This window comes from Anopheles bellator, chromosome 2 (genome assembly GCF_943735745.2).
Source record: "Anopheles bellator chromosome 2, idAnoBellAS_SP24_06.2, whole genome shotgun sequence".
NCBI lineage: Eukaryota > Metazoa > Arthropoda > Insecta > Diptera > Culicidae > Anopheles > Anopheles bellator.
The window spans coordinates 71,746,102-71,867,997 of record NC_071286.1 but is presented as its reverse complement, the minus strand read 5'-3'; the positions used below and the strand labels follow the sequence as shown (position 1 = coordinate 71,867,997).

Below are 121,896 nucleotides of genomic sequence, written 5' to 3'. Positions count from 1 at the left end.
TATTGTTGCACAAAAGGATTAAGGTCCCGTTTGGTCCCGCGGACGAAGCTCGCAGAACAACAGGCGAGTAGTGAACGAAACGTGTCCGGCAGCGAATCAAACTGAAATTAAACGCTTAGGTCCTCGCTTTGTTTCATTGCAACCCATTATCCGCCTCATTTAAAGAAAGCACAGCACGCAAGTGAAACTAATGGCGGACTCTCTAGAATAACACAAGACAGTGCGGTAGTCGTCGTTCCGAAGTCGTAACAGCAACAGCATCGCGGGTGACCGAAATTCGAAAATCATTCATCGAACACCTTGGCCTAGCAGCGAGAGAGGGTGTTTAAGCACGTCACAAAGCAATCGCGAGCGAACAACAAAACACACGGAAAAAGGGGGAAAAGATCAAGTGTACTCGACAGCGAGAGAGAGAGCACAAATTCATTGAACGTGCGAGCAGCGCCCGGAAGGAGGGAGCGAGAAAGAGCGTGGCTTAAGTAAGCAAATACGCGTGGGTTTTCCTTGCAACCCACTCCCAGCGGGCGAGTGTATGAGTGTCGTGTACGTACGCTGGTGTGCCAGTGTGTGAGTGGTACATATCGCGCGGCGCCGTGGTAGTGGTGCGAAAATTCGTTCAACGTCATCGTCGCTGTTGGTGTTTTCATCGTTCGTCGGTTCTTTTCGTTCGCTACGCCTTGCTACGTCATTACTTTCGCCTACTGAGACCGAACGCCAGTAAACGAAGGCACAGCCCAACGCCTCGCTCGCTGAGTCCTTCCTCGCCACCGGAAACAGTATCCGCGCGCACACACCCCGTCGACTACCGAGACTCGGTCACGGGCGTCCTTTTCGCAGCAGGAGGGTCCATCTGCCACCCACTCACCCCTACCTCGGAGGAAATGATGCCAAGGTAAAAATTGAAACCATTGAAGCATCCAACAGCATCCAGAAATTCAATTTGACGCCCATGGACCCCCATTTAACGTTTAGCACATTTTCATATCTCAACGAAAGGGCGAGAGGAGACTGTTCCTTCAACGCCCGCAAAAAACACACCCCAGTCCGTATCATTATCGGTGGCCATTATCTCTTTCCTCAAACCATTGCTTCGCCACTTCCGGACGTTGCAAAAATGGGAAAATTGTCTCGGCGTTCCTCACGCGCGCACCACGTCCGCTTTTCCGGCCGCCGTTACCTGTCACCCGGGGGCGGTGCGGTGTCCCCTAATCTTGATGCGCGCATACGCAAGGTACACGAATTTGCATTTTAACCGGCACCACTTCTGCAAAACAAGCTGTTGCTGCGCCCGTAATGGGCGTGTGGCACGACTTCCGCGAGTGCCGCCACGTTAATCATGTGCAAATAGCCAGCTGACGGTCCGAGGGCAAACCGCAATGACACTTTTAATATATAGGAAACGGAACCCAACCCGCCAACCGGACGGCCAACGGAAATTGCCGCTGGAAAAAGCTTATTGCGTCAAGTGGCACTTTTCAGACGATACAAGCATAATTACATGGTGTGGGCAACAATTTCAAAGCCAAGCCCGGACCAGAGTTGACGATGCTTCTTGTCAGCTCCGTTGCTCTGGTTACATCACGAAGCCAGAGCATCTTGGATGGGTTCCGCGCTGACGAGCGAGTGTTGGCGGTACATTAAATCTTTGTGCTTGGAGGAAAACTTATTTTAGTCCATGCATTTCCACACCATTTGGCCGGGATGGCGCTCAAAGCGTAGCTCTCTTTCGGAGAGAGAGAGAGAGAGAGAGAGAGAGAGAGAGAGAGAGAAGGCGCCAACCGAACGGCGTTTGGCACCGAGCCGTATTGAATTAGAAATTAAATGTCACTTGCGTTTTCAGCCTCGCCATCACGGGCCGCCCGCAACTCCATGATTGTCTCCTCGACCGGTCTCGTCACGTCCGCTTGACACAAATCAAATGCCAGGACGCTCCGAGAAGGCCACGGAACTGTGTTCAATGAAATGGACGATCCACGAAAGGCGAGCTAGCGCGAAGGGAGAAACTAAGGAATCCGTGTACCGAGCGGTGAGGCGGCGAGCCAAAAAACAATCGACACCAGAGTGAGGCTGGTACTTTCGATGTACGAACAAGGACAACATCAATACCAGCCCGGGCAGCAACAACGGCGGCGAATGCAAATGGGGCGCGTCGCTGGGTTGCATTGATTTTTAATTTGCATCTCATTCCGCAAAAGACAAGCACAGCAGAAGCACATGATTTCCGTGTTTGTTGCCGGTGATAGTTTTCGTCCAGTTTGCTTCTCGTCTCCGGGATTGGAACTGTTCGATTGTGCTTTTAGCACTTTTGAAACGGACCGCGTGTTGTTGACATAATTGTTTCATTATTTCGGTCGCCAAACAGTGCCGAAGAACTAATCTAATGATGATTGCCAATGAAGACCATTTTTTTTCAACGTTGGATCTCAAAAAACATCATCGAATGTTGTTTATTATTTTATGCACTCGTGCCACAGACTGTACAGCATTGTAATTCCACCTAAAGGGTACATAAAATCGCACCGGAAACCGAGTGAACGGAAGTCAGAAGCCGACATTATCGAATCAAGATGCGCATGCATTATTAACTGGCTCGATTCGTGGTGGCGATGATTGATTGAGAGCCGGCGCCCGGGCAGACCGGCACACCAGGAACGGCTATGCATTTTGAATGATATGGGTCTACTGCCACGCAACGGCTCACTGAGCGATTGTCCTGCGCCCGTCGTCCGTCTAGAGCGATAGACGTTCAGCCCGGAGAAGCCCGGTTTCCTTTTTTATCAATAATTTATGCGCCCTTATTGATTTGACCGTACAAAACTGTGGCCACACGATGGAAGGGATGTTATTAAAGGCTAACGAAGAGGTGAGTTTAATGCGAATATCGCCGGAAGGCCAGCCGGAGGATAAAAATAACACGCGTTTATTCGATGTTCGATAAGCATTCGTTGGGCCGCACAAACGACCAAGAGACGGTCATCGACCACGGTCCTGGCTACTAGCGGACCAGGAAAAGGTCTGCTGCTAAGAAGCAGAAACACGGTAACGACGCCATCGGGAGCATAAAAAGGGACCTTTATTGTAGTGGACATATTAATTCAATAGCTCCGTTACCGAACACCGAGCCGCGGACGAATATGCCGAATAGCCAGAATATGCCTCGGCGTGGATTGACGACTTCGGATAAATATAGGCTGAGCCAAGCGACGGACCCAACGACCCCCACACGCCTTATGTACGGCTTCCTGTGGCCCGTGTGCCACAATGAGCTGTGGCCAGCTCCTTCCAGGAGTCGGGCCAAAATTTGTACCGACGCGGCTCCGTCATCGTGACGCCTTCTCGGCGATCGCCTCCGTATGTTTATTGACTCTGTTTTGCCACTTTTGTTTGCTCGCGTTCCTGGGCAGACATGTGAGCATGAGTGTGGTGTGCCCTGTGTATGAACTCCATATACCCCCAGAATGGTCCACCGGAATACAGGATTCTATGAAAGCTGTCAGAGCGAAAGCCACACACTGGTGACTGAAATATGGCACGGCTTTGTTATTTTTCATTGCCGTTGTTTGCAGCCGTGTTTCCTTCGCATGTTCGGAAGAGGATGTTTATTTGTTTCCCATTCTTTGGCCACTCGTTGTTTTGTTAGTGCAGCGCCCCGAAGCAATATGTGGACCGTATATGAATGGAAAGTGTGTTGACCCAATTTATGTTCGCATTCGATCAGCCACGCCAGGCCACCTTCAGCCCCCGACGGTCCGGGTTATAAATCGACTTTCGTTCGCCCAGCGCTTGTCCGGTGTGCGGAATAAACCCCCATTTCCGGTGACGGGTGAAGCATAGTTCACTGACACGGATTCAACGGGCGTCCATACTACGGGGCCAGCCTACCAGCTCGCCAGCCGGCCCCGGCCAGCCAGCTATAAATCTTTTAAATTGCCAACGGCCACACTAGTTGAGGATGAACCTTGCCGGGCCGCGCTCGGCTGGCGTTCGCCGTTCGATCGATTTCGATTCCGTATCAATTGGTTGCAGCAAACAACGTCCGGATCGAATGCGTGGCACCATTCGGTTTAATGAAAGCAATTTAGCAATCCAAATGAAATGTGGGAAACGTTTCACTGGGAAATGGACGTCCCGCGTCGTCCCGTTACGCAACGCTCCGGGCTCCGGATTGTGGTTGCTTCTCTCGCGAAAACAAGCCATGGACAGATTTTGTCCGTTTGGCAATCAAGAGCATAACTATGGTTTCAATAAACTTCTAATGCGCCCTTGAAAACGGTGCCCAGTTCACCGACCGAATTTTGAACCTCAATTTACTCTACCAGGACCTGCCCGTTAGTTTTTCAATGACAAAGTCGAGCGATTTTCACACTCGGCCGGAGCTTAGCCGGTCACGGCAACCAATCCCATTATGAGAGAAGCGCTGCAGCGCTCTAGCAACACCGATTTTAAGTCGCATAAATCCGTTAATGCTTGACATCGTAATACCCAGAGCGCAGTGGTCCCCATGGACCGGTTGGTTAGCTCGGCACGGCACGGCCATCGATCGTTACATCGCGAGTGCGAAAAGCACCGCTCTCGGACCGGCGCCATTAGGCGAAAAGTAATCTCTTACGTAAATAGCAGCGAAAACCATGTGCAGCAAGCGTGAAGAAATCTCTATCCTCCCTGGATGGACACTCGAGCGTCCAGTTAGACTTTCGGACCGGTTCTGCCGTTTCTACTCCGCAATTCAGAAGCGGAACGATGGCGAAGAATGTCAGCGATCGCAGTGATTTCACGCGATTTTCAACCATCGGATGCCGCGATGGGTGTCGGAAAATGGAAGAAAATCGTCCGACCCACTTGACGGTGGCCAACCGCGAACTGTGTCACGGAACGCGTGTGCGTCTGACATCGGTAATCGTGTAAGGGTCGCCCTTTATTGGGCTTAACTCGGGCGCAGCATCCTTCCGTTAGACGACCGTTTTCGGTCCGATGTGGAACCCTTTTCGCAACGAGACACGCGCCCCCGTGTTGTTGTCCGTGTTGTGGTGAGGTCCCTCCGTACGGACCGTTGTCAGAGGGAGGATCATTAAATTAAGCAACCTAATTCCGGCACCGCACTGTGTCGGATCCCGGCGCGTATGATTGAATTATTTAAACGAATTTTAATCATTTTTCTTTTTCAATACTATGTGGAATTTCACGAACTTTAGTTCAGTTCAGTTAGAAGTTAGCGAATGTCCATGAACCGCCATGACGATTAAGTTTTTTCATCCATCACACGCATCACTTTGGCTCTACTTTTCGCTTCCCCTCTATCGTTCACAGGTCAACGTGACTTTGCGCTTGAAGGGAAATGAAAGTTGATTTACACCACAACAATAGCTACAGCTCATCGTCGCATTTCTGGATTGTAAGTATGCTCCGTTTTCGTCCCACTTTTTGCTTTGAAATCCACGTCCGCTCCGAAACGTTGCCAGCTGGCCGAGCTTTTCCGTTTGCTGGCGAGCCGTGGCGAATTGAAACCCTTTTCTGTCACTTCCTGGGGCCTTTTTCCACCGGAGTGCGCCGCTTACACTGTGTTCGCGGTCGGCCCGGCGAGCGTTGCGTCACAATGTGGACGTAATTTATGACCGTCGTCCGTTCCTCTAATGCCGCCGCATGACTCCAAGGATCAAAGCCTACGGCTGCCAGCCCACCATTCGGGTGGGACCTTTGAACCTTTATCATGCCCAGCCGTCCACAGAGCTCAGGGTTCGCGCGTACAACCTTTCGTCGTAGTTTCGCTGGCAAATTAAGTGCAAACTAAATTAGTTCAAGTTGGTGAATAGTTTGTAGGGAATCTGTGGAACCCTGTGGCGCTGCTGACCACGGGGGACCAGCCACCCTTGGGCCACCTTTTGTGTGTGCCAGGACGAAGCGGTATTTAGACATAAATTTATTTCACTCTCCGGGAGCGGACAGGACGTGAAAGATCTTTGGAGGCGTGCGTGTGTTCCTATTTCCTTTACTTCAACCAAAAAGTCACAGGTTTTGGGGGATTCCTCTGAAGTAAAATTTATGAACTAGAGAAAACCCCAACCAACCCTAAGAGCGATGATGGAATGCCACGCAAGCGTTTTTCTCCCTTTCGGCCCTCATTAATTCCCGTTCCTTGGTTTCCGTTTTACAGGGTGCACTCTGGTGTACAGTCGGTATCATCATATTCGGCGCTGTGGCTGTGATTTCATGCTGGATAAAACGATGCAGGTAAATATGGTAACACCCCAGCAGCACCCATATACGCCCGGGACGCCCAGGACGCCCGAAAAGTCCTGTGTGGCCAATCAAAAGCACTCGGCTGCAGAGGAAAGCGGTCCAGTCGTAAGCAACTCCGACGAGTGCAATGTAATGAAATGCAGTGAAAATGGTGAATCGTGCAAAACTACGCCCTGTAAACAGTGTGTCAACAGCGGCTTTGGCGAGCGCGCACGTGCACGGGTTTCCCGATGTTTGTTGATTTTTCTTCGTCGTCCTCTTTCTATGCTGCACGGCGGCGGCGGTGGCATCAATGTACTTTACAGCGCGCGGCCCGCTGCGAGGAGCTGGTTTATGCATCGGCAGCAAGTTTACATTGCTTGAAGCCGAGTTGCCAGTGAGCCAAGAGCTGTGGCACAGAAAATGGTACCAATCGATTTCCAGACTCGGCGCAAAAACAAAAATCACGCTTCTTCGGGGTGGGCAAACGGAGGGGGAACACTGTTTTCAGTCCACCCGGCGGTCGGTGAATGACTGCTGTTGTTGGGTAACGGCAGCCTTTCGTTGCACAATCGAATCAAAGCGAGGTAATCCAATTCAAATCACATTTCAGGGACTCTACTGCCCGGTGGAAAGAGAACGGATATTTACATCTAACAGCAACAATGAGACAGTTTGCGACACACTTCTCGTTTCGCTTCTATTTCACTGTACCAAAGTACAGTAAAGTAAAGAGAACGTAAGCGGATCCAGGCCACGCAACTAATAGCCGGAAATGAAAAAGGCCAAATGAGCATTGGTGTGGCCATTGTGAATATAAAACGTTGGGCAAGCATAGGTAACGTACGCCGCCTCCGAAGCAACATGATGAGAAGTGAAATTGAGAAACCGGAAAAGAACCGAAACCGAACCTTCCGGCCAGTCCGGCGTGCTGGGTGTGACCAGAATGCAAACACACCGGTCACACTGACCATATCACAATGGCCCCATTTAGCCATTTGCGTGCGAATGTTTATTTTTAATCCTATCCCGCTAGCCAGGGAAGACGGAGGACCGAAACCAACCGCCTATCGAACGAACAGGATAACTTTGAGGCAAACTTTAGTTCATCCGCAGCTCTGGCATTCGGGCAGAGGCAGAGCGAGCGGAACTGGAAACGGGCCCGAGTGAAGCCTTTGTGGGAACCAAAAGGATGATTGATTATTTTGTAACCCATGGAAATTGATTTTAGATTATCTCTCCCTCACCTCATGGCTTTGGCTTTCTGGTGGCTCTCCCTGTGCCCCCTAAAGTCGGTCAACCTTCGTGGGGCGTTTTCGGTGGCTGTAACACAAAGACAAACTATTGAAAGTTCAACCTTCGAGCATCGAGGGTGGGTTTCTCGCCTGGACGCCACAAAGTCAAGCAACAACCACCTACAACCCTTGTTTACGTCATTTAGTGAATCGAATTGGCTATTTATATGTGCCCGGTCCACTCTGCTGACAGCGCGGGCCCGGATGATTGGTTTATTTGCCTGACGTTCCCTTTTTCCTGCCCCGGGTTTTTGGTGTTATTGTGTTGTTGTGCTGGCTTCCTGTTGCCCCGGTAGGCTGACTGCCAGTAACGAGTTTTTAACGATGGACACACGTTAGAGCCTTCTTTTGAAAATTCCATAACCAAGCATTCGGCGATGTAGGGGAATTTGCATGCCAGTAGTGTAATTGATGGATCGATATCACGGCCATTTCTGACGGCCTCTAGCACTGCTCCAGGGCAGCTACTGTGTAGTACACGACCCGTTATTGCAGCACACAGTTAATTGACAGATGGAGCTCCGATGCTAGGAGCTAAAAAAAACGACCTAACAAGTACGTCAGAACAGTGCTCATGTACTTTAGCTATATTTGAATAATTTAGAAACCTGTTCACTTGTTTCCATCGGTGCCCGGGATTCGAATAGCCGGATCCGGGCGTCAGGTGCATCGTAATTTTCCAACCAAAAATGTGCATTCTGATTCTGGGAATGCTACTCCATTCGTTCCAACCAAACGAGGTCCGGTTTCAAATCCAGCCCCAGGCTCTAGATGCGTGATTCATTATTCATGCCCACAGCCACTTCTCCTGGCAGCATTATTTGTGGCACTAACCTTTGAGAATAATGTGTTGAATTGTGCCAAAAAGTTTGAGTTCGCAATCGGTTCTCTGGTGGACTCTGTGTCAAACTTTGAAAGGTTTTTTGGTACAAACTTTACTCGAGCCACCCCACACACATTACTCCAAATCTAGATTGTTTGGTTGCAAGTCTTCACCTGGAGCATAGATTGGTTCCATGCATCGCTCACCATAACGGATAAGTTCGGAAACCCGGCCATAACACGTGCCCGACATTTCCAGCCCCCGGCCCGAAGATTCGTTTCATCTGGCCGACCTTAGCTAACGCCCACACATCCTACACCTACACAGTGGAACTCACAGAGCCCGGCGAAAGGTTAAAGGGTAAAACGGAGAGCGCTCGATCGGTGGTGGCAGCCATGTGCCCAGCCCAACCATGCTAACAAATTTTCCACTCAACAAATTTTCCACATCCTGGCCGCCCAGGGGAAAACAGGTATCACCCGCAGCGGAAAAAAAACACAGAAAACGATCCCTCCACATCACTGCATATCTGCACCAACGCACTTTCAATGGGGCAGCCTCCGAAAAGTAAATATATTGCGTTTATTGTGGCTACACTTATTTTTGCGTAGCATTGCCCGGGATGCTGAACTTTGACATTTCGCACCGCGCACTAGCTGCTGATCTTACCCTTACGGTCCGAACGGTGCCACGTGTCCCTGCGATATTTGACGCCCAAGACCCCAATGCCCAATCTAGCGAAGGATGCGCGAATTGGCACCGAAAGTGAAATGTCACGCTTCGCTCAGGCCGAACGGAGGCTTCGGTGACAAGTTCCATTAGTTCCGTGAGCGGGCCTCACGGATGCGTGTGTGGGATGCTCGAATCTCAACGGGCGTTGGGGAAATGAAATTTTAAAAATTCATAACCCCGGACCACGGTCGAGCCTAGCGAGCCTGACCGGGCCACCTTGCTCTCTGTGTTTCTCTCCATCTCGATCAAAAAGTCCCATCATTACGGCAGCGACACTAATCTATCCCATTTCGGTCAGCCAACGGGCGTCGTCCGTCTTACCGGAGCCGGTGTGTGAGCCGAGAGAGCGTTGGACACGATTTCCGGTGGCACAAAACGTCAACGGTTACAGCTACAGAAAGGTGAAATGAGTGAGTGCCAAAATCGGACCATCGGGGATTGCTTGGCACAGGCCATGGTCTGGTCCCGTTATAATGAAACCGGCTGTTGCGAGTGACAGCTTCCAAGCGTGTCCAGCTCAGCACGTAGCGCTTTCTTATGATGTCCACGTCTTGCCACTTTGTTTACAAAAAACCTGCATTGCACCGTGGCCAGGCTTTCAAAGGATTCCCTGCCCCATACAGGCCTAGCGCGAGTGGCCAGAAAAAGCTGTCTGTGGGTTATGGTGTTTCTTTTGCAAACCGTAAAAAATTCCTTATGAAATATTCCTACCAAAGCGGGGGGACTTGGAAAGTTGAGTTCAGGCGCCCGTCCTTCATATTGGCTTCAAACGGTTTACTTTGTGGCTTAACTTGCCTTCTACCGACCGTGAGTTGTTGCAGCTGTTGGAATGATGGTGCGAAACGATAAAAGATCTTCCAGAAGCTGGTAAATAAGGTGTACGACTTTTGTGTGTGCAAGGCCACGCTTAAGGACAAGCCGCCTCAGAGGCCGTTAACCATGGTTTAGTGTATTTTAAAACTTCACAATATCTGCAATCTCGGACCGGTCGAGCTCGTTTACGGATCGTATTGGAATTTCTTAACAGTTTAATAAAATTAAGTTGATTCAATTGACCAGTATTTTTGTTTAAAATTTATACTTAAGTTACTCGAGCCATCATTATGTTGAATGTTACTCAACCTACTTGTAGTAGTGTTAGCCAAAAATGCCACATTTTACTTCTTGCATCGCAATCAAAGCAGTTAGATGCGCAATGTTTTGCGTTAAGTAATTGAGATCGTCCCACACGTACAAACGACACGCTTGGTGTGCAATTTGTTAGGACACAAACCCGCACACACATACCCACAAACACAGTCGCCCGGCAAGGTGCTCCCTCCGGCACTAAATGAGTTCATTTTTCCACCAACGCACAAAATAAAGTCCTCATTACTCCAGGTCCGGGCCAGCCAGCTAGCCCCGCACAGCCAACCAGAGGGCCACAGGTAATAGGGATGTGTTTGTGTGTGTTGTTGCGCTATACAGACACCACTACGGCGATATCGGCCTAGCGAAGTTCGACGAAATTGTGGCACGATGGACAGGCTTTTCGCTCATATCCGTTCCGTCCGTCGGCGTTACCAGGCGGGCCAGCCGGGCAGCTTTTCCGCGTCGAAAGTGCCAAAGTATTCTCACTCGGTTTGAAACTACCAACCGACCAACCGACAGCGATTCATCATCAGCAGCTTGTTCCGCGGCCAGAATGGCCAACCCCGGTCGTGGCAATGATGGAGCATTTTTCTCGAACAATGAATGCAAAGTGTGGAAAAATGTGGAAAGTTCCCTCGGGCACACGCTGAAGAACGAAAGCCGCGAGTCCCGTGCGTGAAAACGTCCATCCATCGTACGTCGAACTTGGATCCTGCGGGTTTCCGGCATCGATCCTGGTGCATGGTAAATGCAGTTGCAACTGGGCGTTCCGCAGACGGTTGAGAAGTTTTGTTGGCAGCATAATTTGTGTTAAGTGTTACAGTTTCGCTACGTTCGTTGAGTGAGGCAACGGAAACAATCAAGGCTGTGTTACAGAAGTTATTGACAGTGATTACATGTTCCGATAGGAGACCCACATTTAGCAAGCCCCTTAAGGGCGTGACTCTTATAACATCGCCCGAGTGAGAGCTTTTCGCTTCGCGAAGAATGTATGAAACACAGTAAACAAATTTAGTTTTTTTTCGGCTCATTATAATGTCAGATTTATGTAAAGTTTCCACTAAACTCTAGCGGCCTGTCGGGTGTCTAAGCACGAATTCCAGCACACTGCCTATAGCCGGGGGCGAATCTTTTAATTTGATTTAAGATCCCCTTAATTGCCACCCAGAGCAGGAAGCCTCGCACGTGACATCGTATGAAGCGTAGGCCAACGTTCTGACCAACAATGGTCGGGACGGTTTAATGCGCTTATTGGCACGCCTTCATGTGGCGATGATGGAGGCGCATGGTGCTCGACAGTTCGTCTTCCCAGTTTTCCGCTTGCTACGCGAACACGTGCATTGTGAAAAGAAGGTTTAGACATTGTTAACGTTTTCTTACCAACGGTGGGTGCTTGGTGGCAGTTCTCGCGATGCAAAAGCCAACTCGCCAGCTAGCCAGCCCACCGTAATGTCGTAATGCGTCGAACCTACGGTCGATAAAATGACACGTTGCAGTGCATCGGACAACTTTTCAAATATTTTCGACCATTCCAATCCCAAGCCATGAAGAAGGCGCCGAAGACTCGCATCGTTTGTGTACCGATCACTACAGCCCGAATCTTCGCTCTCTTCGTTCGTTCTGCCTAAATCGCAGGATACAACGAATAAGCAGCAACAACCATCATCTAGATCAGATCATCAGAAAACTCATCCCGACCAGCAGCACCTTCGAACGACGCCGCTGGAGCCATTACAACAACCATTGCAGCAACCAGTACAGGACCAAAGGGAACAACAGCCGGTGCCGCAACAGCAACCGAGGCAACCGCTCCAACTGCCTTTGCAGGAGCAGCCAGAATTACAGGAAAAACCGCCAGAAAACGTCCAAACACAACACCACCACAGTTGCCAACCGGCGGCACCACCACCCGGCAGCAAGCCGCCCAAAGACGGTCCCCCGGTGTCCTTCTCGTTCTACAAGACAATCAATACGGTGATTAAGAGCAGCCGCAAGATTATAGTGCGCGTTTGCGAGGTGACCAATGTGAAGACCAAGCTCAAGATGTTCAACCTATACTCGACCATGAACAAGCGCAATGGCGCAGACGATAAGGAGGCGAAAGAGGTGGAAACCACCGGTCACGATCGCTTCTGTCAGGAGCGCCCTTCGAGGTAAGTGCCACCGACAGCATCGTGCCATTCACACGAGGGCCGGTGCCGATCAGTTTCGTGTGCAGCAGACCGGCCGTGAGTTGTCCAGTCCGGCTGAACAGTGAACCCTGACGTGAATGGTGCCAACCGCGAGAAACGTAGTGATGTTTAGGATTATTAGCACAAAAATCGGTCGATTTTGAAAAATGGTAAAAAAGGCAAAAAAAAGCAGGACAGGTAAGAACCGACTCGAATTGGAATTTACAAATGTTAGGAATCAGTTACATTTTCCCTTCCCTAACGCATCAGTCTCATAATTTTTTAAAATGCTTGTGAACGAGTATGAGCGTGAACAATTTACTGTGTTACTGTTTTCTCTCTGCGCTCTGTACTAACACTTGCATCCTGAGCTGGCTTGGCTTTGGCTTATTTCGTATTGCGCAACAATAAATCCACACACTGTAATCCCTACAACGATCGACAGCAAAACAATTGGATGAGAGGGACGAATAATGAGCGCCACATTCGGACTTCACCCAACTGCCGTGTTTCTGCTGCACACGAGGCCCATTAGCTCGACCGGCACCTTCAACCAGCTTAATCAATACAAAGTACTGACATTTGCACAAAGCTTATCGAAACTAAATCAGCAACTTTCCTCTTTCTTTTACTGCCTTGCATCCTTCTTTCTATTTTGCATCCTTGATCCCGGCTCTTTCTACTTTTGAACCGCTGGAATTGCCTCCCGCATTTGTCTACAATAATGACCACTACGGTTTGTGGGTTGCCTTTGGCTTCTTATTTTCGCTCGGCTCGTCCGGATCCCAACTGTCCGTAGGTCAAGCTACCGACGGAAGAAAAGAAAAATGCGCCGTGCTCAGTCGGCCGCCGAGTTCCAGGAACCGCACCCTGAACCGACACTAACTGCGGCCAATAAACGCATGCTGTTCAGGTAACTACACTTCCGCCTCCTATCTACTCATCCCATACATCGCATGTTGGTGGCGCTCACACTAATGAGTATTCAGCATTGTAAATCATCATCTTCAACCCCAACAAAGCACCACCCGCCCCATTGTCACAGTCTGAGCCAACGGAATTCTTTTCTCACGTTCTTTCAGAGGGCGCTCCATTAGCTCGGAGCACGACAACAATTCCGAAACTGAACATTCCGAGCGGTCGCCACTGGTCAGTGCCAAGCTCGACTCGCTCGCCAAGTTCCTCTTCAGTCGAAGCCTGCTGCAGGAGAGTACGGGCGCGACCAAAGATAGCGAGTCACCGACAAGGTTTCTATGCCCTTCATACTACTTCATTCCACTACTACTACTACTACTACTTCTACTACTGCTACAAACCAACTGTAACCCTCTGCCATCCGTTGTCACTTTTTCAATTTACTTTACTGTTGATTAATGTTACGCATTTCAATGTACACGTGCACAATCTCAACACTTAAACCCACATCAAACTCTTCCTGATAACACCTTCCAATGGGTTAGCCATAGATAGAGGATAATTAACGGAAAAACATGAATGTACTCGACCAAAAGAATCCTTTCAAACATGTTCGCGTTCTTTTGTGTTCAATTGGAAGTTCTCAAATGGGATGTTAAGCCTGCCTCCCAATTTGTTACTATTCGTAATTTTTTCCTTAAAGTCATCCTGTCGAACTGCATCAGAATACACATTATCACCAGTACCCCACCATACACACAGACACCAGTTCTACTTTTTGCCATCTAGATTTGTCTTGCTCAACGAAATAGATAGATTTCTAGCTTAATGTTTGCCATACCTAGCAGAAAATGCTCGCTGAGTTAGGTGGTTTGGCAAATGGAAATGTTTGTTCATTTTTTATCTTTCACTATCTCTCTCTCAATATCTCTTTCTATTTATCTGTCTCGTTCCTCTTTGTTTGGCAATTTTCAATCAGCCCTGCTCTTCATTATTCTCAAACCCGACATAGTGTTAGTTCTATCGTTTCCTCATGCCTTTATTCCGTTTTGCCAGTTTTAGAGCCAACGCAACACCCATTTGTCAGTCGTTTATAGATCATGCAACAGATAGCAGCCATCGCTGATGATTAAGCTAGATTTAGGTCACAAATTATGAAACTTTTTAATTCCGGGTCGAAAAGAAATATAGCCCAATAAATTGCTGCCTAGCAAACACAGCATCACCATCAAATGTCAGATAAAACCAGTTTAAAACATTTTCAATTTACTCAGGAAAACTTTTAATTAACGAACCTTCTTACTCCTGGTAAATTCGCGTTACCAGCACGCGGAATTGATAAAAGCGGTTCCGTCTTATCTGGATGGAAGGACCCCGGATACTAAGACCAGATCTTGATTAGCTACTGTTTTGTACTCTCTTTTAACGTGCAACAGAAACCATTTGGTCCCTGGGCGGGCCGGGAAGAAAGCAATCCGAGCCACCAGCATTCCGTTAAATCACTCTCAGCGCCAATGGGGCAAGCAAGCATAATTCCCCTTTCGATTACGATTCAACGAGTGAATTTCCTCTGCGATTGCAATGGTAGCCCATTGGCCGCTACACACTCGCTCGGTGCGTCCGGTGGGAAAAGTTGAAATTTCCATTATCGAGAAAATCTTTATCTTGGTTGAATCTGGGCCCTTTACCGGGATCACGGCAAGATCTACGAAAACTTTTGTTTGCCATTCGGCGAATTCAGTGGCCATTGCGAAGCTGCTGAATGTTGAACGTTGTTGCTGCTTCCTTCCTCTAGCAGTGCCGCAAAGACACACTTGAACGGGGGTCAACAACTGGCACTTCCTACTAATTGGGATTCGCATCGCATTTACCAGCGGCCAGCGAATGGTCCCTCTCTGTAGGGCATCCTTGTCGTACTGTGCAGCCATCCCATTTACCATTTCGATCTTCCTTGGCAAATAGCAACTGAAGTCTGTGCACCGCAAAGCAGAATGAACCGGCATAAACAGGTTACAGTACCAGCAATTAGTGAACCACAGACCCTGAGAAACTTGAACATAACTCAACCACCTCTTCAAACGCGACTCTACGTGATAAACACGTACTGTACATTACGCTAACTTTATTGTTTCGACGCAAAAGCTTGCTTTACTCATACAACATTCGTCTATTTATGATTTCTACTTATTGAATTAAATGGCCTATAATTTGGACCAAGTAGTTTGGTGCTTATCCAACCACGATCTATGCAACTTTTCCTTTCAACTGAATGCATTTAAACGCAACTGCTAATAAAGAACTAACTGAGTAATAAAAATTTTAATAAACAATTGGTCAAAGTAAGGCAAATAAAATAAAACAAAATAAGGCAAATAAATTAAATACAAAACAGTAAACCAATTCACGCATACAAGATGCAACTCAAAGCAACTGTACCAACAATAAGCAATAGTACAGTAAGTGAGTAAGGTTAGAATCATTTGTAAATCTAAGAGGTAACAATGTGCGAAATAAAACCAGCCAACTGTGGTTCAAAAACGAATCGATTCAAAATTTATCGCGTCTACACTGCGTCACACGCCAAATTGTCAATCAAATTGTCAAAAACTACTTAATCACCAAAGCAAAGTGGAGAAAAGTTAATCACTGTCAAACTAATGGGGGAGAGGTCAAACACGTTCAAGAACTCGTTCCAGGAGTACTCAGTTACGTGTTGCAAGTTTTCCAACACAGAAAAAATTATCAAGCAAAATGCGAGTCACATCAGTGAAGTACTATAAGTTGTAGCTCTTTCAGCGTTCATCTGTGTCTGTTTGCCTCTAGCGGGTCTCTTGGTCTATAGTATTTTTTCTCTTCACCTTTCGCTCTCTCCTTTCTGTCTGTCTGTTTCTCGTTTTAGCTCCGATTTCGTGCATTTTTCGAATAGATCTTACAAGTTATCATCCACTCATTTTCTTAGCGACTAGCGACCTTTGTACAATACCTTATCTGTTTCAAAAGTATTCGGAACATCTTTCTCCTCTTGAGTTACTATTTTTGCTCAACTTATTAGGAATAGTAATTTAGTGGCAAGAACTACTTAAATCTGCTTGTTTAAATTTCGCCATTTGTGGCACTTTTTCCTAATGTCAGCCAACACCGTGCGTTATGGCGCCATCCAATTTACTTTACTATCTTCATACTCTACTCAATTCGTTCGAAATGGTCGTTCGACTGGTTCTTCTAGACGTTTGTTTCTACATGTCCCTGCTCACTTTCTACACTGCCTGAACGTTGTTACTGTTTACGATGTTGGTTTGTTGTTTTGTGCCCTTCTGTCCCAACTATCCGAGTTAATTGTGCAACAAAGCAACCTCTATCGATCGTCACCCAAACCCGCAAATTTGTATTGCATGGTGGTAGTGTTGAACCAATGGACACCACTTTCTTTCTTGCAGACAAAAGCAACCATGTCCATGTCTCCCTAATGCAGCGTGCGAGTGAATCGTCCCGCTTCCATTCGTTCTTCGTGAGTCATGAGCACATTGTCCGAAACCACAACTGACCCAGCAAAATGCTCATCAGTGCTCTGTTTCTGTCTGGTATGACACATTACGAACACTTCATCCAACAATAAACCTCGGACGCCCTGAAACCGATTAATGGTGGCAACATTGTGCTGGAGAATGTGCCTGACCATAGTCCCGGGGTATCGGTTGGTGTCGGTTGGCGACACAGAGTCTTGCTAATGGGATTAGAAACACGTGCACATCGTGCGGCGCATAGCCATTACTTCTGACCATCGATTATCGACAGGCTTCCGTGAGGATACGCGTGTTTTGTACGGTTGTTTCCACTGTCCTTGCTGCCGTCGTCGTACTCGGGCCGGGCCATTGTTGTTGGGTTGGCCATGATTACTAAACAGAAAGTGACCTTTTTTGTTGGGACGAAAATCAAACGTCAGCCACAAACTGTACAAAATTAAAGCGACATTATACCGTCACGAATGTGTCGACATGTTTGGACAAAGTTTCGTTCGACATTCGCTAGTCCATGGCCTGGAACTATCTGCCACGTCAGTGTTGTCCTGGTTTTCTGTTGCGTGATTCATGTTTCTCTCTCTCCATTCATTTGTTGCGTAGTTTTGCTCGAATCTGTATATACTGTTCCGTTAGCTGCCGTCGCTACACTACACAGCCCTGCGCTCGGCCCGGGCAGCCGAAGGTTTGTACGTACGAGTTCCGGTGTTGTTGCATTCGATATTTCGGTATTAGTCTAGAGTTTCCAATTTCTTTGTCCTTCGGGAGATAGCTTCTTCTAGTGTGTCGCGAAGGCTAGAGCATAGCATCTCAGAAATAGTGTATCACCGATCACCAAGGACCGTACCGCAAGGTGTTTGACCACAGGATTTTTTCTCTCTTCCTCTTTCGTTTCCCCTTTTCAGACACAGTGTGCGCTATCAGTATACGGCCCTGGACAGTGGCATCGGCGCCCCGGACCGGAGCCCGCGGGAGCGAGCGGCCAGGGAACGGGCCTATGCTGCTTGCACCGAGTGGCTGCAGCACTCGGGCGGTCGCTACGAGTCCATCGCACACCTAGATGACATCGGGTCGCGGACAAATAAGCACTGGTTCCTACTCAACGACTGCACGGTAACGAGCCCGAGCTCGAGGAAGCGACTCTCCCCGATGCTGATTGTTTACGCCGCTGGCGTCTTTATTGTTGTCCACAGATACGTACCGATCGGCTCATGACTTTACTACCATTACCTCCTGATTGCATTGCCTTAGAAGAATTGCCGCCGTCTGAATGTCCCCAGGGGGTGCTGATGGAGCTGCTTGGCTCGCTGCAGCATCCCTACATCTACCCGGTGCTAGATCTCGGCTTTTTCCCTTCCGATTCCCACCAGTACACCAGTCTCGTGATGCCCTTCAATCCCCGTGGCAGTCTCAAGGATCTCATCTATAAGGTACGCGCTTGTTGCCGGGTAACAAACCGATAACGATAAGCCCACTAACCAGTATCAATCTTCAGTCCCAATGGAACGAACCGTGGGGTCGTAAGTACACGCGCAAGTCCACCTGCCTGCCGATCTCGCAGGTGCAACGTCTCGGCCGCCAAATCCTGGAAGCGCTGCTGTTTCTTCGTGAGCGCGGCATACCCTCCCACGGACACCTGCACAGTGGCAACGTTATTCTGCAGAATGGGGTCGCCCGGTAAGCGTCTTACGTTTAAATAAGCACCCATTCGACAGGATTCTGAAAAGTCCTGTTTCGTTGCCAAAACACCAAAAACTTCGAACGTCAGTAGAATGTCTTTCAAACGTTTCTCGAACCAAAGAGTCGAACCGACTCGCAACGTGTCACACCGTGTCACATTGCTCCCGAAAACGGAAAATCATTCATTCCATTGATTTTCCAATGTTTGGGCCTGTGACCAGAACTCAATTCGGGACTGCACGAACCCCAAAAGTGTCCTTTCACTCCGATTGCTTCCGGCTTCGGAACGGATTTCCATCCGAAATGACATATTTCCGGTTTGTCGCGGCATCAGTCACCGGGCCGGTCGCCGAGTACATACATTACGGTGACACTAATGTGACACTGAATGCATTGGCGGCACTTACCCCGTCTACAGGCGCACTGACAATGTGTATGACAAATGAATTCCACCGTTTCCCTGGAGAACGAAACAACTGCGGCTAGGTTAGGGGCACCAACTAGAGGAAATGGAGACCAACGCACCCATTGTGGCACCGACCTGGGCCTTCAACGTATCCCTATTGACGCCCTTTTTCCTCAACTTTGTAGACTTTCCGGCCTGGAGAACGGTTTGCTTGGGTTGAACTCACGTGTCAACGCCGTTATTTGGGCACGGTCAGCGCCGGACATCGACAACATCGACGTCATCTGCTTCGGGCACCTACTGTTCGAGATGTGTGCCGGGTACGAGCTGACGTCACCCCAGCCAACTCCCGGCCACTACCAGCTCGATCTCGAGCGGTACCCACAAGTACGCACTGCGCCGATACGCCAACGAAGGCACTGATGTTCGGTACTTAAAATCGGATCGAATCTACTTCCATTCCAGGTCGTTGACGTGCTGCAGATGATATTCGAATCGCCGGATGGTCGCTACCCGACGGTGGAGGAGCTCGTGCTCTGTGATATTTTCCGCAATATCGATTTAAGAGAAATGCGAGGAACATGTGTGCCTGTACGTAGTGTCTGCTGTGGCAGCTAATGCTTTGCTAATTGCACTAAACGGTTTTCACCCTTTTGATTCGCTTTCGCTTTCCATTCCCCGCCCACAGTCCTTCAAACACGGGTTGAGCAGCTCCACCCTGAGCTTACTGAATGCTGTCCGGCGGCGCCAGGGTGCCATCATGAGCGGTTCGTACAGCGAGGGCAGCTCGCCCTGCACACCGCCATCGACGCCACGGGATCGGAAAACCGGGTGTGTAGTCTATGTCTAGAGTCCTGTGCTGCCGCTGCCGATCGTCTCACAATCGTACATTTTTCGTACCGTTCCGTTCTTAACTTTTTGGTTACGTGTTTTTGTTTGTGTTTTGTGTTTTGGTTTTCACTTCATGCGACATCCGACACGAAATCGACGATTTTCAAGCAATTCCTTTTTTTGCATTTTCCAAAGTCTAAGGTTTCGGTTTGTGAGTTATGTGTCAAACGGACTTTTCTGTTATCATCCGATTTAGCAGCTTCCGTTGCTGATATTTGTCTAATTGTCTAACAACCGCTTGGAGTTCTCACAGATACTGTTTGGTTTTTACAAGCACAGTTTTACCCGGACAATTCGTAGCACAAGCAAACGAAATAAGATAGTGTTCCATTTCATCAAGTACGGATCGGAAACGTTTTCGGTGTCCTAGTTTTTTTTTTCTGCCTCTCTGTGTTAAAATGCGAGAGCAATGCTTTGCCAATTCTAGACATCATCACTAGCTACCTAGTGGTTGCGCGAAAGATCAGTTTGTCTCATTTATTCATGTAGATCTTATCCATTTTGAAACTAAAAACGTACTTCACTCAGCTCTAATTCTAATAACCTGTGTGTACTCTTATCATCCGATGTTATGCCAACAAACCACCAAACAAACACACACAAACACTCTTTCCATCACTCTCTCACATACCCATCCCGTACCGGTACTCCTTTCCGGTTCCTCCAAAAGCAAGCAGAAAACGATGTAAGGTTGTACAAAACCGTCGCGCGAAGAAAGGCAAAACACAGGCACCACTCACAGATAGTTAACCAATGCGAACCAATGGCTCCCGAAGCGCACAGCTTTGCACTGATGCATTTGCAAGTCGGCAAATCAAGGCTGTCGGAAGGATGCACTCGTGGCAACTGTTTTGCAAGTTACACCTTTAATCGAACGCTCACAATGGGGCGATGCACAGTTTCAGTGTCTTTCCTAAAACGTATCAAGCTCGAAGATTTTATATGAACAAAGTACCGATTACCCGCAAACAACCGTGGCCAAAGAGACCGTGTTGCTTGTTCGCCTCGATCTTTGGATCGCTCGGTTTCTATTGTTTTATTTTTTGTTTTGCCTTACCTTGCTCCTTGCTCCCGTATCCACCGCCGATTTTACCCACACGTCTGGGTTCATCAGTGAGCACTGATCTGATCTGACCGAGTAACGATCGTCCTCATCCGGCGCACTGGTGGTGGTGGGCACACCGATCGAAGAAGTCGACGGACCGAAAAGAAGATAAATACAGTAAGTAAAACGAAAACTCAGCAACGCAAAATACATGCCATCTACCATTGCCACAGCAACCGCTGACCACTGGACGCTTCGTTTTGTTCCGTTCAGTTGCTCGTGCTTTGTTCGATTATTGGCCATCTTTGGTTTTAGTTTTCTGATGATCATTTGGTACCATTGGAGCAGGTTCGGAATGCATCTGTATAATATTTGCGGAATGATAAAGTAGCTAAATATCTTATCGTTTGATTGCACACACCCTCACATACATATCAGTAAACACATTCACACACGCGGCCACCACAAGCCCCAAGAACAAACCCCCCTATCGGTAATCCACCTTTTGGCTGAGTAAATCCCTCTCCTCCGTTCCTTCATCATCTTACAAGCAGTTTTTAAAGGCATAACATCGGTATGAACGGCGCATAATCGGAAAATGGCTACACTTTGATGTTGCACTCTGTGACTGTTTTTCTCTATGTTTTTGTCATTGATTCGTTCTTCGTAGAAATTGAAGACAAGAATGAAAAAAAAACCCTCCATACTAGGAACAATTAGGAACGGTTCACATAGGGGTCAATACAGTAGTTTGAAAACGGAAACATGCTAATAAAAACCGACATCGTCGAGGCCAGTTGATGATCAATCCATTTACCCCGCACAAGCGAGTGGAAAATCTACGTTTTCACGACTTCATCCATCATTCATTAATATCACCGAACCAGACCGAGAACCCCGTGTTCGCACTGGCCACCATCAGCATCGGCATCTCGACATCTCATTACTTTTCGGTTGTACTTTCGGGTTTATTGTTATGTTGTTTCTCTATTTCTATGCGCACGAAAACGGTAATCAAAATCTCGATGGCTGCCCTGTCCGTGGCTACTATCTGATGACGATGGTGTCTATCTTCGATTAATACATTTGTTGACAAAAAAACCACGCATACACCATGTCCCCATGATTTTGGGATTCTCACACCCGCACACCCGTACACAGTTCCAACTATCAGGGCCATTACGATGACTTTGTGTTTCGTTTGGCCTAACGGTGGTTGCGTTCGATGGTTTCTGGCCATCCGGCCCACGAGCCCCACCAGGCGGCTCCATCAGGCGGTGAACACGCCACAAGGCGGCCAGAACCACCGGAAGAGTGGCCATATGATTGTGTGCATTCCGTACTGACGACTCAGCACCCGTTTCTGGCCAGCTGTTGCGTAGTGACCCCCCTTTTCATGATTCCATTTGTATTAAATGACGTTACGAGCCCAACCGACTGTCGGTGACCAAGAACCGTTCAACGCCATACAGTTCCAATCGCAAATTTCTTTCTCTCTCTCTGTCTCTGCGTGTGTGAGCGTTTTTCTGTGTGTTCTTACAATAGTTAAAAAAATTGAGAGAGTGTTTGCTTCATTGTAAGATAGAAATAATTTCTATAACCATCGTCACATCCTGAGGCCTGAGGCCTTCTAACAACGTCACAGTTTAGGTAAGCATCGGACAAACGTAATCACTTCATAATATGATACAACTACCCTGGATGACCGGTTTGTGCTAAACCGTATGAGAATTTTATGTTGCCAGCGTGTGACCTTCGTTTATGCAATATTCATAAGCCAGTGCTAGTGATGTTTGTTACTGCCCCAATGCTAGGCCTCCCCTAACTAAACTGGTAAGGTTAAGCAAATTAATTTACTTCTGCTTCACCCCTTTCGGGACCACAAAAAATGTCAACGTAACATGAAACTCGTCCCATGATGGAGCCATCTTTCCAGCATCATTGCGTTATCAGTGTTTTCTATCCACAAATACGGTACCGTTACTATCATAGTTCATTATCTTGCTGGCCCCATTTGCACGCAGTCAGTGGGTTTAGCAAGCCATAGCATAAGAACCATTCATCATCTTGTTCTTAACAAGTAATGCAGTAAGGACAGCATCGAGTAAGGCAGAGCATTGCTTTACCAAGAGCGCTTAGCTGTCGTAAATCTATTGACCGTAAAATGATTCAATCACAGTAAATGAACATTTTCTCTCGTTTCGTCGTAATTTCTGTTTTCATTAACAATGCCGGAAAACATTCCATCGCCTTTTGCCTTAGACGTACGTTTTATGTTGTTTACCCCTTTGTGGCTCGTGCTTAGCTTATCATAACGCTCTACGCTAAACAGCAGCAATTTGTCGTGCAAAAAGAGACACGTGCTTCGCTAGCGATTAGCCATTGATGGGCGGCCGCCAACAGTAAACCATTAGCATTGTGGCATCGATTGGTTTGTTGCGTTGTGTTGCGTTATATGTTGCTGTGTGCGTTAACATGTGTTTGTTTTTGGTTTAGTTCCACACTGTCGCGCCATAACATGCACTCATACTACATCCCACACACAGACACACACGCATCAACACACAGATAAGAGCAAACTTATGTTTTGCTGTGTTTTACTGTGCGGTGTGTCGCTCGCAGTCTGTAAGTGTGTTCTGTCTGATTTTATCTATATCGTTGCCGTACGGCCGCCCACCATCCATCCGTCCATCCGTCCATCCGTCCGAATCCGAATCCGGCTCCGAATCATCCACCTTCCATCCACCCGACCTCCCGGACCTCCTCGACCTCTCGAGTCCGACTTCTTTCTTTATAGTGATGTAGAATCCTCCGATCTGTCTAGTAGTGATTCCGAGGGTCTGTTAGATGAAATAGTTATAGCGTCGGCCCGCATCGACGATCCATGCCATTACGATCCACTGAGCTCGCCGATACATTACTGTGACAATAACGTCCACTCGGACGATAACAGCAATAGTAACAACAACACAATCATTCGTATAGATTCGATCGAAGAATCGCAAGGCTCCAGCAGCTCGGGCACGGCGGTGGTGGCGGGCGGTTCCGGCTCATCGGCAGGGCCAGCGTCGGCTGCGGCGGCGGTGGCAACGGCGGCGGCGGCGGCGGCGGCGGCGGCGGCAGCGATGGGTCTAAACCCGTCGTCCGCCTACAAAAACTCCAAGTCGCGCCGCATGGAGTACAGCCGGCGCGGCATGATACTCGGGCTCAGCAACCCCTCGCAAGACTCCGCGTTCGGTTCCATGACGGACGGCGAGTCGTCCAGGGCGTCCAGCTTTAAGCTGAGCAGCTTCGCCTCGATGAACTCGCCGATCGACGAGGGTGTCGAGGATCTGCTGGCGGAGCAGAGCGCTGCCGACAATCTCGCCACGACGATCGCCAACATGAAGTACATCGATTCGACCGGATCGTCACCGTGCCACGATTACCACTGCGCCGTGAGCAGTTCGCGTACCGAGCCCTCGATCGCATCCCGGGACATCTCGCCCAGCCGGTCACGGTTCCTCGAGCCGCCGAAGCTAATGATCAACAATCACTCGGCCTCCACCACGAACTCGTCGCTCTGCTACACACTGTCACCGCTGCGAAAGTGCGCAACCACGGAGGTGTTCTCGCAGAAGTACCGCGTCTCTTCGTTCGAGGACATGTCCTGTTCGTCCTCTCACAAATCGATCAAGAACACGGCCCGCAAAATCTTCCGCTCGTTCGAGGAGGAGCGCCGGATCGACTCGGCCTTCATGCCTATCGACACCGGAGCCACCACGTCGCGAACCACGGTGCGGCAGCAGCACCAACAACCGGGGCTGCTCCAACCGCAGCTCTCCCTGCCACCGATGTCGATCGCGGGACCATCGTCCTCTTCGCCCTCCCCAAAACACCACCATCCGTCGGGCTTCTCGCCATCGCACCACTTTGGCCACCTGCAGCCTGCAGCCTCTCCGCAGCACCAGCTGTCGAAGAAGAACCACGCGTCCTACCAGAACCTGCACACGATCGTGCCGACGGCTCGCGAACGGGGTCTCCAGTGGCGCAGCAATCTGATAAAATCGAACGAATGTCTGTTCGAGACGTCGTTCAACTGTGTACCAACCCACCATCCGCACTACCAGCCACCGCCGCAGCTGCAGCAGCACCCGTCACATTCCTTCTCCTCGTTCCATGGCCACGGATCACAGGATCTGCCCACCGGATCGGACTGTGGCAGTTCGAGCGAAATGAGTGGCGATCGCTTCACACTTACACCGGAACCGGCGCTCGGGACTGACTCTCCCGCCTGCCCAGTGGCGGCCAGTTCCTCGACGAGTCGTCTGCGACCCAACCGCACCGATCGGGCTCAGCTGTTTTCGTTGGCCCGCTTCAAACACAACGCCATCCTGGACAGTGTGTCCATCGAGGATATCTCATCGGACGCATCGCTACGGGCGACCAGCCCCGGGGCCAGCCCGTGCCGCAGTGCCGCCAGTGTATCCTCCTCGTCGGCCGGTGAACCACCGCCAGAGTTTGAAGCGAAGCGCCTCTCGTCGGACGTAACTTGCACTTCGGACGCATCTGACACGACCAGCGAAGATACGGCCAGCATCAGTACGACCGACACGTCCCTGCTCAAGTCTCCGTTACCGACGCACCGTGACACGGTGACACCGCAGGACCTACGCCACAAGCATGCACCCCGTGACGTGCGCCAGTATCTGGACGACGCAACGGCCGCCAGCGGCGGTGACGGTGGCTTCGGCAGTGGTAACGAGGAGAAAACACCGCTCCTCGAGGGCATGGAACTGTCGCCCATCATCTCGCCGACCGAGTCGGAGCAAATGTTGTGATAATACCGTGACACGCTCAACCGAACATTCCCCTTTTCCGGCGACTTGCACCGTTGCCCATGCCGCGTAGGCAGTGAACTGCAAGCCGAGGTTCTACTCTGACTGGAAACAGGAACATCACACGAAACAGGGCCATTTTTACGCGAGAGCTTTTTAGAGCCGCGGGCGGACGTGACACTGTGTCACGTGGCTGAATTTTCGACGCGATCTGCAAAATGGTAGCGCACACGCGGACTCACGTTAACCTTGTTCGTTCGTTCCCCTTCACGGTCTCGTTAGATGGCAGCGTGGATAGCCCACTGCGCCGTACATAGTCAGTTTGTCTCTCGAGTTTTAACAACAGTCCAGCGTCGTAGCAAACACTGACAAGTCCCTTGGCCCGTGCCGCTAATCGGCTTGCGCGCCACGCATATACGATAATCAATACGTAGCCGAAATACACATCAAGATAACACAACTTTGCTGTAGACCGCCATAGTGGGTAGACTTTTCGTCCCGGTAGACACTAGAGCGTCGATGACCATTTGTTTCCAACCAGAACTCTCCGCGACCCGAGTGGTCAAATTTCTTCCGTAGCTTCCACAATGATCCTTAGTAGTGTATCAGGCTGCGTCTTGGCAGTTAGTTGTTCACCATAAGAACACACCCGACCGGATTAAACAGGGATTCGCTTTCGATTGCAGCAGTGTACCTGCGCGAGTGTGAGTTGTTAGAAAAAGGGAATGGCGGTTGAAGGTACGGGAAACAACGCGTTCGACGCGAGAGTCAAAGTGTCAATCAAGAAGTAATCAGTATTTAAACAATAACTTAAAATGATAAAGGGTACACTATCCGACCGAGATTTTGACCCCAGCCACGGCAACCCCCCTCGTTTCCTGCGCTCGATATACTCATCCCCGGTTCTACACTGTAAGTAGTGAAATTTAAAGTACATTAGAGAGCGGTCGGGAAGGTAGACCGGCAATCACGACGTTGTCCCCGATGTGTGACCATATGAACGAAATGCGAAAACGCAGAAGTAGAATTTTTCTAGAGAAAACCAAAACCAGTATATTTGAAATGTTCGTAGGCAATCCCGAAAGGCGTTGACCGCTTAGCTGGAGGGCTCGAGCAAACGATGACGATCAAGCTGAAATGTATATGAATGAATGATAGCTTCCCACGAATCATCATCAACTGACGGATTACATGTACCGAATGAAGATCGAACCTTACTTTCATGTTTCTACAGGACAGTACACCTGGAAATGACCATTGTGTCACCCGAATCCCATTTGCGATACACCCTTGAAAAAGAGAGAGCGGAGCCTAGTACCATAATTACCCATTTTAAAATAAATGAAACGGCCAAAGTTGAAAACAATTGAATGAATAACTTATTTCAAACACCACTAACAACCACTACTGCGTGTATGAAACAAACGTACACTTTCATTCACTGTCCACTTGAACAATAGGCAACCAGGGTGCACTGTTACTGCGTCATGAATCGTTTCTCTTCTATCCAATACGCGCTACCAAATGGTGAATTTTCCGTTTGTACATTTTCGTTGGCTGATAAAAAAAGATACACAGCAGAAGCAAGACAGCCTGCCGGACCGTACGGCAGGAAAGCGCGCCTCGAGGGCACATCAGAAGATCAAACGAAAACGAAGTCGTTTGAACGACAGAGACGGAAAGATTGATGAAACCTTTGATAGAACAATTTCTAAACCGTCCCTGAATATCAAAATCTTTAGATGTACAAATATCATCGATTGGGTTGCGCGTTTCCGTGGTGCCACTTATTTATCGCTGCGCCGAGAAGAGAAATACAGCTTAAGGAGGCGTTTGTTATCATTTTATCAAAGCTCAAGCATTCGAGAACATAACGCAGTCAAACTTTCTTTGCTTACAACAACGGCACCAAACCCATAGGTAAGAACCAATATAGAATGTAGACCTCTGTTTGAACCCCGTTAAGCTGTAGTTTAAGGTTTTGTTCGGAGATAAACCACTAAGAAACCACGCATAAAGTGCGCATGCAACCTATTGCCGCCATCATTGCAGACACAATTCCGAATACACACGCGTTCCTCTCGCTTAGGTCGGCCAACTTTTTTGTCGCGGAAAGAACAACCCAATACAATAAATTGAATATGAGGTACAATTAAGAAGAAACAATCACTGCTAACAACCACTATCCGGAGAGCAGCAGAGACAGAAATATTACAACAAAAAAACACAGTATAGTTCATCAAAACTTCCGAGCTTGATCGTTATAGGAAAAACAAAATAAACAGAAGAAAGTCTATCAACATCTTTTTTGCAATCCAATTACTTACGAAATATGAACCATATAATGAAAAAGAACAAAACGAACCTATAAAAATTAGATTGTAAAGGTTGCCAACAACGTCTGAAATATACGGTGCATAATAAAGTGAGCCCAAATGATGCAACTCAGTACATAATGGCCCCTCATAGAAGGAGCGAACGCCTTGGTTTGTTACCTGATTGAAAGAATTGAAACTAGGAACCTCCAAAGGTTCGGCGGATAGTTTGGCTAGCTTACTTTCGTTGTCCACTTCATGGCCGCGCAACACTGTGCCTAAACACTACACATTCCAACTGCTTTCGTTTAAACCATTCACTCAACAAATCACTCGTTCACTAATCTCTGAAGCTCTATGTGTACTATGATCACTTCTTTGAAGCACCGCAAACTTGTCATATTAATGGCATTTGCTATCCTGCCAAACACAAACCAAACACCGGGTGAGTAGATTTTTGAATAACTTTATTCATATGTATACGGTTTTCATGTTCATGAAAAAAGCGTTTAAAAAAAACAGAATAACATTATAATTCTCATAACTTTCTCCCTTCGTAATTCCATCAAATCAATTCAACCCCTGTTTTCACGTTTCATTTCTTGGTTTTGTTTCAAACTTGTCTTACTGCTCTAGTGTTTTGTAAATGTTATGTTGCGCATAACATTGCGCATTCAGGGTGTATAGTGTAGATATATATGTATATTGTAGTAAATTTAACCGATACCCGATCGAAGGCTAGCTTTTGTAAAGCAACTATTTCATCATACCATGGGGTAGAGTACCACCTAATCTGCAGCGCTTGGCTATTTGGTTTGTGCCACATGACTCGACCTTCGAAGCACCTACCACAAGAAGCAATCTGTGCGTATCGCAATGACGACATAGCGATCATATTTCGTTGTTTCGTTGATTTGTAGGTAACTTCTACCTCGGTTTATACTGACTGTGAGGCTACGAATTATCCTTAAAAACAGGTTAACTTTGAACATACCAAACATCAGAGCCAATTGTAACATACTCTAATGTTGCGCTACACTTTGTGGACTATTTACTGCTTCCCCCGGTTCTCTGAAGAACAGCAGATAAGATTAAGCAGAGCTACTCCATAGGGTCCTATGGTGGCGACTATTTTACTGTTAAGCACTACCGTGAGCGCCATTGCAATTCATAGTTTCTACACAATGGTGCAAAAATGTGTATGGCTCGTCAATCTTGTACTTTCAAGTGTTCTTCCCATCTCACTCACATGTGCCTGATGCAGCGTGTCCCAAATGTCACGACCACCATTCACAATGTTACATCATCGGCCGTGGCGATATGCCAACGACTAATTAGTGGCAATGCACCCAACTCGTCCGTTCGTGGTAAATTGTGAAAATATGGTCGCTGCACATCAACATATTACTCTTGGGGTAGGTCAAATTGCCCTTCAGCAACAACTATCACGCCCTGATCGACACGCTGTTTTGGCACAACATTTTCTTATTTTTGGATATTATTCATGTTTACTAACGGTACGTTTTCTTGTAAACAGTGTCGGAAGAATGGTCAGCAGAGCCCAGAGGCGTCATAAATAGTGTGCGATCGATCATCACGCGCATTGCCACCGAAGAACAATTTCAAAACGATGCCATTATGGCGCTGTTTCGATCCGTGTTGCTGGGCGGATGGTATTTTTAAAAGCCAATTAGGCCTCTCTTTTTTCACAATTCAAAGGTCAGCCAGGACACAACAAGTGCGCATACGACTGGTTGCTTGCTGGCCGCCACTGCTGCGTGTTGTTTGTGTTTTGTGATGTGCCGATTGATATAAGGACTGCACTTGTGGGATGTTTGGATGAAGCATCATCTCGACCAGTGCTGTGATTCACTAGGTATTTTTGCAACTCGTTGCTTGGCCGACTTTTATGGCCTCTTCTGCGAAGGACCACTCATTCCGTTCGCCTAAAGCAATCAATTGCTGGGCAATTCAAAAAGGGATAGGCAATCAATCAACATAGGGTGAGATTGGTTAATTTCTACTTAAGATCTGTTGTCTGCATCTATCTTGCTAGAGGAGATATATGTATTGCATTCATTGGTCTATTTTTTCTGCGACCACCATAATTTGGAACTAAGCATTATCGTAACGAATTAAAAATAGCAACACTTCCGAGTAGCAGTATATCCTTTTTTCTCCAATTATTGTAATTGGCATTAGACGTAAGTGTGCTTCCTTGACGTAACTTTCGCTTCTTCAAACTCTATGCTTGCGCGTTCGGTTTCCGAACATACTATTGACTTCCGCGGTTGTCGTCGATGGAATCAGCTCAAACCAAGCGAACCGTCGCCGCTTCGGCTGGGCCCGACCTTCACTCGCAAACAGCAGGTTAGGAGCTAACCAGTCTAAAAGGAATAAGCTCTTCTGCTTGCTCGACACCTAGGCTACGCTATGTTACACTGCTCTGCGGGAGCGTTGGCCCTTCGACTTGCACTTCGACTCTCGCCTGAGAAGCGCTTCTGAGTTTCTAACAAAAATTAATATAATTTTCTAAGAACTCTCGCCACTCGAACCAATAAATCAAATTTTCCATTATTTCTACACCATTTCGCAGGCGCGTTCGCTTGTGAAAAGTGTGCAGAAATAATGGAAAAAGCTGTCCTTGATCAGGCCACGACAAAATGATAATAACTACTACTAACCCTTAACATGTCCGACTACTAACCGAAATTTAGATGAAGGAATCGAAAACATAAATCGTTATCCACTCTCTGCAGCCACCGGACCACACTCTTACAAGCTAACGAACGAAAGACACAGAAATAACAACAATAAGTATAAAACCAATCCATTTCGATTCCGTGTGTCATCAAAATAAAGCGTTTCTGTGCGCTTGTGTGTATATGAACAATCAGTCTCTCTATTGAAACGAGCGTGTGCGGAAGAGGACCATAATCGCACCGCCAACACTCCGCTCTGTTTCTCTCTCTCTCTCTTTCTCTTTCTTTTTGTCCCGTTTTTCTTTTGCTTTTCTGTTAATTTTGGTTTCGTTCGCCGTAATGCTGTCCTTCCCGCTCGTAAAACTTATCTTCGCCGCTAGCTAATTGCATAAATACTCGTCGTTGTCCTAACATATGTACGTTAGCTTCCGTTGCTCCTGCGCCCCTTAAACCTATCGAAAAACCACAGTAATATCATCCCTTCCCTAGACCTTACAGATCTACGAAGAAATCACAAATACAATGTACAATCCATGCAGAGTCCGCAGCCTCCAGCAGCTCGACGACGGTTTGGCCGGATTCGCCAGCACCGTTGGCCATCGCCGACGACGAAGACGACTCAACTGCAATCGCGGTCTCGGAGGAACCACCGGTGAGACCGAGTGCAGTAAGCGCCGTTGAAAGCATGACCAGCGATGGCGGCGGCAGTCCGTCTTCCTCCATCGTTAGGAAGTCCTGCTCCACCTGCGGAAGCAACCCCGCCGCCAGAGGCTGTCCGTCGGCCGGATCTCAGTTGGCCGCACCGGCCGGCAGCAGAGTGGCGCTGGCCGGGTTCGTTAGGACGTACACGACGGCCTCGTACGTTGCCATCATGATGGCCGTGTTGGGAATCTGTCGTACCAGCTGCGTTCCAAGTCCGCTGCAGGAAGGAAGCGAGAGGACAAGGAAGCGGATAAGCACGATCGATCGATTTGTTGCCGGCGCCACCACTTACCGGTAAAGGCCGGCTTTGCCTTCCTCATTCCACACGGTCAGAAGCGTCTGCCAGAAGTTGCGGTACTTATTGCCCTCTTCGCGCAGTCGCGTTCTGGCCACTTCGTGCGGATATGCCACGATCGACGCGATCGTCTTGGACGTTGCGCCGGCCAGCATAAACTCGAGGAAATCACGCGACGTTTTGCCACCTGCGGGACCATCCCCGTATCGAGCGGGGGACGATTCTCGTAGCTCGAGCTAAATGGTTGGATCGAAAGTAAAGTGCACGAGAGGCGTTAGTCCCGATCGGTGTCCTTTAAAAGCGCAACCAACGCTTTTCTGCGCAACAGTGCACGTTGCTACTTCGTCCTGGGGACGGCTGTGTTTGCGGTTGTTCAAAACTCTTGCCCGAACGAATGAAGCTGCATAGGAAGCAACGTTCGTTCCACGACCACGACAACAGCTTCGAACAAGACCCACAGGTCCTCAGTCTCAGAATGGATGGTAACGTTAGATGGGGAGCGGTTGGTAAAATAGGTAGCATAGAGAGGGTATTAGCAAAGTAAATGTTAAGATGTAACTTGTTTCGCTTTTTCTCGCTGCCCTTTCAGGCTCACACTGATAGAGACAGACACAGGCGCAGCTCGTGTGTATATGAGCGTGTGATGATGAAAGGCGGTTCTGAAATGGTACGACTGAAACGATTACGTGCGCCCTTGCGGCATAGGGTGGAGACTTGGATTTTTGTTTTTGAGTTTGCCAATTGGGTGTAGCGTCTACCAGTGCGCGTCCGGGCTCTGTTGGTCACACACGAGCGACTTTGATCGAACGATCGAATCGAACCAATTGTCTCCCAATGGAGGATCGAAAACGGATTACGGATTACGAATTTATCGTTGCCTACGCTGGACCAACAGCGCTCACGGACAACGACGAGAGCTACACCCAAAAGCAACGATACCTTGGCCCTTGGTTCGGACTCAAGTGCTGGCTGCGCGCGCGTGGCGGGCGATGTTCTCCGGAGGCGCCATTTTCCCGCCTCTCATATCCTGCCATTCATTCTGTTCTCTCTCTCTTTCTTTTCGGCGCCCCTTATCTGCCCGCCGTGTGTCGGGGGGGCGCAGGTGCGTTCGTCGATCTCCTCAGGCGAAAAGCATTCGACCTACAAAACTATGACTGTGTAAGGTGGAAATTTTTCGCTGAAACAATTTACCGGGTGCCTCGCCTCTTATCTGAATCGAAGATTCTTCGTCCACACCAGGCGTCGTCGGTGTTTGGGTGGCTCATTTGGAGGTTCGCTCTGGCAGACCGTTCGGACCTTTCTTTCAGTATCATCTTATCGTTTTTTTGCAATCAATAGCAACGCTACTATACTCTGCCGTAGTGTACTAGGGCTCTCTCTATCTTTCCCCCTATATTTTAGGACGAGGAATCAGCGCGCTCTTTTTCTTTTCTTTTTTACTCTTAGTCGCATAAATGTATTCAACCCATATGCAAACAATGGACATGAACATAAACACAGGCGATGGACGACGACGATGCCGGCGGGATGTGCGCGACGTTTTATGAACACAGAACACAGAACAGATGAAGGAACACATCGGCGGAACACAATGCGAACGGAAAGCACCGCGGACTGAAGTGGAAACAGAGAATGGCATATGGTTGTGGTTAGGGCTGCAGCGCTGCCGCATCCGATACGTACCAGTTTCTTTTTCAGAGCCTCGTAGATGACAAAGTGGATCACCGTCTCCGAGATGCCGACATAGCTGGCCGTGATGCCCTTGTAAAACCCGCGGACACCCTGCGACTCGTAAATTTGCTTCACGCACTGTCCCACCGACGAACGCAGCCCGTTCGAGGCGTTGCTGCTGTCGAGCTGCATGCGCGTCTTGATGAACCATATCGGATTGGTGGCGGTCGACGAAGCGAACCCGGCGCACGTTGCGCTCAGGATGTGCACCAATGGCGAGTTGGCCGGAATAATGCTATTGTGTGGAGGGGGCATAAAACACATTTCAATAAGCTTCATCTCATTTTCAAGAAGCTCAACCAAAACACGTACCCAACGGTGTTCAGTGCATTCTTTGTCTTAGAGTACGCGCAGAAGTAGATGGCACGGGACGGTGCCACACCGACAATATTCGGGCCAAGACCCTTGAACAGTGCGCGTGAGCCCTCAGTTTGCACGATGTGCTTCAGGCATTGCCAGATGCTGATGGACTGCACTGAGGTGGACAAACCGCACTGCGGGATGGCGAGGATCTGTAAGCGGGAGGATCAAAATGTGCAATTAAAAAGCTAGCCCGTAGCGCAAGTGAAAGCACCAGTTCAGATCTTTCCCAAGTCAAAGTGATATAAAGGATTTTCGAGGGAAGTTTGGATTGAGTGGCTCGCAGAGGCAATAAAAATCTCGTTCTAGTAAAGAAATCCGGTATTTTTCCATCGCTCGAATTATCTAGAACGGCGCCGCCCAGGTTCTCTATGGCAGTGCGCACAACAAGCCAGTAATATAGCTGGCGATAAGAAACGGCCTCATCATTATTACATGACCCGATGATGAGCTGAAGAACCTTTGCCAACTAGAACGATCGCTAACCGGATCGAACTGGACTGGAGCGGAATTCCTTCCGTTCCGATCGTGCTGAGCGCCGCCACTGCCAATCATATATTGATGCGCGTACAAACATCTCGCGGCTTTGATAACCGTTAACATTTCCTCTGTGGGCCGGTTAAGAGGTTACGTTACGTTCCACGCTCCGACCGATTGTTGCACACGAAAGTCCACAGTAAACAAGTTGTCACTGGTTTTCAATTGCACTCCCCGTGCATGCGAAGCCCATCGCTGGCCACGCCTTGTCCGAGAGCCAGAAGTAGTTTCTATTGCCTGCCCATGTGATAATGATGATGAAAACGGCTCCATTTTCAAAAGCACATTGGCCTCCTCCACATCATCTAGCGCGGGTCTGTAGGTTGGTCATTACGCAATAGCCAATCTACGTCAAAGCCGGGATCGGCGGTTGAATCTGGATTCTCTCAATCGCAATCGGCGGTTAGAAGCGGTTTTCTATTGCCCCTTCATCAAATCCCTCGCCTCGACCGATCACCACCCTGAGATCCTAGTGTCCTCTGAGGGTTGCAACCTGGATTACTTACCGAAGGACGCCGACGGGTCAAAATGGAACTGGCGCATACTCGCTGATGGCGCGCCGCGTTGTGGTGCCGCTCGGATGCGTTGTTCGAAGCGGTCAAGTGGCGCAAATGATGATCGGTCACTTTTCCTCCATCGGCAACGAGCGCATGTCTAGCGGCGCTCGATGCATTGATGATGAACGATGACGATGAGCTTTGCAGACGGGTTTTGACCACCTCCAACGGACATGTCACTACGGCGCCAGCAGTACCAGCGATACTGCAACGGAAGAGAAAGAATCGAAATTAATACGCAAATTGGTGGTGACTAACTTAAAAAAACCAAGACCCGTGTGGTCCGTTATCAAAAGCAATCGATTAAGTCTCGGGCAACAATGACGTTGCTTTTTCACCACGAAATCCGGATTATTCATTCAAAACTACGCCATAGAAGAGTGGTACATCGCGTGTTCGCATCACATTTCGTTTCATCTCAGCCCTAATCAGCCCATAGCAATAGAACAAACTTTGAATGTTTCAACACCATTTCGCGCTCCGGCATACGATCAATCAATTCGACGCAAAGAACGCGTACACGCTGTGCTCTTCCCGTGAGCGAGATAATATTGATTTACGCCAATAATGTACGTCGTTTGCATCGCAAATAGAATCAAGGCACGGGGACGTGCTCCTGCACACCAATAGACGCGATCATGCACCGAACGGCTTTTCGCCCATCATCATCATAGAACGGAGCAAACAGCATCCACTTTCGATTGCTGGGGCTGCAGCGGAATACGATTCGAATAACCGGATCGAATAACCGACCGATCGACCAACCGACCATCAGTGTAATCTAAACTGCTTCCATCGTCGTCTTATCAACCGGATGATGGAGGATTGTTGGAAAAACAACCATTCTAATTCCGGACCCCTCCATGGACAGAACACAAAAGTGTGCTAATAATAGAAAAATGTTTTGATTTAACATAACTTTTGGTTATCGACGACGGGTGGCTACGGTGGGCTCCATCATTTCAACAATGATGCCCTTTGCCTCCCCAGGCCGCGATTATAACTAGATCGCACAAATGTCAGCCACAACGGTCATCAAAACGGTTACGAAAGCGACCAACAAACATCGGGCGTTCGTCCATGTATTCGCACAATCTTATCTGGCGTATTTCACTTGAGCGACTCTGGATGTTTTTTGCCATAAAATTATCATTACCCAGGGGCGCCGCTTTACTGCAAGCAATGGGTCGGCTTACGTGACTTGCGGGCGACTTATCTCGCAAGGTTGTTGCTGCTGCAAACACGGAATCATCGCACCGCAAAATGAGAAGATGCATGTGGACATTGGTTGGTGTGCACTAAATATGTGCACTAGAAAGATGGCCATAAATCAAATTATAAACGCCGCCGCCACGACGGGCACGGCGGAAGTGACCGCGATATGGTAGGACATTATCTGTCCCTCGGCACTTTTGCTAACGACCTCTCTCCTCTATGCCTCTCGTTTGCTTACTACAAATTCCTTACGCGCCACAAAAAATGGCCAGGAGGTGTGGCATCGTCTACTGTATTGCAACAGAAAAACAGAAGGTTGTGAAATTAATCGCGGTTATTTTCGATCACAACATACGCCTCCGCCACCACCGCCATCGCCATCGTGGGGGGTGTTGGTGGTTTGTGAGCAAAAATATAAACATTGCCCCATTCCGTATGCAGAAAGTGTACAATTTTGCCGAAGAGTAGCGTGGCGTCGAAACGAAAACGAAATAAAAGTGTGGCATAGTCGAGTAAAAAGATGTCCACAACGGCCACCAAAACACCGGCCTAGCACAGTATGGTTGGTTGTTGTGATAAAATTTGTTCGAACATGTGAAGAAAGCGTGATCGCATCACACGATGAGTGGCAGGATAGGATCAATAAAATATAGTCTAGTGCGCCACCTTGGCTCGCTGCCATCGCTCCGTTTAAATAGACCCTAGCTCGAAAGTAAAACGCAGCCGATCCTCGGTTTGTTATTTTTAATCCACCCGAAGGGTGCACATCGCACTAGCACACTAGGTTCGGATTGGTCACAATCGAAAGTGTCGGATTGTGCAGGGCGTGCATGGCGTCCTTGTGCGTACCAAGAACGACAACCACAACGTCATGTCTAGTCAACGACCTTTACACAACCAGCACAACAACGCACCCGGAACGGGACACAAAAGATAGAAAATATCTTTCTTTCGACTCACACAGTCAACTTACGATGGCGAGATATTTAATTTTACATGATTCACCATCGCGCCGGCCAAAGCCAGACCGGTAAATCCGTTTCCTTCGTACCTAACGCTTAATGCCAAGAGAGAAAAAACACACATAAACCTTTCGCTCGCAAGTCCAAAGGTCGAAAATGCATGCCTCGTCTGCCACGCCACCGCTGACGTTTAATAATACTTTCTGATGCTTTGGTAAAAAAAGGAACCAAAGACCCCCTGGTGCCTCCCTCCCACATTGTAACAGAAGGTGGTTGGTGAACAAAATTATCTGCCCTTGTGTGTTTATTGGCGTATCTTATCGCGGGAACTTTGGAGTAAGAAAAGAACAAAATGGACAATCGACAAACAAATCATCGCTCACAATGAGGTTGCTGATGTTTCAACAAACAAGCAAGGCGTGAGCGCGCGCCTAAAGATATCGCCGGTTGATGGCGGATAGAAATTTCCAGTCAGATAACAAAATGTGGCAAATGTATTGAGAAACTTCTCGCAAACTGCAAAACATGGCCAAAGTATTGTGCAAATTGTTATTGATCAAGCAAGACCTCCCGAGCTGCCACCTTCGCCTGGTGGTCTTTTGCGAAGGTCACAGAGGTTTGTTTTCCCAAACAAGGTCCAATAAAGTTGGCACCGTCACGGCATGTATTGACCAAACGGTGTTCCTACCCAAGGGATAACATATAACTGTGTTACTCTGGGTGAAACGCGAAGCAAAGCTGCTCTATTGCAGCTTGATTCCACCTTGCATAACGAACATCGCGAACCGGCGGGAACCCATTTGGGGACAGTGACAAATGGACATCCATATCTTCGCCGTTTGCGCACTTCACCTTCTTGAAATGTCTATTTTAGCATTTTCGGACGTAGGTGCAGATTGTGACCCCCCAATGATTGTCACACCTTCCAAAAATAGTACGTGTCCCATTCAATTTGGCCAACGATTAGCAAATCAATTAGTGGCGCGATATGTCCTCAATTTCTCATGGACCTGGAAGCTGAGGAACCGAAATTCCGGATTCAATCAATTCGAGCAGCACGACGTTGGCAGCTTCCCTATTGTTGGCCGCCCTGTTGACGGGTGCGTTCGAATAAATACAAATTAGCAACTTCATTACTTTCTTGCTCATCGGCACAAAACCGTGACCCTAAATAAAGGGTGGATTTTTTGCCCGGCACACCATGTTAATACTGGAATGGCGCAGTTAGGAACGCGGAAGCCCCCTATATAGAAACCATCTCTGATTGAGTGCAAAGTGAAAAGGAGAACAGAATCGTCTTTGGTAACAAATTAGCATACGATCGCTAATGAATGTAGTCAATATGCCGAGACCAAGCAAAGCCCATATGGCGCCGCGTGCAGTGTCCAGTGGAAAATTTTTAAGAAGCAGTGCCACGCAATAGACTAACATGATTTGCACCATGGCAGGTTTGAATAGGTAACAAAGATGACAAAACTCGTACGTACACCGATGATTCGTGCTAGACAAGGCCTTCACTCAAAGTGTGATCACCCCGTGTCTCAAACAAACTGCACACTTGAGGCTCGGCGAGCCACTAATCTGTAAAATCCATATCGGCCACATCGAAGTTCCAGCTCAAACCGGAATCTTGTGGCGCGCGAGTGCTAGTCATAGTCTCGGATCGCTGCCGCCGGTTTTTTCCCTATGGACGTTATCTGCCGACCCGCGAACAGTGCTTGGCTTGAAAGTACACCGCGCCCGTACGCCGGATTCCTATCGCGAGAACCGCGGATGTGATCCACCAAAAAAAGTCCTCGTACATAATAACGCCTCTTGCTAATGGCAACATTTAAAGTGAACGTCGTGAAAGAAAAACCTTTTCCTTCATCATCGAAAATAAATATGACGCGATGAGGACTAGTGATTACAATGGCGGAGAACTCTGGCCACGGTCCTGCCCGCAGGAGCAACGCGCAGCCCCCACCGGTGGACGAATCGGGAGCACGCACGTAATCGCGGCCTTTCTTGTGATTGACCCACCGAGAACCAATCGCTCGTGGCGCACTAATCACAGAGCCCGAAATGAAGATGTTTACAGAAACCGCGTACCGTTTCCAGCAATCTCTGGACACGTTTTATGTCCGCGATCAGGCGATGGGGATATTTTTGGAACCGTGTGCTCGCCTCTGCCGACGTCAATCGAGAGACCAACGATCGAACGATCGGTGGATTTCATCGGCGACCCCAGCCGCTTTTGGTGATCTCTTTGTACTGTCACTTATTTTGTTTGTTCGGTTCGGTACCAGAACGGCACCAGTTTGGAAAGCACTATCAAAAGCTGGGTCGTGACTCGCGGTGCCCTTATCAGCGCTTTTCTTCCGATGACGGTCCAGAACCGCTTCCAGAGTGCGTTATCGCAAGCGCTGAGGAAAAAAGGTGCGCAAAAACCATGTTTCTTGAGCGAGCAACTTTTATGTGCAGCACTCGACGACACACGCGGAAACGTGATTGTTTTGGAACCGGTTTCGGTTGGTTTCGGAGAGGTGCGGGGCCGCTCAGCTTGTGACATTAAAATGGAGGATCGACTTTGAAGCTGTGCTGGGGCTCGATTCCTTTGCAGCAACTTTGCCACCGCTAAGCGAGAATGCATTTTCAGGGTGACATGATGGCCGATACTGCTCACCAGAAGACAACGAAGGTGAACAACAAGTTCCAGGAAGTTTGCTTGAGGATCGAGGAGGATTCCTTCGAGGATTGTCGAATGAAAGTGAATCTGTAAACATCCAAATGAATGCCCAAATTGAAACGATCATCATTGAAACGATCTTAATTGGCCAATTCACCACCGTGTACGCATATCTCGCTGCAGGAACCTTCATTGTGCGAGGGCATTGGAGTGAAAGAGAAAATGTGTGTGCAGGGCTATTTTTAGACTCGTATCCAAACGACTATCGCTTGGCGCAGTATGCGTAAGGGAACCGCGCTTTCAAGTGGTCACGGCGCACGGCGCCGCCATGCACCACGCACACGATAGCAAGCGGATTCAAACATGGCGCCCATACGGCGGGGGATCAGGGGGTCCCTTCCATCCTCTCTGTCCCTTCCACGTCTACATCGTCGATAATGGAGTGATCAAGTTTAGTAAGCAATTTCATAACGCAATGCAAGTAATAGACCAAAGATGGAGGACGGGCAACCCGTCGACCGGAATCAATCACACGCGAGTCGTTGCACTTGCACTTGCACGAGACTAGTGTGTGACTGTGATAACGTGCGTGGACCGCACAACTGGCCGTTGTGCTAATTTACAAACGAAGACAAAGGTAAACGGTGGGCAATGTTGTGGAACAAAAATGTTATTCTAAGATAAGTTTCGAGTACAGGCCACTACAATGACCTAGCATCACCAACTCTATCGCAAAATGTCCGTCTGCGTCTGGAAAGGAATAATTCTTTGGACGCTGATACGCTCCTTCGTAGAGACGATACGCCATATCTGCATTGACCGCAATTAATCAAACACACGAGATAAGATATCAACAAAACCGTACCACGATTCGAACACAAAAACCACACTGGTTTTGTGAAACCGAGTACGCCAGGTGAAGGTGTTTTGAACAGAAAACTCTTATGTCCCAACCAATAGGACCAATAGTTAGATAAGAGTTCTCCAGACATGGTATCCATGCCAATTCATAGGTGCAGATTTGAACAGTTTGCCGGTTTTCATTCGTAGCAAGTTCAAGGTCATCAAAGTAGTTGCGTCGCAAAATATTGCCACACAACCCCCGAAACATAGCTCTGTCTGTCCGTCCTTTTTGCTCTTACGAGTCCGAGCAGGCATCAACAAAGTACGCTATCCTACTCACACCAGTGCGAGCTGGAGATTCCAGAGAAACGCTTCGGCACCGGATTTTCTGAGCGAACGAATCTATTGTAGCGCAAAGTATAATTATCTTGCTGGAATATCGTATTGTTGTTTGCGGTATGCTAAATTTAGCAGCACTATGATTATTCGTGGTTCCATCCGCTCGCAATGCACCGCACAGGTAGTGGTGTTCTCCGGTTGGCAGAACCGGTGTGTGCCTTGTGCTAGCCGGGTACGAGCCTTATTGCGCATCAAAATAAACCCTTCTCTGTAACCGCGTCCTTAATGGCGAGCGAGCCCTACTTTGGCACCGGGCCCCTCCTTTGGACGAGTTTCTATCGCATCAAGGTGCGTACGTGTCCACCGTCTCGTAGGCCCTTTTTTACCCACCGTACGCACACCAGCTTCGTCCAACATGCGTACGAATATCGCACGCATACAGTGTCGCCGTTTCTGGTGATAAATAGGAAACCATCGAACGGAAAAAGGATGCATTGGCCACCTGCAGCAGTTTTACCTTTTCTGGAACCTCTTCAAAAAATAGTGCAGAAACAAATGACAAATTTCAAAATAACCGTAGGTACTTACCCTCCAGCGAATAGGTGAATGAAAGATTCGCGATCACGCTGTGACATAATTTATCAGCGGCTTGATGTTGGGCAAAAATTATTTTCCTCTTATCTTCTGCAAAAGTTCCTTTGAACGATGGGTTCCCTATTTTCGCGTATGTACGATTGAACTTTAAACTTTGCGGTTTCCGTGCGGCCACTCTGTTCGGCAGTTTTTGCTCACTCGTTCTCACTTGCTGTGCTCTCGTGACGAAATTCGTGCAACCATTTGTGCGATCCTAGCAACTTCCAATTATGTCTGGTTTTGTAGTCAGCAACTTTCCAAAACCGCCGCCTTCCGGCGGAGGATACTGCGATCGCTTTCGTACGCCAGCCGTGAGGCCTCGCCGTGTGATGTAATCGCCAGAACGCGTGCTCGGGGCAGATTTTCGTACGAAACTCCGCTGCCGAGGAGTGCGAAAAGGATAAACAAGGATGCGGCCTCGGTGAAAGGACGAAAACAAAAATAAAGCACTTAGCTCGTATCTGCCGTTTTTCGATAATTTCCCACACGCACACTCTAACACGCGATAGTTTCCAGTTTTCGCTCACGCACACACCGCGCACAGGAGAAGTTATTGAAAAAATCGAATTGAATTGTACCTCACAAAAGAGCTGAAACTTCCGCACTAGATGCACGAAATCAATGTTCCACGTAACTGTTTCAGGTCCGATCTTGAGTTTATAATGTTTATTAGTAGTAACGATGTTTGTTTATTGTAGATACGAGATACTTCTTGCTCGAATTTTAATTTACGGTGTTAGCGCAGCAGAGGTTGGGTTGGAAGTTAAGAAAAAAATGGCTGCTGTTTCTCTGAGAATCGTGTTGAACGTCACTTTGAACCTTCAAACCTGACGACAAACCTGAACCTGGCCTGGTTTGCACCAACCCCATGCTAACGACACGTCCGCACGCGTCGGTGCGTTCGCGTGTGTGCGTGCGATGGTGTTTAAATTGGATTGTTCCAAAAGTTCTGCGGTTCGATAAAAGAAGGAACATTTTGAAAATGGCCTACATAATTCATAAATTGGAGTCTCGTTGAAACCAGTGTGTTGATGTCCAGGGAGACCATACTGAATGGAAAAGTGTTTTTCAAACCATGAAATTGTGTTTCTCTTATCGAGGCGAAGAACTCATTGAACAGCCTAGTGTTGCGGTGGAGTTAGCCGGCAACTTTTGCAGGTTAAGCGTCGTCCAGACGCTCCAATTCGATAACGATGGCTGCGTAACTGACGTTTCTCGGAGACGTCATTAATGTCACTGACGCAGATCTACAAATCTGAACAAACGAGCATCAATTTGTGAACAAATTTCAAACAAGTGCCAGTTTATTTGGATTAGTAGAAACTAGCACACGCATGAAACCATCGCCGAATGAAAAATGCAACACTAGGAATTGGTCTGGGAACACTTTACTCGTGTCGAAATGGATCAGCAACCCTAAAATAGAACAAGGGATCAATCACTGCACAAAAGTATAATTCCTTGGACAACTTTGGCGATAAACACTTGTTTAAATTGTTTACTTAATAACACTTAATAAAACAAACAATAAATAAAACATCGAAAAACAATAATAGCAATAAACAATAAAAGTTTTTCACAATACGTGACAAAATGAGAGCGTCCGAAAATACCAATTAATTTTTTTGGTTTTGTTCCGTTAGAAGTGTCGCTTTCGACATTTATCTTTAGGTTTTATTGTATCGCTCTGTTTTGGAAAATTTGCAGATAATTCGTTAGCGTTTTGCGCATCCACTAAACATCCAGAGTCATTGGTTCACGGATATTTATTACTTTGCGTTCGTTACAATTCATGTTCTACCGAGTGCATAATTAGGCTAAGGATGAATCATGTTTTCGGCATACCATTTATACACACTGATCTTCTGCAATCGCAGCGGAACAACGGTTCCAGGAGCCATGGAGGGTAATGCAGAAAGTTAAAAGAAAAAACAAACGATAACCTACTGGCGACATTTATCAATGTACAGAGGTGAAGTACTACGTGAAGGACTGAACAACGAGCTCCCCGCCGTCGCTCCACTTTGCTTCCTAAACTCGGAACATCGATCGATCTGGCGCGTCTTCCGGATGTCGGTACTTGTACGCTGGAATGGCCTGGAACAGTTCTGCGGAACCTCTTGGGTGACGGGAGAGGTTCAGCTGTAAACTAGCAAATTAAATAACAATAACTTTACACAAATATCCACTTTGGGGGACCGACTATGTACGGGTTTTATGCTAGCCGGAATTGATTGGCGCAGCAGTACAATACTTTTGGAATTCTGAAATAGCAGGAATGGGTTAGTTGATTTTCTCACGATCGTGACAAAGCACCGTACCATTGCGGGTGGATTGGTTGGCCAAAAACTCGCTCTCTTCGGGGTGGTCGGGTGCGATTGGCGTACGGTGTTCCGGCTTACTCCTTGTCACCCATCTTCACCTTGGAGGTCATGTAAATACCGACGATCAATCCGAACAAACCGATGGCGGAGCCGAAAATTTCGACGATTAGAATCTTGACGAACAGCGCAGAGTTGGCCGCATCAGCAAGGGCAGCGCCTGAGCCCACGATTCCGACAGCGATTCCGCAGAACAGGTTGACCAATCCGACGGCCAGACCGGCCCCAAACATTACATAACCGGACATCCAGTTGTTGTTGCGAATGTTATCATTGCTCGTCACCACGGACCACTTGAAGCTGTCCAGCATACCCGAGAGGACGATGGCCGTGATGAGCCCGTAGATGGCGACCGCTTCGCAGAAGATGACGGAGATAAGATTCTTGGTCTTGATGCGCGGAGCCTTGACACCGCCGCCAACGATGCTCACTCCGGTCGTGTGGATGCCCATGGCTGCGCCGACCACCGACAGGGCGACGGCCAACCCGATGCCGAGGGTGGCCCACATGTACGGGGAAGTTTCTTCCAGGAACCATCCCACGCTGACTCGCTCTCCCTTGCCCGTGAGGACATGATACAGAATCAATACGGTGGCCACCGACACGAAGGACGTGGAGAAAATGTAACCGAGTGTGTATCTCATCCTTGCGGCTGCTGCGAAACGGAAACGTCGTTGATCAGCACGCCACCAGCAATTTTGCAGCTTGTACTCACTTCTGGGCAGTCCAAATAGCTCCTTTTTTACTCAGTCACAAGATCTTCCCAATGTGTCATATGACCCAGAAGTTGTCGATGTCAAATTTTCACTCGATTGCTCGATGTTTTGCATCTTTATCGCAACGTTCGTCGAATGTTAGTTTTATAGCACCATCGGATCATCGTGCACCCATGAGCTAGCACGCGTCGCAAATCGCTAATAATCGCTAAAATATTCTTCGTAGTGGACTGTTCAAAATCAGGAATTCCGTTCCAGGACAATGGAACATCGGTTCGAGAGCAGCATAATCGCCCTAAATGAACGAATAATCTTTAAGTTGTTACTGCGCATTATTTTAACGTTCTCTTCGTCGATTTGCTATAAAGTTTGTTTTGACGTGCGCGAAAGAAAATTTCACTGACAACTTTTTGATCACGGGAAAATATCAATTGCAGAATGTTTGTTTTTACCTCTTTCTCGATACGTGCAGAAAAATAACCTTCGTTCTCTCTCGATCACCCGCTTTATCCGTAGCCCAAAATGGCAGAGGACGAAGAAAACGATTCCATGAGCCTTTTCGACATCGCGTGGGAAGACGTGCTGTACGTTAAATTGTTTCCCCTGTTGTCGCTGAAAGACAAGTTCAACCTGCGATGCTGCTCGAAGCTGGCCAAAACGTTCGTCGACCACGGTTTCCGGCGTATGCGGGAGGTTAATCTGTCTGGTAATAACTCCGCCACCGTTGCCCTGGCGTTCGAAGTGCTAGCACGGAATTGTCGTAACGTAAGGGTGCTCAATCTGGCACGATGCCGCTGGGTCGAGGACAGCAACCTTTTCCCGTTTCTACAGGACAACCACCGTTTGACGAAAATTAATCTCACCGACTGCTCCAATGTTACGACCCGATCGATGCAGCCCATAATCATAGCCTGTAAGCAGGTGACCACGCTCCAGCTGGCCCATTGCCACTGGCTTACGATCGGAGCGATCGAAGCTCTCACGCTGCATCACACCAAAATACAGGAGCTGGACGTGTCGTATTGCGCTACATTGAATGAGCGGTGTATTTCGGTGTTTCTGTTGAACTGTCGTGCCTTGAGGACACTCTCCTTGGCAAACGTACCGGCCGTAACGGATAACTTGCTGTTTGCGATCGCGAAACACTCGAAGCTAATCAAACACCTGAACCTGATCGGTTGCTACATGATCACGGATCGTGGCATTGGGTAAATAGGGGTGGGTGGGCATGATGAATAAGCAATACCAACTAACAATCCTTCTTGCAGAGCTCTTGCACTGTGCTGCAAAGAACTGGAGTCGCTGATGGTCCGTGAGTGTCCTAATGTAACGGAGCGAAGCCTAGCGCTGATTCGTGGCCGGGTGTTCATCGATCGACCACGGTTGTACCAGCCCGATATGAACATGGTTCCGAACATGGGCATTCCCCGGCTTTATCTGCAGGTTTAGAGCATGCTCAGTACCGATGATAAGAGCAGCTTCAAGCGTGATAATTACTGTAGCTAACTGTTTCTCGCCTCCGGCACACGCGTTTCGTTGTAAATAGATCGTAGGATGTTTCGTTTGATATTGGAATAAATGTAATTTATTGATACATCGTCTTTTGTGAACATAGTTTGAACACGCTTTGTGTTTCGCTTCACTTTGTGTTTCGTTGTTTCTCTCCCTTCTTACCATCCGGTGATTTATTGTTCTTCGCAGCCAATGTTGCCTTTGGCTGCCCCTTCGTACCCTGAGCAGCATTTCCTTTCTTGACCAGCTTGGTTTCCTTCATTAAAGGGGTTTTAACGGTTGGCGCACCTTGCTGCTTTACGGATCCCACTTTCTTTTCCTGTTGCCCCTTCGTACCCTGAGCCTGTCTTGACCCTGAGCCTTTCTTGGCCAGCTTGGTTTCTTTCTTTAAAGGGGTTTTAACGGTTGGCGCACCTTGCTGCTTTACGGAGCCCACTTTCTTATTCCGCTGCCCCTTCGGTTGCTGTTTGCCTCCAGAATTCGGCTTCGTTTTTCCAGGCCCTCCCTGCTTCGTTTTCTGGGTCGACGGACTGGGTGTTTTCTGGGACGTCTTTTCTTTGTTCTTTTGTCTCATCTTTTGCTTTCGATTCTTAAGCTTTAGCTTATCCATGGTGGGCAGGCACCGTTCGATTACAACATCATTCCCGTTCAAACTTTCAACTGCCGACCCGTTGAGGGTTAGCGCCTTTTCAACTGCTTCCGGGCTATCGAACAATACAATCGCAAAACTTTTGCATCGCACAATGCGGGTTTTGATAACCTTGCCGGCACTTTCGAAGAACGCAGCAATCTGGGCCTCGGTCGTCTGATGCCTGAGACGCTTGACGAACACGGAGCGCTTGTCGCGTTCCCCTAGAGCAACAAACTTGGCTGGTGTTTTCGGCGTTTCTGCTTTCCCCGGGGCTTTTTTTCCCACACTGGCCGGCGCCTCGCCGGGTGTTGGTTTGCTTGCAGCCAGGGCCTTATTAGCTGGTGACTTTTTGGCCGGCTCGTCGGACATTACTTCTTCCTCCTCGGAGAAGTCCTCATCATCGTCAGTATCCACTGAACCATCGTCCAACTCCACCATTCCCATCCGTTCATCTTCCGATTCAATCTCCTCACTGTCCATATCCTCGTCGATGTGGTCGTCATCGGAGCTCAGCTCTTCTTTAGTTGGGACTGCCTTTGTGATCGCGTGCTGGCCAGGTTTCGCGACCGGGACCTTTCCTTTCACCGCCATCGTTTGTAATTTAATATTTATTTTCTGCAACACCAAGCGCAAACCAGGAACGGGTACACAGAAAATATGCCGCCGCACGTGTTGAAGAACTGGATACCGAGATCAATACATGCGCATCGGTTGAACTGTCAAAAAACGGTTCAAGATCACTAGAAATTGGCTTGGTGTTTTGGTATTTTCGTTCCTTTTTATTTACCTGTTTGTAATAAGTCTGCAGTGAAATTTCACTAATTGTTGCGATGGCCTCAAGACAGTCTTCGGGCGTAGTGTGTAGGATTTGCTCGGCCAACACGTCCCTCACCAGAGCAATCTACATTTTCTCCATTTCGGGTGAACAGTTGGAAGATGGAAGCAAAACGATTGCGGACAACATTGCCGAGTTTGCGGATGTTACGGTAACGTACTATTGTTGTAGTACTGTGGCGATATTAAACGAATGTTCCCTTCCCAGATTAACAATGATGATGAACACTCGCCGTATCTGTGTCCGGTTTGCTTCAAAGCATTCAACAATGCCGCTCAATTGCGGCAGCAAATTCGCGACGCCGAGAGCGCTGTACTGAGTGTCCTGCAGTAAGTGAACGGCCCGCCGTCGGGAGTAAGGATTGCGCTAAAAACAGGGTAACATCCGGTTTCCATTCTTGCAGATCCATTGAAATGCAGGGCTCCGTGGTAGAGTACGAATTGGAGTATTTGGATGAATTCAGAGACCAGATTTCGGGTACCGTAGTGCCGAAAGAGTCGATACCCCCGGTGCTTACAGATGTCCGGTCGGACGTCGAAGCGCTTTCGGAAGGTGAGGATGATCTCCTGGCAAAGCAGATGACGTTGCAGCTCTCGGAGGAAGAGATGGACACGCTGGAAGGTGACCCGCTCGAGCAGGGAAGGTTTGTCTTCGAAATGCCACGCGATGAGCTGATTGCCCGGCGCATCGTGTTTCCCGAGTTCGAGTATCTCGAAATCCACGGGGAACGTTGTTGCGGTTGCCCTCACATTGCCGCTACGCACGATGAACTGGTCGAGCATGCCGGTGAGAAACACTCACATAACTACTACGCGGACAGTAGCTACACGTGTCCCACGTGCTACACCAAGTTCCCGACGGAAGAAGCGCTCTCGAAGCACATCCACTACTACTCGTACAACGACGTGTTCTTATGTATCGTTTGCCAGAAAGCGTTCAACTTCCACAGCCACCTCATGCTGCACCGTGCAAAGCACCACGAAGAAGCCGAAATGGTAATGGAGCACGATCAGGAAGGTGCAGATAAGAACTCGGCCGCGAAGCGATGTCGGAAAACTGAGAGGGCAGAGCTAACTGTCCTTCCGGATGCACGATTCATTAAGGAGATTCACGAACGTCCGGGTTACAAAGAGTACCAGCTCAACGGCGAACGTTGCTGCTCGTGTGGCGTGCTTCAGGATTCGATGGAAGCACACGTGACCGAGATGCATTTGCAGCCGGGGAATACACGCGCACTGAAGGGGGCCTTGCCGTATTGCGCCATTTGTCGGCGGAGGTTCTCTTCCGAGCGAGAAAAGCTGCTACACGAAGAGCAACGGCGTACGGTGAACCAAATCTACGAGTGCCGTACCTGTGGCAAGATCTTTCGCAGGCGGCTTATGCTTATGAGGCACCTGGTGAAGCACGCGAAAGAAGTAAAGGTGGAGGTGACATCCGCTGCCGAAAATGCAACGGTTTCGGAAGCGGCTCCAAGTGAAGCCTCCACCAAAGCGGTCACGTTGGCAACGGCAACAAAGCAGCTGGCTTGTTACTGCTGCTGCTTTACACGCTGTCAGCAGGAATACAACACGGAGAATGAACTGTTGAGCCATGCACTCGAAGCGCACAGCGGTCGGCGGAACGAAAACGAAATAATGTCGAAAAAGCAGCATCCGGACCTTTATTCGGGTTCCCTGTACTGCCCCATCTGCCTGCGGGTGTTTGAGTCTGCGCGAAAACTAGCGCAACATCGGTTGTACAAAGCGCGAGCTGAAAAGAATCGTTGTCACCATTGTGGCCGTTGCTTCATAAAGCCGCACGCGCTGCGAGAGCACCAGGAACGGGAGCATCTTGATCTGCCGCCCCAGCATGAGTGCGAAATTTGTGGCAAACACTTCCAAAACCGAACCACGCTGCTTCACCACCAGTCGGTTCATGGTCCGTTCAAGAAAATCCCTTGTGCGGCCGAAAACTGCGATATCGTGTTCCGTGACGAGCGGCTTATGCGCCGCCACTTTCGTAACGTGCACGCCGAGCACACACCGTACGAATGCCCACATTGCCAGAAAAAGTATCGCGCGAAGGAAGCGCTCGACATTCACGTGCGTTGCCACACCGGTGACCGGCCGTTTCCGTGTCGGTACGACGGGTGCCAACGGCGGTTTAGTCACGGCACCGACCGGTTGCGGCACGAGCGGGCCGCACATACTGGCGAGCGCCCCCACAAGTGTCCCTCGTGCGGCGCCACCTTTATCCGTCGACGCGAGTTGCGGATTCACTTCAATCGACAGCACAAGGAGGCCTGAGCGGCCCGTCCTAGTCCATTTGGACTTACGGTACACACTTTGGAGGTACCAAAAACTGATGGTAATGTCATACTTCTTCACGGACACGGGTCCAGTGTTTCATATCGACAATGTGGAGCCGAAGTAACTACCAAAACCGAACGCAGCGTTAGTTTTATCCATGTTTATTTTATTTGTCAATAAAGAGATGAGTACAGTAGATACGAACATTATAAAAACATAGTAAAATGGAGCTAAAAACTTGTACACATTATGCTACGCGTCTAAAATCCACAGATATCAGTCCATGTGTGTGTGGAAATACTAAAACAAAAACATGGCAATGAGAAAACAGTTCCCCGAGAGTCGCGGTGGTCAGTTCTTCGTCAATGCGGATCTACCGTATGCTCTGCTTCAGCAAGCTCGGTTTTTCCCGGGCGCCCTGTTTCTCTTTCTTCGCCAGCAGCGGATCGGGTATGAAACAGCTCCACAGGCGTAGGGTTTCGTCGGCTCCGGCGCTCATCACCTTGCTACCGTCGGGTGACATCGCGAGCTGCAGGACACGTCCCGTGTGGCCCAGAAGGTCCAGCTGCTTCGTCATTGAGGGATACTTCCAGATGGTCAGCTGGTTATTCACGTAGCCATGGGCGGAGATGATTTCCTTGTACGTTTTCGAAAACATAAGCCCACAAACTTGCGACTTTGTGTCGACCGAATTTAGCAACTGGCCGCTGGCCACATTCCAAAACTTTATGCACCGATCGGCTGTTCCGCCTCCACTGGCGAGCACGTTTGGTTGCCATGGACACCAGGCCAGCGCACGGATGGCTGCTTGGTGTTGATTGAAAACTTGCACGGGCTCACTGAGCGCGTTTGGCGCTCCATTGGCGGTGCCCCAAACGTGCACCAAATTGTCATTGCCCCCACTGGCCAGATACTTGCCATCCGGCGACCACTTGAGACCGCAAACTTCCTGCGTGTGTCCCTGCAGCACGCCGATGTTGTGTTGGCGCGTGCGCACGTCATGATTGACGATCGTCCCATCGCGACTGCCCGAACAGAGGACGTACGAGTTCCAGGCCAACACGCCGACCCGAGCGGAATGTCCGTTCATCACACGCAAGCGCTTGGCGTTCTCGCAATCCCACAGCTCCACCGTGCCGCAATTCGTCCCGACCGCCAAAATGTGTCCCTCGTGTATCCAGCCCAGTGAACACGTGTGATCGTTTCCCTCGTTCTCCAACAGCATCTCGATCGTTCCGGTGGCCGCATTCCACAGGTAGACTGATGCTCCCAGCGCTATTGCCACCACATTGTCGTTGCTCCAGTCCATCAGGTTCAGGTAGTAGTCGTTCAGAATCTCCGGTGCGTCCAGAATGCGCTCCGGCGCATTGGGAATGTAGCGGCTACCGCTTTTCGTGGACATGGGCGTCTTAATCGAGTACACCACCTTCAGCTGGTTCTCGTACCCTTCCGGCGGAGCGGGCGCCTTCGTTTGGTAGGACAATAGCCTGTGTTTGGTGATATCACAGCCCTTCAGTGCCTCGGAGAGATGCTTCATGCGTTCCTCGTGCTTTGGACTGTTTGGCTTTCCGCCCGTGGACCCGGAGGATGGGCCAGCCTCGCCAAATTCATCCACATTTTCTGCATCCTCTTTACCGCTCCCTGCCGCTGCCGACTGTGTCACCATGTAGTGGCCAAGATCGAAGTCGGTCGTGGCACGGTTCGGTATGAAGCGATCGCCACCCGGTTGCGGCACGCTCTTACCACTGCCACCGCCGGGAGTTTTGTCCGATTTCTTCACCGACGACGCACTGCTGATCGGCTGCTTGCGGGGAGTTTTCAGTGACAGGCCGGAACTCGACGGCTGTGTGGTGTTTGGGTTGTTTCCATTGCCGCTGAACGATATCGTCAGCTTTTGTCGGGTGGAGGTGTTTGCCAGAGCACTACTGTTGAAGCTGGTCGAGGCCGACGAGAGATCCAACTTTTTCTGCCACCGCGGGGCAGGTCCCCTAGTGATTTCTCCGTCCAGTGTAACGAAGTTGTTCAGATCTTTCATATAATTGAATTGTGCCATCGGTTAGCTGCGGATGCGTCCGATTGAAAACAGCCGACGAGAAACGGGAAGCCAATAAGTGTTTTGCAACAAGAAAATGCCCAACCCAAGCCCAATTTGTCCTACCTGTCGTCCTTTTGGTAGGCAGTTACTCGTTCAAATCTCGCGCAAAGCCTCTTCGACTTCGACGCGTACGCGTCCTGCAAAATGTCGCCACTTTTTGGCAGCTTGGCTGTCATACAATGGCCGGCCTGCGTGCAACGTAGCGTGGATGACAAAATAATCAATCGAATCATTTGCACATTTAGTTCATCAAGGTAAGCTCACTACACAACCATTCTTGCGTTTTTTTAAAAATAATCCTTTGCTTTGATATTGCGGTTCATCGCAAATTGCACTTACTGAGCACCCGATTCGTTTGCGCTAAGGATCGCATTTTCACTGGGTCATCATTGCTGTTCAAACTGTCACTATCTGGTTGTTTACTTCCATTTGTACCTTCTCGCATTAGCTGCAAATTATTCGTTTTGTCCAGTTTTGTGGTCTGTTTTAACCATGCGAAGAACTTCGAAACGGAGGAAGATCGTATCGAAGCGAGAAGAACCTGCAGCATCCGCACGAATATGCAGCATCTGCACGAAGGAGGCGTCCGAAGAAACGACGCTTGCACTATCCGCGGTTGTTGACGACGGAAATCGTAACACTGTGGGGAGCATTATCGAAGAAATAGCGTCGGTCAAGGTAAAAGGTCAATCTTTGAACCACGGAAGGCAACGCAATTGACAATCTATTGGTGTTTTAGATCAAGCACACCGAACAGTGCATCTGCGCGTCATGTTGGAAGCGGGTGCTGGAAGCGCACGAATTGCGGAGCGCAATACGCAGCTCGAAAATTTTCGGTGAAGCCAGTGAGGAACCCCCCGCCGAGTGCCCGGTGATGATCCAGCCATGCCCGGAGGAGGACGGCAAAGTGTACGAGGAATACGAGTATTTAATGGAATACCTCGAAAACTGCGGATCGAACGATCACACCTACAACGATCGAGATGCAGAGGACGATGTCTCCACAGTGGGCGAATACTATGTTAAAGATGAAGACCAAGCTGAAGAACGGTCGTCGTTCCTTTTGGAAACAGCCATTATGGCCGATACCAAACCTAACGACGATGAAAATCGATCCGCGAATATTACACGACAGTTCGAAATGCCGGACCCGGCGCTTATCGTGCACGACGAGCTGCATGAGCGGCACCGACGAGTGGAGGTGGCCGGGGTGCGATGCTGTGGCTGCAGTTTCGTAGCGCCCAACCGCAAAAGTCTGATGCAGCACTCGGAAACGGTGCACGCGATCAACATTGTCGACATTGGCGATTACTGTCCGATCTGTTTCTTCAAGTTCGCCACTGACAAGCAGCTGGAGCGGCACATACAAGAGTTCAAGTCGAACAACATGTACGTTTGTTTGCGGTGCAATCGATTCTACAACATGCGCCGGCGTCTGTACAATCACCTGCTAAGGTGCTGTGACGAAGAGCTCGGTGGTGCCGCGGACGGTGAGGACTCGCCAGATGAGAACGAGGACGACGAGGAGCAGGAAAATGACGAACTCGACGATGAGGCTGAGGTGTATGGCGAAGAAGTCCCAGGCGAGTACGACACAATCGAGTACCTTCTGCAGCAGGACGACGCACCGCTTCGTGGAATCGATCGCCGACGGATGCACCGTTACCGGGCTCAATTTGCCAAAGTTCTCGCTAACGTCAAGCTGTCGTACGGGCTCGGTGAGGACCAGCTGAACGTGCATCCGAATCAAATCATCTTACAGGGTGTGTTCGAGACGTTCAAATATGTGCGGCTGCGCGGGGAACGGTGTTGCGGCTGCCCCTACACCTGTTCCACGCGAGAGAAGCTGATGGAACACGCCAACCGTGACCATCCGGAAGGGTCGTCGACGGATGCGTTTGACGATCGGATCATGTGTGGACTGTGCCGTGTACAGTTCGGGGACGAAATCGAACTCGTGAAACATTTAAGCTTCTTTGTGAGCAGACAGCTCTTCTTCTGCACCATCTGCTACGAGTCGTTCCTGACACGCGAAAGTCTGCGGTACCATCAGGGGCATAGTAAGACCCATCAGCACGAGGTGCTAGAGCGTCACCAGGAGGGCGGTCTCAATGCGGAGGACTTTGTTGAACTCGATAAGCCGGATGTGGTGGAGCGGCTTGAGAAGCTCCTGGCGCTCAGGATGGTCAATCGCATGAAGGGGTCCCGCCACATGCGCATGCCGGACGCTCGGTTCATCAAGGAGGTGGTAGAGTACAACAACTATCGCAAGCTGGCCGTAATCGGTGAGCGGTGCTGCGGGTGCGGAATGTTTTTCGACACCACGGCCAACCTGAAGGAGCACTCCAGGGAGGTACACTTTACTCCGATGGCGCACGCGGACAGCCCGTGGAAACCGAACCACGAGTGCGAGATTTGTCACACGCAGTTCGAGGGCGAGCGTGGCCTCGCGCTGCACATGGCTGCGTCCCGGTTCAACCGAGGCAAAAGCACGACCAACCTGTACGTCTGCAAGCTGTGCGGGCTGCTTTTTACGAAAAAGTTCTGCCTCGGAAGACACATGCAGTTTGCACCCAATCACCTGTCGCGGCTGATCGAGGATGCGACGCGGAGAAAAGCGGACGATGCTCCGGGGGACGATGATAAGATCAGCCAGGATCCGCGGATTGCCGAAGCACTGCAGTTGCATAAGACGGTGCGCACGGACAAGGCCGGGGTCCAGATTGGGCATCACTGTTGCTTCCCCAAGTGTCGCGTACGCTTCACCGACGAGTCGGAGCTGTTGGAGCACGTGCACGATGAGCACGGCGGAAAGCGGCGGGAGTTTGAGTGCGAACGGAAGTCGGAACAAAACGTGTGCCCGGCTTGCTGCAAATCATTCGACACTCTGGCCAAACTTTACTGGCACCGCGTGCAGCGCTTCGTGCCGCGCCGATTCAACTGCAAACGGTGCGATAAAACGTTTGACAAGTGGCCAATGCTGAAAATACACGTTGCCACCGATCACGAAAACGCGCCGCCGAGCTTCCCGTGCACGCAGTGCAACAAAACGTTCATCAACGTGTCGCGGCTGCGGGTTCACGAGAAAATTCACGAAACGCACCTTCAGTTCGCGTGCGACGTGTGCGGGGACCGGTTCCGGTACAACGGCTTGCTTTCGCGCCATAAGCGTGCTCTGCACTCGAGCGAGCTGCGCTTCGAGTGTAAGCTGTGCCCGAAAAAGTTTGCCGTCGCGGAAAAGCTGAAGATCCATCAGAGAGTGCACACTGGGGACCGGCCGTACGGCTGCACGTTCTGCAATCGCTCCTTTAGCCACTTTACCGACCGGAAGCGCCACGAAATGTCGGCCCACACGGGCGAACGGCCGCACCGGTGTCCGTTCTGTTCAGCGGCGTACATCCGCAACCGTGAGCTGGCCATGCACATGCGGAAGCACAAGGAACACGAAGAACCAACGGACGGCAAGATCGTCGAGCAATGATCAAGACAAAACGCACCTTTTATTTGAATAAAATAAGTTACTCCACATCAGCTGTAGCACTTTAAACCGGTTTCAATGGTGGCACCAAGAATTTGCACCGGGCGGTACGCTATCGGCAGAAAGAGACAAAGAGCGAAACAGCGAGCAGCGGCCTGCTGTCATTTGGGGAGTGTTTTTCTTTTCTTGATTGTTCCCCTCGGCCACTGGACACGGAACGGAACTGCAACTTTAACCTGCTACTTCTTTTTGTATCACGAGCCCAACCACTAACTGGACCGAGCCTTTGCCGTTTTGTTTTGAGCGACACTGTCCCCCGGTTTCAAAGAGGATCGGTTCGATCGGAACGAGGTCTGATGACGAAGGGTACCCGATGGCAGCTTCGCGAAAGCCGTAACAATCATTTGGATTCCAGCCTTGTTTCCTCGTCCCCTTTGAGTGCGCGGTTCCAAGTCCAGGTCGGTGCGTTGCAACACAACCGTACGTGAAGTGGCGAAGAAGCGATCGTTTATTGCGCCTGGAAGTGTCGGTGCCAGACCCGGAAAAGCAAAGGGCACTTGATTCGTTCGAAGAAGATAAACCAGCCCGTGGCCCCGTTACACCCTGTGGCCGTCGTGTCGCGTTTGTGTGTGCGAAGCGCTCTGTGTACGTGTACGGCGTGTGCGTGTGCCTTTTCCGCTCCCGGGCCGCGGTTGCCAATGTATTGACGGACCGTGATCGATTGCCGTGCCCTCTTCGAAGTACGTGAAGCCGTTCGTGACTCCTCTCTTCTGTGCCTAGCTTCTTGTTATTATTTCGTGTGTGAAGTGCGATCCAATCCGGCTCAAGCGGCGGCAAAACGGGAAGCCTTTGCCCCAAATCCACCCGGACGTGCAATAGTGAATGCCGAATGCTACTCGTGTAGCTCCACTCCCATATCGGCCATCGTTACACAGTTACACAGTGAACACCGCTGGCTGCTCTAGTGTGCACAGTGTGAACATCGAAATCAGAGCAACCGTCGTCGCGCGGTAGCTACCGCTAAGCAACGAAACCCGCAGCAAAAGATGACACTGAACGATGAGAATGAGGCCAGCAATAATGTGGTCGCCGCGAATGGAACGGGAACCGGCTCAGACCGTACCGCTGTGGGAGAGGCCGGGAGCGCCGGTGGACCACAGGGAGCCGGCGGAGCAGCGACTTCTAATGGTAAGGGTACGCGGGCTAAACACAGCCACTAACAGCAGCAACAGTGGCAACAGGAACAACAATAACAGAAGAAGCGGCACTAACACTAATAATATTAACTACTACTCCATTTTTGATATCACCGCAGCGGCGAACACCATCACCTTAAGCACGAACAGCAATAACAGCGTTAGTAACAACATCAATAACAACAACACTATAAGCAACGGGCCTAATAAGCAAGGGCCACAGGCTGCCGTGGTAGGGCCGCTGGGCGGACAGCTACAGCAACAGTTGAACAATTTGGAAAAGCGGCCCAGCAGCAGCCGGTTCATCATACCGAAGTATAACGAAATCGAAACGCTGCCACCGCTGAAGGATGCGGGACCGGGCGAGCGGGAAGAGCTGTTCATCCAGAAGCTACGGCAGTGCTGCGTCCTGTTCGATTTCTCCGAGCCGCTGAACGATCTCAAGTACAAGGAGATCAAGCGCTGCGCGCTGCAGGAGATCGTGGAGCACCTCACTAACCAGAGCAACGTGATCACGGAGGCAATCTACCCGGAGGCGTTCAACATGGTCGCGGTAAACCTGTTCCGCACACTGCCCCCCTCCTCGAACCCGAACGGGGCCGAGTTTGATCCGGAGGAGGACGAGCCGACGCTGGAGGTGTCGTGGCCGCACCTGCAGTTCGTGTACGAGCTGTTTCTTCGGTTTCTCGAGTCGCCCGACTTCCAGCCGAGCGTGGCCAAGCGCTACATCGACCACAGCTTCATCCTGAATCTGCTCGAGCTGTTCGACTCGGAGGACCCGCGGGAACGCGACTTTCTCAAAACGGTTCTGCACCGGGTGTACGGCAAGTTCCTCGGGCTGCGGGCGTTCATTCGCAAGCAGATCAACAACATCTTCTACAAGTTTATCTACGAGACCGAGCACCACAACGGCATCGCCGAGCTGCTGGAGATCCTGGGCAGTATTATCAACGGGTTCGCGCTGCCACTGAAGGAGGAACACAAGCAGTTCCTGCTGAAGGTGCTGCTGCCACTGCACAAGGTCAAGAGCCTGTCCGTGTACCATCCGCAGCTGGCCTACTGCGTGGTGCAGTTCCTCGAGAAGGACGCCAGCCTGACGCAGCCGGTGATCAAGTGTTTGCTAAAGTTCTGGCCCAAAACGCACAGCCCCAAGGAGGTGATGTTTCTGAACGAGCTGGAAGAGATACTGGACGTGATCGAACCGGCCGAGTTCCAGAAGGTGATGGAGCCACTGTTCCGCCAGATCGCCAAGTGCGTCTCGAGTCCCCATTTCCAGGTGGCCGAACGGGCACTTTACTACTGGAACAACGACTACATCATGTCGCTGATCACGGAAAACTCCAAAATCATTCTGCCGATCATGTTCCCGGCCCTGTACAGCAACAGCAAATCGCACTGGAATAAAACGATCCACGGGCTGATCTACAACGCGATCAAGCTGTTCATGGAGATGAACCACCGCCTGTTCGACGAGTGCAATCGGAAGTATCAGGCCGAGATGGAGACTGAGCAAGAGAAGTTGGCGCAGCGCGAAGAGCTCTGGCAGCAGATGGAAGATTTGGCGGAACGGAACAGCAAATTGGTGCTGCACGACGACAACAATGAGGACTACGCGGCGACGGCTTCCGGTGGACGGTTTGGAGTGCCCGGAAGCCAACATCGTCAGCTCAATGGAGGGACCGATGCCGGCGGTACTGCTGGGCGCATTGCCGGTGTCTCCACCTCGTCGTCCTCGTCCGGATCATCATCCGCTTCGTCGTCGCTGTACGATCGTCGATCAATGCAGCATAGCACTTAATAGGGCACCACCAATCAGCACAGCAGTACCAGGCAGTAGGTGGTCGATCGTGTGGGGTGGGTTGGAGCAAATTGTTGTTGTTACTCTACCATTATACCAATTTTATCGCAGCACCCGAACAAAGCGAACCCTCGTGGGAGACAGACACGGGGCCAGAGCGGCTGCCCTGTCGCCGGGAAACGAAACACGCAAATCGTATCTCGCTGCATGTCCTGCAGAGGCGCGGGCCGATCGGAATCGATGTATTTCTACGAAACTTTAAATTTCCCGGTTTTTTCGAGGGACAGTTTATGTTTTTCATTTACATTTTTTAAAGTAATAAATTAATGAAGTTGTACAAGAAATCATTAATGGTGCACAAACGCGTCACCGAGAAGCGCCGTATTCGAAGGGACACACCAAATTTGGGTTCTACACAATGCTGCCTCTCGCCCGCGGTATTCGAATATGGATTTTGATAAAAGAAAAAGAGCAACAGCCACGCTGAATAAGATTGTTCTCGTGCCGAAAAGCGGGAGACGAGGACGCACCCGCTCCGGTCGCGGAAAACTATGTAGACAACAATCAAACGAACGCAGAGGTGTAGCAGATGTAGGGAAATGGGACCTCCTTGCGGGAGCCAGCGAAACCTCCCATGGCTTCGGCAAGGTGCAAACAAAACCTTTTATAAATGTAACTCAGCGTCGTGCAGCTAGCAATGTTTGATATTATCCTGCTTTCCTTGTTTGATTCTCCTTTACTTTATTTAATCGCATTATCGTTATCATCTACTTGTTACGTAAGGCTGTACATTAGAAAGCGCACGCACAAAGTATCATTCGTTCTCCCATTGAGCGCTGTTAGGATTTCTGCCCCAATCCATTCTATTCACGGGCCCCCGGGGTCCAGTTTTCGGTCGAACTTAGTATGTGTTCTTGTACTACTTTTTGTCGTCATTTATAAATTCTTAGTCTACCATTTATGTGCATTCTTCGCTTGTTTGCTCGCTCCTGCCTTCGCGGGCCCCCGAATATGTATGTAACGTTTCTTGATATTGTTTCCCACACACTCCACTCTACTAGGGCCCTTTAGGTGTTAAGAGCGCGGGTGAAGGCAAAGGAAATACAAAACGCTGCGCGGCTACACGTACACGGATTCCAATAGTTACATAAGGGTAATGGAGCGGAATGGAAGCAAACTATGGGGCTAACACGAAAGCAACAGCGCGATAGTAAAACTGTAAAAGTAAGTGTAAGGATATAAGCGAAGCGTAACGATCGAGACAAAACAATAACAGAGGAACGAGGAAACACAGGAAAAACTACCAAAACCACGGTTCACGTGTCGATAAAAATAGAGAGAGAAACAAAAATCAAAGTTGTGCAAATGCGCTTCAAACGAGCCACGATCGCGACTGATCGAGCTGTATTCGCATGGAGCGGGAAAGGAGAGCCAACACTTTGCTTTACATGTCGTGCGTGGTTCTTGACGTGGTTGATGTTGAATTGCAAAACGTGTGGACAAAACCGCGGGCGTCGCGGAAGTGGACAAATTTTAAGGTAAACGTGATGCGAGCTAAAAATCGGAAGCGAATGAACGCGCAACGCAGTCAACGGGGCGATATAACTGTTAGCATTTTACACTACTAAACCCACAATAAAGCAACGCAAAGTAATGTTGAAAACAAAAAGTGGCCCAGACGCCGAGCGAACCATTCCACGTGCGTTTATGTTTTTTGCTGTGTATTTAGATTCTGCCGCAACACAATGTTTGGCTACATTGCTTATGAGATCTATCAATCGATTGCGCATCGTACTCTGGATGAAGACGTTTCGGAGGTGGCTACGTGCTAATGTTATAACACAGGGACAAGAGTTGTCTCATTATTCACGCCCAACGCCCTGTGATGCCGGCAGCACGACTACATGCCATTGGACCTGCCGCCTCCCGCTTCGCGTCACGATGTTCCCGATTGTTCGGCGCAGTGTATTTGTACGTCGCGTGCAGGCGCTAATTCGCAGTACTCCACCTCGTTTCGAAGATGCTGCTGTGGCGGGTTGTCACCCTCGCGAAATTATCGTCGGCGGCGATCGTGCCGCCGATGTTCTCCTCAATTAAGGTTTGGTTTGTCGAGCGTCCGCGTCCTCGCTAATAAACATGTCAGCTGCCCCGGACAATTGGTCACTCTTCCGTCCTGGGCACGTGCCACGGGAACTTCGCTTTGAAACGGGGTCAGTTTAATCTCTATGGAGGCAGGCACGCGTGTGCCCGTAGAACTGGTCCTGGAGCTAACGGTTCGCGAAAAGTTGCTTATCGACCCCAGTGCGGTAAGGAAGGAACCCGTTATGTGATTAGTGCAATGGCACGTTCTTTCTCTCTTTCGCGCCAACAGCCCGTGCCCGTGATCATCATAAGCGTTGCGAATGTCGCATTTGATAAGTGTCTTCGTAAAGATAAAGCTGGGAGCGGGCCAACAACTTGAATGGTTCCCGTCCCAATCAGTTCCACCAACACGGCTTCCACTTCTACTAGCGATCCATTGTGACGATCGGAGAGAGATGAGTTCTACCGCTGGATGTGTTACCCGCGAGAGTCCCTTTTTCCTTCGCAGCATCTTCAGCAGTAACCAATAGAGCAACGATGGAAAGATCACTTTGAGATTGATTCGCTTTCCCCCCTACCGTTCTACAAGGAAACGGGTGAATTCCGTTCTTGCGGACCAGCGCTGTCGTGTTGACGTTTGCGGTGCTTTTTCATGTACTTTTCATGCCCAAACGTCTTCCCGCACACGTTACAGGCAACGGTGGCGTTTTCCTCCGCCAGGTGGCCTTTCTCGTGGATCAGCATGTTGGACCGGATGGTGAATTTTTTGCCACAATGACCACAGCAAAACACTGGTCGGGACGAGCTGTGAACCAGCAAATGCCGGTGATGTCCGGAGGCGTGCGCAAACTGCTTGCCACACTCTCCACACTGGAACGGCTTCTCGCCGGTATGCACACGCGCGTGCGTTTCCAGGTAGTGTGGGGTTTTACAGATTTTCCCACACACGGGACATTCGCACGGGTTCTGTCGGCTCGGAGCCTGGCCGTGTAGTCGTTGCGTGTGCACTTTCAAGTTGCCTTTGTTGGAGAATCGCTTCTCACAGATCGCGCACCGGAATTCTTCGTTTGTATCGTGCGTCTTTTCGTGATTCACCAGGGTGCTTTTGTTGCGGAACGTCTTGCCACAGAACGTGCACTGATGGTTCCCACTGACCTCCGCACCAACTACAGCGGAGTCACGTTGAACCGTCGTCTCGGGATGAAACTTGCGCAGATGAGCGCGCATCATGCGCTGCTGGAGAAACGCTTTGCCACATACGCAGCGACGCAACTGGTCTGAATCCAGGAGCGTCCGATGCCGCCGGTAAACCGCTTTGCTGGAGAATCGGTTGTAACAAATGGCGCATTCGAACCCGCGGTGCGCCGCGTCCGATATGCGATCCGGCTCGTGGACGGTGTTCGAGTGCGCTTGCAGCTGCTCTCGGTTGAGGAATTGGTCCCCACAACCACAGCACTGATTGGCGGACACTTTGCGATTGCCGTGGACACGTCGGCGCAGGAACCGATCCTTGTAGTGGCGCCTCAGAGAGGGTTGCGAAACGAACCGCTTGTAGCACACGGGGCATTCGTGTGTCCGGTGGTTGTCCACGAAACAGCCACGATTTTTCCGATGTGCTTCGTCGGAATGCTTTTGAAGCTCCTGGGCCGACGCAAAATCCTGCCGACAGCCGCAGCATCGATGGAGGTCTTCAGCGGCCAACGGTTCTTCGATCGTCCGCGGCCGCAATACCGTCACGGCCAGCCGTTTGTGGCGCTTGAGTGTGTACTTGTTAAAGTAGCGCCGGAAACACTTGTCACACTGGTACGGCTTGGCGTGATTTTCGCGGTTCTGTGGGAGATGTACTGTCTTCAAATGCTCCTGCAGAGCCTCGACCGTTTCGAGGTCCTTGCGACAGGCACAACAGTGAGTCGAGTAATCGGCCTCAAAGTTTTCCTCCTCGCTACTTTGCTCCGAAGCATCCGAAGCATACTCGATCCGATTCAACGGATCCATCGTCTCCATCACAACCAGATATCACGAGCAAACACTTCACAGTCAACACAATTTCCTAGTTTGCGATTTAGTCCGTTTTGTATTTAGTTCGTAAAGCAATCGTAGCGCGTGGCCTGGTTATTTTCCCGCCGACCGCGGCGTCTAGTAGTTTGCTTGCCGGGTAATGGTAAAAATCAAGGCAAGTCAGATATACTCGTTCGTGCTCTTTCTTTTGTTTTCGTGCTTTCTCTTTCGTGGCGAATGGCAGTGCTGCCAACAAGCAAAAAGAAAGATCCATGTTTTCTTTCAAGAGATTTCATGTTTCAAATTTTTCCGTTGCAAATCATGTTTGATGATAAATCATTTACGTTTGACAAGATAATTTTTGTTTAACATTCAACAACATTCGAAGAAATTCCATCAAGACTCACTTAGAGAACCAAGCACAGACAACATGTTTCATGTTCAAATAACTCTTTTTGAGCTAGGTTTAATATTCATCGAACCTATTAACCATACTCCAATGATGCTCGGCAAAATAATGCAGGTCATCACCCCGTAAATTGTTCCATTTGTATCGCAGTGCAATTTTTGGAGAATTTCTCGATTATCGATTCACGACGAACATCCCATAAATTCGTTGTGATAATTGACTCTATCGATAAATTGAATTCACGATTTCGGACCCTCTGAGTGCACCCTCTGGTTGCCCTTACCAGCCAACTTAATTAGAATTCACTTGTTTGGCCGGATTTTCCGAAGCCCTCATCCGGGGAGTTCCTAGTTTGGGATTCCCAATACCGGACCTTATTCAGCACACTCCCGTCCGAAGAAGGCTCCCAAGAGTTTAAAGATCAAACGCCGGTCGAACTAGCGGAGACGAATTGCATTCTCTCTTGGTTCAAATCGGGTCGCTGTGTGTTTGTGTGTGTTTAATTGGCAATAAACTTTCATAATGCAATAAGGGCCGGATGCATCGTTTAAGCTTGGGAGGGCATTCGTGGAGTGCGCCGTGCAAAAAGTTGTCCTAATTGCAGCAAGGAGGCAGCGGGCATGGTAGTAAGCCATTGGCTATCAATTGGCGATTTTATGGAGCAATAATTTCAGTTGGCGCTAATGAAACGTGTCCGATATCCTACGGGGTGGCCCTGGTTCCGGAACTCGGGTGGAATACAGATTTTCGATAAGATTGCGTTGAATAAACGGGGCAAATTTCCACAATCCGATGAATTTAAGTAGTCAAAGCAAAAAGCATAAAACACGAAACAGTCATGCTCCTTAGTAAAGACATCAACAAAATGCGCCGCAAGGATTCATCAGTCGCCTTTGATGCGTCCCCTTCGTAGCCATATCTCGTTCGTGCACATGTCTACCAGAGTTGTTTGCATATATCATTTTCTTGATTCGACACTGCATTGGGGCCAACACTCGCATCCTGCCCGAGCGCGGTGTCATGCGAACAACGTGCCAAGATCCAGCCTCTCCACGGTGCACTCCTGTCCGGTGTGATGATGTTCTCTTCGTGCTTTTCGATAAAAAATGTCGGTGCTCGGGGAACGTAAAACTTCTCCAGAGGCTGCAAGGGACACGAGATGCGGACCTTTCCCTCCCTGGGCGAAGAAGTGCTGTCTTGTCGTAGAACTGGGGATAAAGCATGGCAGCTATGCAGAATGATGAGAAGCTTTCAAGTGGCAGCCGACTGCCGTGAGATCTTCTTCCGGCACCGGCAAGTGATGTGTCCAGCGGAACGAAATATGACGTTGAATGCCAAGGTGAGCTGTGTAGTTGGTGTTTTATTTTGTCCTTCGTTTTATGTTTCGCCTGTTTAAGGTTTCCCTCTTTAAGGTTTGTTCGCTCGCAGCCATATAACGATGCTCGATGCTCTAGGTCGCAGCCCTTCGAGAAATGTGACTCGCATAGCCTTTTTTCTGGTTCAGCTCCAACCTAGAGATATTGCTTTATGAGGAGGTCTTCTCAGCGTCCCGATTGTCAGCTGGCATCATCGTTGAGTTCAATGTCAAGAAAGGTGCGGATGTGCGGATACTATCGACGGGCGGACCTATCACTTCCGTTCAGATGACACATGAGAGATTTGTTCGGTTTGTGTGGCACCCTTTCGAGGTGTGCACCTGAAGAGCTTATTTTTCGCTTTCACTTCAAACCGCCTATTGGTCTAGCATCAAGACTTTCTGATGTTGTCTCCATGTTGAAGGGTCTTAGTGTCAACAATGTGTCCCCTCAGTGTGTGGTTTGAGCTCCAGGTTTTCCTCTTTCACGTGTTGATCCCATTTCCGGTGACGATGACGATTTTTACTCTCAGCTGCACTTTTAGAGATGATAAGGCCACAGGACGGATCTGCTCTGAGATACAAAACACCACCTTTTCGCTTAACATCAAAGAACTTCTAATGGGGAAGATGAAATTGCGTACGACTTACAAGTAGTGGCAATTAGGACAATAGCACATCGCTTTCGGCAGTGAGACTACTCGCGAATGGAGTGGTTTGTTAAACATCCGGTTACAAGGTGCCACCTGGAACCTAGTTTTCGGAATGTTTGTCCAGAGTCCAGAGAGTCTTTAGCACAGCATTGCATTTTATTTACCCAGTTCAGTAGCAATTAAGAAACCTCAGTACCTTGTTACGGGTGCTGGACGGGTGCTGGAAGTCAATCCACAGCAACGCGCTCTGATTGCCAATAGAACATTCTGTTACACGCATTGCGGTGCTCTACACAACATTGTTTTAATTTAACAAATGGCCCTTTGATTTGTTTGTCCTTCGAATAGCACCTCCAAGTTCAAAAATGCAGCTTAACAGGTGTATGCAGCGAAAAGCACACATTTCGAAGGCCTCTAATCATGAAAAGAGTAGTGCCGGAAGTGCCGGAAGTGGATGGATGGAATGGATTTAAATCAGTTCCTACAATCGGTACGAGGTTCGACTAGTGACAGCTTTTCATTAGTTCGGAGAGTAAAAACAGCTCTTTTAGAGTAAAAACCTACACCGCTTTGTTCAGTTTGGAAATCATTTCTATTTCCTGTAGATAATTTTGTAACGTGGATTAAGAATGCAGCATTTTCAATGGGCAATAACACGGAGCTAAAATTTGACGAGCCTCTGAAAAAATGGCACGTATGTTGCTTGCTCTTCCTCAAATTGCAGCCGGTTTTGTTGAGATTATATAATGATTGTTCACATGCTGACTTTACCAGGCGTGAGGCTCAGAAAATTTTCTTCTTAAACCAAAAAGTACGCTTGCCTTAGATTTGTAAGTACGGCTGTTGAGCTTTCGGAAGCATACTTGCGATGTAAATTGGTTTGCAGTTCTTTCACATTAAATTGAATACAATTAAGCGGTTGTTTTTGTGTTGTTCGGGGATAGCGAACGCGATTAGGTAAGCTTAGCTTAGGGTAGTAAGCAAATTATTGCATTCCTGAAAAATCATTAACAGGTTTACTGAACAACCTGAAACGAAAGTGACTGATACTTGGGTTGAAGTGATTTTCAAACGAAGAACTAATTTTTCGCGCATCGCTGTGGCGTTCTGTTGCAGCGAATAGGTCCTACTCATTCAGACGAAACAAAACGCCAATAACTTCGGCAGAAGTAAGTTGAGATATAACAAAATAAAAGAAAATGTTGGGGACTACAGTTTCTGAACGTAGAACGCGCTTCCCTAGTGAAGAATAGAGGGTGCCATTTACACGGTTTTGAATTAATTAAAACTAATTTACATACACGTTTGGGCGGTTTTTCTTTCCACCCACACCAACAGTTTCTTGTAAAAGTTTTTCTTCTTCACTTTTTCTGCGGCGATGGTGATTCGGGTTGGCGATGGTTCGACGATAATGACGGCTCCAGCATAGTTCTCGAAGGCGTTACTTTTTCAACAATAAAAAGGCATAACGCGAGAAAGAGAGAAAGAACTGAACTGAAACAGAAAAAGGCAAGAGGGCACGTGCTCTTTTGGAGGAAACACCGTTCTTGGGAGCACTGCAATTATCTTCGAGATCTGGCGGGCTGGTGTCAAGGCGGGATGTAAAGTTTCCGTTCCAAGAATCCCGGCGAGCAACATTGGACCGGAAGGACGACGACTTTGTTCTGCTCGTTGACGATGGCATCGACTCCCGACGGGGAAGGATATTGACTATTCACCGCTCGATTGACTTTCGAGCGTGCATCCGAAGGGTCCCACGGACGGTGGTTCCGTTGCTGGGAAGGAAATCGTGATTTTTCACCCTAACTGCAAGCGACTGCATTAATGTTGGGCCATGAAGGGCTTAAGAACCTGGCGCCGTTCCAGTGGCGGGTAATGAGAAAATTGAAAACTTAAGCCTTTCCTCCTAACGAACTCGTTTGTATGAGTGATGGTGCAAATTTGGATTCTGTGAAGTTGGTTTCAGTACGATGTTAGCATCCTTATCCTGCTCAAGGCGGAGGTGGACCTGTTTAACGAAGATTGCAGACAATTAAGTCGCGATTTCGATCTAAACTTTATCAGATTATTAAAGAAAACTGGTCAAAGGGCTTTGAATGTGATTTTGTTGGGATAAACAATTTAAAATCCTTTTTTCGTATTTTTTAAAACAACTCATACTTCAATATGAGAGCATCGTCCCAGGATTAAAGTGATTTAAATCGCACGGAAAAAGTGATACATGTCTCATCACATTCGAATTGGTAGGCTGCTAGAGGCGCAGAAAATTCTTTGTTTTGTGCAGCAAAAGCGCGTACGAAGCATGTCTAATCGAAGGGAGGACTACCTTTTTGCGTCGATTGTTCGGAGCCAAACAAATGACTGCACACACATCGAAGGATTGGTTACGCACGATATGATTTATTTTTGGCCATCCCGAACCGATCGGTTCATCGGGCTGTTCCTCAAAAACCACAAAAATGCCACAATCGGTTTGGGACGAGCCTCGCCTTGCCGTGGGAGATAATAAATTTCAGCACCGACCATCAATCTTCAAACCCTTCGAATAAGACGTCTACGGCAGGCAGGCTCTCCGAGAGAAAGGATGCGATGAATCGGGATCATTCGTCACCATCAATAATCGCATACAAATGAATGGTTAAGCTTTCCGTGAGCTGGCAGGCTGGATGGCAACAACAATCGACAATCGGGAGAAAAATGAACCTTTCAATCTTGCGCTGCCATAGGTTGGGTCTTGAGGTCAGTCATTCGTCTTTTTCCATTTGCCACGTCTTGTGTTTTGACAAGATCTGTCCGTGGGGCTGTTACGCAGCATCAAACTTTGAAGAGAGTTTCAATATTTCTGCTAAATGCAATTAGTAGTTAACTGTCTATTAATTCACACCACACCACAACAAACGGCTGATGAGTGTTTTTCCAAACAACGCCAACCCCAATCATTTGGACGAAAGCTCACGAGGGCCTGTGTTAGATCTATCGATCGTTCCAAACTGTGTGCAGAATCATGGCACGAATCAAATTCCACGCCTCGAAATGTCATCGCTCAAAGGCAGATCGAACCCTCTTTCCGGCATCCTCGTTTGATTCGCATTCTGTTGGCCGCACCGGATGCCAACTCCAAAAAGGTCATAAGCCAGACTCTGGACTGCAGCACGGTGCAATCCACCACACACGACAGACACGCTTAGCCCCGGTAATGCGATCGCAAAGGGACATATGAGCATGATGCGCAGCAAAGGACCATGCCGGACCGGACCACCTCACCTTCACGCAAGGTATTTATATTGGAATTTTTAATAAGCGTTAAAAGTGGAAATGGTGGTCCTTTTTCCGAACCGCGATTTGTTCGCTTCCCATTTCAGTGTCATGTTTTCATATAGTTTATGTAGTTTACCAGGTTCAATGATTTATAAATATGTGGCAAGCGACTTATTCTATCAATCTGCAACGTTTAATTGTTTATTTCTGTGTTGCTATCTTTTCATGCACTATGTACAATCAATTTAAGTTTTTAATTGTGCTCAACCTGCTTCACTAGACCTTTGTTCAATAAATTTTACCGCGCTGTTAACCGCTGTTGTTATTGCTATTCGATGTGCGTAACCGAATGTTCGCAAACTGTGGAACCCTTCATGGCGTCGACGCATGCCACCGGAACCGTTGCATTTCGGAAAAACCGAACGCCGGGTTTGGCATTCAGCTACGGTTCGACAGGCGACGCGCTTCACATGCCTGCCAACATCGACTGACAACGTGGTGCAACGAAATTGCATTCACACCGCAGTGATGCACGAATTCCGCCATACGCGATGGGTGTGTCGGGTTGCTCCCCGATCCCAACCGAGGACAATTGCTTAGCCCTCGCGTTCGAGGAATGCGGGGAGGAATGCACGGAAAGTGTGGTCGCCATCAGGATGTGCGATCTGGTTAAGAGCCGAGACCGACAACGCACGTTGTGGCTTCGGAGAGCCGTGTAGAGGTCCTGCCATCCATTCGCAGAACCAAACATCGGTTCCGTTCGAACGGGAATCTGTTTGCCACAGCGAGCCATATGCATCTTCAGACCTTGCCAGCGGATGAGACCTTAGCGAGGATCCCACGGTCGGTGAATTGGAATTAATGAGGCAGTCCACTTTCCATTTTGGGCTGGCAGCTTGCCAAATAGGGAACGGGTGCCCCTCTGACGAACACCCTTGATCGCAGGCGACCTAAGCGCACGGCGTAGTCGTGGAACGATTTTTCGGGTATCAATCCATCGCCGTTCCGGACGCCGCTTGAGTTGCGTGTTTTGGGGTAAACGCTTAGCGTGAAACCGCTACGGGGTCGTTTGGGTCTCCCAGCACACTCCTGGACCGGATTCGCGTTACAGCCGAGCGGACTTTGGTTTATGTTAGCTGCATAATTGCTGCGAGTCACAGCCCAAGTGGTTTCGCGATTGCATGCCATTGTGGTGAACGCCGTGCGTTGCGACTTACTGATATTCCGCAGCCGTTTCGAGCAAAAGCGCACTGAAAACTCCAACAAGTAAACTTCTATATTGAGCGAAACAATCGAGCGGGTGCTGTAACGATGTGGCAAACGATTTTGAGGGCTGCTGTTACGTATTCCTCTTGCGTCCCGTCTCCTGGTTGGTCATTTCATAACATTCATAACTCGGCAGCACGCTTAATACATGCATTTGGTATGCCACTAACGTTGTGTACGGTGCATCTCATTAGGAGGGCAGCCTTGATTATTTCCACCCTTTTAATTGCATTCACCATCCTGGTGGTACTGCACTGTGTGCTTGCTAGCTTGAGTTTTTCAGCTCATCCTGGGTCTCTGTTGTTGCGTGGCTCATTAAGAAATGTGATCACGCAAAATGTGAGTTCTACCGAGTGCTCCGGCAGCATCCAGGCTGATGCTTATTTAGAGCATGTCGGTCTGTCCAAGTGTACGATTGCGAGTGGTTTTTTAGTTTATTCGGTGTTTCTTTTCCCAAGCCCACTGTCGCATGATCTGCCAGAGACTGTATGAAATTGAATCTTCTTAAAAGCTTTTAAACCCGCTTTGACTGAATATATCAAGAGTACAGAAATTAAACTAAATTATTGTACTCACATCGAACCACTGAAAGAGTTAAACTAATGAAAAGCACCTTGATGGGATTGATTAAAACGGTAAAACCGTTATTGAAACACAACGCTCTACAAGGATAGAGTCGCAGATTGCGACACGGTTGAGATTTGTTCCGATGGCCAATATGGTAGAGAAGAGTTCAGATTCTTGAAATAACTCTCGAGTTGTTTATTGTCCTTCCGGAATGCTAGCTGAATTTGAATGGGAATCGGTCAAGCGTGAATCCAAGATTTATGAGACAGGCATCACCGGTACAATGCAACAGGTTCGCAATGAAATAGAGATGGAAATTGCTTGGATTTCATTCCACAGTCTGAACTTTAACACCTCATCGAGTAGTGAGTAGCAGTAGTTCTACATTTCTTTCGTCATTGCATTTTGTAATAGTTATCCAAAAGGGAAAAAGAATGTTAGGAAAACGAGACACCATTCCATTGTTTCCATTCCATTACATTAATCCATTCGCTTTAATATATTGTTCTTTTATCAGCTATTGTTTAGAAATTATTCTGTCCATCAACAGTCACTGTGATAGTTCTAGGTTCGAAGCTAAAGTGCAATATAACTTTTACGTTTTTTAATTTCTAAAATTTCAACCATTTCAAATAATTGGACAAGTTTTTAAGTTTTTTACCACTTTCAAAACACCGTTCGTTCTCTTCCTTTCAACACACAAGTACTTTCAGTTCTCCATTGAGCTGAAGAAGCGCTGGCCGTCTGTGGATGTAATTAGTGACGGCGAAAGCTCGCTTCTTGTTTGTAGAGTTTGCAATTCACGGCAACCCCAGTAATGCAGCTGCCATAACGAACCGCTACATCACACTAGCAGCACCAGCGGTTTCTCATATCCCGAAACTGGGATTCTCCGGCGATTCGCCCTCCTAGCGGACCAGCGTCATCCGCGTTCCAGATTTGGTGGTTTTTCAGCAAAAAACAGTAAAGCGTCTCCCGTTTTCCGAATGCTCCGATGCAGCAATCAAGTAAACGAACCGTGATTTCCCCCGAGGGCCGTGGCTAGTCACCATAAATGTCAAACCACATACCATTGCAGCCCACGGGACGAGACGACAACCCAACCACGCCGAAGGTCCGCGGTTTCGAATGGCGGAGCCGCCGTTCGCTGCAGCTTCGCTCGCTCGTCAGAGGATGAGTTATGATTTTAATAACCATAATTCATGAAGTGAAGCAACAACACAGCCCCTCGCGGACGGCGGGCGAGCAAGAAGGACGTGCCGATTGAACCGCGCGTGGTTATATCACACAGAGCTGGACGTCGTTCCTTTTGCGGCCACCCCGGCCAGGACCCCGCGTGGAGTGAAGATTAAATAGAAACGATGGTAATCCTTATAATGAAGCATTGAATTGTGTCACCCGGTGGCCGGGAGTGGCGCTACCACTCCGGGACGCGGATGTCACCGGGAGGTGTCAACGTTGAGACCTCCTACCAAGACGCGTTCACCCGAAAATTAGAGCTTGGGAAGGAGCAATGGTACGGTGCGGTCAACATCGTTGTCGTTGTGGGGCCGTCCATTTACGCCCATCCTTTTGCAGCCCTTCGAGGTGTCCATGGTGTCCAGGGCCCAGCATGAAACTGTCTTTAAGCACCAGAAACTTCCTTCTCACCGTCGGCCAGGAATTATTCGCTTCGCTTTGCCAAAACGCTCTCTGACAGGGCGAGGATTTATTCTATCATTTATGAAAGTGTTTTAAGAACGGTGCCCAATGTTATTTCGTTTCAAAAGTTTCGAAACGCACAGTAAACGAGAAGGAAGCGCTCTTTATTGGGGATCTCCGACAGTGCGATTAATCGTTCTGTTTGCACAATGTTTCTGCATTAAAAATGATTTACGTTCCGCGGGGTCCGTCATTGGAACGATAAGGGCTTTCGTTGTTGTTTCGCTCGTAGTACGAGTGACTGTTCTTTGATCTTATGTCGCAATTGTTCCGCGGGTGCAGTGTTATGCAGCTTTTTTTTCTGTGGCCTGCGTTTTTTTCCAAACGAGATCGGTTTTATTCATTTACGTGATTTATGGTCTGGTGTGAAGCGGTTCGCCAGCGGCCAAACCGATCGAATTAAGTTATTTTCTGGCGCAAGTGATTAATGCTGGGAAGCACTTAATCTGCTGCATTGGTTCGATTGAGCCTGGGATTTCAGCTTTGTCGTACATAATGATGACTGGTGTTCGTTTTTGTTGTACAGCCAAATTGACGATAATTGAAAGTAATTTTTTTCAACCACCGCGCTTTAAAATCAGCAGCTGATTGTCATTATTGATATGAGTTCCTAAATGAACCAAACTTTTTCATTTCGATTGCGTTCAATAGTAACAGTTGATTGAGAATCCACCGTAAAAGACAAACATTTCATTAACGATTTGTTCTCTTGCTTAATTGAATTGGTTTAAAATATCAAGAAATTGTTCTTTATAGTCAAAGTTCATTCAACGTTGTTGCTATTTTACTCTCGGGGAGAACCGCCAAATACCATGGAGACGAAGATCAACACTGTAATTGCAAAGACACACAGCAACCTTCGCCGTACCTGAGACGATAAAAACTGTGGCTCAGTCCCACTCGCGTCCTCACTAATGTCCACTTAGCAGTAAGTCGTGCATAGATTTCGGTGGTCATTAATGGCACCTGCTGTTCGAGTTGAATACAACGTAAATGGACAGTTGAGCAATGTGGGCGTGGAATTGTCCATCAGGCAAGTAGGAAGTTTCTTCGCCGGTACCGGTACAAGTATCCCTGTATATTTTACGATGCTCTATCGCTTAGGTAAGGTCATGTCCATTCATGCCCACCGTGGCCCCCCGTATTTTTGTAATGTGGCCTGATGCCTGTTCCCTCGGGGAAGCCTTGTTTCAAGCATTTTCGCCGGTTTGACACGGAAATTGCTGACTGGTGGGCATCACGTAGAAGAGAGGATTCTTTGCTGTGACGTAAGCTGCTGCTTTGAGGTTGTCGGAAAGCCACACTAATTAACTGACATTGCCGCCGCAAGACATAACCCGACCATCAACCGCAGCCGGGTTCTGGAGTTGTTACATTATTGCTCCCAGTTCACAGAAGCCGGAAGCGATACCATTGTGGTTGGCGAGTAGGTGAACTTGATTTTTGGGAAGCACCCATGTAACCGTACGTTCCACAATCAAGCATCGTATCGTAATGGCGTCAGACCTGGGGCACCAGGCTAGGTATCCTGGCCCAGGTTTGTAAACACCCACACGCACTGCCGTGCAGAAATCCAGTCGGAACCTTTTGTGTTTGGGATCAGCACACGTTTTATCACAACGTGGCTGACTGTGAGGACCTGGACCTGCAAGTTAAACAAGGAGCGTTGCGTTCTGTGATTCACTTTTTGGCCCCAGTGAACTAGAGACGTGTGGCTGCTTAGTGAGATACGCTGTATTTTGTTGACAAAATAGGCGCACCATTTCGTTTCCGGTTTACTAACTGTCAGGGGCAGCTTCGGCACGTGTTGTAGTAAAACCCGGACCGTGCTGTCCAACCGAAACAATGGAATCGTACAATGTGAGATTTTGCCATGTTGATAATTTCTCGTTTTAATCCACTCTCTGTTTTGTTCTCGTATTTTTTACTGTTTCCGGTTTTCATACTCGTTCAATCATGTCACTTCGCCCTTGTAGCTGTCAGTTGAAGTGGTGAATGTAAACACGTTTGATTGAAACATTCTTCACACAGCTGGGGTTCCCTGGAATCGAGTGCGACGGTCGGAAATTGAAAATTTACTGTAGCCAAACTGGTTCTGGCGCCATTCGGGCGAAAACTGCGACGGATACGAAAGCGAGGCCTCGATAAACAGAACGGCGGGTAGGCGAAGATGTGTGCGGCAGATTTGGCGTGGCCGGTTCGACCTGTTCCGACGGGCAGAGGTGATTGATACAGACGCGAGGGATTTCATTTGCGTTCGTCGAAGTCTCCCACAAACCCAACACTGTGGCCGTAGCAAAACTGAACCTCAACGCGCACCGTAGAATATGCTGCGCTGCGGAAATGCTTTTGCATGGCTGCCAAGGTAAGGTTCAGATACGCGATTTTGACAGGAAATGGATGCAATTCCGGTCTTCGTTTCGGGAAGCTGCTAATGGCTGGGACTGTACGGAGAGGAACAAATATCATCCGATAGGAAAAGGGTTTCAACGCGTCACGTGGAGCATGCAGGTGTGATTTGCTGTTCGCGACATGAAGCTGCAGCCTGCAAACACTGTATCGACGATTGGCGCGAAAAATATTCGGCACCGAGATAGGAACAACTTCATATGGAGACTATTTTGGACAAATATTGGCTAATCGCAAACTTCAGTCACTTCACAAAATTGAATGCACAATATTTGATGTGATCCGTTTCGGGGAATAGCAATGGAAGCGTACGGTTTGATTTGGAATTTTGTGAATCGGTCAAGTCTCTTGAGATAAACCTTCAAACTATCTGAACCAGTGCCGGTTATTAACTCCAGTGGGCATGAGCCCCCGAAATGTTGTGGAGGTTGGTTAAATGGGTAATTTAAATTTGACCTTTTTTGAATAATTCTCGGCCACAGCTCAAATGATGTGATTGAGTTGAAAAATACCAATGAATGTTGTATGTGACGCAAGAGTGCCCACTTTTTGGTGTGGCAGTACACTCGCAATACATCAATCGAGCGTGACATGGCATAAATTCAAATGGCTTTTGATTGAACGCCTTTTTGTACACTTGGGGGTGATTCTGAACAGGTTGATTTTAGGGGGTTCCGGTTTTTTCGGTTCCATTTTTCCTTGCGCGCGATGCCGCCTTTAATTTGATTGCAATGTCCGTGGCATTTAAACCGATATTGCATGCTGATTGTTGAACCGTTCCTGCTGATGGATGGCTGCCATAGTGCAGTGACTGACACCACTAACCGGTGGGCAATAAATCGCGGTGAGCAAATCACACCGAGTGCATTCTCGAACCAACCAAAACCGATGAGAAATCAGTTTTGCTAATGATTCATCACCACTGTTAATTATTGAGTTAATTTTATAAGTCAGTCAATTTTATATATTATTAAAGGTTATTTGATAGTCAGCAGAGCTAGCCCCACTAAAATGGGCCACTTCCGTTAACAGAAAAACGAAGTACAAACAATCGATTTTAACGGACGCCAAATCTTTGTGTGGCCACGAACAACAGAAACATGGCCACGTGGCCAAAACATTTGTGGGATCTAAAATCAATGCTACTTCCTCGCGGGTTTATGAAGATGTTTCACAGCTCTCGACCTAGATTTCCCTAGTGTTACCGCAAAGCGTCAACCAAAGAACCATGAGGCTGTTAGCAACCAGATGGGGTCGTGGCATGAGACTGTCGCTCATCACCGATCCGATCCGCAACGACCCATGTGGGTGCCGTTTCAGTGTCTATGCTGGCCACCGAAGTATTAAGCAAGGGTAATAAAACTGAAAAACGCCACTCTACCATTAGTTCCGGATCCGGGTAACGAGGTCATTTGGCGGCACACATTCGGTGGCATCGGAAGGCCGGTTTTCGTTTAACCAAAAGTTGGTGAACAGTTATCACTGTTACACTACAGCGAGCAAAGATCGAGGGACCGGGAGCCACCCGCCGGGGCCGCCGGGGTGTTTTGAACGGCCTTTAACTGTAACCTGGCAAAAGACGCAACGCCGGATGTTAGGATCGGGCGGACGAAGAAAGAGCGTATAGTTGCGTGAAGCGTTTAGCGGGTTTTACAACCGGCACATAAAGTTGAGCGATAATCCTCGGTGGGCCCCTCTGCCCTCACGTTACGGTCACGAGCATAGCTTCTCCTTCGCCGGCTCTTGGAACCGGGCTAGTTCCACGAGAGCATATCAAAAACCGGAACCCATTAAAGAGGGGTTACATCCGCCGCTGTGTATGCGTGTAACAGGCCTGCGGATGATTGAAATTAAAATGATGTGTGGCTGTGTGGGTGTGCGTGGAAGAGTAATCTTTTCACGCCCACCATCCTGGAAAACACGTCCGGTTTTTCCACCCAGCCGCCCCGCTTTAACTCGGTCCCTTCGTTTCCAGGTGATGACGTGGAAGCCATGGACCGGGAAAACTTTACGGCCGGACATCATTATTACGAATCGTAATTTACTCAACGAGTGCTCCGACTTCCGGTTTCGACTCTCGTCCTCTCACCCTGTCTGTGCGCCGCACAGCTCTTTATCGTCTCATTTACGGGGCAGTGCCAGCCGGTGTACCAATTTTCATTAAATGTCTCATTCACCGGGTTCACCGGAGTTCTCTTCCTTGCGCTATTCGGTCCTGAAAGGTTCATGGCGTCGTCGGCCAAGTCTGAGAACACTCGCGACGTAAACATGACACATGGCATTGTGTCGAGTGGGAAGATTATTATTTTAGCACCGCTGCCGGAGAAGGGGCTGCCTCCAGCATAATCAGGTCCGGTCACCCGAAATTCTATGAGACAACCCTGGAATCGCTTGTTTTGAGGTGAAAGTTGAAAGGCTCCATTTTTACCGAAACTACCAAATCGAATGCTTTTCGCATAGTTTGCTAAGTGATGCTTACAGATTCTTTACTTACCTTCGGCTCCGAAACAAGCCTACAAATCGTGCCCGGAGATTCTAATTGAGGCTGACCTGACAGAAGGAACTGGAAACGGTGAGAACATTATCACGGGGCACATCGAGCGGTGGCACCATCCATCAATTATTAACGGATGCAATCGTAAATGTTGGGGCCCGAAGGACGTGAACCGTAAATTTTGGGCGCTCTGAGGATTGGTGATGTCCTCCGATGGGAAATAAACTAAATCATGCGGTGGCTGATCGGGAATATGGGACCTTTGTTTGAGAGCAGAGCAAACAACAATGTTTTGGAAGGCCGATCATTGTACCAATCAGTGAACAATCTTGTTCAAATTAAAAAAAAAAGTGAAAGGGAATCTAAAGGGAACTTTATGACGATGGAGGCACCTGATCGCTTGTAAAGTAAACTAATTGAATTTTGAGTCTCGAAATGCGTTTTCTTTCCGATGATAAAAGGAAGCATTCTTAGTCTCGAAATTACTATCGTTCGTACGATCACCTACAATCGTTCGTTTGTTTTTAATGCTTCTTTTTACATCTCATGTTTCATTTTTCCGAGTGACGTTTACAATACTTTGTTGCATAACGTCTTGTCTTTGGTTTTCATGTGCAATCCCGAATTGCTGGCCCGTATCGCCCCTGTAGCAAAAAATCAGACAAACATCCTCAGAACAATGTTTTATTTTTGCACCAAGATGGATAGCAGCATCCGCACTAGATCATGGGCTACGCCATCCTTGGTAGCCAGTTTCGCGTGTTGTACCTTTTTTCGGCGAAGCTTTATGAGTGTAACGATTCTTGCAGCCATCGTGCATGGAATGCGAGGTGTCCTGTTGCTTGCGGTTTTCAGAAAGTGCTCTGTGCTGCGAGTGCATCAGACGTCATATTTCATTTTAACGGTCCACTATCTTCCACCATTCTGCCAGGAGTTGGATTGCAGAGGAGAATAAGATTTCTGTTTTTGGACAAGAGAGAAAAAATCTGCCAAACACTGTTGTTGCCCTTCGCTTGATGTTGGGTCGTGGAACGTGGATGAGACTCTACACATTTTACACTTGAGGCACGTGTTGAATGTGAATGATTGTTATGATTTTTGTCTGTAGCACTGCGGCGTTGTTGGTGCCGTTTGGTAGTGCCACTGGACTCCGTCAGGTCACATGTTTATCTTTTATTTATCTATGTAAGGCAAATGTAGAGTGCTCTACAAATCATAGCAATGTTTATTTTTTAAAAAAGGCTCAAGTATAGCATACTGTCAATTCAGTGAGCCTCAGCACGTAATCGCAAAAGTTCAGCTTAAATGCAAACACACGGTAGTGAACGTCGCGCAGTTTGACAATTAAATTTAGCTCAATTTGCGGTATGCGGATCGCAACGGGTACTCGTTAGTTCGTTGGACGTCAAGAGAATATAATAATATGAATTTGAAAAGCAAAACAAAAACTCGAGCACAAACCGAGCACTGAATTAGTTTTAATCGGTTCGAGGCTGCGGAAATGCTTCGCATAGGGCAGGGCATTCTGTCGGACTGTTTTTGCTGCTGGATTTTGTTGGATTTTTCCATTAGTATTCGGGTTTAAGCAGAATTGTCAGCCTTTTTCATCATTTGTATGTGTGCATGAAATGAACATAATGTTGCCTTTCCCAATGTTGGATTCATTTGACAAGAGTTTTCATTTTCACCGTTCGGAACAGCATTGTTATTTTGCTACCACTTTCGTACACGTAAAAAAGTCAGTTCCAGTAATTGTTGTCAGAGCCAAAGTGCACTGTACAAGAGGAACCCTTTTTTTTCTATGGCGCAAATTTTATCCAACATATTGACTTTTCGCCTTAATTCTATGGCCACAGCCACCGTATTCATTCGTTCACTCGATTTTTTTAACGCACTAGGATTAGACATTTATTTTGTTTTAAGCCAACTCTAGCAAGTTGGATTCGCACAACTTGGATGGTATGGTTTCCAAATGAAGGACACAGCAAAAAAGAAGGATAAACAATTGATTCCGAAAGGTTCCAACACAATTGGAAAATTGGACTAAAAGTAAAGGACATCGCCACTGTTCACACGCCCAGCATTGGGGATTTAGCGTAGGAACGTATTCGACGTTTTATTGTATATTTCTCGACAGCTTTTTTGGGCCGTTCTTGTTGATCTTTTTTTTCGTTTCGCACAGTTCTGTGAGCAGGATTATTGTTCGTAACGTTATTTCTAAATTGAATATTGGAAATTTATTTAGCACTCACCATGAGTTTCCGACTCGCTAGCTGAACTCGGGCCGACAGAATCCACGCAGAGCAAGAGCACGCAACATTGCCATCTAAATCCAATCCCATGTTAAACGACCCAAAGGCAATTCGAATCCGTTATTCGATTAATTGTTTCGTGAATATGTATCCGATGATCGAGCCTCTCGCCAACGGAGAAGAATTTCAAATGTGGGAAATGGTTTTTATTTCAAAATAATTGAAAAACGTTAATGTTTCGTGAACTTTATTCCGATCAAAACATACATTTTAAATTCGAGAGTGATATGGAAACCTAGCTCAATGTCGAGTTATCTAAATGTACTGAAAGCTGTGTTGAAGTAACTAAGTTTTTTAATAGAGTTTTGCCAGGAATTTCAGTTATTCATTTGTAGCTCAATGTCTGGGAAACATGCTGCACCATTTTGTACCCTTTTAAGAACAATTCTGCCAACATAAAGCTCACCAGGCCATTGCCTGATCATACATTTTGCCTGTTCCCACTCTCTGGGCCTACGTTTTTATTTTTGCATTGCTCAACCGAGCTCTCATCTCTATCACTGTGCCCATGGACGGAGCAGAATGATAAAACATATTCAAACAAATTTCATGCAGATTAGTTGAATTTATTGCAACTCCAACTACCGGCCGTTGTTTGCCTCGCGGGACTCTGTGGGCTAGGGCACGATGTTCATTTTTTTGAATAAATATTTGCCCGCCCGCGGCATGTATTGGTATTGGTTACGCAGCAAACGCTGCTGTTGATGATGCTGTTCGCTTATTGTTTATTGTTATCAATTAATGCCCTGACTATTCAGCGCAGCTAGAAATGGTTTGTTGTATGTCGTTTGTGTCCAATTGTGGAAGGAAAATGCAAACGATACATGATTTTTGCTTGCCACGCAGCGGCAGATAATTCGTTTCTATTTGCCCCGTACCACTAATAGTACGTTCGGCACCGAGACCGATTTATGGTTAGTTTTATGATCAAAAGATATGAAAAAAAGAAACACTACGGAACGGCAGATTGTTTAACCATGCGTGGAACATAATGTTGTTTGCTTGAGGTTGTGCGTGCGTGATTATGTGATTAAATTGTTTACTAGGACCCCTTCGATGTGCAGATGCGCTTGACCGTATTTGCGGAACACATCTACATGTAGCGCTTTGTCAATGGTGCGGTATGCCCGAATTAATACCGTAAGTACGTAGTATTTCAACGTGTCATTTACGCAGCAGCTCCGGGCACAATTAGTTGCCTAATGACACGAAAGCATAATTGGCAAAAATAAAATCCACCAAACACCCAGCCTGTAATGAAAGGGAAATGTTTCGATTTGACGAGCTGGAACTCCGGAATATAAATCGATAAAAAACCCAGCTATGCTTTCGAAAGGTTTCGATAGGTCTCCGTTGACAGTTTTCTTTTCGTCATCCACGGAACTCAACCTAGCGATGGGGAGGGGGCGCTTTCCTTTATCGCAAACAGAAAACCCTCCTTATTGAATTCGCTACGTTCAATTAGTTCCGATCGAAATGGCGTACAACGCTCGATCGATCGTCCAACCTCCAGTGGCTACCATCTTCCAGCACAGCATCTAATTGAATTCTACGTACCTCGTCACGAATGCGTGACGAGCACCTGAAAAAGGACACACCATCATCGTGCCGCCACTCGGCGCCACCGGGCCGTTTCACATCATTGCTCATCGCTAAGCGTGAGGCTGAAGCGGACATTGTTGCCCATTGAGTGTCGTTTTCACTGCTTGGTTCGGTTTCTGGCCGTTCTCGAAGCCATCGAACGATTTTTGAAATAGATTGGCTCGGCGATACGGTGAATGATTTAATGAGAAAATTAATTGCAACTGCAAGGTGAGCTGAGGTGCGAGATGATGAATGGAACCGTGGCAAGAATGACAAATACTTACAGTTTTCTTTTGTTTTCTTCATCTCGCCAAAATATGGTTGGCAGCGATTGGCTAATGAATAACATATTGCGTTGGAGCGAATCGAACTAGAGCAAATAAATGAAACGCTTTCCAAGCGTTAGTCAGCCATTAGCTGAAGGACTGAGGCTCGGAATGACTGAGCAATCAAAGGCGGTCTTTTGACATCAGGCAAGTGTGTGAAATTATTCATAGAAGAGAGTTCATTAAAATTATTCATTTCTGCTACAGTTCCGGTAGCTCACACGGCACAATTCACAGTGCCACAAACCACCATAGTCGGTGCATCAACACCTGAGGTGCTTAAACTTTGGAGCCTCTCTTTGCATCGTATGTGTGCAGAGGTTTGATAGGGATCCAGCCATATTACCATTTTTCCTATTTCTATGCAAATGTTTGCCAGAACAGGACATCAATCGGAAAAGTTTAGCAGTGTCGGAAGTGGTAGCAGCGCACAGTTCCGGATCCGCCGTTAGTGGCCGGTGTACTTTTTTGTCTGTTCAGCAAAACCCTTATAATTTGATGATACCATTTTGTCTGAAACGAGGTTTGTAGAAAGTAATCAGCGGATTTTTGTGCCGGAAAATTTCCACCCTACCCAAATCTGGCCATAACAATCTGGCCACCGGTTATAGAGTGTTAATTTTCGACAGAAAAAGTCATCTGCGTTTTTGGATCATCTTCAAAGCTTACAGTTTCAGCTGGTTCCTTGCTGCTGCTGTTATGTTTATTTTCGCATACGGGGCACCAGTTGTTTCCCATTTTCAGCTTCACTTAGACGAGCTAAACGTGCTAAACGTGCCACGATGATGGTGTTGTATCGTGCGAAAACTATCAATGTCGGTGGCTGACGAGCAAAACATGCCGCCTCTTGGTATGCAACGTGCTCGCGCACGATAATGTAATTGGGTGTAATTTTTATACCGACTTTATGAGCATAGGGCTCACGGTGACACCATAGGCGGTCTTACCATTGAATGTGAACACGCAGAATTACGTCATAAAATGATTATGGTGTTGCTGTTTTAAAGCAGATTGCAGAAACATTCTCATCCTGACCAAATGATCGTGACGTAAGTGGCAGCGAAGCAAGAATCCGGATATTCATTTCTGTTGTTTGTGAGTTTGAAAAGAAATTTAATTATTGTTAACAAGTTTTCTAACCAGCACACAACCACCATCCCTGGGCTCCTGGGACTAAGTTTAGAAGTACTAGATACACATTAACATTTACTTCAAGAGTAAGTTAGAAAGAAACCTACACTATACTCTTATGAGCCGTTTTCGGTAAAACTCAAGACCCTCAAGAGTCTAAGGTCCCATCTCCCTCAACAGCAGCACGTTACGGTGAAGCAGATCCGCGCTACTCCGGTATCTGATTCCACAACTCGATACGGAGTTGAAATTAAATTTAAAATTAAATCTCATTTTGACCGCAAACCCGGCGCTCGGATGGACCGGGCCAAAGTTTCGTGAGAAGCCAGTTTGTAATTAATTCGTGCTTCATAACGTGGCTGGTGGAATGCGATGAAGTAGAACGAATCGCGCCACCAGTCGCTCCATCAGGCGAAACTTGCCGATTCTCCCAAAACCTGGGCCCTCCACGATGATGGATCGCATGTTGGAAATTGGAGCACAATAAGTACTCGGGTACACGGCAAATAAGGAAATAGTTTCCGGTGCCCGGTTACGGTTGAGAAGATTTTAAGAAACAGTTTCTTCACCGCCTCTAGGACAGGCATGCAGCATGCAAACCGCCACCGACCGCCGGAGCATGACGAGTTTGGCAAAGTTTTGTGAAAGTTGACTCGGATCGCCCCGGAGTATGGGCCGAAGAAGTTTCCACGTCGCTGCACGTCACGGGCTGGCAGCTATGCTTTCGAAATATGTGCAAAGATGCAGTGCTTTTTATTCGAAATTTACCACAGACGCAACTCAATATGATAAGTTTCAACGCTTCGCTTGGACGTCTCGACGCATGGCTGGATGCAGCGCTTGACTTGGAGCTTGGGACGGTTCTTGGGCACTGAGTTTCCCATTTTCCGTCCATCAAGTGATGTGGTTGTATGTTCGTATTGTCGATTGTAATGCTTTCTTTGTGGGCCTTAAGTTGCCTTGTTTGGAACTTGCCAATTTTTCAGAGATGCTTCTAGCAGAGTGCGCATCGTTTACCAACTGTGGTGGTTAAAGAAAGTACCATTAAGTTAGTGTTATGTTGTCGTGCAATATTAATTCGGTCTACAATTCATGGAACTACTTTTGTGAGTTTGTCGCTCAAACGCAGCACTAGCAGTTGTCTGTTTGTTGGAGGCACTTTATGTCTCAATGTCGCCCGACATGCCTTAAAATATGGAGACGCCTGGTAGCTTTCAATGTCGCGGTATAAGTCGCCTGTGTTCATCAATTTATTGATGATTATCTTAGAATTGGAATCACGTTCAAATAGATGCAATCCTCTCATGTAGGAGCCTTGCAAGCGTGTCTCATTCATGTTCCACCTCGAAGGAATTATTGAATTACGACTGTTGCATCTGTATGCAGCTAACATCTGTGATGATTCTTCGCGTTGAAGGCTTCGCACTGCTGACGATGGCTGCTGACTTATGCACAGTTTCCTGTCCGTCAGGTCGCTTTCTAGTGGCGCAGCATGAAGCGTATAATAATAAATCAAAGATAATGTCAGTTTATGACAAGGAAATTGAATCTGCTACGAATGATGGGTAGGTTATCTGCTGCTTGCGTAATCTGTAATCGCACTGCGAGGAAGGAGCGAAAATAGGAGCACTGAAATGGAGACCGAAAAGGCGCTTAATGGGAGCTCAAGGTAAAGTTGAACCGCCGTACGATTCCGTTGACGTGGGCGAGCTGTGGGCTGAGTGGCTTTGTCCCGTTTCTTCGCACGCACGCGAAAACGGCTGCGAAGCATTCGATGTCAGTTACGGTATCAAACGACAGCGATCAGTTGTTTCATAAATTTGCAAGGTCGATCTCTGGGTGGAATGGCTCGGATGGGCTGGATGACTGTTGGCCTACACCGAATGTTTCATTATTGCCACCCCTCGATGCTCTAGCGAAGCTGTGTTTGCACAACGACGATGCCGGCCGGCCGATTCCGGATGTACGCACTGGGCACGCTGTTCGCAGCGGCAACAGACAATGGGAAGATTATGGCCGCCGGTGTCAGGTTTAAATTAGGTTAGGTCGAGTAGCGACAAATTAATTTAATTCGAATCGCTACATTGTTGAGCCAGATGTTAACATTGATATTTACATTCATTATTATGCTCTTCGCTGAGGGCTTAACTGAAACTTGCTGGAATCCTGCCGGGCTATTTTGTAAATGAATACGCAATAAATGAATCAAGTGGCAAGGTTTTCTGTAAATTGTTTCGATAAACATTTAATTGGGTACTGTTTCATTGGTAGCGCAACCCACCATCGATGGCATATTTAATCTCCATGACCGTTGTTTATGATTAACGCACGTCAATGGCCTAACCCTAAGCAGTTTATTGATCAGATTTGGCCATTTTCGTTTGGTGGGGCACCAAGCGGACGAGGATTAATTTCCTCGTGATTCATCGGAAAACATAACTCCGACTTCCGGTGCGAGTTCAAACTGCGAGCCATAATTTTTAACGTTGATTGGCCAGCGCGTGTGAAGGGGTCCTTTAAATCATGTTCCAATGTTTCCCGTCCATGGAAGCGGACATTATTTCTTCGTCCACCACCGCCACACGAATGCTAATGAGCTTTTGATACGTCGACATAATGCAAATTGGTGCCCGTCCATTTTTGGTGGATAGCTTATCTGGATTATTTGTGCTCCCGTATGGTGGGGTGGGGTTCCTCTTACACGCCGAGCGTGGCTGTGGCTTATCGCGCAAGAATCCCCGAGTCGAGTCCGGGGCCGGGATAACCGGCCCGGAGCGTGCGCATAGAAAAGGGTTCTCGACGTGCTGCCGTTGTTCTATTTATTAATCAGTGTTTGCATTTACGATCCCGGCAGCCGGTCGGCCGGAAGGGTTCCAGCACACGCCATGGGCAAATGAAAAACGGGACTCATATTTATGCTCGGGATGAGAACGGCAGCAGGGGCTGAGGGCCGAGGCGAGACTACATAATTTATTCATGCGCGTATAAATACGGTTTCTTTCACTTCCGACACCCGTGTTTGCCTGTGAGAACATGCGGCAAGGACGAACGTGTGTTAAACCGTGTGCGACGTGCGGGGATTGATGGGACGCCAGGAAGACCGTGGAACAATATGTCCCTTTCATGGCGCTCCGGTATTCTGGTGCTGGCATTTCATCCGCTTATGTTTGCGCCTTTGCGGAAGTTGATCCGCCACCGCCGCTTCTTTCTGTCTTCACAATATCGGGACTCGAAGGCTATGCGCGGGTGCTGTGTCGCGCCACACGGCCCAACACACCGGTGGTCTCGTTTCTGTCCTCGCTTCATTCCGGCGCCAACGTAAATTATCCTCTTTTCTTCGCCATTCAAGTAGGCCTTCGCGGGGAAGGCAAAATGGCTGCCACCGGAAGCCGACCACCGACGGATCATCAGCATCCATCCAGTGCGATGAGGTCGTCCGTGCCGGGCCAGAGTGGGCCCATTTAGGGGTCTGCACTTCACGCGCCCCCCATCTAATTGAATCGGAACCATCGGACGCGTTGCAGTCGAAAATCGAAAACAGTAATTTGCACTAAGCCGCCGAAAGCGTTCAGCATGAGTGTCGAATGATTGGATTTGGCTGGAAAAGCCGACGGCCGTGAATGAACGGCATAAACGGCGAAAGGATTCGGCATTTTAAATTCGATTCAGCCCATTTGGGCAATTTTATTTCTCCCCGCAGGATTCACTACGGGCTTTAAAGGCTCTCTATCTCTCTTTTACTCTTCTTGCTCTCACAGTGGCTTTCGTTTTCGTTTCCGGTGGCCTTCCATCAGACGGGTGAAAAATCACCAAAGCTTTTTCGTAATCCTCTATGATAGGTGGCTCTTCTTTTAATTAAAGTCGATGATGGATAATCCACTCCGCTTGCAGAGGGTTCTTCATTTTTCCGTTAGTCGTCCTTCCTGGCATCTGGTGTGCGGCTTGTGAGGCTAATGGGTCATATTTTAAAGCATCTCTCAGACGGTGTAGAACCAGTTTTTTGTTTGAACATTAGTTGTATCTACAAAGGTAAAAGTAAAAAGGTAAAATCTTTTTATTTCCCAGACACGTAACCATGGTTTCCAGCCTTGCAATCTGCAGCTGATCAAGAGCAGTATCGGAAATTGAAAAAGGGAGGAACACAATACAATGGGAGAGAAGTTTCGCAACAAAACCATTGCAATAAAGAGGCAGACAAATGGAACATGCTCCGAACGGACTGAAAACCGATTTGCCCTCTAGCACTGGAAATGGTTTTTATCAGCTCTAATTGATTGTAATACGCAACTTGGACCGGTCGGGCACAATGATGTACGAAACTTGTAGAAATGTCTGCAAGGGCGTTCCCTCGGTTCATTTGAGATAATTGATTTTATTAGCAAAAACTTAATCCCCTTCTAAATATTCCCGAACAGAGGATGACAACGCTTTGGCTTTGACTACGCCCGGTAGTTTTCTTAGCCAACTTACAACATCTCCCTATTTCGAAACGGGAGTTTATATCTTTTTTGCTTCGCACTGACGCCACCCTGACCGTTATCTGGCACAACGGGGAACCTCGTTCTGGTTACCACCACGACCCTGTGCCCCGGCTTTCGAGATCAGCATTGAAATGGCTCACGCGTTGGTTGCACGTTTGTGCCGGGGTGCCGGCAAACTTTCGGCACTTAACATCAATTTCAGCATCAAGCACCGCGAACAGGACCAAAGGCTGCCAGGTAGTAGGCAGGTGCCTGGTCAGAGACACTTTGCCGTTTTTCCCACCAAAATGGGATTGCGATTAGGCGTAGGGCCGGGGCCTTCAGCTCCAAACGGCCCAACGGGAAGTTTTCTCCCCACGAGTACCTCGAACGACTTGTCTTTATTTCTCCAACACACCTGGTTCCGTGCGTTTGGGGCTGAAGCGAGCGGTGAGTAGTAAATTCTTACGGTGGTCAGTACGGTGCTTTAAGAAGCCCGAGCTCCGGAAGATGGTGATCGGCCTAATTTCGTGCCCAACACTCAACGAGATCAAAGTTTTAACAAAGTTATTCAATTTGGGGGCTTATTTAGATGAAGGGGCTGCTGTCGTCGATGGGTCAGGGAAAGGAGTTTGTAAAAGTGAGGCACACAAAAAAAAACCCACAAACACAGAGCCGGTGAACGATAAAAGTCTGCCGAAAGAGCAATTGAGACCCACTTCCGGGTCCGGAGGTACACCGGAGGTACAACGAAGGTTTTCAGGTGGACATCCAACGGCCGCGGCTGGCCAAACACCTTCTGCGTTCCGTCCCGCATTGTACACGAACTTCTGAGCGCTGGCATCGTTACTTCCGGTAGACAGGCTCCGGGATGAGAGGGGCGCTAAAGTTTCGGGAAATTTATGGTCAAACCCCTGGCATGGGCTGGGCCTCGGTTTTGGGTCTTGCCACGCGGAGCACCTTAGCCCGTTGGTGAGTAGGAAGTTTTATGTGTGTGCGATGAGTTTTTGTACTTCTTTTTCGCTTCCGGGTTAGCTTCTCTATGGCTGATTCCCAGGCAACCTGGGCAAAGATCAAAGTTTCCGATTCCGCGAAACAAAAAAAAGTAACGGCCACGGTTCCGCTCCTTTTCGCACGTGTGGGCACGTGTGGCGTGTTTGTGACAGTGTGGCACCCCGGTTCCTGTCCAGGCATTCTACTAGGGCCGAAAAATTAAAACACGACGAGGTTTGATGGAATTTCGCTTTTCATCTCGAGGCGCCTCCACACGAGAACGTTCTACCACGACCGGCTGCAAACTGTTGCTAAGGGATTTGCACCGATCTCCGGGAACTCGGGAGTGGTGTCCATAAATGGTTTAAGCCCGCAATAAGCAGTCACGCTTAACGCTTAGTTGGGATTGAAGAGGAGTCTGAAAGGACGGAACCGTCGAATAGAAACCACGGATGGCGTGAAATGATATAATGTCGTCCTCTCTATCGGGCGGCCCTTATGCCGGCGTCGTGCTTCGTCGTGAGAGAGTTTTTTTTCCGTCGAATAAAGCCTCATTTTTGCACAGAAGGCATGACCAGGTGAACCCATCCCAGGCCGAAGAGCGCGACAGGCAACTTATCCCATCATCATTTTCCCGTAATTTGCATAAAGGGAATTTCATATTCATGAAATTCCATTCAAATTTATTTTTTATTCATATGTTCGAGAAAGGATCCCGTGCCCCGGTGAATGGGCTCCCAAAGCATCGGCCTTGCACAGTTGCAGTGATAGCTGTAACTTCGGAATGGCCCAGTAGAAATGGCGACGATTTTAAGTCACTGTCACAAAGGCCATCACCAGATAGTTTTTCCCGAACTAGCTAGTGAATGGGACACAAAAAGAGCCTCCCCCGGTTGATGGAGTAAAAGTTGGGAAAAGTGCATTTCGGGCTAGCAATTGCTACATTATCCATTATATCAATGAAACGGTAGCACGAGAACATCGTGGTTTTCTCGTGAATCGTCGTAAAAGTCGAAGGTCGCCTCCACCGGGTTTCCGGTTTATGGCGCAGTGGTTTAGCCCCCCGGTTTACGGGAACTTCCTTTTGGGTGGGTTGCTAAATTTTAAATTTGTGTTCCCAACACTCCTAAATGTGAGGTCCCAACGGAGTTGAAGACATTGCTGAGGTACTCGTTCGCTTTTCCTCGTCGCTCGTTTCCATTCCAGGGCTGGGCGATAAATGTGTTTTATGAGTTTCTTTCGAAACCATTATTTACGGCCATCGAGTCCACGGTGCGAAGTGAAAAAGTGAGAGCAAATTCACAATATTATTCATCATTTTTCATAATTATGGCGTCTCCACTCCATCTTGACCGGCGAGAAGATTGTTCAAGTGTTTTTTCGCCGAAAATATTACTTTTATTGAGTGTCGCAAACAAACGGTGAAGGTGAAAAAAGTTACAATTCACCCCATATTGCATTGCGCGTATGCTTCTCTCTTTTTCTCTGGCGTTTCTCTCTCCCGCTCTCTGTCTTTCTCTCTATGAGTTCTCTTTTTGTCTCGGTCATACCACTTCCCTGGCTGACGAGGTGATTTATGAAATTTGAATTTATTAAATCATTTATTTTACTCCACCATCGTCGTCGGGTGGCCAACAATACTATTCAGCTGGGGTGCCGCCCCGTAACCACAAGGTTCCGCGGGCAAAGAAAAACAGCGGGCAGCAGGAGGACAATAAAGTTCCGAATGAAGCAAAATGCGGTGATCTCTCGGTTTCGCGGTTTGCCATTTGGAGCTACTTTCGTTGCAACATAATGTTTTCATTTTGTCCATCTTTTTCCACTTTCGTGAAGTGTTAAGAGCATACATTTTGTCGCTCAACGTTCTTCGTGAGGTTTCTTGGTGTTGCTTTTTCCGACCAGAAGTCCTTCCGCTAGACGTTGCCTGGACGCAGGAGCAATAGATTTTAATTTTCGCATGACTCTATTTACCATCGCCTCCACTTTCGCTGCCTAATGGCCATCGGGATGGTCCTGACCGGGCCGACGATGATGGTGGCGATAACGATAAGTCGTCCCATGGTTCGTCAACTTTTCGCTCTTCCCTCCCTCGCAGGGAGCTAATGATTTAGTGCGTCCTGTAGCTACCCTGTAGTGACCGGCGGGGTCCCCACGAAGATGTTGCGACCCCGAGTGATGAAACCCAACATCCCAAAGGTCCACGTGGTGGCCTTCGCACTTGGTGGAAAATGGACCCTCGAAAGAAAACTACTCGGAAAAAGCACAACAAATGGGGTGATACACTTCCGCCGAGCGGAAAAGTTTAATAAGCTATACGTTTTCATCAGCAAACTCCGCTCCGACCGGTCGCTGGTCGCTCGGGCTACCCGTAGGAAAAACCCCGCCAATTCCCCGGTAAAACCCGCCAACTCTGGCGGTTGTCGTCGGTCTATTTGCGAACTTTTTCCATGGAAAGCCCCGGCACGGAATTGGCCACTACTTCTGTCTGTGTGGGCCTTGTCGTGTAGCGAAGTGAAGGTTTTTTCCCCGTTTTTTTTTGTTTTAAACTTTCACTTTTCCCGAAGAGCCGAAAGTTCATCAGGTCCCTCGGGTCTGGTAAGCGATGAGTGATGGTAAAAATTTACTTTTGAACGGTAACGAACCTGTTCCGGCAATGGCCTGAGGAACGCCCTGGCAAGGAGGTACGAGCTTCGAACAATTGCTTCGGAAACTTTGGGGCCAGTTGGTTGAAGTTCGAACTCACCTGGACCTCAGTGGGTTTTTTCGATGTAGCTTTGTTTTACAGGACGATGTGTTGTTGTTTCGATTGTTTTTCAATTCCCGAGGAAGTTACAGCATTGGATTGTTTTCGCTGCGAATTTTCTTATTCGCTGTGTCGAACTTTCCGCTTGGTCGAAATGTTGACCCGAAAGAGCTTTTGAAGTGCTTAGGATTGCAACTGCAACCGCGTTGAAAATTAGTTCCCCATCGGGAACCGTGGTCCAGTTTCTCTTCAATTTCGCCGGCTCAGAGTGGAGTGTTACTTTTATCGCAACCACTTTTACGGATAACTTTTAATTGATGCTCTTGCATGGAGATGGGTTTTTGAAGCGGTCTGTTGCAGTAGTGCAGAACGTTGCTTTCGAAGAACGAAGGATTTTCTCAGGGAATGGCCCAATTTATGCCACCATTTCGGTGTGAGAAGTTGAAGGGTAACCAACTGAGCTTAATTTGCTCTCACGACTTCAATTAATGCGTAACGCTAAGCTATCTGGATCTCTGAATTGAATTCCTAGCCGGGTTCTTCACACCAACTTGAGAGCTGATTATTCATGATGATTGAATTGTTCACCTCACGACAAAGGATTGCACGCTGACGAGCAGAAACACTTCTTCAAGGTGAATGATGAGCTAGCGCCTTAGTGCCGTGGTTGGAAGTTAGTTATTTTATGGAGGATTAATGGAGTGTTGGCATTCGCATTTATTCATTTGAAATTCCTTCTTGAATGAGTGAGATGAATGAAAGGATATGAATCTTGAGCGCAAGAAACAGGTTTCGATTCAACAGCTTACCTAATGGGAATGGTTCTTGAACTTTTCATTACTTGATTTAAGTGTTCATCGAACTGGTGTGGTTTGGGGTCTGAACTTGAATACGCAACACAAAGCACCTCATTCGCTCCGACATGGCAAGGCTCAACTCGAAACGTGAGCCAGCAAAAGGTGGAATATTTAAAACATTGTGCCCTAGCTGGGCATTAGAACATCTGCTCCTGGGAGATTACAGACGGGCAAGGGGTTGTTCCATCCATCATCTGGCCACGAGCCAAACCCACCATTGGTGCAGCCACGAAAGCAAACATCGGAGGACACATGTTTGTGGGATCAAACGATAGCAATGGCCGGAATCTCGTACAAAACACGCACCGGAACATTGCTCAATGGAACCGCAGCTTGCCATCACACACTCGAACATAGAATTCTGAGTGCGAGTAGAGGCGAACGAATGAACCATAAGTCGCCACGTTAACCTCAGGCTGGTTACGATAGGAGTTGTGCACGTCCGCTTGTGATGCTGGCAGGACACGTTGGGCCGTTCACGGGAAAGGCCGTCGGTTGCACATTCCATCAGAGAGGGAGAGAGTCCCACAGACCCCACAGGTTGTGGGTTCTGGATAAGGCACCGGACCGGACTTTGGCGCGCCAATGTTGAGCCTTACTTTGTGAGCGGTTTCACGTCCGTGAACGGCCTCGGATGCCTCGGACAAAGAAAACACATCGTCCGAAATTCTGTGCCGGACTCTCCGTGGAGCTCCATCCAGCTCGGGCGTTGTTTATTGTTTGCTTGGAGTTCATCCTGGGATTGGCGGGGCACCATCAGAAGATCGGAATCTGGCCGCGCTGCCTCTCTGTCTGGTGTAGGTCATGCGTATTGATTCGAAATATCGAGCGAACCAAATCGCCCCACCGACATTACGGCTCGGCAGCAACCACAAAACACGTGCACGGTTTGCCGGAATGGCGCGAGGGATACGTACTGTACAGCACATCTGCACTTGTGGTGAAGGCCAACGGAATGCCTCGAGCCCGACTTGCCCCGTTTCAAATGATAATCAACTTTTCGGAGAGTCCATTTTCCCCCCTGGTGGATGGCTACGAGAACGTGTCCGATCGATTACTCGCCGAGTGCCCCGTATCGGTGTTCGGGCATCCTGATGGTAACCGAGACGTAAACCCACATTCCCAGAATCCCTTCGCAAAACACCGAATTCAGCGAAGTCCTTTTCGCGCACCGTTTCGTTTCACGCGCTTCGATCCTGGCCGGATCGGAGGTGGCCAAATAACGCCGATTTGTGTGACGACGATTTACGAGGATGAGGTTTTGCTGCTGTCAATCACACATAACCCAGCGAAGGGTCTTATGACGCGATTGATAAGATGATTGTTTGTGGGTTTTGTCTCGGGAACTCGATATGCCGATTGTGATCACCGCTCGATTGCACAATCAATTTAGTATTTTTATTATCAGGAATCGACTCACGGCATGAACCTCCATCAGCAACAGCATCTGCTTTGAGCCACGTGTGAATTGCTCGTCCCCTAGTGCGGATTGGTTATTAATGGTGGATTTTCATCGTTTCACCAGATCCTAATGCACTCAAGGAATGGGGCAAATATGTGTTTCAAAAAAAAGGCGCCCGGATCTGCTCGGATCCCTGCGGAGCTGAACTTTTGACGGAAGACGAGAAACGCGAAAACGTAAAATGCCAGCCTACGGAACGGGCGCCTCCTTACGTGGGTTCATAATAAATTTCAATTCAAATGCCTTCGTAACACCTTAGGCCTCAACGAGACGGGAACCCTTGGAAGCACGTGCATCTGAACAAGTGGAGCGTGATATTTCTTCGTGAATGCCGATAACGGGAGCAGTGAATGTGAGGTCATACGTGGGTTTTTGAGAGGCTGTTGGAGGACTTTAACATTAAATTCGTTCAACTCTAGCAGAAATCTATGAAAAGGTGACAATGGAGCATCTGACGGTGTTGCCACAATTTAGACACTGAAATGAAATGGTTTTTTACCGAAAAAATCCAACAGCAAAATGCTGCGTATAGCAGACCGTAGCGAAGAAAGTATTTCGTGTGTAGTTTTAGGGAAATTATAAAATAATAATTTCCCCGTACAACTGCACGTCCCAACGTGTCGTGAACAGGCTTCCGGGGAATTTAAGCTCGCCAGTCTCTGCAGAAGTACCTGCCGTAGCCGAGCCACTCGGCAAGGAAAGTACATCACCGCTTCTCCAGAAAGCCTGCGGGTTTGCAAGAAAAAGTTGCTCCGTTCGTGCTGTTCCTGGTACGTCCAACGTCAGGCACACATTTTGTACATTTCCTTCGGCAAAGCAGCGCTACCGTGTGACCGCAACTTACACATGGCCGCGGTTGGCCAGGAACTTTTGTTCCTGCTGCTCGCGAGCGTGGGCTCTTTTGGTGCCACCCCAAGCAAGCCACCAACGGCGCATGTTGTGTGGCGTCACGCTGAGGTAATTACAATTTTCAAAGCCAATTTGTGGGATTTCTTCCCATTTGGGCACAATATCCTCAAGTGTACGTGTCGCAATCGTGCGTCGGTCGCCATATTTAAAGAACTCACTCGTTGGTTTGGGGTTTTTTGTAACACCACGCTATACGATTCGGCACGTCCTTGAGCAATGGCCATTCAATCGATTACTGTTCGGCGAAGGTACGCATATGCAGACGGTACAGGTGGGTTGCTTTTAGGAAAGGCTTTTTCGTTAACAAATGCCCGAAATGTATACAGAAACACGAATACATTGATGTAATATGTCAACAGTTCCACGAAAACATCCGTAACCGTTACGTTACCATCCGTTTCTTATGGTTTCCATAGATGATACAATGTAGCAAAATATAAATAGGATGTTTCCAATCAACCCTTACAGTTTACTTTAAGCTTTTCACATTTTCAATCGGTCAGAACAGTCAATCCGCGAGAAATTTCTACAGTATCTACTTCTTTTGCATAAAGTTTCAAATCAGTGAAGGAAGTTGGTCGTTAGAAATCGGAAATATAACGGAATGTTCCAATAAGTAATGCTTCCTTTGTGCCCGCGTGGTGATCATCAAGATAGCATTCCCGTCACTGCGATTGGAATTACACCCAACGTCACCATCGTCATGCCGGAAGTGGTTAAGGGTAATTTGGCAATATTTACTCTTCAAGCGACTCCTTTCGGAAGTAGATTTCAATATTTTCCTTTTTTCTGTTCACACGCCCCGGTGCCGGATGTTTTATTCCTTTTTAGCACACACCCCAAGAGGCACACCCCACTGCGTGCTGCGAAAATTGGATGAAAGATTTATCGTTCGCCACCACAAGCACTGCGCCGATTCCCCTCGCAAGCCAATAAGTATGGAGCTCGCTCTAGAACGAGCATTGTCCGTGGCATTCCCTCGAGAGCGAGAAAGAGAGAGGCGGAAGAGATGAGAAAAAACTCTCACTTCCCACCGAACACACACCGCATACCGAAAGTAGCAATAAATAGGGATAAAAGATCTTTTATGCCAACAAACATGCTTATAGATTATGATACTTTTGCAGCACTCCATCGGGCGATCTCCTGCAGCCACTTCCAGGCACACACCGGAAGCGTGATCTATGTCTCGTTCTGGCTGCGCTGTGCGACCAAACAAACCCAAACCAAGGCTCCTCGCTAAACGTTTATTGGCGCAAGAGCGGAAGTTTCCCCGGCGGGATGCTCCACGAGGTCGCAGCCCGAACTTGTGCCAAGGAACGGAAACGCCGAAGAGAAAAGTTGGCAATCGGCTCCCATTCGCAGCAATGGAGCCGCCTGGTGCTCCACTCCGCGTGGCAAATTTGGTGGGTGGCAAACGCAAGCGCGGGCGAAATAGGCGGATATCTCGATTTGATTTTTTGATTGGATTCCTCCCACTGTACGGGGTGTTCGGTGTTTAGATTGCTGCTTCCGGTTTTGGTTCAAACATTCGCGCCCGGAAGGGGGCGCCGAGCCGAGCCGAGATTGATTGCCTCCCGCCGGTCTCAGTAAGAGTCGGGGGCCCAGGGCGGATGCCGCCCCGGAAGGAGCCGTAGGTGGCCAATTCAGTGAAGTAAATATTTTGCACTCTCTCTCAATCTCTCTCTCTCTCTCTTTCTCTTTTTCTACTTTACCATTTTTTTATGGTGCGTTCGGAATTCCGGCAAAAGTGTTGATAAATTGATGATGCTTGATTTGAACGCTTGTTTGATTTCGTTGCTCAGCTGATCGAAGGGTCCAGTCGCTGCCTAACCTCTGCTGTTCGCGATCAATCTTATTGGCTGCTGGCTTTGGCCCGAAACCCTGGGGCATCTGTGTGCCCGTCGTAAACGCACGTCTTATTAAATGTCTCAATTATCTATCGATTTGTTTTCGGAGATGGAGATTATCCCGAGATTATAGGGCAAAAATGGACAAAATATTTTGAGGATGATAAATTTTCATTTTTAAATTTCCATGTTCCGACATGCATGCACCTTAAAAACGCATCATTCATCATAGTCGCTGTTGTGCAACAATTCTTCGACTTTTGCAACACATGGCCGACCCTGGCACGAGCGCCTGGTCCATTCTACCAGAAACAAGTTCTGCAATTGCCGTGCGTTGCCTTTCAGTTCGTTAGCCCGCGTGTCGGTTGCCTCGATGTCTCGATGAAATAGCAATCTTGGGTCTTGCGCAGGTCAGCACCGGCCCGGCGTACTTGTTGGCTAGACATGGACCGTGCACCGTGCGGCTCTGCGGTGTTTTTCTTAACATTTTCATTTCCCTCGAAACATTCATCCTAATCGTATTCAGATTTCAACAGCTGCACCATTTCCGGCGGATGTGCTTGGAAAGCATAGTTCAGCGAATGCAGCAGGGTTAGCAGAAAAAGAACAAACCGAGAAAGACACGTACGGTGGTAGAGTTGGAGTTTCTTTCGACCCACAAAAACTCCACTCGCAAAGGTGCATCATCTGGTACAACAAATGCTGCAGTCAAGGAGATAAGGGCAAAAAGAAGCACAGAACGTTACAGAGAAGAAACAAAAAAAAAAACGGTAGAAAAACGAAGCGAATGGAGAAACATGAAACGAAACATACGTACGGTGGAGGAAAATTGCTAATGTAATTCACCGCCCAACGGTGGCAGCCTTCATCTTTGAGCTCGACGGGTGAAGGTTGCCAACTGTTGGTTGCAAACCGCGCCCAAGGTTTAGCATTCATTCGTTAGCGTAAAAGCTTGTTGGTTGCCAGTGAACCCGGGTTAGCACCAGCTGAACAATGGAGCAGATGATAGAGCCTGAACAATCTATAATACCAACGCCACCGGCTGTACCACCTGACGGCCAGAGTCAGACACTCATTTGCGGCACAGACCGAACACGGATGATTGTGACATTGTCTTCGAGAACACGTGCAAACTGTGAGTTTGGACAACAATTATTTTACCCATCGTGAAATTACGGTGATTGGGAATGTATTTCAGTACGATGATTTCAAGCTGATCTACCCACTGTTTGGGATCGATCGTCAATAATCATTTTCAAAACATACGTACAAAAGTGATGTTTAGAGTGCCTATGATATTGCCATCGGACCCATCCGGTTGAAGCTTAAATGATAATGTAACGCCAGTTGTGAACATTTTGAATTAGTCATGCATGTTCGTCTGGATTCTTACACGTTTGCCGAAACGATTTCTTGTTCAACACGTTTGCTGTCAGTACATCTTCCAACTGACGACGACGGGCATGCTTTAGGGATGGTGAAAGCTTACCAAAGCAAACGAACCACTCTACTGTTGTTGTTGGTGTTTTGTAAGGACGGTTGTGGCTTACTATCTGCAGTACAAACATTCGACCCAGTCGATGTACTCCGATGTCGACAGTTTGTATTCGAAAGATGGCATCTCTCGCCATGACGCCATGCTGAAAAGTTGCAGAGTTTTACACGCAGCACACAAGCAAATGAGTTGCAACGGGGCAGAATGTCCCGGCTGTCCGGGCTGCCGTTCGGTTCGGTCGTAATCCTCGTAACACTGTTTGGTTTGAGAATTGTCGGAGCATTGTCAAAGGATGCAAGTTGACAGAGACATCTCGTCGTCACAGTTCTTAAGTCATAAATCGTGACGCATGGGGCACATCCGAAGAGCCTCGAGGAACAGGGGTATTATCCGATGATTGATTGGCCGTCCCTCAGTCGGGATGCGTTATAATCTCTACACTTTGGCACGGGATTTGATGGCAGTTTTCCACGAGACGGTCGATGGCAGATTTGACCCAAATTTACTTGCAGTCTTTCAGCAAAGCTGCTATGCTGAAGAAAGTGTCACAGAAATCCGTTTCGAGAGGAGTTTGTTAAGTGGCAAGAGATAGTGAATCTTCCTAACGAACAAAAACGGAAAATGGTCGTTATATCATCGGCTTGACAAACACCTTAAAAGTATATCGCTTCCAGTACCACATACGTGCAATCCATTAAAAGGGCAGAAAAGTTAATAAAAGCGTACCAGCGGTGGCACCTGGCGAGGCACGAACATTCCACGAATCATCGTAGCATTTTTATTCATTTCGCATAGGTATTGGCGCCATTAGCGACAAATGCGCCCTTCGATGGCGATATTGAATTCCAGCCCTGGTCTCCGGATTCGTCTAGCAATGCGTTTCGGATAAACGAGCCCCGGTACGAGCGCCACCGACCGTAATGCAGTCGATAACAAAATCTATTGCCCATATCCGAGACAGTGGGGAGCGATTTGGGCTAACTTATATTTGATCGGTCCCCTTTCGCTCGGCTCATGACGATCCTGGCAAAGCAAAGGGTCCGTGTGCTTCGAAAAATACGTTCCGTCCTCTTGCTCTCTCTCTCTCTCGCTCTGCCTCATGATGGCAGGATGGAAAAAGGACATTTGAACGAACCCCGTTTCGAAGCAGTTGCCGTGGTACCGTGGCTGCAGTAGCCTCTTTTGCTTGGGGTTCCGTTTTTCCAACCACCCTGGTCCTGGGATTTACCGTCGGGATTGGAGGCTTAGGATCGGCACTTCCTAATCATTGCCAGCGGGAATTGCAACAAAATTGATCGAACACCTATCCCCTTCCGGGCGGATGGCGTGGATTCTCTGCAGTGCCCCGATAGAACGAATCCAGATGGACGCCATAAGCCCAGACACCGCAGTGGTCAATTAAAAGCCAATGCCTTTATCGAATGCCGCTCTGGCCGTTGCTGCAGGCCTGCCACCACATTTGCAGGCGAGTGTGACTGGGAATTGAGGACGGATTTTGTGTGACCGTGTTTCAAGTGCGACTGTCTGCGAGACGATTGCTGGCATTGCCAGGACGACGGTGCGTACGGGACCGGCATGCGCTTCGGTGCCGATAAATGCAATAAGTCCGCATGGTAAGCACTATTCATTTATTAAATGCTAACTCATTCACGTTATTAGCTTTCAAAGGTCAAGTAGGACCTCGGGTTCTGGCCACACGATAAGGGATAAACATAATTGAAAAGTTGAACATCATTTAAGATATTAAAGGGCGATGAAAATTAGTCGGTGGTCGTATTTCTCTGTTCCACAGTGCGTTGGAATGCAGTGCATTCCACGGCGCAACTTCTCGGTGGAAGACAAAACGGTTGTGCAGAAGCAAATGAACTCGAATTCTCTTCATTCAGTTCGCGGGGCGAGTGAAATATTTTCCCAACGCTCCCAAGAAAACGGAATGGTGGATTTATTTTTTTCAAAGCAAATAATGCGGAGGGTTTGGCAGGCCAAAAGGAATGCGCTCTTCTCTTTCGCTTGGACTTTCGACCATAATTTCCTTTTTTGGCTGGACTTGCTGTTAGCTTGCTCTCGAGTTTCCACGAAGTAGCGATCCCACTCGATTTGGCGAGCGTTTGGTGTTGGGAAAAATGTCTGCTATTTGGGCGAATGGAGGCGCCTGGTGTTTCGTAGATAGTCTTTTGAACACGGGACTGATAGATGCCATCAAAACGTTTCGGTGACTGCATGTTGGATTGTATTCCATTCCATCGCATCCCTACGGAAATGAGTCATACGGTTGGTAACAGGACATAATTGAGAAGAGAATTCAGGGCTCGATGTTAACCCGGTTCCGTTATCCTCTACATCGCAGCCTTATTGAAGGCAAGTTTTGCGCTACCCTCACTGCGACATGATCTTATGATTAATCTAATATGTCCTGTAATTCGCGTTCGTATTATCTACGCTCCCTCGCAAGCATCCTTCTGTTCGTAATTAGACTCCTGTCTGACCTGTACGGAACGCAGCGAGTGGAATCAGGTGATTCATCATCTGGTTACCAGGCTCGGGCTGTTTCCTTCGGCGAGAGCCGTGTCGTGTCGGGGGTCGGTCGAGGACTGAAAACAAACCCAAAAAACAAACGCGCGAACAAACATAGCTCGACTCCATCCCGGGGCGTAAATCCGACTGTGGCCGTGGTAAATGTCATTAAGAGATAATGTGCTTCATCTACAGACGGAATAATTAATCTCTTTCACGTGCGGTGGAAATATTCATTTACGCAATTACATTTTCTACACGTGCGTCACAACGCGTTGCGGACCCTTCATCCACCGTGATACGGCCCTGGGCAGGACAGGGACATCCTGTCGGGTGCAATCACGTAGTGGGTCGCTATTTGATGTTGCTTTTGATGTTGCTGCGAACCTGTAGGGTTTAAGGTCGTTTTTTTTTGCTAAAATAATTCGAACCGTCCGTCACGTGCGGGTCGGTCACCTGAGGTGATCGGAAAATGTCAAACAGGTTGCTAATCTGATCGGAAGCATCAGTTACGCGCTTTGATGAGAGCCCAGTTTTTGATGAATTGCCGAACCGGGTCCGAAGTTGGAGAGCATCCGCGGAGCTTGCGGCCGACCTGCGCTGATTATAAATTCATATCCTCGCACCTGGTGCCCGGTGCTCAGCTGTAGCAGCGTGTCACGCGAAAGTTATGGATCCTGGAATTTGGTACCAATATCAAACTTCTACTCCATCTCTATGCGTGCATTTTGAGTTCCAGAGTGCCGGCCGTTGCACCCCGTGTCAAGCGGAAATTTGAATTGCACAAGGCAGAGAAATTTCACTGGTTTGAAAGTTGAATAGGCAGTTGACACAGAACAGAACTTCGATTGCAAGCAGAGAAAATGTGTCCACCTTCAGCAATCCGTTTGCAGCCATCGCTGGGCTACTCAAATTACCCCATTAGCTCGAGAGCAACCGGTCTGAACCCAACCGGTTCGGTGTGTTAAAGTTTGCCTCTTGGAACAGGGAAAGTTAATTCGAAACGTGGTATCGGTACCTGGCACAGTGACTTAGTTTGTGACCTGTGCTGTCATTCGATATCATCTCCACACACAGGCCCAGAGCTTTGAAGGGGTTATTAATGTTACGAAGGCTTGGGCAACTTGCTTGCAAACCGTAACCAAATCATGTTGTTCAAACAGCGGCGCAGCGGGCACCGGAGACCCTGGCAATTAATTTACATAAACAACACCCCTTCAACGCCCAAACCGGTGTTCCACACTCCCGGCGAGACCTTGAGAGTGGAGAGCACCGGCACAAGAAAATGGGTTTCATGTTGCCAACATAACTGTAAACTCCTTCACAAGGCGCGTCTTCGATAACGCGTAGACGAACGCAGGCCGCAGGTGGGGCTGGGGCCGAGTTTGCTCACTGGAGCCACGGAGCCTGAACCGGCTGAAAAGTTGGGCCCGAAATTGCGCTAAATGGCGTAAGAGAGAAACTTCTCATCCAACTGTCTGACACTCGGTCGACACTCGGATAAATGATATGTTCACCTGAGAGTGCTGCTGCTGCTGCTGCCGGCAAGCACTGCACTTGCTCGTCCTTGGGCCAGAGTGCTGTTCTCGACTCAACTGTTTGCGGCACTCCATCGGAAAGGGCGGGTTCCTATCGTAAACTTTGCCGACGTCAGTTAAGGTCAAGGCTGTGGCGCGGTGCGGTAGACCGTGCTTGATTGATCCAAGAACCGAGAAGATTTGGTGCTCCTTCGCCTGAAACGTGAGCAACGAAGGCCCCATGTGTACGGGCGGCACGGAACAGGAAGATAGCATGAATATTTATGACGGATGTCCTGCCATACGTCGTCCCGTGGCCACAAGGGGAGGCTCTTTTACCGCCCGCTGGATCCGAATTCTTTTCCGCTTCTGGACGTACCCGGGCAGCGACAGGACGGCCAACGTGGCCGCGTGAGAAAACCATTTGCCGATGGAAGATCAGTTAAATAGCTTTTTCACGAGTACATACGGGAAGTTTGGCCAGATCCAGATCGTGGGCCCGACGCAGATTGAAAGTGCAGTTTGAGTGTATGGGTGGTTCAATTTGATAAATTGATTTCCCTCGGCTGGCTCCAAATGCAAACCAACAACATAAATCCGTTTAAGACCGGCTCGATTCGGCCGGCGGAAGTAAGACTCGCTCTCTATGCTTTCCGCTTTCAATGCTAAGTGAATTAAAATGCAACTTGAACGAACTGCGGATGAATGCTTGATCGGTGAGATCACCAGACATTTTTCATTGTTCATTAAGCATTCAGTACATCAAATCCGCACCAGGAGAGAAGAAATAGAACTTCCGTTCGTCTGCCTCCAAGATGGCGTTCCAGCGATAAGTTCCTTCTTCAAAGCTCTGAAGCATATGCCGACAGAATAATATGATAAACCATTACTTTTTACGTCCGCAGCAGAAGGGTGCTCACGAAATGGCGTTGCAAATGAAGCTCGACGGAGCGTAAATTATTTTGCCGGACCCTGGGCCCCTCTGGCAAGAAACCATTCGGTTTATGCCGGGTAATAATTGAGCTATCGACGGCGGATCTCCATAAACCCCGATGAATGCGAACGAAAATGGTAATGCACCTCGATGGGCCGATGGGCCACCCGAGAAAGGATAATGAGTGTTGTTGCCACGAAGACCGATCGAGTTGCGTTCGCACTTTTGCCCCCTCTGTCGATGGTTGTGGGTTGCTGAAGTACCTGGGCTGGTAGAAGATGGGAGGATCTCGCAACGGCGGCGGTGGCAACCTTTTCGAGACGGTCCGATGTAACCGGATCGCGGTACAAAGGCGGAGGACACTTTTCCATCAATTAGGTTTAATTGTGATCGAAGAAAATGGTGTTGCTCCTCGGAAACGCGGCAAGGTATCAGGTGGTGTGGAGTCGCCATAGAGCCGTGCGGCCTCTTTCGATCCTTTCGGGCTAATAATGTCGGGGCGCGCAGACCGTAAGCTACCGTTCGCTGTGATCGAGCCGAGAAGGGTGGACACTCACCGAAACGGTGCAAAAACTTGGTCCAGGTGGGGACGGACCCTGCTCATTAAAAGTTGCCCACCAAGACAGGGGGAGTGGGTTCCTGATGATGCCTGATTTCTGCTTCTTGTCTCATTTATCATAAGACGGAGGTTTTTTATACTTAAGATGTTACCGATTTTTGCACTTTTTATGGCACATTCGAAACGAAATGAAGTGTTGTTCGTCATTAATGTATTTATGAGTTGGCGGTCGCTCTGCTGATGACTGACGTTGTTTGTTTGAAAAGTTATTACATCACTTTTTATACAATGCACCAGCCATTGATTTTTCACAATCTTAAATTACACAATAGAAATCCACCACAAAAAGTGTCTCATTCTGGACACTTTTCGCACTCACAACCAAGTGCTTCGCTATCGAAACCGAACGATGCTTTCGAACTTTGAGGTTCTCCCCTCACAGGAAAGACCGTTTCGGATACTTTGGCGTACAAAAGTTCGCATTGAACATTGGAATGGTTTTGTGGTAAAAGCCCTCGACGGTGGCACGCCGACGAGGGGGGGGGGGGGGGTTTGTCGTTCGTTGTCTGACAGAAAGATAAATATTTCCACGGAGTTCGCAGCGTTTTTTGCACCAGAAAAGCAAACATTCCGCCGTTCGAAAAACTGTCAACCCTTCTCAACGCCAAGCCGTGAGCCGAAAAAGGTTGACCTCACGGCGCACGGTTGTAATTTGTGGCAAACAGTATCAACAGCAGCAGCAGACATTCCGCGCCCACCGGCACGTGCAAAAGAATCGCACAACTTAATCACCATTTTTTGGCCGTTACGCCGTTAAATGGAGTTTCCAGTGGCGTGAATAGCGTAAATGGCCGTGAAATGCGTGGTGTGGCCCTTCTTGGGGGCAGTCGAGAAAGGGGTGCAAATTCAAATATCATCAAACAACGCAGAGCCACAAACCCCAGAGCCCCAGAGCCAGTGTGAACCCAAAGTCCATTAGAACGTGCGTTGCGCGTGGGTAATTTAGAGAACCGTTTTGAATGAAGCACGCAGCACGGTCAGCGGTCAATGTGCCGTTTCGCGTAAAAAAAAGAAACACAAAACATAGCGGATGTGAGTTCCCCACACACTGGGCGCGTGATCCCTCATTTTTCCCTCAGCCAACGGATTCCACGGAGCCACGGAGTCACGGAGTGTGGTGCGTAAATTACTCAACATCAAACAGAACTTAATCGCTCATGATAATCGTTGAAATATTGAGCCGTTTTGCATGTTTTGCCTACGCCGGGGTTACGATGGTGCCCGCAAATTGAAGCTGACAAGGCCGGAAGTCGGTCGTTCGATCGGGTGCCACCGAGAAGTGCCGTCCTGCCGGTGCCCCATTAAGCCGGAGTCCGGCGACAGGACTGGTTCGACGACGCCAGGAACGCATAAAGCATCGAATCAAACTGAATGGAGCAGTAAAATGGTGTTCCAACAAACAGCACCAGCACATAATGCATTGCTTCGCCTTTTATTTTATGTTTGCTGCTCAACGGTAAACGGGTTTTCTACATGTGCCCAAAAGTGCCCGAAAAGGTACAGAAACGCGAATGGGACGCGAAAAATTGAAAACCCGTAACGCAAACAGTGGCCACCGGATGGCGGCATAATGGTAATTTGAGTGATAAAAGAAACACGAAAATGGGGACACACAAAAACAAAAGGTGTATGAATAGTTAAAAAATACACGGCGACGAAATGGTTTCCTTTTTGCCCGCACCACGGGGCACGATAAAATGGAATATAAATTTGCACGCCCATTTTCAAGGTGCATCGGAAAAAAAAAACTGGAAGAACGGAGCACAATAAAAAGCTGGGGTCGTGAAAAAGCGGAAAATAATTTCACACTCCAAGCTCCGAAGATAGAGAAGCGGGTTATTTGGACGGGTCCGGAGATGTGTCGCACCCAACACCCGGATCGCAAATGAAGTGGTGCGCATTCGGTGCGTTCGGTGTTTTTCTGCACTGTTGTGGAAGGGACTCTTATCTTTGAAATTCAAGCCTTCACGAGCAGGCAGAGAGGACCGATTTTTTGTGTTCCCTCCGAGGTGCGTGTTATCTTGGTGTTTTATGTTGTCCTTCTGCGCGGAATGAATCCATTCGGAAAGGAAGCATATAATTATGGGACCCTCGGACAAGGGCTGTTAAAGTGGTTTTAACGTGAAAGTGATTAAAAGGAATGCCTCCAAAAGGGTGGTCTGAAAAGTGTTCGGCTCAACCGGAAGGAAATAATTGCTTGTGAGTTTAGTTGTCAATCTTCTGACAGTTACTCACCAAAGGTTCAGTCAGCTGTTGATGTCATCACGTTGCCATCACGTTGCTCGGCGGTTGTCATGGCGATAAACCACGAATTACGGTTTCAACTATTTGACTGTCAGATCTAGGTGCAAACGACTTCGTTTTGTTACCTCATTCCTGCAAATTGCGCTCGAATTTTCGGAGAGATATTCAGCCTTTTCATATCAACTATAACCCTAACCCTATAACGCACAATCAAATATACTTGTATCTCTCCATTTGGTTTATCATTCACTTACTCCCACATGGCCAGCTTCAGTTGAACAATCTTAAAGCGATGCTGCTCCGTAGCCTTCAGTTTAGGCCAACACTCCAAAGCTTCTTTAATTCAATCAACTCTCCGGCATTCTTCGAAGATGTTTCCCGAATAGTTTTTCGCCGGCCGACAAAGAATGGTGATAAGAGGATAAGAAAACCGAGACCACAGTATGACACCGCAAACCACACGACAAGGATCCCCTTTCATGCCATTCGCAACTATTCGACAGAAGAGAAAGTTCACATTAAAGTCCGGGTCACTGACAGCACCGGACAATGTTGGATTGGTCCATCGAAGGAATTGAGACCCGCCTTTCTGTGAACCTGTCAAACCGGATGGTGCCGTGTCATATCGTTTTTTTTTGTAGGTTATGTGTCCTTCTCAGATGGAAAAGCCATTACATTGTGTGTTACGATCCCTTCGGCTGCTCCGGATCGCCTCCGGCAGATCCGGGAAGGAAAGCAAGCCAATAGAGCCGGCCGCCCGCCCGGTGGTCGGTCCGATAAAGTCACCCCATAAAAGGATCCTTCGGTTACGCATCCGGATCGGACGTATGCAGGAAAAATGAAACGAACCTCCACAAAAGCAAAGAAACGTGTCTTCTGGTCGTCCCGCACATTCTTCTGTGTCCCCGCATCACCGACTGCGGAATAGATTTCTATCTCGAGAGAGAGAGCGGAATGATGATCGCTCAAATATTTGCACTCCGCGTCTCCCGGGCCGTCCCCTCGGTCCGCTCGCTCGGACTCGGACAGCCGTGTGTAAAGTCCAGCGTCCTGCCATGTTTACCATGGGTTTCTATTTTTCTCATCTTTGGCACCAACACCTACGGTGGTGGCCCCATTCCGCAAGATGGTGACAGCTCGATAGCGTAATAGTGTGACGAGATCCGTTTGGCGAGACCATTCAGCAGCTCAACTATTTGCACGCATCCGGTTTCACGGAGCGCCGTGCGTATCCGGTTCCACAGGGGAAAGAGGCGGCCTCCTCAGCCATGTGTGGGCTTTTAGGAGAGGAAATTTTTGGGACGACGAAGAAGTTTCCGAAGGACAAACAAACACAACCGTGGGGATGCGTGGGATTTTTTGTGTGCGCCTTTCGGAATTCTATTGAAACGAACGCCTGTGGGCTTCGGTCGGAAGGGAATCGATTCCAGAACGAAAAGTAAAACACCACCAACGCACGCCATTTAGCCGTTCGGGGCCTTTAAAGGGCGACTGGTGGCGGCTGGTGTAATGCGCTGCGAAACGCTCCATCCTCCACCTTTCGCTGCGGGCCGGTTCTTTTTTATTAGAACGTGAGTCGAAAGTCAACCGAACCCTGCCGTGCGCCCTCAGGGCCCATTTCCGGTTTGCTGATCGTCGAGAGCGGCAGGCAAAAAACATCATTTTCCACCGTTCCGATCGGTTCCAGCCAGCAACAGTTGGCTGGCCCTCGGGAAGTCAGCGCGGCAAAGGACGGAAGTCGTGCTAAAGTTTTCCGTGCGCTCCGTGGCAAAGGTGGAAGAGTTGATGTCGTGGTGTCGAATCTGCAGATGACGGAGCCACGAAGAATTGGATGGAAAAATTCGGAAAACTCAAGGATTGGTTCGTGTGCCCGAGGGCCTTTCCTCTAAACACTAATCGATGGTGCCCTCGGAACCACTCCCCTCGGGGCGGTAGGGATGACGCGGGCGGGACGCGGTTTTCGCAAATTTAACACGCTTTGCATACCGATTGCGAACCGTGGTCGTTTCCGTCGTTGAAACGACGAGCGAAGTGTTTGGCTTAGAAAGAGCCCGTTTTGGCTAGCATCTGGCAACGGGCCCGGCAGGGGCAGGTCGAGGTGGGTTCAAAGGGCCTTCGTCCTTTTCGGAAGGAAAATTAAATTTCAGGAAGAAAGCCAACGCCCACCGGGCGCTCACAATCGGAAATGAAAGGCAGAATTATTATTGGTTGCCGGTGGACACCAATAATGCGGGATCTGTGGAATCCGACGGGACCCGGTCCGTTTGTCTCTTCAGTGATGCAACTAAACGATGGTCAACAACCTGGAAACGATTGGCCTTCGCTCACAAAACGGTGATCCAACAACCAATTGAATCGTCGACCTCACTTCATTTCGTATGTCCCGATGGTTCTCCGAGCGCTCCCCTACAATCTGTCCCGTAATCGACTCCTTCTTCGGAGGGGCTTGTTTGTACGTTGACAACCGATGCCACCGACGCCACCGCCGAGCCCATCCATCATCCTCATCCATTTCCATAATGTATGAGGCAGCGTCTCAAGCGGCAAACGGTGTGACGTCTCGCCGAAGGAACACGTCGTCCCCCGGCAAGCATGTGCGCTCCATCACTCAGCGCGCGTGTTTATTGTTGTTGGCGCTCATCAGCGCCACCATTTTCTTCTTTCCTGAAGGACACACTCGTGATAATCTCGTAACCACGCGGGGGGGGCACGGAAGCTGTTGGGTTCCGGAAGCCCGGAACCATCATCGTTCTCGATTGTTTCTCGATGATGGGTCCACTAGGCACGTCGAAAAGCGCAAATAAACGCTCTGCTCGCGCGTCTCTGTTCGGGTTGGCTCTTTTACGAATCCGCCAGCGACGAATCGTGGTGCGACGTGCCAGAATGTTTGCCAGGAAGTGAGAGATCATCCTTCACAGCACTCGATATCGGTTCGTGTCATCAATCCGGGCGATGGAATCGATTGATTCCCATTCTGTTCACCGATAACGACTGTCAACTCTACCGTCATGCTCCGATCGAGGCACCAGGGTCCCAGAGTCCCACAGCCGAGCGTGCCACACATCGCACACGGCAAATGTTCAAAATCAATTTCCGTCAAATTTGATTGAATCTGATTTATGGCGCAACAAGCATTCCGAGGTCTTCGGTGGCGGGTCTGACGACTGGGCTGTGATAAAAAGGGGTCGCTGCTCGAAACTTACTTCGTTACACTTTTCATCTCGAAGGCGTCTCGTAGATGAACTTTTCCGGCTCGAAAGATCCCTATCCGCAGGGCTCCGCAGAAGCTACAGGTGCGGCCCGATCCGTCGACCGCACGGCTTTCGAGTCTTGATTAACTCCATCTTTTGGGTTCTTGGCCGTTTCTGCTATCTTCTCTTCCGCTTGGGATGATTTATGTAATTGAGGGCTGTTTTACACCGACCGACAGAGAGAGAGAGGGAGAGAGGTCCTCAATTTTGTAATGAAGAACCGGTCTCCGGGTTAAAAGGGTGCAAGGGAGGCCGCACCCAAGGGCTGTGCGAAATATGCATGTGAAGGAGGGTGAAGAACCCCTTCGAATCCCCCTTGACAGCTGTCGATAATCAACAGGTGCGCCCCGGGGCACCCACCGGAAAGTGGTTCGAAGTGGTTGATGCTGTGGGCCCAGCCGAAAAAAAACTCCGGAAGAAACCGGAAAAGGGTGTTTTGGACCGTAATCTTCGCTAAAAAGGAACGGAACGGATCCATTTCGAGTGGGGTTTCTTCGGGTGGGGCTCGAATCCTTTCCCGTTTGCTTGTTTGAGTGCTCTCTCCTCTCGCTCTCTTACTCTGCCATTGCAATTTGGAACAATTTGCGCTCATCTATTATCGGCGGGGTCGGTACCGAATTAATGGCGTGTTTTGCGAATTCCAATTTCTTCACCACCAGACCCGTCCCGTCAGCCCTTCGAGCAGGTTCCGGGCCGCTTTGAAGTGGTTGTTGGCAAAATTAAAGTCACCTTCAGCGGAGATGCTTCACCGGCGAGAAGGGATTCCGACAGCGCCGCCTCGTAATGACATTCGGGTGGTGGTTTTTGTTCAAAGTCTTCGAACGGAAGGCGTGAACGTTCCCGTTCTTCGGGAAGTCCGTGGGAGGGGACGCAGAATGTTGATTACATTTTAATTATAATGGGTTTGAAGGAAATTATGCTAAGCGCCGTGTCAGGTGAAGCCTTTGGGATACGTTCACCGAGTTTGTGGCACGAAATTAACCACAACGGGGAACTCGGAAACTCGTGCTCTGTCACCGCGCCGCCGATTGTTGTTTCTCATTCCGGAAAGACATTACCGTCGGTCGCAGTCACGAAAATTGATTTTAAGTTTCTTGTAAAGTTTTACTTTATTGTACAAACAATGTCTCTTGTCGTCTTACGAATTACAATAGCTCTTGCACAGTAATTATAATAATGCTAAACGTAATAGTTTCTCTTCTCGTTTTTTAAACAATAGTCCATTTGTCTCGCACAGCGTACACGTACACTAACACCACGGCCCCACGGTTCAACGTGGGCCACGATTCGACTAATTAGGTACACTTCCATACTTGAGCAGGGCGGCGAGATTCGAGCTTTCGGATGCCTTAGTCTAGGGGATAGTCTTAGCCGTCGATGAGGGCCGATCCTCTCGAAGCTGCTTTCGTTCGTTAGGAGATTAATTTGCTTCGAACTCGCCTTCGCTAGAATTAGTTTAGGGTTTTCCATCTCGAGACGTAATTATTTTCCTATTATTGTTATCCAGCGCACGCCACTAGACCCTCACGCCTTGGCCGAAAACGATCCGATCCGTTGCACACAGCACCCGGAGGGCAAAAGTTAGGCTATCTTGTTCGATTCCGATTACCCCTTTTTGGCCCAAAAAACTCGGTTCGGCCAACGACGCGGGCCAAATGTACATCCACGTGTCTCTGTGTGTTTGGGGGAGTTGATTGCTAACTAGCCACCCCGACATCCAGGGATAATGATGATTGAGGGCAAAAAGAGGAAGCCAAAATGGAGCGACGGACCAAAAAACTGTGCCGCAAATGAAATCAATTTTATTCCTGCCTCGCAGAGCCCTGCGGCCACGGCTGGCCGGGCCTGGGTGGCTGCTGCTTCGTTCGGGACCGGATTCCGATTCGATCGATATCACACACAACTTTCCGGGACACGGTTTGTCATTAGGAAGTCCTCAATTCCTTTCAGGTTGATTTCCGCCTCGGAGATCTCGTCGTCTCGGACGAAGCTTCGGCCTCCGGCTTTTGGTTGTTGCTGCGGCACCGACGTCGCCTGCTGCTGCTGCGGATGGTAGAACCGATCCTTATCCGGCTCCTGGTCCGGGTGCAGCTGCTGGCCCGCCGGCTGCTGGTGCTTGATGGTAAAGGACGAGCCGCCCGAGTTCATCGGTATCAGCTCTTCCTGGTGGATGTCCGTCAAGCGAGGATACTGCCCGAGGATCGGAGGACGTGCCCGTAAAAAGCATGCAAAAGGATTGGATTGGCAGAAACATAACCTCCAAAAAAGACCGAAATGTCCGAAAGAACTTACCGGTATCAGATCGGGATCCTGCTCGTCGTCGATTGTTTCTATTTTCGTCTTCGTCTTGATGCTGCTGCCGACGTTGTTCATCCACTTGGTAGCCTTCGTGGGTTTGTCCTTCTGTGTGTGTGCGCGGCAAAATGTGTCCCCGGGGAGAGAGAAAGGACGCCGATGCCGAAGGGCACAACAAGCAGGGGCAAAAACGGATGTTGTGTTGCGTTTTAGCATTAAACTTTCGGTCCAACTCGGCCCACACCAAGCGGGCCACAGAAACCCTTACCTTCGAGATGTCCACCAGCAGGAGCGTGTTTTTCGACTCCTCCGTGTACCGCTTCTCTTTGTTGATGTTTTGCTTAAGTCTTTTCGATTTCAGATAAATTCTAACGATGATGACGATAATGATCAGCACGATGGTTAGGAACAGGCCGATGAGAATGGGCGTCAGGAGTGGAGACTTGCGGTCACCCCCGGCACTGCCGGCCGCACGGTCGGTCGGGGCCACCGGTAGCGGTAGGTCGGCGATGAACACCCGCGGGCTGGTACCCTTCAGGTTGACGGAGTAGACGTACAGCTTGAGCGAATCGGGCTCGGCACGGACCAGGACTGCAGCCGGCAGCTGCTGACGGATCTCGTCGAAGGACCGAATGCTGAAGGTGGGCTCCTCGGGCCCGGTAAAGTTTATGCTGTCAATAAGGTGGACAAAGGAAAGCATTAGTGATGGGGTTGTGTTGGTTTTTTCTATGCGCCCCCAAAATTTTTGTATCGTCCTGGAACCGGTACCTGAGGCCAGCATGACGAGTCGAAACCATCTCCAGGACGAAGGACTGCTTCAGCCCACCGTCGTAGCCCGGGTGACAGCTAACGTCCAGCCCGTTGGTGAAGTTTCGCCAGGAACAGTTAATAACGGACGTTGGTAACCCTGCAAGGTTGAGGTCCAAAACAGAAATGATATTATTTTCGGTTAGTGATTTGGTTTAGAATGTCAGTCACAGGGTAGACTTGATTGCTGATTAGTATCCCGCTGTCCTAGGTCATGGCCACAATATTACAATTAAAAAAAAAGTAATTTAATAATAAGTGAACACATTTCTTGTGTTGCAATTTAATACAGTTAAGTGGCCAAAGCTTTCCGCAGATGAAATCTAGAGCAATGGATTACCAATCAGTCAAGTGTGCTTAAATGATTCTCTGTTTCCGTATCCAGTTCCATGGGAAAAATGGTACGCTTAACCGCAAGCACTCGAGAGTCATTTAGATGGAGGATTTAATGCATGTTCCGGTTCGCGAACGCTATTTGCAAAGGATAGCCGTAGCGGAATCAATCATACCGGCGGCTATCAGATGGAAAATGCACGGTTCCGCCATCGTGCCAATCTCGTTCGTGCCCCAGCAGGACAGCGTGCCGTAGTCCTGCTCGCTGGCCGGTGTGTACTGCAGCTGGCTGCTGGACCCATTGTTGGAGTACCGGTGCGGCTCGATCTCTAGCACTTCCTCGGAGTTTTCGAACCGCCAGTAGAACTTGCTGTAATAATTACAATCCGTACGGGTTAGACCGTCCACGAAGTAGCGACTGTTTGGCAACCACTCCACGCTAAGCTGAGCAAATAGTTTGGAATGGCTGCTGCTTCACCGTTCTGCGTACCTTGCGAGCGGATGCGTGATGATATCACAGCTGACGGTGATAGTTTCGTCCAGCGACACACCCATGCTGACGATCTTGTCCGTGGCACACAGTGGAACGTCTGAGGAACGAAAAAGGAGAGTATCGACAACCGTCGACCAGCATTAACTCGGTGTGTGCCGTGTAATGTGATGAAGCAGAGTCGAAAGTGGACGCAAGTAAAGAGAAACTCTGGAATGACATATTATCTGGAAACCGATAAATAATGATGGCGGAAAGTGGGACAGCGCACCACACCGAGATATGGGCATGTTATTTTTACTCCGTATGCGTAAATAAGATTGATGGGATTTTGTGTGGTAATTATGGTGCCCGGGCCGGTGTTGCTGACGGAAAACAGCATCATTTTGAATTATATTTTCGTTACACGTCGGCTTCCGCGCCATTTAAGGTAGACCGAACTTCCGAAATATTAAAGTTAAAGTCAGGTAAAGTACTAGTAAATCATTGTGCCGGTTGCGGATATTTAATGATAATGATTCCATTTGTTGGAGCTTAGAGCTAATCACCACAAATTGCCTCTCCATCAGAAGCGAGTTACGCGTGAGTGTTGGTGATTATTTTAAACTAATTTCTGTGGGCAAATATTGTCCCACTCGTCGTTCCAGTGGCCGGCATTTCAATTGCTTCAATTAGTAACAGGGGCCACAAACGAAAAGGACATTCTTACATTTGATGTTGAGCACGATTTCGTTGCTGAGCGTTTCTCCCTCGGAGTTGAGTGCGCCACACTGGTACGAACCACTCGACGAGCGCGTCACCTTCTGGATCACCAGACTCTGGTTCGAGCGGACAATTTTCGTCGACGACGAGTTCTGAGGTAGTTGCACTCCCTGCGGGGACGAGAGATAGAGAGACGAAATAAATATGCTCAACACAGCGTACAATCTGTTATCCGTCCTCGGCCACAGCTTAGTCCATCCCACAGTAGGTGGCCAGCGCTTATAAGCCATCTTGCCGATATTGGCCATATCAATTCGCAACACTCTAGGCTTCCGAGGGCTTGTCGATGAATGGTATGATCCGCTTTCCGGATCGAGAACTCGGGATTTCAGGGGTACCCTCGGAAAACGGAAGCGGCTCGAAATTATGCAAATCAGTTGTAATTGAAGATGTTTGACTAAACGTGACTCGGGGTTTGAGCACGGCCGTCCCAAAGCGCACGCACCCGAGGGCTACTTCGCGCCGCTTCGGGTTAATGGGGATAAATATCGGCACTTGCTCCATCATCAGAAGGGTACAAATTGGAAGTACACAACGGGGCCTAATTTTGTGTGCCGAACCGGGGCCCAGCGGCTGACGGGAGTGTCAGAAATTATGGATGCTAGGTCCGTGGCAATTATTATTCTTCCACCGGGGACCCCAAGAACCCGGGCCGGCTGCATGACAAATGAAAGCCACTGTGGATCGAGCAGGCAGCAGCGGACCTCAGGTACGTACATTGTGTAGCCAGGAGAGGCGTCGCCATGTCGGGTTTGATTGTATCTTGCACTCGAAGTAGATGTCGTCCCCTTCCTTGATATCGTCCATGGCGAGGGTTGAGCCGAGCTGAAGGTTCACCAGCGGAGGATCTGGTGGCGGGGGAAAAAGGCACGGTAAACGGTTAGTCGTAGGTCCCAAGGACACACCCGTGGGGGCCGCCGACAGTACTCACAGTGCACGCTGATGTTCTGGAAATGCTCGAGGAAGAGTCCGGGAACCTTGGGATTTTGTGCGCGGCAGCCGAGTAGCCGGCCGTCGTCCTCGACCGTCGGCACGAAGGTCAGCACCGAGACGGTTGTGTTGCGGATGGTGTGCTCGCGGATCCGCTTCAGCGTCTTCTTGCCCTTCGTCCACTGGATGATGGCGTTCGGTCGGGCACCGGTCGACTGGCAGACGATCTGGTACTCGCGGTGGGCGGCCAACGATTCGGTCGAGTTCAGTATCTTCACCGCCAGGGGTTTTACTGAGAAGAGCGAGAAAGATGAAAGCAACCCCTCAGACGAAGGTCTCAGACTTCGTTGGAAGGCTACAGTGGCACAGGCGTAGAGGGCCGAGCAAGCCTTCGTGCGAATTAATTTCAAGAGGTGTGTAGGTTTTTTAACGATCAATATTCAAACCGAGTCAGTGTCGTGTTGCGAAAGAAATTTGATTATTTCTATAACGTTTACCGCCCATAACGTCCGGTTTGTGAAACCATAAAGTTTTCGCGAGACTGAATGGTTCTTGTAGAACAACTTCTACCTCACTTGAGCATGTAAAAACTCCAGAGAATGGTTCGTATTGTACGTCATTCAATGAACGAACAAGGTTGTTGATAATAAGAACATCTATCGCCGGCAGTCATGCTCAATCGAACATTTTCAATTTTTAGAAAACAATTGTTGCTTGATGCGTGAAAACAATTGAAAGCCATTGATTGACCTTCAATAGGAATCTTTGAAGCAGTAGCAAAATGTAGGAAATAATGATGGAAACGACGATATATTTATAGAACTAAACGGCATCAGAGGACACCAATCGTAATGGGCAGTGTGATACCTCGTCCACAGCGTTACAAAATTCTAATTATCGATGCGATTCTGTGCTTTGAACGTTTCTTCCACAGCTTTCGATGGTACAGGAATTGGTCTGCCGACGATTCTGTCTCTGTCGTGATTGACACTTCAAATCGGTGCACGGCTTCGAAGAAATTTCGGACGTCACGTGAAGCCTCGCAAAATGGAGCGTTGGGTATTTTCAAATCTCGACGCATCATTTATTAAGGCGATCGTCAGCAACAGTCGTCTGTCCAGGTAGAGAAGGTATCTGTCGCTTCTAGAGAGCGACGACACGTGTCAGTTTCGAACTCGAAGCGCTTCTGAATTTGTGGTGACCAACAAAATGGCGTCACAGCAACGCCTTGGTATTCGGTTCATGTCATCCTCTGCACAAATTGTTTCGTGTTCGCGGGGAAAAGACCGGGCGCGGTACTTACGGTACATGTCAAGCTCGAACTTGGCGGTCCGGGGCTGCATCAGCTTCGTGTTCGACGCCTGGCACGTGAAGACCGAGTGCAGCTGCTGGCGCTGCACGGACGTCCACAGCAGGCGATTCTCGATAATGTTTCCGGTGTTCTGTTCGATCTGATTATCCACCAGATTATCGTTGATGAACCAGAGCACATCGGGCTGCGGTCTGCCTGGAACCGAAAAGGAAAGTTGGAGGAAAAAACCATTCCTGTGAATGACGATAAGCAACAGCTTGACGGTGGAAAGGAAATTGAAGGATCCTGTTTGGCGCCGTAGCTGGAACTTGGCCGGAACGATAGGAAGATCAGCTTGATCGAACGGAGATGGTCACTTCTTCGGTTGTCGTTGAAAAGTTGGACGTTCCTCCCATGGGTCGCCCCATTTCCCGGATTGAGTTGAAAGAAACGGGATTTGTTTTGTGCTTTATCGGCAAATTTTCTAGCGCTGAATGGCCAAGGGGTGTTCGTGCTCTTTCAGCATGAATCTATTTGATCGTGCGTTCTACGGTGCTGCTCTTAAGGACTTTTTCGATGGATTTATTCTCTTTAAAGGAATGAAAATCATAGCTTCTATGAAACAAATTAACATACTGAGGTAAATGCAAAGCAATGCTTGGAAACATTCAACTTTCGAAAGGACGTCGATAACTTGAATAAGTAGAAAAAGTTTTGCAAACTCTATTTTTAGGAATTTCTGTGGATTGGGTTCATTTTGTAAGCTCATCTTCATCTCGATTCCATCGATATTTGACTGTAATGCTATGCTATCTTTCGGCTGGCGGTGGTCATTTCTCGCAACCGGTTCAATCCATTACGTTTTCTGCAAAAAGTATCCCGAGAGCTGGGAACCTGAGTAGAATGCCAGAAACCGAAGCAGCAATGATTTGCTGCTGAGTGTTCGCTTTCAGAACTATTCAATAAATCCATGCTCCAGCCGGTAGCGGTCCAGCTGGCGACTCCGTTTTTTGCATGGGAAAGATTTTCCCAAGAATGCCGCAGCAGAATGTGGTTTCGTTTGAGGTCCGGGCTATTCAGAGCCCCAAACCTTCGTTGCCATTCAATCAATGTTGGATTTGCATGCAAATTCACTCTTGCGCTTAACTTTGCATTTTCCTTCTTCGGCTCCGGATGAATGGGAAACGGATCGCACCGGTGGCAACTATGCACCGGAGCGCAATGTGCGAGGAACGCCATGCGCTGCTCTAGCGTTCACTCGGTCGTTTTATAAAATAATTTTTATACGGTCCGCCCCTGGCTTTTATGTTCGCCACTCGTGGTAACGAACCGGTCCAAAGGAAAAATGAACGGACGGAGTTCCACCGAAAGGATCATTTATTCCCCTAGTCCGGTGGCGTTAGTTGATGGTGCGTTCAATTGAGTCTTTTTCGAATGGCCGACATTTTTTTTGCACATTTGTTGGTGGTCTAAAATCGCCTTTCCCACCAACAACCGGGGAGCGTTGGGGGATGCGATAGTTGTTAGTTTCTTCCGTCGGCTTAAAAAGCTAACACGTCCAGCTTCGCATCCTTACACCATCTTTTTGTCGTGTTTTAAAATTGTTTCTTTCGTGTGCAAATGAGCTGCAATTGAGTTATATTATTTAGAGAATATGCAAAAACGATCCAATTATCTTACCGCCCGTTCAGAGCAGGACTCAGAAACAGATTTTTTCGCTTCCCTCTTACTGCGTTGGCTAAGGAATAATTTTTATCTGTGTCTTATCCTTCTAACCTGTCGAACGGCTAACGGGGACGGTAAACATTGTGCAATAAATCCCTCGCTGCAACGGAAACCTGTTCCAGCTTAAGTGGATCTCGTAGAATTATACCACCACCGAGGCGCGTCAAATGGCCTGAGACCGCCATACGCTTCGGGTGCTTCATAAGCGCTAGTGCCGATCTACGGTTGAGGAGTGTCTTGCGCGTTCGACGACCAACTTTTAAGGGCCAGATAATAAACTTTCCTCTTGGCGGCTGGCGGCTGGAGGCATACTTCTCGCGCGCTTCGTTAGTCGCGCTTAGCGTTCTGTGTGTGGCGAAGCACGAAAGGATGAAAACGAAAATGCAGCCAATCCCTGGGAGAAGTATGCATTTGGGGAGTCACAGAAGAAAAAATCAAACGCCAAGCGCAGTTCGTGCAGCGCCCGAGCTTTAGACGAATTTCAAAAAATGCAAACCATCAAAGTTCACTGCGTCTCAAGTGCCAAAGGGGAACAAGTGGAACCGCCTGCTACGATACGAGAGGTAATCCGAATTATGCCATGCAAACAAGGTTTCCCCTTTCCCGTTTCCGTACGCCAGGTCTTTGTTAATCGCAGTAGCCAGGAAAGAACTCCCCGAAAAGTTGACCGACAGCTTGACGGTGAAGTTGAGCTAAAGTAAGAAGCTTGCGCTGAGCGAGATTGATTGATATTTAATCAAATCATAGAAGAGTTTTTGTCGCGAACGGAGCATAAAAGAATTTCTACTTTTTTGTCACTGTAAAGGCTTGATGGGCTGTGACCTTTACGATTGCGAATGATGGTCGCTATTGATTGCCAATTGAAAACTAATCGATAGATGATTGATCAATACGCGGATTATTTTACGTGCCGGATGGGCTAGTTGAATAAAATAAGCTTTACGATTGAAACTCGCAAAACAGACTCATTGAAATTGAAATATAAATGCGTCCTGGCGTGAAACATAAATTTAACCGAGGCTTTGCTTGAATCGCTTATTATTCAATAAACATATTATTAACCCTCCACTTTGCACTCAAGCTGAAGTTTATGATGAAAACGTGTTTATAATCCTAACTGTTTGTTGAAACTGCCCTTATTGTCCCCTGTCTGCAATAACACTCCCGGTAATACCACCGAAAAAACCGATAAAACCGCGAAAGCTGCAGGTTGTGTCCGTTCGCAGTTGCCCAAGATAAATTACCTCCAACCACGCGGCAGGTCAGCAGTATATCATCTCCTTCCTCCTTTGGTCCGATTATTGTACTATTTATGACGCGTCCCCAGCGATCCAGGATGACTGGCTGCGATGGTGGTACTGCAACGGCAAGAACGGGTAGCGTTAGAAGTGGGGCCAGCAGCATATTTCCATGTAGTGTCGTTTGAGGAGCTTCTGCAAATTCGGTGCGTTCAGGACATTGGGCAATCGTAAAAATGGAAACACTCGTTGACGAAACCGTTGACCTAAACCCCTGTCGCCGTCTGGCGTGACTGATTGTGGGAGCTTTCGGGGAAGCGGTATGATGACGGCCCACAAGACCCACAGCGAGGCCCCTTTAGGCTCTTCAGGTTGTCAATTCGTGGATTTACGCACACTGTGTACGTAACATTCGCAAAGACCACGGTAATGGAGGACCGACCACAATCTCCTTTTTGCCATAAATCTCTTTACCGCTTTATTTGGGCCCGGTGCCAGTCGTCTGCCGTGGGCCTGGAACGCTCCTTGGAGGCTTAAAGTGTCTTCCTCGTGGTGGTGGTGGTGGTGGTGCCGTTGGCGGGTTGCCATTCGGAAATGGACACAGAGATACTTACTAATCACGGTGAGATTGAAGCGAAAGCTTTGCGTTTGGCTGTTCTGAAAGTCAACCCGGCAGCGATAAATTCCCTGATCATGGCGTTTAATTTCCTGCGAAAAAATATATATATTTTCAGCCAAAGCAAAACGAAACATTTAATCACGGATGTGTCACGCCCTCACGAAACCGTGGTGGTGGGCCGAGCGCTTACGTTCAATTCCAAATACGCTGGGTCACTCTCGATCACGTAACGAGCGCGCGGTCCGAACACCTGCGGCGCCGACCAATGTTGGGCATCGGTTAACGATTTGCCACGTACGTCCAGGCTGCTCCGAGGAGGTGTTGTTGTGCCGCCCCATTTCGATGTACATGAACATTACGGAGGACGAAAGCGAAAAGGAAAACATATTATCAAGTGTAATCACATAAATGGGGTTGTGTAGGCTCATGGGTTTCAGTTCCTACGATGTTGGCCGTGAAAGTGGTCCCGACAAACGATTTGTATCGTCTTGATAAATTAGATTTTTATTCTGGCATGTATTTTTTGTGCTTATAGAACATAATTAATTTTCTTGTACTTGATATAACGAATCACATCTTTAAACAGTTAAATGTTCATCTTTTTGCGGTACTAAGCATCGGTATAACATAGACACACAGTATTCGCATTGGACAGTGGCCACTATTACATCTCTGCTAAGGTTAATCCTTCCTTAAGGACACTAGATGAGTCCGAGTGCTCCGTTTAGCCCTAGGACCCACAATAGACCACAATTTTAAAAAGGTTTTCTACATTTTGCCATCGAAAAAGCTATTCTTATTAATATTTGCCATTCGTCCACTTCGGGCATACCGTAACCGAATAGATTTGTCATTCAAAGCTTGGGAGTGGGGAAGTGGCATATCATGTCGGGCCGTAGAGATAAAATCCCAGCCACCCAAACACCCATCAGCCATCATCTACACGCCAGCCGGGGCCGGGCAGCAAGGGTTGTTTGTGGTATCCCTTTTTTAATCTCAGCGTCCTGAGCGTCCACCCAACTAGGATCGCAAAGTCCACCGCTTAAGCTCTGTCCATCGGGCCAGCAGTCTGGTCTGGAATCGAGTAAAGGGTGACCGGCTATCTGTCCGTGACGTTTGGTGTTACTTTTTGCCGTTGATCCACACCCGGCATCGTTTGCCGACAAAAACCACAACTAACGCGAAACAATTTATCTTCCGTTTAAGCTCCGAGCGGGTCAAACGTCCACGGATTTCTAGCAGCGAGACAGTTTTATTAAACGGGGTCTGGTTCGATCGTGCGCCCTTACAAGGCTCACAATATCTCGAACTGTCCCGCGCCGGATGCTGATATGTCCGAGAGGTTCAAACGATAAACAAAAGGATAAACGGTGCCAGCTTACTGGGCCAGCCATCGATACGTCGGTGACCAGTTCTCGGACACTCCGGAAAATGTCAAACACAATAGAAAAAAAAGGCGACTCCACCAAGGGGCCACCCCATGGTGGTCGTGTAGTTCGATGGGTGCTTTCCCCACATCTCTGTCGAGATGTTGTTTGTGTGCATTTGACCATCCATGGGCAGGAAACTATTCCGTACCACTCGAGACCCCGGATATCCCCGGAGATGACTTCCGAACAATAAGATAATCCTTGCCGGGTTGATAAGGAAAAATTGTCTTTTGTCTCGAATGCGGCACTTTGCCGGAAACTCTGCACAGATCGGACAGCTGAGGCTTCAGTGCTTTCGCTCCTTTTCCTCTCTTTCCGGGCCAAGATTGGGGGCTCCACACATAATCATCAAAGTGCTACCGGTTCAGGGAGTACAGAGTGTCAGTAATGGGGTGATGACCAGTCGCTACCGCCACGTTGTGGAACCCTCTCAACAATATTCCTAAATCTTTCTGCCACATACACCCGCGCGCGGGTAGAGCTACTTTCTCTTTCCTACTTCCTGGCCTTCCGGTTTTCGCCACATTTACTTCACTTTCCCATTTACTCGATGTGCGTTTGAGAGGAAAGTTTTTCGAAAGAAGGAGTGTGCGAGAATGGCCCGACTCCTGTCAACGTTACTGGGTCGTAACCACGCCAAGGTTCCCTCCCAGAACTAGCCCTTTAGCTTCTGACTCGTGTCGTTCACTTAATCGTCCTGGACGTTGCTTTTATAGTCCTGCGGAGATGCGGAGGTTAAAAGAGAGAGAGAGAGAGACAGAGAGAGAGAGCGGGTGAAAAGAGAAGGCTCTCAAGAGACTCCGAAGGGCCGGCTGGCTCACGGCTGGCCAGCAGGATATCCTGGAGGGAAATTGTGTCCGAGTGATTCTATATAAATTGTTATCTTTTTATTATCGTTTCCGTTTTTGTTGCTCCATCGTTTTTAGTCCGTCAGCCTCCGATCCGGCTTCCCATGGCGAGGCCGGCCGAATCAGGTCGAAAGGATGCCCCCACCCGGGCGAATGGTTGGTCAGTTGGTACGGACTTTTGCTAGCCGACCACACATCCGGTGCCGTGGAATCACCGAAGCGGACACCGGCAGTGCAATTGTTGGGATATTTTGGACCAACAAAAGGATTCCAAAGGATCATCCCGCCAGCCCGGGGGGGGCATGGCCCTTGGGGCGCGAGTTAGTCCTCTGGAATGAGCTATCCTCCCGCTAGCATGTGGAGAGAACGACACGCGGAGCGGAGATATGTTTAAGAAAGATTTATTTAACACCAACCACAAACTACCACGGAGGCACGGGCAGTCAGGGGCTCGGGGATAACGGGGGGCGTCGAGTTGAGAAAGTGTCAAAAAAAATTAATTAATTTGTTTGTTTGTAACCGGAGCCCGGACCGGAATTTCCGGAGACGATAACACCGGTCACGGCAATCTTGTGAGGGCGCAATGTGTGCAAAAAAGCTCGGCAAGTCTACAGAACAACTGCTAACAATGGATTCCTTTTTCCGGGTCGCTGAAAATATGTTAAAGATTACCATCTGACCGTCGGAATGAGGTTTGCGGTTAAGTGGGTTCGTTTTGACTCCTGGGGTCACTTAGCCCTTCGAGACTGCCATCGCCGTTGCCGGGATGGTTTAATTAGAGCCCATACGTTACGTCATTGCTCTCTTCCCACTTCTGGCGCATTGCGGACTTGTGATTGCAGAGCTTAGGCCACAATAATTGAAACTAGAAAAAGGGTGAATGAAAGGAATCGAACATAACTGGGATTTCGGTTTGAGTTTTGCTACATAGCCCCACGGACTAAGATTGAGAACTGGCGTCATTCGAAACACGAATATTGATTTGAGTGATTTCCAATCATTAGAAAACACCTGATGGCAGTAACTTTTTACAAAACACCAATAAACGGAAAGTAAACTTGTTGCCGAAGCGCTTCCCTCCCCGGCAGAGTAATAAATCTTCTCCTTTTACGTTCTCCTGCACCAAGCCATTCCTATCGACTACCCGTTCTGCGGTTGGTAAAAGGAAACCTTTCGTGACATTGGTGGTTAAACGGGGTTTCCGGGTTTATTGAATGTCTCATATATCCACACTTGCCCCCTCCGCTGGCTCCAGTTCCTTGAGGCGACACAAAATGTCGTCAATTTGCCCGATTGGTCTCTCCGCA

At 48.5% G+C, this 121,896-nt stretch overlaps 10 protein-coding genes across 13 annotated transcripts in view; 5 read left to right on the top strand and 5 right to left on the bottom strand.

Annotated features, from left to right (window-relative positions):
* Nucleotides 1-6,207: 6,207 nt before the first annotated feature.
* LOC131212643 (uncharacterized) lies at nucleotides 6,208-28,051 on the top strand. Its single transcript, XM_058206578.1, has 11 exons — nucleotides 6,208-6,228; nucleotides 11,833-12,350; nucleotides 13,168-13,281; nucleotides 13,451-13,615; nucleotides 17,707-17,914; nucleotides 17,995-18,231; nucleotides 18,297-18,478; nucleotides 19,073-19,274; nucleotides 19,353-19,478; nucleotides 19,576-19,718; nucleotides 23,621-28,051. The coding sequence occupies exons 1-11, from the start codon at nucleotides 6,208-6,210 to the stop codon at nucleotides 25,641-25,643; spliced, it is 3,939 nt and encodes a 1,312-aa protein (XP_058062561.1). The 3' UTR covers nucleotides 25,644-28,051.
* A 354-nt stretch (nucleotides 28,052-28,405) lies between these two features.
* LOC131211272 (mitochondrial carrier protein Rim2) lies at nucleotides 28,406-42,250 on the bottom strand. Of its 3 annotated transcripts, none has more exons than XM_058204681.1 (6): nucleotides 41,455-42,250; nucleotides 34,789-35,044; nucleotides 33,698-33,897; nucleotides 33,338-33,620; nucleotides 31,652-31,890; nucleotides 28,406-31,576 (listed from the first exon to the last, which is right to left on the bottom strand). In XM_058204681.1, exons 1-6 carry the CDS (start codon nucleotides 41,499-41,501, stop codon nucleotides 31,447-31,449), a joined length of 1,155 nt encoding a protein of 384 aa, XP_058060664.1. In that variant the 5' UTR covers nucleotides 41,502-42,250; the 3' UTR covers nucleotides 28,406-31,446. The 3 variants fall into 3 exon arrangements, with proteins under 3 accessions (XP_058060664.1, XP_058060665.1, XP_058060666.1); XM_058204682.1 differs by lacking the exon at nucleotides 41,455-42,250 and adding an exon at nucleotides 35,292-35,378; XM_058204683.1 differs by lacking the exons at nucleotides 28,406-31,576; nucleotides 31,652-31,890 and adding an exon at nucleotides 32,899-33,268.
* An 896-nt stretch (nucleotides 42,251-43,146) lies between these two features.
* On the bottom strand, nucleotides 43,147-44,706 carry LOC131211274 (V-type proton ATPase 21 kDa proteolipid subunit c''). Of its 2 annotated transcripts, none has more exons than XM_058204686.1 (3): nucleotides 44,596-44,680; nucleotides 43,821-44,532; nucleotides 43,147-43,763 (listed from the first exon to the last, which is right to left on the bottom strand). In XM_058204686.1, the coding sequence occupies exon 2, from the start codon at nucleotides 44,522-44,524 to the stop codon at nucleotides 43,898-43,900; it is 627 nt and encodes a 208-aa protein (XP_058060669.1). In that variant the 5' UTR covers nucleotides 44,525-44,532; nucleotides 44,596-44,680; the 3' UTR covers nucleotides 43,147-43,763; nucleotides 43,821-43,897. The 2 variants fall into 2 exon arrangements, with proteins under 2 accessions (XP_058060669.1, XP_058060668.1); XM_058204685.1 differs by having other exon boundaries at nucleotides 43,148-43,763; nucleotides 43,821-44,535; nucleotides 44,596-44,706.
* A 290-nt stretch (nucleotides 44,707-44,996) lies between these two features.
* LOC131211273 (F-box/LRR-repeat protein 15) lies at nucleotides 44,997-46,190 on the top strand. The gene is made up of 3 exons (XM_058204684.1): nucleotides 44,997-45,036; nucleotides 45,113-45,804; nucleotides 45,865-46,190. The coding sequence occupies exons 2-3, from the start codon at nucleotides 45,119-45,121 to the stop codon at nucleotides 46,043-46,045; spliced, it is 867 nt and encodes a 288-aa protein (XP_058060667.1). The 5' UTR covers nucleotides 44,997-45,036; nucleotides 45,113-45,118; the 3' UTR covers nucleotides 46,046-46,190.
* Nucleotides 46,191-47,530: 1,340 nt separating this feature from the next.
* LOC131207981 (zinc finger protein 888-like) lies at nucleotides 47,531-49,989 on the top strand. The gene is made up of 3 exons (XM_058200620.1): nucleotides 47,531-47,725; nucleotides 47,782-47,903; nucleotides 47,978-49,989. Exons 1-3 carry the CDS (start codon nucleotides 47,570-47,572, stop codon nucleotides 49,857-49,859), a joined length of 2,160 nt encoding a protein of 719 aa, XP_058056603.1. The 5' UTR covers nucleotides 47,531-47,569; the 3' UTR covers nucleotides 49,860-49,989.
* Nucleotides 49,990-50,235: 246 nt separating this feature from the next.
* Nucleotides 50,236-52,075, bottom strand: LOC131210830 (cell division cycle protein 20 homolog). Its single transcript, XM_058204126.1, has 2 exons — nucleotides 52,021-52,075; nucleotides 50,236-51,922 (listed from the first exon to the last, which is right to left on the bottom strand). The coding sequence occupies exon 2, from the start codon at nucleotides 51,913-51,915 to the stop codon at nucleotides 50,236-50,238; it is 1,680 nt and encodes a 559-aa protein (XP_058060109.1). The 5' UTR covers nucleotides 51,916-51,922; nucleotides 52,021-52,075.
* A 374-nt stretch (nucleotides 52,076-52,449) lies between these two features.
* LOC131207980 (zinc finger protein 624-like) lies at nucleotides 52,450-55,448 on the top strand. The gene is made up of 2 exons (XM_058200619.1): nucleotides 52,450-52,635; nucleotides 52,697-55,448. Exons 1-2 carry the CDS (start codon nucleotides 52,450-52,452, stop codon nucleotides 55,436-55,438), a joined length of 2,928 nt encoding a protein of 975 aa, XP_058056602.1. The 3' UTR covers nucleotides 55,439-55,448.
* A 347-nt stretch (nucleotides 55,449-55,795) lies between these two features.
* Nucleotides 55,796-60,092, top strand: LOC131210743 (serine/threonine-protein phosphatase 2A 56 kDa regulatory subunit gamma isoform-like). Its single transcript, XM_058204036.1, has 2 exons — nucleotides 55,796-56,623; nucleotides 56,751-60,092. Exons 1-2 carry the CDS (start codon nucleotides 56,482-56,484, stop codon nucleotides 58,427-58,429), a joined length of 1,821 nt encoding a protein of 606 aa, XP_058060019.1. The 5' UTR covers nucleotides 55,796-56,481; the 3' UTR covers nucleotides 58,430-60,092.
* Nucleotides 60,093-61,093: 1,001 nt separating this feature from the next.
* LOC131207979 (zinc finger protein 287-like) lies at nucleotides 61,094-62,506 on the bottom strand. The gene has a single exon (XM_058200618.1). The coding sequence runs from the start codon at nucleotides 62,504-62,506 to the stop codon at nucleotides 61,094-61,096; it is 1,413 nt and encodes a 470-aa protein (XP_058056601.1).
* Nucleotides 62,507-109,512: 47,006 nt separating this feature from the next.
* The window catches only part of LOC131210703 (nephrin-like), a 20,206-nt gene continuing 7,822 nt past the window's right edge, over nucleotides 109,513-121,896 (bottom strand). The window contains exons 3-15 of the mRNA XM_058203984.1: nucleotides 118,502-118,616; nucleotides 118,307-118,400; nucleotides 117,699-117,812; nucleotides 114,742-114,945; nucleotides 113,440-113,730; nucleotides 113,226-113,356; nucleotides 112,456-112,618; nucleotides 111,747-111,846; nucleotides 111,433-111,626; nucleotides 110,885-111,023; nucleotides 110,385-110,787; nucleotides 110,114-110,224; nucleotides 109,513-110,011 (exon numbers count right to left, since the gene is read on the bottom strand). Of these exons, the coding sequence (XP_058059967.1) occupies nucleotides 109,715-110,011; nucleotides 110,114-110,224; nucleotides 110,385-110,787; nucleotides 110,885-111,023; nucleotides 111,433-111,626; nucleotides 111,747-111,846; nucleotides 112,456-112,618; nucleotides 113,226-113,356; nucleotides 113,440-113,730; nucleotides 114,742-114,945; nucleotides 117,699-117,812; nucleotides 118,307-118,400; nucleotides 118,502-118,616 (2,356 nt within the window). The 3' untranslated portion in view covers nucleotides 109,513-109,714. The remainder of the gene's footprint in view (nucleotides 110,012-110,113; nucleotides 110,225-110,384; nucleotides 110,788-110,884; nucleotides 111,024-111,432; nucleotides 111,627-111,746; nucleotides 111,847-112,455; nucleotides 112,619-113,225; nucleotides 113,357-113,439; nucleotides 113,731-114,741; nucleotides 114,946-117,698; nucleotides 117,813-118,306; nucleotides 118,401-118,501; nucleotides 118,617-121,896) is intronic.

Excerpts from the sequence above, each read along its gene's own strand:
- LOC131211274 (XM_058204685.1), bottom strand. The coding sequence starts at position 44,524 with ATGAGATACACACTCGGTTACATTTTCTCCACGTCCTTCGTGTCGGTG.
- LOC131212643 (XM_058206578.1), top strand. The coding sequence starts at position 6,208 with ATGCTGGATAAAACGATGCAG. Across the intron at positions 17,915-17,994 it reads TCCTACTCAACGACTGCACG|ATACGTACCGATCGGCTCAT; the intron begins GTAACGAGCCCG and ends TGTTGTCCACAG. Across the intron at positions 18,232-18,296 it reads TCAAGGATCTCATCTATAAG|TCCCAATGGAACGAACCGTG; the intron begins GTACGCGCTTGT and ends ATCAATCTTCAG.
- LOC131211272 (XM_058204681.1), bottom strand. The coding sequence starts at position 41,501 with ATGTCACAGCGTGATCGCGAATCTTTCATTCACCTATTCGCTGGAGG. Across the intron at positions 33,621-33,697 it reads AATGCACTGAACACCGTTGG|CATTATTCCGGCCAACTCGC; the intron begins GTACGTGTTTTG and ends TCCACACAATAG. Across the intron at positions 31,891-33,337 it reads AGGCTCTGAAAAAGAAACTG|CTCGAGCTACGAGAATCGTC; the intron begins GTACGTATCGGA and ends CCAACCATTTAG.
- LOC131210830 (XM_058204126.1), bottom strand. The coding sequence starts at position 51,915 with ATGGCACAATTCAATTATATGAAAGATCTGAACAACTTCGTTACACTG.
- LOC131207981 (XM_058200620.1), top strand. The coding sequence starts at position 47,570 with ATGGCCTCAAGACAGTCTTCGGGCGTAGTGTGTAGGATTTGCTCGGCC. Across the intron at positions 47,726-47,781 it reads CCGAGTTTGCGGATGTTACG|ATTAACAATGATGATGAACA; the intron begins GTAACGTACTAT and ends TTCCCTTCCCAG. Across the intron at positions 47,904-47,977 it reads GCTGTACTGAGTGTCCTGCA|ATCCATTGAAATGCAGGGCT; the intron begins GTAAGTGAACGG and ends CCATTCTTGCAG.
- LOC131207980 (XM_058200619.1), top strand. The coding sequence starts at position 52,450 with ATGCGAAGAACTTCGAAACGGAGGAAGATCGTATCGAAGCGAGAAGAA. Across the intron at positions 52,636-52,696 it reads AAGAAATAGCGTCGGTCAAG|ATCAAGCACACCGAACAGTG; the intron begins GTAAAAGGTCAA and ends TTGGTGTTTTAG.
- LOC131207979 (XM_058200618.1), bottom strand. The coding sequence starts at position 62,506 with ATGGATCCGTTGAATCGGATCGAGTATGCTTCGGATGCTTCGGAGCAA.
- LOC131210743 (XM_058204036.1), top strand. The coding sequence starts at position 56,482 with ATGACACTGAACGATGAGAATGAGGCCAGCAATAATGTGGTCGCCGCG. Across the intron at positions 56,624-56,750 it reads CGGAGCAGCGACTTCTAATG|CGGCGAACACCATCACCTTA; the intron begins GTAAGGGTACGC and ends ATATCACCGCAG.
- LOC131211273 (XM_058204684.1), top strand. The coding sequence starts at position 45,119 with ATGGCAGAGGACGAAGAAAACGATTCCATGAGCCTTTTCGACATCGCG. Across the intron at positions 45,805-45,864 it reads ATCACGGATCGTGGCATTGG|AGCTCTTGCACTGTGCTGCA; the intron begins GTAAATAGGGGT and ends TCCTTCTTGCAG.